Raw genomic sequence first — 143,268 nt, 5'->3', positions numbered from 1 at the left:
AACTAAATTGTATGTGGAAGGTGAATGGAAGTGGCAATTGAAGTGCAGGGATGTACACAAGTTGAATTTCTCTCTTTATTTTGATTATTGTTCAATATACGTGTTCTCAGAGAATTGCAGTATAGAGTTGGACACTTTAAAGTTGTATTTATGCACTAAGTTTATTCTTTATCTCCTTCATTCACTCCTTGACTCTCCACTTTGTTAAGCAGAGTACAAAGCAAAGGCCCGATTATCTGATGGACCTAAAGATGATCCTGTCAGATTCTCCTGTGGTGTGAGGTGTGTTCAGAGTGATTCTATGCTCCCTGATCTGCTCTGAAGATGATCGAAGCTGCCCCGATAAATATTAAACATGTTCAATATTTACAAAAATCCTGTTGTGTGGGGGGGAACACCGAGAAGAGCTGAGCACACACTTTGCAGATTGTCATGTAGAATGGCGACATCGTCATCCACCCTGTTTGTTTCCTCTTAAGTTGGAGTTTTGAGAGTCCAGACTTTAGGTTGTTGGTGGTGAATCTGTTTTGAAACTGTGAAATCTGTCGTTATCTGTCGTCGTGTGTGTGGTCTCTCACATTTTCTAAATCAGTTAAGACTTTAAAAATCTTCAAGTGTGTTGTATTTCAGGACTCGAACTCGACACTCACAGGAAAAACCCAAAAGCAGAAGCACAAGAAACAAACTGACACAGGAACAAAGGAAAGGCACTTGTATATATAGTCTAGGTTGATTATAGAATGAGGTGCAGGTGAGGAGAAGTCGGGTGACTGCAGGGCTGATTGGGGAAGTGAGAACAGGTGAGGGGATGAACCACACAGGGACCACACAGGGACAGGAAGCAAAGTAGGGACACATAGTAAAGGACTAGTCCTGTTTCGCAGTAGTTTTTTTCTTCAATAAAGTTTATTCACTGCAGGTTTTCACACTGTAAAGTTTATTGGTTGCATTCATTCACTGTGTGTGTGTGTTTTATGCGCAGTAGAGTGTTTTCATTTTGTGATTATTCAATTAAAACTGTAATCATATTTATTCATAGCCTTTCACTTCTACTCCTTGTTAAATTTTTACCATTTTTAGATCTTAGATGAATTAATTAGACGTGAATATAATCATGTTGCGTCGCTTGTTGTGTGTTTTTGGAGGTGAGATGATTTTTATAAGCCTCCGGGGCTTGTTTTGTTTTTATATCACCATCATAATTCACCTTCTCTCTCTCTCGTTTTATTTGTGTTTATTCACAAGTACGTGTGACTACGTGTGTGAACGTTTGTGAGGTGATTTATGTTTGTTTTTTTTCACAGGTACACCAGCAGGAATATCTTAATAAATATCCAACAAATAGATGAAGAATTTGTCTTTATTTCATTCCTCCACTCCTTGCATCCTTCCTTCTTTCCTTCCTCAGACTAAAAATCACTTCCTTCCTTCCTTGCTGTGTTTCCGCTCTGATGAAGACTCCCGTCTCTTCAGGCTGTAATTAAGCAGCTCTGCCTCTGTCTCTGCGTTCAGTCATGGGTGGCTCATTGTGCACATGGATTCCTCTGCAACGCTTAATCGGCTAAACATTGTTTAGCCCACTTAGTCAGTTTTTCCTCCTCTTACTTTCTGTTCTTTTTTTTTATTATTATCGTGATAACTGCGCCCGTCCAGCTGCCCTCCTCCTCACCTCGCCCTGCTTCTCTTTCACTCAGATGAATCTCGCTCGGTCTCTCTTCCCTCTCCACGTCGTTGCCTCTTCCTCCGTCTCTGCCACCGTTTTTCACTTCAGCTCTTTTACCTCTCGGTCTTTCTTTCTCTCTCTCTGTTTCCCCCACACACACACACTCTCATCTGGCTGTGCTCCAGATCCAGCAGGGTTTTAGCCTGTGGTCCTAATTGTCAGGACGAGGGTAGGTCCTGTATGAGACGGCCATATGGTGCTTGGCTACGGGGCTAAACTCTCCGGGCGTTTTAAGGTGAATGTTTGTGAGAAAAACCTGAATGTATGGTGGCATTTGTAGGACATCTCACACTGACAGCTTGTTAAATCAGTTCAGTCAGAACTTGGCTGAACTTTGAGATGAGTATTTTTGAACCTGGGCCTTATTTATTCTTGTTTTTGGGTGTAAATTATTATAAGGGACAAAAATCTTTGAGCTACAGCGGTCACTGCGAAACAGCTGCTGCAGTGTAATCCAGTTGGGCATTTGTCCACTTCAATGGACATCCACTGACAGGTTCAGATTGTTATTTTAAGTGTCTGACAACATTATGGATATGATTTATACAGAAATAGATCTTTTTATTAACGAGTAAGATCCTTTTTGTTCTGCAAGAAAAATCAATACCAGACTCCATTGACAAAAACAGCAATTTTATCTCACAGGATACGGCAGCTTCTGCAATACCGCTGGCATGTTCAGCTTATTTGTTTGTGTTATTTGGTTATACTTTTCTTAAAGGATCCTTCTTCCACCAAACAAAGTCACACAATATTGCAAACAAACTAAGAAATATAGGCAGTGACATTCCAGCAGCTCCTGTGTTCTGCTCGGTAAAATTACCGTTTTTCTCAATGGAGTCTGGTACTGATATACAGCGATGTGGTTATTACAAAATATGTCTGTATTTTTCATATCAAACTGAACTTTTGTTTCCATAAGTTTGTGCTGAAGAAAAAAAAAGACAAGTTAAGTTTAACAGCTGAAGTTTGTTCTCCCCTCTTAACTCTGCGAAACTTCTTTCAAAGGTTTGTTTAGAAAATAAAATCTGTGAGTGTGTGTGTTACCTGTGCTTAATGTATGCAGGTAATCTGCTCCATATGTTAACGGTCAGCAGTTCAGCTTCACTAATATCCACACACACACACACACACACACACAAAAAAAAAACACTGCTTCACCTCCACAACCACCAGGACACACAACCTGTTGGTCTCTGACACACAGTCACACACACACATATGGAGGAGGTGTCCCACATGACATCTGTGTGTGTGTGTAAGTGTGTAGTCCACAGGTAGGGCTGATGGTTGGCTGTGTGTGTGTGTGTGTGTGTGTGTGTGTGTGTGTGTGCATGCATGTGTGTTTTGTAGACATAACACCAGTCCCACCGGGAACTTAGGATCCAGCTGCTGATTTCAGAACAAATGGCATCTGCTGCTACACACACACACACACACACACACACACACACTTCACCACCACCACCAAGAGTATATACAAACACACATGCATGTGCTAACTGGTGGTGCGACACACACACGTCGGAGTGTAACAGATGTAGTGTGGGCCTGAGACACATGCTCGCTCTCCTCCAACTCAGGTGGTGAGGGAGCAGAGGATGTCACAGAGCGAGAGGAAACTGAGCGAAGAAGTGTCCATTCAATGTCTTTCTCTTTTTAAAAAAAACTTTATGTACATTTATTTTTACAGAACTATCTATCTACAAATCTATGGACACGTCGAGCGTCCATTTTGGTGGACGAGATGGTTTCACAGCCGCCAGATCACCCTAAAAAAAAGGGAACTCAAACATTAAATGAGATAATTTAATTCTCGTGTCATGAACGTTCAGTTTTTGTTGAAATTGCAAAACACTGGCGTTGCTTTCTGCCGAATCAGAAGAATTATTTTACGTTCCTAAATCTTGACTTGTCCCTAAAGGCCGTTATTGTCCAGGCCCTTCAGCTGTGCAACAAACTCAGGATCTCAACTGAAAACTCACTGTTATCTTTTCACCTTTTAAAAAAGTTTCCTCCCCTGCTGGATGTGGTTTCCTGTCAGGAGGAGGTGGTGGTGATGGTTGCCCGCCAAGAGTTTCAGCAATCATTGCATTTACATTACATGAGGTTATGATACGCCCTCTTCAGGGCAGTCTGGACACTACAGTGAGTTGCTATCGGAAAGTAATGGACAGGCTAAGGCTAGCTGGTTAGCATGCTAACTTCAGCAGAAGTACAAAACATTTCTGTTGCTTTCCACAGCTGGAGACAGCTCTTGGTGAGTAAAGGAATGAAGTTTGATGCTGAACTCGCAACATTTCTTCTAAACTGGTAAGTAAACAGCTGCTAATGCTAACGTTAGCTAAGAGGTGATAGCAAAAATATAGCACTTTTAACCTAAAGTTAACCACAGACAGGATCGTGGATGCAAACCTGTGCCACCCCTGGTGGTTGTTCAGATCATGTTGCTGTTGTGAGATGATGTGTATATACGTATTCACAGCTTATTGTTGGACTGCTGCCTTGCACTGGGGAGTTGAACCTGTAACCCTGAAGTGTCAGCTGCAGGTACGATGTGTTTAAATGTATGAACGTAGAATTCAGCCTTGTATATGTATGATTTTTGTGAAGTATTTTGTGTTATTTTATTCATTTTGTTTTAATGGAGTAGTTTTTAATGTGTCATTCTGCTGTTTCTGCCTCCTGTTTGGATGAGTTTCTTCCTCTCTGCTCAAAGCTTGCATATCCTGCTCATTTGTACATTTATCTGTGGTTATATGTTTGTGTATGACTCTGTGTGTGTGTGTACAGGGGGGTAGGGGGGTCAGTGGATCAGAGTGGCAGGTGCAAGGATCGTGGCGACGCCCCCGGGCCGACCGCAGGGCTCGAACGCTCGCCGCGGCGATTAATCACCCGGCAAAATGCTTCTGACGTGCCGAAGAGGGAAAGAGAGGAGCTTCATGTTTCTGCATCCTTCACTGAACATGTGTGTGTGTGTGTGAGAGAGAGAGGGGGGGGGGAATTACACACGAACACACACACACACACACACACACACACACACACACACAGAGCAGTGAGTATCTGGAAGTATTAGGTGTGCGTTGGTAGATGTGGTGGGGGAAGAATGCAGGATGTTTGTTTGTTTGTGATCCTGGTTTTAATGGAAGTCCTTTACGTCTAAATGAGAAAATATATTTTTTATCATTTCATTCCAAAATAAAAACCAGTGATTATTATATTTTTGGTCTTATTTTTCCCAATCAGCAATAACAAGATAAACCATCTGAGACCTGGAAACTCAGTATCTAATAATGCTGATTTATTTATATAGGCTCTTTCAAAACAAGATTACAAACAAACTCAAACAATTACAACAAATATCATTAACTGAAGGAGCTCACTTAAAGATGCTATATGCAAGTCTATTTCTACATAGCCAATGTTCATATTAGCAGGTGTTTACTCACCATAAGAAACGTTGCGAGTTCAGCATCAAAATTGATTCCTTTACTCATCAAAAGCTGTCTCCAGCAATGCCAACTTTTTTCTTTTACTTAAGTTAGCATGCTAACAAGCTAGCTCTGTCTTGTCAGGCTACTAAACTGTTTTCTGAAGTCGATTTAATGAAAAACTACATTTTTAACTGCAGCCTGGAGGTGGCTGCACACCACTGAATAGGGCCTGTGTCCACAGTCCTGTTTGTGGTTAGTTTTTGCTATCACTGCTTAGCTAATGTTAGCATAAGCAGCTGTTTATTCACCAGTCTAGAAGAAAAGCTGCGAGTTCACCATTGAACTCCATTCCTTTACTCACCAAAGGTGGTAAGCAATGCTAATGTTTTGCACTTTTTTTCATCTACTGACTTTAGCATGCTAACCAGCTAGCGTCAGCCTGTCTTGTCACTTTCCGATAGCAACTCACTGTGGCATCCAGGCTGTCTTGAGGAAGTAGCAACAATGGCTGAAGCTCTTCGTATTCATCAGAAGAGAAAACTTCCAGAAAAAGCCAAAAGATAACAGTGAGTTTTAAGCAGAAACTTCAAAAAAGGACTCAAGGAAAACAGCCTTGAGTGACAAGTCAAGATTTTGCTGTTATTCTGGGCCATGCAGGAGGATCTCAAACAAGCGGCATCACGAAATGATAAAAACTACAACAATATGACTCTTAATGAAATTAACTGGAGGAGCAGAGAGAGAGGAAACAAAAGATGAATGAAGAAAAAACAGATATCGCTGACTGTATATGTGTTGATATTATTCTGTCAGCCTCATATTTTCTGGTAGTTTTTAACAGAAATGTTATTATTGATGAGAACCATAAATCTTACATATTATTTGTCCTTTATTAGGTTTACTGTAATATCCTCCTCCCTCCCTCTCTCTCTCCTGTCGCTCTTCTAATGCATCTAATAAAGCAGAAAATCCCAAAGAAAAAAAAAAACAATATATACAAGTTGAAACACGTTAATATAACCAGAATTCACCAGACCTTTATTTCTCTACAGCAGAAAGCAAAAGATCTAAACATTATTTATTTATTACAGATTATTATTAAAGTAAATTACAGTGTGAAGAGGCAACCACTTTGTCTACAAAAGCATTACACTGTCGAGGTCCTTTTAAATAATACAATTTTGTTTAATTAGGTTATTTCTGAATTAATTTGGAAAAATTATACTTGTGTATTTGTAATGACTCAGTACATCTTTTTTTTCACGTTAGCCACTTACATTCCCTTCTGTCCTTTGAAGGATTTTCATTTAATTAGATTGTTAAATCAAACCTGAAATCCCTGCTGTCATTTAACACTCCACACTGTTTAATCAGATTTAGTCGCTAGTTTAAATTTTGTGCTTTAATTAATAATCTGATTGAGCACAAATGATCATATCAACCTTTTTAAGGTCATCACACCGAGGTGCAGTCGTTATCAAAGCTTCTGAATTTATGCTAACTTGTGTCTTTCCTGATTGATGAATAAGAACTAAAATAATAAATTATAGACAAAACTAAACAACAGTGTTTCCACTCTGACTTAGTTGCAGCCCATTCTCTTCAATCTGTGAACAAAAAATACAAGTTTACACTTGAAAAATATGTGCAGGTGGTTACGCCAATCCTTCCCACGTCCATGTGATGCATTTCAGATTACATATAACTTCCTTTTCGTTTTATAAGACGATGTTTTGACTCATTAGGAGGAGGTTGCTGTTGGTGGATGGCGAAGGGACTTTTCTGGCAAAAAGTAAAAGTTGCACAAGCAGCAGGAGAGCTCTGCTCAAAACCAGCAACTGGACGTTTTAACGACACATCAGGACATTTGTATCAGACATTTTTACCATCGTTTCAGGCCCTTTAGTGCTGTTAAATGTCATTTTGCTGTTTTAATCCAACCCAACCACAACCCAACTGATTTTTGTGCCTAAACCAATCCACATGGAAATCAAAAAGGGGTAAAGTTGTGTTATTTGTACACACACTTGTACAGTATTCGATTATTCTTTATAATTAACTGACATTGGGATTTCACCCACCTTGTCAGTGTGATACAGTAAAAGCTGCATTAAAGGCGTAATCCACTGAGTAAAACGATCAAAACTCAAGTTGACTGTAAGCACCAAAACACTGGAGCCTACATTTCCCATAATGCATCTCAATTTTCAGTTTTCCTTGGCCTTTCACTGACTGATAAATGCCCAAATATTTCAAACCCCTTACCCACATCATTTCATTGATTACTGATATAAAATAAATGGATTAGTGCAACTTTAAATGCAAAACAGTTAAAAATTCAGTGATGTTTAATCTGTGGTGAAGGAAAACTTAAAGAGAGAAAGAAGGAAGAAAAGGAAAAGAAAAGAGAGAGAGGGATTGGCTGTCCTGGAGGGACGAGGCAGAGATGGAGAAGAGTTTTATTATTTGTTGTTTTTTATTGTTTGGGTCTCAGCTGGCAGAGTAATGTGTTCTGTGTGTATAGATGCAGAACACACACACACACACACACACACACACACCTACATCAGTACTAAGTGAAACTGCCCTCTGAGGTTAAAATTAACATAATGATCCTGTATCAGTTTGATTTATTGGTTCAAATCCATGCCCCGTCTCTTTTTTTGTTTTTATTTTTTATTCCTTTTCATTTTATTTTCTTGATCCCCTGGGTGAAGCATTTTACTGATCCACCATCCCTAATTGGCAGAGCAAGGCACTAACGCAGCCCGGGTGAGAGTCCGAGTCCCAGCGGAGGCGACGTGAGCTAAAAACAGGCACGCTAACTGTGTCCAGCTAAATGGGACGTAATATTATAAATGTTTAATGATAATAAAGTAGTTGTGTTTGAATACGAGAGGAGGAGATTCAGAGTCAAACGAACGAGGAAACCTCAGGGGATGAAGAGCGCCGGGGGAGTTTAAATGTTGTGAAGAATTGGGTTGAACATAAAAGAGAAAGCATAATGAAAAAGTATTAGTCTTTAGGGAACACTTATACTGCAACTATAATGCAGTGTTATCGTATACTCTTGCATTCTTGAGTTTCATTCGCACATTTTATTTTAATTATAATAAAAAAGAACCAAGAAAGACCAAAACCAATTATGTTTTAGAACTTTTTACCTTGTCTGTCCATTTTCATTGTCAAGTCACCAGGCAGAGGTTTCTGTTACAGGCAATAAGGTAGTGCAAGCGGAAATTCTCATTTCCAGTGAATCCTTCATAAAAATCAGTGTACTATTCCAAATGATGGTCACTGAAGTGGACACTACTTTACTCTGAACATCGGTGGTTGCTGCCTGTGTTGTGTCCAGTCACTAAACCTCAAGTCTTGAGGACCCAGTGTTCAAGTCCGAGTCCCTGACTGTGAGCCCACTGTATTTTATCTTCTGAATAACGTTACAGTAGTAATGTAGATCTCAGTAACTTATGCCAAATTATTACGCCAAAACAAGAAGTCTCCAACTTCCAAGTCTGAATGCAGTCAGTGCTCAAGCCCAAGTTTTAAGGACTCGAGTCACAAGTCCTGAAAACCTGGACTTGAGTAGGACTATGTGTCTATGAAAAGTTTCTTCTAATCTACTCTGAACGCAGAGTCTTAAAAAAAAGAGAGTGATCAATGTCTTTTCCTTGTTTGTGTAATTACTCTCACTGCCAGTAGAGGGGGACAAAAGTTCCACACTGCAGGTTTAAGCTTCCAGGTCTGGATGCTACAGTGAGTTGCAATCAGAAAGTAACAAGACAGGTTAGCAGGTTAGCATGCTAACTTCAGAAGAAGAAAGGAAATTGTTGTCTTTAAAAATTGTATATGATGTTAATATTTTAGGTTAGCCTAAAAAAATCTTTCAGTGGCGTTCCAGTCAGATTCTTGCCACAATTAGTTGCCACAACCCCTGAACATGTCACAAACCTGCAACCAAATTGCACATATCAACTCTTAAGAAGTTTGAAACGACAAATGCTTCATTTCCAGGTTGGATTTAACCATCAAACAGCACAACTGTTCAACAGTATTTGTACTTTGATGCAGGTCAAACAAAACTTCTGAACGTTTTCTATTGTCTTTTTCTTTATTCACACGCTGTCATCTATTTGACATCTACTTACTCATTCCTTCACTCTGTCTCATTTGTTCATCCATTCATTCATTAACTCTCTTGCTCATGTGTGCATTTATTCATGCAGATTTTTTTCTTTAATATGCATGTTGAGTGCATTCTGTGTGGCTGACTTCAATCAAACATACATTTTAATTTAACATGTTTGATCAACAGTTTAATTCATTCATCTGCTCATTCGTTCGTTCGTTCATTGGTTCCATACTCTCACAGTCAACACGATTTAAATTTTTCAGCTGTGATCTGTGCAGGTGTCTGCCATGAATATCAAACTCACCTCAAAGAGAATAACGCTCCTGTGAGGCCACACACACACACACACACACACACACACATGCAAAACCCCCAGTGTCAGGATGTGATTGGATGAAGTCACTCGATCACACATCAAACTAATTTGATCATCTCTGTTGTAACAAACAACAAATAAGAAAATAACTAAATATAATTTCATTTTTAGACCTTTGTTTTTATTGTTAGCAAAAGGATGATGTATTATTTACCCCAAATTATATTTAAATGTGCGAGGATGAGTGAATAAAGAATACATTTGAGGAACAGACCTTAAGTTAATCAGTTAAACAATCAATACTTTGTTTGATTAAATCAGTCATTTTTCATCAGGTCACTGACAAAAATGAAACTTCCATGTTTACATTTCATATAAAATATGTGTGTGTATTTTTTTTGTGGGAATCAATAAGCGTGTTTTCCATTAGCATGAGCCAGCCTTTCCTGTTTCCCTGCACTTCTCCCTCTGTGTGTTTCTATAGTAACCTTGGCTAAAATCCAAACAGCCGGTAGGGCCCTCTGAAGGGCACTACACAGGCAAGATGAAAGATTTCCACCAGGCGACTGCAGCTTCCAGTCAACAGATAAATGTGATTTTGAAAGGAGGACATAGTTCTGCTGAGGAGCGACAGTGATATCAGGGTGACAGTGGTCCTTCTAACGTTTTTTTATGTCTTCCACTAATAGCCTGGTTCCATATTTAGCGCCAAGCTCCAAGCTGATCAAATCTCTGAAAAACTGAAAGTACAGTCACACAGACTGGCTGGAAGCAAAAACATCGCAGAGCTGTTCTGGTTTGACAGTTGTGGTGCATCTGTGCAAAGCTGTGGTGCAGCGGCTACGACAGCAGCTAAAAGTGTTGCTTTTTGGCTTGAGCCTGACCTGGACTACCTTTATTCATTCAGACTGAGAGAAGAAAAAAAATTGGAATTTCGGAACCATTCACTTCAATATAGTCTGAGTTTTCTTGGAGCAACACCCAGTGGCCAATAGAGGAACTGCACCTGGTGCACAAAAAAGGAAAAACCTAAATAAATTTATACATGAATAAATAATATTAAAATTTAGGGATGAAGACACGGCTACACCAACACCTCCATCTCAGGCTCAGATTCAAAGGCAATAAGGCTGTAATATCTCATTTAAATGCAAATATGAAATGTTTAAAGATGCTATATGTACATTTTTGCTAACACTACAAAGCTAATGTCAGCATTAGCAGCTGTTTCAGACAGTGTTGCATTTACAAGACAAGATGTATTACAAGATGACAAGGGCTAGCTGGTTAGCATGCTAACTTCAGTGGAAGAAAAGAAGTGATAGAAATACAAGTAAAGAAGAGCTAACATTGGTGTTGTGTTTTATCGCTTAGTGAGTAAAGGAATAAAGACTGATGCTGAACTTGCAACATTTTTTCTAGTGTAGTAAGTAAACAGCTGTTAATGCTAACATTAGCTATGTAGTGATAGCAAAAACTTACAACTAAATTAAAAACAACAGACCGCAATTAATGTAACTTAGCATATCAGCAATCCCTTCCATGTTAAAAATACTTTAAAATTCAAGTTACACAACTATTTTCTTAGCCCTGTGTTGGCTTCAACATACAGCCATGGCAGTTGCTGTTAGCTTACTTCCAGTTGGACTATTGACGGCTCCGCCCCACATACCACTGCCAGATTTGGCCTAGTTTTGGGCAATAAAGACTCCAGCTACAGTTAGCAGCACCTGGATCCGCCCTGGGCCAATGTCTAGACCTGAAATTAGACCAGAATTGGGTTGATTCCTGTGATTCGTTAAGTCTTGTGCTGGTCTAGCAACCAGGTGTATCTGATTTAGGCTTCTGGCCACACAGGAGCAAAAACATCTGGGTGAATGAATAAGTCCATTTATTGTTCGGACAGTTGTGCTTTCCACTCATTAGGAAACTGGGATGTCAACACCCAGGACAAGCTTGTTTTCAGGTGTAACAAAAGAAATCAGACAAATACGAACCTGCGGACAACGCAGGTAGGATCTTTGTTCCCACACTCACGTCACGGTTCCCAGACACTCAGTTTGCCTGTTGAAGCAGCGACTAGCGAAGGAGTTCAAAGCTCTGAGCATCGGTGTTTCTGTTTGTTCTCTGAAAGATTCATAAGCACCACATCCACATGAATCATTCACTAAGGAAATGATTGTCGTAAACATGAAGTGCCATCTCTGCCACTGTGCGCTGAAAAATTCATGCTTTTTAAGTCATAAATTATGACGAGGCGCTCTCTCTCCCTCTGCCAGGGGGAGGGCTGCAACTTCCTCCTCATCAACCTCTCTCTTCCTGACCGAGGTTTGCTGTCTTCCACACATATATTCACACGAACTGAGGGAAGAAAGAATCTGTCCTGTTTAATACAACTCAGGTCTTATTTTCATAATTTCATCCATAATTTCAAACAGTAATAAAGACAACTGAGACCTGGGAACATGAAACTAAGACGACTGACTTAACTTTGACTGCTGCTTCTACTGTACAATGAGGGAATTTTCCTGTTATTATAGACAGTTAGTTGGTTTGTTTACAACCTTTTTAAAACCTGAGATCTCTGCAGTTGCACTGGTGAGAACAATATTAGTATTTCTGATAGAAGGTACAACAACAACAGAAAAAAAACAACAAAAATAAGTTAGTTAGAAACAGGAATTAGCACTTAAGTACAGCACTTGAGTAAATCTTGGTTAGAGAAAGGTGATAAATATATAAAGCCTTGCTTTTACACCAATTAAGGAATATATGGTTATGGTTATATGCGTTCCACATCAACAAATATTGTACATATTCATTCAAAAAAACAAAAAGAGCTTTACAATTTTTGCCTTTGGTGGAGCTGTCATGCAAGACGCTTGTCTGCCATTAAGAGTAGCTTGAGCTGGAGATTGAACCGCCAACCCACTCTACCACCTGAACCGTGGCTGCCATCACACATCTCCATCACTGGAAGAAGAGTATCCAAGCAGGTGTTTTCCTGACATGTTTTGTGTTTTAGAGCAGGTGAAAAAAAAAAAAAACAGGTTTGCAGCTCAGTTTATGATCGATGCAGAAACAGCCACATTTTGTGGTTTTATACTTCTTGCTTTAATGCACAGAGCACACAAAATTTACCTTTATTTTGTACTGTAATTTCCTAAGGAGTGAACCTCTGTCATAACAATCGTTATCATCGCAGCTCCTTGGTTCCTGTTCTTCATTTTGAAGTGTGTGTGTTCCTCTCTATCTCTTCCCCACTCTCACTGCCAGGTCCTGATTTTTTTTCTGGGGAGTGTGTGGTCCTATCTGTGTGAGCATGTTCCCGTCTTTGTGTGTGTTCCTCCCTCCCCGTATATTCGGCCCTCACCTCGAGGCAAGTCGATCCTCTTACAGTAATACCATTGCCTAATCTCAGAGGCGTATCAGAGGGAGCTCAGAGCGCTCAGCACTAATAGGTTCACACAAATGGGATCTAGTCAAAAACCTCCCAATCCTCCTGCCACTGTAAATATGGAGAGCATTATCTAAGTCTGCCTGGAGGCCTCTGATGTGGAACTGATGCAGATTTGACAGAGAGACTGAGAGATAGCGGCCAAAAAAAAGATGATTTAACATGCTGTTAGCAGCGTTACAGGAGTAATTTTATTGGTTGTAGGGATAAATCAAATTAAATTTCAACTTTTAGGACCCCAATGGAGCCTGATGTCATTTATGCAGGGCTGCTTTGAAGACCAAAAACATTGTTAAAATAATGTTTTTAATATGAAACAAGGAGCTTGTAAGGTATAAATTTAGTGGGTTTTAAATCTGTCTGCTTTTCCGTTAATAACTTCATTTTTAAATAATATTTGCAAAATCACTATGATGGTTCACTGACTTGCTAACAGGGAGAATTGAGCCACTTTGCTCCCTGAACATCTGTTTTTGTTCTATGTAACTTAGGTTTTTTAGGTTCGATCTCCCTCTAACTGAGTGATAGTCAGCAGCTTAAACCGCTGGAATCAGGCCCAGCAACTTCAAGAATAACGCCAAACTGTAGATCAGTTTAAAAAAAAACAAAAAAAAAAAACAGCGTTCATCTCTGATATCCAGCCAGGAAACTTTGAAAATATGAAGAATTCTGAATGGAGTTTGGTGTGTTTGTTACAGCGACAGCACTTCCAGCTCCAGAAGCCAGGAATTATGGGTAATATACACCATTCAGCCTGGTTTCAGTGAGGCTTTGTTTTCTGTGCATGAAAACCCCTTAACCTCTAACTCCAACTTGGAGCCCAACAGAATTAATTACCACTCATGGCTGCAGAGGGCGCCGTTGCCCACTTGGCTTTTCACATGTCATATAATGCAATGTTATTTCTTTATCAACCCCAAACAAAACAGCATTAAATGACATACCGGACTAAAGAGCATTAAATAACATGTAAAAAGTGCCTTAGCGCAACCATAATTAAGTGTAATTAAAGTGATTAAATTCCATGACTATTTCAACAACTGCCATGACACTTGGTTGCAAATTTAAATAAATGTATTTGAAATTTGTTGTGTGCCACAGAAAAAATGCAACATTCGCATCCATGTACATGAATCAATAGATTTTTGTGACTTTTTCACGAACTTCTGCGACACTGGGTTTCAAATTGAATTACTTTGGTTTTGTAGGTTGTGCTGATTGTCAAGAAAAAACTTTAAAATTCATGTATATATCTATTTAACAAAGTACCCATGACACTCAGAAATTTCATGAATACTTCACAAACATGACACTGGGTTGCAAACTGAAATAAATTTGTCTGAAAGTTGTGCTGAGTGTCACTTATAAAAAGGAAAACTTGTGTCTAGGTACACAAATGAATAGATTAAATTTCATGAGCATTTTAGAAACTGATGGTGACAAAGGATTGCAAATTTAAAAGTTGTGCTGATTGTTAGGAAACAAATCGTAAATTCGTGTCCATGTAAAGGCATGAGTGCATTAAGAATTTTATGGACGACCATGACACTGAGCTGCAAATTGGAAAAAGTAGTTTGAAAGTTTGAGTGTCACAGAAGTTTTGTGACTACTTCACAAATTACTGTAACACTGAGTTGAACATTTAAACACATTAGTTTGAAACTGGAATGTCATGACAAAATTTCTTGTCCATGCACACATATCAATAGACTGAATTTCGTGATTAATTCCGTGAGACTGGATTGTAAATTAAAAGTAGCTTGAAATTTGTGCCACAGGAGAAATTAAATATTCGTGTCCATGTACATGCACACTAGGTTTTAAATTGAAATAGATTAGTTTTGAAAGTTGTTCTGATTGTCAGGATTCATGTCCATGAACAGGAATATTTTCCGACAAATTCACGAACTACCATGACACTGAGTTGTAAATTGAAAAAAAGTAGTTTAAAAAACATACATTACAGAAATTTTGTGACTATCACACACTGCCATGACACTGGATTGTAAATTGAAATAAAGTAGCTTAAAATTAGTGCTGAGTGTCACAGGAAAAATGGAATATTCGTGTCCATGTACAGGAATCAATACAATTGTTTTCGTGACTTTTTCACCAACCACGGTAACACTACATTTCAAATTGAGATATATTAGTTTGAAAGTCGTGCAAGGAAAATTTGTGTCACAAAACAATTACGTTAAATTTTGTAATTATTTCACAAACTATTGTGACACTAGATCACAAATTGAGATTTATATTAAAAGTTTTGGTGATTGTCACAAAGACAGTTGAAAATTCGTGTCCATGTACACGTTTATTAGATTAAATTTCGTGACTATTTTACAAACTACCCATGACTCTGGTGTGTAAATTGAAATACATTAGTTTGAAATGTGTGCTTTTAAAATTTGTGTGCATGTTCACAAATCAATACATTAAAGTTCGTGATTCACAGTGAAAGCCATACATTTTCCTGGAAAACTCTTTGAGGGCTTAATAGTTCATTCAGCAGAATATTATTTGATACAGCACTCTGAACTCATTGTTCACCTGCCCCATACAAGCAGTTCAAGTCAGTGTTTATGCCTGCTGGCTTCATCAAGGAGGGTTTGTTTGTCTGAACTGCTACAAACCTTTCATGTCAACAGGTGAGTTTGATTGTCACTTAATTACCACCTCCACTCGTTACTGAACCTGTTGTCAGCTGCTGTCAGTGTTTACCCTGAAAACCATTTAGTTATCTATTGACAAATACATAGTTTTTGTGGATTCAGTGGCATGCACATTATCTTATTTTATCTGCAATGTTGGGAGAAAGTATCGTATGTGATTCTATTTTATGTAAATGAGCAGAAAATAAAAATGCCAAAGCCTGTGCAGAGTGAAGAAACACATTAAAATGTTAAGGCATGAAAGTTAGATATAATCTGAATCTGTAAAATGTCCTCAAGCACAAAATCATAAACATCAAATGTGGTTTTAAGAAAAAGAAATAAAGAAAAAGCTGATTTTTCATGGGAGGAAAATGTCATTAAGTGTTGAACAACCTTTAATCTGCACCGTCAGTAGATGTAGGAATATCTGAGAAAATGTGTGTGATTGTTCAGATGTTTTGGAGCCGTGTGAACTGCCAGCCTGTGTCCGAGCAGCTGTACCACTCACTGATTTTTACACTGGACTCAGAATCCAGTCAGAGCAGAGCTGAAAGAGACAGACACGGTCCTGCAGCGACACCCAGAGGCTGCAAACGGTACTGCTTTAAAAAATGCTTGAAAAAAATTAGTCAGTCACCGTCAGGTCATGAAGAAAGAAAGAGACAAAAACATTAATAATTATGTAAGAAATGTATCATTATGCACAAATTATATGATCCAAATCTGTCTCCTAGAAATTGTTGTTCATGTATTACTAAATTGTTTTCTCAGTTACATCATGAATACATTCTGTTTAGTAAGAAAACATTACATCAGCCTGTGGTGCAGCATTATGATGATGATTTAAGTACTTTTAGTAAACAAATATAAATATATTTTAGATTAATTCTCCACCGTAGAGCATAATTAACTCTACATACTCACATTTAAGTCAGAAAATTCACTTACTACAATTACTGTTTGAATATGGAAAAAATGTCATATTTAAGGCATAATACTTAAAGTGATATCCATACTAACAGTAGCAGTGCTGGTAGTCTCTTAAATAAACTCATAAAAACACTTACTGGAGGAAAAAATAACTTTATTGATTAATTCTGTTCACATACAATCAGTAAATCCTGGTATTGGACTGGTTAAGTTCTTTATCTACATATATAGTATATTGTTTCATAGTTTTAACACATCATCAAATGCTTTGAATACATCGTCGCCTCAGGACAGTTTTTATTTATCCTTAGTTTTGTGTCTTAATGTGAATTGTATGTATCATGAATGCACATTGTGCACAGAAATAAAAAGATTTTGATTCATTCAGATTTTTTATGTTATCTCTTCTATTTGATTTAATTACATCTTGTTATATAATTTAGAAGTTTTAATACAGGCTCCAGTTACAACAGTGGTTGAACAAACAAAGAAAACAGTCTTTAAACTACATGAACAGCAAAGCAAAGACAGATCACAGCGTGCCTACACAGTTTATCAGGTCATCAGTGGGAAGTTGCAGAAACACCACAACAAAAACAAAATCTTTTTTAGAAGCAAAACAGAAAGTCAAACTCATCCACCTTATAATTCCTGTCTATACGAGTTCAGCTGAAGATCCATGATAAACCCAAAGTCCAGCATAGAGAGGCTGAGTGAATGTGGTCTGGATTCTGTGGAGGAGAGTCATGGTTTTAGAGACACTGTAGAAGGACAGAATACCTGCTCTGTGATCCAGGTACACTCCTACTTTGGAGGACCGAGGACCTGGGATGGAGGTTTTGATGTTGTTATGTCTGAATTCAAAAGTATTATTATTAAAACAGTATAATGCCCAAGATTTGTTGTTGTTTCCTAATCCAATTTCATATTCGTCTCCTCCCGTATGCATGTATGTGACTGCTACTGAGACTGCACACCCCCTCCAAACCACCTCCCAGTAACATCGTTCAGTCAAACTCTCTCTACTCAGCGCCTGAAAACTGTAGAAGACACAGGGTAATTGTCCAGAATCTAACTGCATAAAAAACTTTAGTGTGCACCCTGAAAATTTTGTCGTCTCTGCTCTTCTCTTTTTATTAGATAAAAGAATCTCTGAACTTGCTGTTTGTAGTGTGATATGTTGTGAATATTTTAAGAATCCAGCTCTGGTCTTGGGCAGTAAAAGATCCACTTCAGTCACTGTCAGTGGGATCTTGGTCCATAGCTCATTAAGACTGTCCTGTAGTTTATCTCTGAGCTCTGATACCACTGTAGTCACACCATCAAAGCACTGCACAGGTGGGATATTGACACTGGATGAGTCTGTAGCTTCACTAAGATTTGACAGTGAGATGTAACTCTGTAGAAACTGGATGTGATCCTCTGTGTGTGAGAGTTTCTCCAGTTCAGTGTCTTTCCTCCTCAGCTCAGTGATCTCTTTGCCCAGTTTCTCCTGAAGCTCTTTGACTCGACTCACTTCAGTTTCTTGTTGGGATCTGATCTGCTGCTTCACATCAGAGCTTCCTTTCTCAATGAGTTGAATCAGCTCAGTAAAGATCTTCTCACTGTCCTCCACAGCTTTATCAGCAGAGCGATTGATAGCTTCCACCTCCTGCTGAAGCACCGTCACATCTTTCTCTCTGTCCTGGATTTTCTGCTGGATTTTTTCTCGACTCACCTCAATCTCTCTCTGTTTCTCAGTCATTTCTGCTGCAGCAGAGACTGTGTTGTGGCCTCTATGTTTATCCATGGAGCAGAGATAACAGATACACTGTTGATCAGTGCGACAGAAAATCTTCATCACCTCATCATGACAACTGCAGACGTTCTCCTGAACCCTCCTGGAGGGTTTGACCAGTTTGTGTTTTTTAAAGGCAGGAGATTCATAGTGAGGCTGGAGGTGCTGCTCACAGTAAGAGACCAGACACTGCAGACAGGACTTCAGAGCTTTCAGTTTTCTCCCAGTGCAGAAATCACAGGCCACATCTCCAGGTCCGGCGTAGCAGTGATCAGCTGGAGCAGCTTGGAGTCCAGTCTTCTTCAGTTCCTCCACTAAATCTGCCAACATGGTGTTTTTCACCAGGACAGGCCTCGGTCTGAACGTCTGTCTGCACTGAGGACAGCTGTGGACTCTCTGATCCTCTTCATCCCAGTGACTTTTAATGCAGTTCATACAGTAGCTGTGTCCACAGGGAATACTCACTGGATCCTTCAGTAAATCCAGACAGATTGAACAGCAGAGTTTGTCCTGGTCCAGCTGAACTCCTCGCTGCGCCATTTCACCAAACAGTTTCATTTTCTCATGAAAGGAAACTGATCCACACCAAAACTGAGCTGCATTTCCTCACTGTTAATTGTTGAATGGGGCTTGAGATCAGTTGCACTGCACGACATGTTGGTTGTACCCATCAGTAAACTTGCAGATCTGTGGAGGAGGCAGGAAACATGGTCTGAATGGGTGTGACTGAGATTGAAAGCATGAGGGAGGGGGTTATCGAGCAAGTCAGTGTGTTTTTTCAGTACATCCTGCCACACAACCTTAAACTTATCCTGCTCAGATTATCACATTTTAGGTTGACATTGGCGCTGTTAATGACCTGGCTTTGAGATATTAACATACTCCAAGTTTTATTGATATATGTAGGACCTATAGTGGAGTGTAACTTGGTGCATGTCTCAGCCAATCTGATCCTGAAAACATCACAGCTGTTTTTTTATTCTCAAAGTACTTGTGATATCAAAAAGCAAAATATCCCCTTTATGTTTTCTATTTCCTGAGATTTTCCTTTGAAATTTGTCTTTGCAGCGTGTAAAGAAAGAAGTATTGTCTTCACTCCTGGGTTTGTTTGGATTTCTTTTTCATGTCTCATGTTTCACCACCAGGTGTCGCCCTTGGCTTAGTTTGCACTGTGTGGCAGCTATGGGCTGGTTCAAGTAGCTTAAACAAAATGAAGAACACTTCTTGGAGGAAAAAAAACAACTTTATTGAATAATTTTGTTCATATACAATCGTTAAATCCTGATATGAGACTGGTGACATCTGCAATATACATATAGCGTGTACTGGTTCATACTTTAAACAGTGTTTTAACAGAAGCAATTACCACTCAGACCTGGGGTTTAAGTGTAGTTATGAGTCTAGAGCATGCTCCGTGTGAAATTACTTGATATTAACTTGATTACTATGATTTTGATATGATTACAGCAATTGTCTCAAAAAAAAAAAAAAGTAGAGTAAGCTACATGAAGAGCAAAGCAAAGATACAACACAGTGTTCCTACACAGTTTATCAGGTCGTCAGTTGGAAGCTACAAAAACACACCCATCCATCTAATGATTCCTGTCTATACGAGCTCAGCTGAAGATCCATGATCAACCCCAAGTCCAGCATAGAGAGGCTGAGTGAATGTGGTCTGGACTCTGTGGAGGAGAGTCAAGGTTTCAGAGACGCTGTAGAAGGACAGAATACCTGCTCTGTGATCCAGGTGCACTCCTACTCTGGAGGATTGTGGATCTGAGATGGAGGTGCTGATGTTGTTATGTCTGAATTCATAATGATTATTAGAACAATATAATGCCCAAGACTCGTTGTTGCTCCCAAATTCACCTCCATATCCTGCTCCCTGCTTGTATGTGACTGCTATTGAAACTGTGCTCCCCCTCCAAACCACCTCCCAGTAACTACGTCCAGTCAAACTCTCTCTACTCCACGCCTGAAAACTGTAGAAGAGACCTGAACCTGTAGACGCGTACTGCCTGAAGATATTCTGTCTGTGAACTGGTGATTGTTTCACCTCTACCTTTCTGTTCCCTTTAGATAATAACAGCCCTCTGTTTCCTGTTTGTAACGTGAGATGTTGTGAATATTGGAAGAATTCAGCTTTGGTCTTGGGCTCTGGTTGTGGCAGTAAAACATTCATGCCAGTCAATAGCTCATTAATAATGACCTGTACTTTAACTTTGACCTGGGACACAGCTACTGTCACATCCTCAAACCGCCCAACAGGTCGGATGTCGAAGCTGAATAAGTCTGTAGTCTGTAGTAAAGGGATTTGAGTTTTATATATGACATTTGACGCAGCAGCCATCATGTCTTCAAAGGTGGGCATCATCAGAGGTTGCTTATTGAGGCTGGGTGACTCTGAAGAATCAGTGAGATTTGACAGTGAGATGTAATTCTGTAGAAACTGGATGTGATCCTCTGTGTGTGAGAGTTTCTCCAGCTCGGTGTCTTTCCTCCTCAGCTCAGTGATCTCCTGCTGCAGCTTCTCCTGAAGCTCTTTGACTCGTTTCTCTTCACTTTTCTGATGGGATCTGATCTGCTGCTTCACATCAGAGCTTCCTTTCTCAATGAGTTGAATCAGCTCAGTAAAGATCTTCTCACTGTCCTCCACAGCTTTATCAGCAGAGCGATTCATAGCTTTCACCTCCTGCTGAAGCTCCTTCACATCTTTCTCTTTTTTCTGAATTCTCTGTTTTATTTTCTGTCGACTCGCCTCGAGCTCTCTCTGCTTCTGAGTCATTTCTGCTTCAGCAGAGACTGTGTTGTGGCCTCTGTGTTCATCCATGGAGCAGAGATAACAGATACACTGTTGATCAGTGCGGCAGAAAATCTTCTTTGCCTCTTTGTGACGAGTACAGACGTTCTCCTGAAGCCTCTTGGAGGGATCGACCAATTTGTGTTGTTTAAAGGCAGGAGATTCATAGTGAGGTTGGAGGTGCTGCTCACAGTAAGAGACCAGACACTGCAGACAGGACTTCAGAGCTTTCAGTTTTCTCCCAGTGCAGAAATCACAGGCCACATCTCCAGGTCCGGCGTAGCAGTGATCAGCTGGAGCAGCTTGGAGTCCAGTCTTCTTCAGTTCCTCCACTAAATCTGCCAACATGGTGTTTTTCACCAGGACAGGCCTCGGTCTGAACGTCTGTCTGCACTGAGGACAGCTGTAAATGTTCCTTTGATCCTCTTCATCCCAGTGACTGTTAATACAGTTCCTACAGTAGTTGTGTCCACAGGGAATAGTCACCGGATTCTTCAGTAGATCCAGACAGATCACACAGCTGAATTTTTCCTGCTCCATCTTAATTATTTGCTGCGCCATTTCACTTCTCAGAGACAGTGAATGTCAAATAGTTTCATTTCCTCATGCAAGGAAACTGATACACACCCAAACTGAGCTGCATTTCCTCACATTCACTCTCTGATATGTATTGAAAGGGGCTTGACATGTCAGTTGTACCCATCAGTAAACTTGCAAGATCTGTGAAGGAAGCAGGAAACGACATGGTCTGAATGGGTGCAGCTGATATTGAAAACAGGAAGATGGGGGGGGAACCAGTTCAGACTGGACTGGATGATTACCACCCAAAAAGACATCCTGCTAGGCTGATGTGTTGGCCTAGTCCTTTCATCACTGCAGTCAGGATCCAAAATATCAGCCCGTGGTACAGAAAACACTGTTCACAGAAAATGTTGGCGCTGTTAATGATCTTGCTTTGAGATATTCATGTCCTCCTGTAGTTTATTTTGCGTACGTATGGCCTGCGGTGGAGCATATCATGGTGTTGTCCTGTATTGTGATATCAGAAAGAAAAATATCCCCTTTAGGTTTTCCTATAAACTTCAGCATAGCAGCCTTTGAGGAAAGGAGCCAGTCAGGGATGGAGCAAATGGAAAGGAGTATTTTCAAAGTATTGTCTTCACTCCTGGGTTTGCTTGGATTTCTTTTTCATGTCTTGTGTTTCACCACCAGGTGTCACCCTTGGCTTAGTTTCTGCTGTGTGGTGACAAGAGACCCTTTAACACAGTCAGTTTGACTGGTCGCAGAAGGAAAAGCACAGGTGTGACTAATAATACTAATAACTGGCTTGTTCTCATCAAATGTCTTGTGAAAGTGAAATGAGATGAACAACACATTGTGTTTCTTCTGTAGACATCATATTAAAGTCTATCAAAAACCTGAATGCAGCCTCTCTAAATACCAAAATAAGAAAAAAAAGATTTGTTAATGTTGATGCTGCCTCACTCAGTAGATGTCTTTTTAAAAAGGCACAAACAGATTTTAGTGTGAAACAAATAAAATTCTGAAAAGGTCACACCAATGACTGTATATTTGGAGTGATATATACTTTAGAGTGTAGTCGGAAAGTATTCAGACCCTGTCTGTATTTTCACATTTTATTGTGATAGTTTTCTGCTCCCATTAATACAATACCCCATAATGACGAAGTCCAAACAAACATTTTAGAGATTTATGCAAGTTTATTAAAAAGGAAAAAGTGAAATATCACATTGACATAAGTATTCAGATCCTTTACAGTGATACTTAAAATTTACCTCAGGTGCCATTATCTTCGACATGTTCCTACACCTTGATTGGAGTCCGCCTCTGGTAAAGTCTTTTGGTTGTCCTTCTGGAGGTTTCATCCATCTCCACAGGATCTCTGGAGCTTAGCCAGAGGGGCCATCAGGTTCTTGGTCACCTCTTTTACCAAGGCCCTTCTCCCCTGATTGCTCAGTTTGACTGGGCAACTACTTTTAGAAGGAGTCCCGGTTGTTCCAAACTTCTCATATGTAAGCCTCTGTGCTCCCAGTGCAGCAGAAAGTTTTTTGTACCCTTCTCCAGATCTGTGCATCAACACAACCCTGCCTCTGAGCTCTGCAGACAGTTCCTTCATTTCTGAAATGCATTGTCGGCCGTGAGCCTTTATATAGACAGGTGAGTGTGCGCTGTTCCAAATCATGACCCATCAACTCAACTGACCACAGGTGGACTCCAATCAAGGTGTGGAAACATACTGAAAGACACACAAGTACATTGTGTTAATTTTTAGTTTGTCCTTGTGTTTTGTGGTTAAAATGTATTTACATTAAGATTATTTTAACGATGACAAAATAATCTCTGATGTATTTTGTAAGTTTGTCTTAATTTGTTGAATGAAAAATGGATTTTGTGGAAAAACATCTTTAGTATCTGTGCTGAAAGTCTATTAGTCTATTGAAAGGTATATTACAGTCAGCAGCATCACAAATTTTCTAACATTACCCTGTAATATCCCAATATACCCAAATATAAAGAAATTCCCTCAAAGCATTCCTGAAATATCACGTTTGCGCAAACCGTGACAACCTGAAACGACACAAGTCACCACAATAAAAACACTCATTTCAGATTGCTAAATGTGCCATTGGCTTTTATTAACAACCACATGATAAAATACCGTCATATGACAGAGACCAAACTGCTGCTGGTGCAGTCAACAGCTGTCATGACCTTCTGCCTCCATTCATTCAGTAATAAAAAGACATCATCAGCATACAGTAACACTAGCATGAAGGGGATACAGTAACAGTCAGAACAGGTTTATGTCAGTTTTTGGCTTTGCAATGTGTAGCACACATCCTAAATCAGATTATAGAACTGAAAACAACACAGAAGTCTTCTTTGGGTTCATTGTAAACAACCAGTCACAAACAAACATACTTAAGAAACATGATTTAACATCTGAGGAGATAAGAGGATGAACTAAGGAGCACTTAAAGTTAAATTCTGGAAAGAAATTGTAAAGACATTCAGACACTGCTGTTGGGGGATGACAAACTAGAGCTCCTTCCCGACAGTTTGTTTACGGCACCTTAGGAAAATAAAAATAAATTTGGTGTATAGAACAAGTAACATTAGGATCCAGCTTTGACAGAGGTATGTTTAAAGATTTAAAGGCTAACGTCACTCAAATTAGTGGTTACAACACCCACCTGTAAGGACACTTAAGGATGTTTTATACAGTGGAGGAAAAAAGATCAGTATTCACAACTTACTCTTTAAATTAAGACACACTTTATAACACCTGACCACCTTGCATAGCCTGGCATAATAACATCCCATTATTATTTATAATAAAACATTAAAAAAGAAGATACTTTGACATTTTTAGCCTTAGCCCGTTGTTTTTAAGGTGAAGGATTTGGGTTTACATCTCAATGCACGGAAATGAAATTAAACTAATTTGATGTTGCAGTTTGACTTCATTGAGCTAACAGGACAAATTAACTGGAATATCAAGTGCTAAAGACATCGGGCTAAAACTGTGAATGTCAAAAAGAATCATATTAAACCATATGATGTCTCCCTGTGCAGCCACAGTAATGATGAGCCGGGATAGACAGGTTAAAAATAAGGCTTTGATTTTAAAAATCCTGAGTTAAACAACATTGGTCAGTCACACAGTCACTGCATGACTTCAAACCCCGGTAACGGTGGTCGTCTCTTTCGGTGAGCTTTTTTTTCTTCTTGTGCATAGAAGAGGATTTAGAGGTGGTGGAGTCAAGGTCACTGTCTGCACATCAGGTTGAGACACTGGTGGTAAATAAGTTCCTTGTTCTTTCCTCAAATCCTCCAAAGGAAAAGGTCTACTTAAACTCCGACCAGGCTGTCGTTTCGGAGCAGAGCTCCTGATGTGATGTCAACTCCGCAGACAAAAATGAAGATAAACTATGTGCTCTGTGCACTTCCCAAAATATTTACAACCACTCTGGCTACAGTTTTGGTCCATCTCCTGCTCTTCAGATGTTTTCGGCCTCTCTCTGGGGAACCTCCCTGATGCTGTCCTGGGGTCCACCACGGGCTGGTGGGCGCCGCCGAATGCTTCGGCCAGACGAGATGAGGTCGGCGTAGCCACGGGAGTGAGAGAAGGCATAGGCGGAGCGGCGGGAACGCTGGCCACGCTGGAAGGCCGACGGCTTTTTCTTCTCCTCCTCCTCCATCTCGTACTTCTTCCTGTTTCTCTGGACCTGGTGGATGATGGGAAATAAACCAGTGAAATTAGAGAGGTACCGTTTTGTATGGCGAATTATTAGGTGTTGCTACTACCATAATAACCAGACTAGACTCCCACAGGTCTCACCTTGTCTCCTACAGAGGGCCAGATGGTTTTATGGAGGAACTGGATGCAGATGACAGGCAGCAGGCTAATGCCCACAGTCAGGATGATGGTTAACCACAGGTAAGGCTGACGCAGAGCATTTGATGCTACACCTACAAACACCAAATACAGAAACATTAGGAGAGTAGTGAAGAGGCAGACCATGCTAGGACATTTCAATACTTGGTGCAATATATACTATATACTATACTTATAAGGAATTTGTGTTTACGGCTTGCTTTCTCCTGCCCCCAAGTGGACAAAAAGGTTACTGCAAAGTTTAACCGGTAACTCAACCTGCTTTGGTATAGAAACAGGCAATTAAAACAGGGTAACTGACCAGTGAAGGTGAACGCTGAAGGGAAGAGGACGTGAATCCCAGCACTGTGGATGTCAAACATGATGCCAAAGTAAATGGCTATGCTGCCCAGAACTGCGAAACAGTTGACAAAGGTCCAGTAGGAGGTGTCCAGAGAGATCTGACAAGTAAGAGGTGATGGTGAGCAACAGAATAAATTCAGTACATCCACATCCTCTTAAAAATCCAGCTTTTCTTTTGTGCCTAAACAGAACTAGGTGACTAACCTGCAGGTTGACGGTAAAAATCAGCGACGAGGCGGTGACAACGGCAAAGGACTGGTAGTCGGAGGGAGCTTCTCCATCCTGCCCCATGGTCTGCAGGAAGGCACCGTAAGGGATGAAGAAGATGATGAGCGAGACGAAGATGCCGTGGAACAGACTGATGAAGAAGTTCCTGTAGTTAAACAACGTCCCTTGCTGGCCGGGCAGGTAGAGCTTCGGGAATTTCAGGCTCAGTTTGTCATTAACATCCTGTAGTGGGAGAGGAGGCGGAGGGAGTGAGTTCTGGATGAGTTTTGTTTTTCTTTTATTGAGCATTGTGAGCTACTAATCTTTGAATAAATTCCCTCAAGTCGTTACTGTGATATCACGTTCACAAAAATGAAACAGACAACCTGAAAACATAACGGCCTTCGGGCTTGGCTTTCACCAGCATAGAGGCATAATAATAATTGTATCAATGACCCTTTTCTGACTGATTCTTTGTGCCTATGACAAAGCCTGTTTTTACCTGGTCAAGAAGTCCAACAAGTAGAACAGGTAAGCTGCTGTAACAGAGATTGTAGAGAGTGATGAACCAGTCTTCGTAGGCAACCTGGGGACAGGAAAACAACAATTCAACAATTGGAGTTCCATACTTACTTGGCAACTCCGCAAAAAATGAGCCACAATCTCCTTCATTGATGGAGACCTTGAGATGTAGTTGAAAGCTCCCGAAAATGGAGTTAAATAAACCTTGAGTTAAGATTATTTAGCCAAACAATTTTTAAGATGTTGATGATGTTGATATCTCAATTAAATTCCTTCAAATTTTAATTGTGCCAACAAGATACTTCACATGATGCAGTGTTTACATCCTCAACTGCTGACCTGTGAGGAGTATCCGCTGAAGAAGGAGTACCAGAAGTGAACCAGAGTGAAGGCGAAGTTCTTGAAGAAGAAGAAACGAAGGAACTTGCACATCCGGATGTAAGACCAGCGTCCGTGCACCAGCAGGAGGCGCTGCAGGTAACAGAACTGAGCAAAGGCGTAGTCGCTGGACATGACGGCCTGCATCCCCTCCTGACCGCTGATACCTACACCGATGTCTGCAGCTGGAAGGACAGAGGACGAGGAGAAAGATTAAGAGTAAATTCACCAGAGCACTGAATAAAATTTGTCCTTTAACTTGAGCAAAATCCATTCCCATCCTTACTCTTGATCATGTTTACGTCGTTGGCTCCGTCTCCGATGGACAGTGTCACGGCCTTCTTGTACTTCTTCACCAGGCTCACCACGTTGGCCTTCTGCTTCGGTGTGACGCGACAGCAGATGACTGCTTCGCACTCACAGGCCATGTTCACAAAGTCGATCTAGAGGGGAAAAGAAAGACATTTTGCCACATTTGTTATAATGTAAACCATCAAAATAAGCATTGCCATGTTTCATGTTAAAGAGTTAAACTTAGTTGTACCTGTCTCATCTCTTTCTCCCAGTCGTTCATAGGCTGTCCGTCCTGAGGGGTGGTGGGCTGTGGTCGCTTTCCTAGACGACGGAGGCGCAGACGTCGGCGTTTCTTCTTCTTTTCATACAGAATCTCGTTCTGAGAAAATAAAGATAGAACAAATCAGTACAAGCCACCATTTAGCTGATGGAAAATAGAAAATAAAACAGCACTGTACTTGAATGGAGCTTACCAGCCAGCCTCCAGTGATGATGAGAGCATTCTTGCCGGGCTCGGTGAAAAAAGGTTCAGCAGGTTTCTTTTTGCCTGGACGGAAAGTTGAGGGCTCGTTTCTCCTGTTGGCCTGACGAATCCTCAGCTTCTCACTGGAGACAGAGACACAGAAACTCTTTCACATCACAGTGAGACAGCCTGCTGCAATGTAATCCAACTGGGCAACTGTCCACGTCACAAAAACAGTGGTTTCACCAAGCAGAACATGGGAGCTGCTGGAATACCACTGCCTCAGTTGGCTCAGTTGGTTTTCTTACAGAAAACACGGTTAGAATCAACTCACTTGACGTCTTCTCCGTAGTGGATCTGCATGTCGTCTGACAGAAGTGAGCAGGAATATCCGATGTTCTCTGCCGTTTCTGGGGGAAAACATTACAAGAGAAAAACATAAAAATTAATAAATGCAGTTGAGACATGTAGCTGTATTGATTCTTGTTGCCTCATTGGTACATATGTCCAGACTTTTCTCTGTGGTTTGATGTATCTGTACCTTTCTTATCTCCAGTCAGGACCCAGATCTTGATGTCAGCTTTGGCCAGTTTGGCGATGGTCTCTGGCACTCCGTCCTGCAGTTTGTCCTCGATGGCCGTTGCCCCAATCAGCTAAACAAAGGGACGCTACTGGTTAGATATGACTGAGGCTCGCTGTATTAAAATTTTATTGATTTTCAGCAAAAAATACTTCAATATAGACAGATATAGAGTAGCACCCCTATGCTTTCCTGTTTTCCGCCCCAACTGAAACTTAACTTTTTCTTAAGTATTAAAGTTCATTCTTGATGTATTCGTTGAACTAAAGTTTTGGTCGTCTTCCACTCACCATGAGGTTGTTCTCAATTTCCTCGTACACGCGGTCGAGGGCGGCGTCTCGGTCACTCATGGCCACCTGGGCGTCTTTGTGTTTCCTGGACCAGGCTTCAAACTCGTCTGTGCTGATGTCTTTATAGCACAAGCACAGCGTCCGCAAGGTCTCGTTGGCAAAGATCTGCCACACAAAACAGAGGCAGCATTTTCTTGTCTGCTGTTCCACAACATGCTGCGTAGGGTGAAATACAAAGAATAAAGCCGTGTGAACTCACATCCAGAGCATCCTGGGTTGTCTCCTTGTGTCTGGAGTTGGGGGAGAGTCGTTCGTAGATGACTGTATCTGCTCCTTTACAGTAGAGACGAATACGCCCATCAGGAAACTTCACTGAAAAACAGAAAAGGTGGGACAAAATCTATGATGTCCCAAATCAAGACCAACCGATGTACAGTCAAGCTACAACTACATGTATGAGATGTATACATGTATGTGTGTGTGTGTCAACTCTTACAGATGATAGACATGCGCTTGCGGTCGGAGTTGAAGTCAAGCAGCGCCAACATCTCGTACGTTGACTCCTGGTCCATCTCCTTGATGGTGATGGTGTCCTGGGTGCGAGACAGGAAGACATAGCCGAAGTTCCTTGCTGCCGTCACCAAGGCTCCCTCATCGGGAGACGCTGCCTGGTACACCAGATCACCTGAGAGGGATGAGGGAGTGCGTGAGTCATTGGATTCAATGACGGCATGAGAAATATTGTTTAATGCAGCTTTAAGAACCAGTTCTCTGCTGCAGGGTTTACCGTCTTTGTGCTCCACCATGACGGTGTGGCAGAGTGAGAGGAGTTTGAAGAACTCTGTGGCATCTTTGTCCTTCCTGGATCGGACGCAGGCGACCAGGGAATGATCCATGAACTGGAACTTCCTGTCGGCGTGGCGGTTCCAGCTCCAGTCCACCGGCTGCCGGGGGAAACAAGTGTTTTTTTAAACTACTGTAGAAATAATCAGTAATTGCTCCTGAGTTAAGTAGTTAACTGTCTGGTTTTGAATCATTTACTGGTTTTATTTTATGTATGTTTAGGAGCTTCAGTCTACTGCAAGATCCGTTTGTGTTGTTTCTATTTCAGCCAGGATATATGATATAAATGTGTAGCAAACCTGCAAACCAGTCCAGCTGTGTTAATTAGCGTGTGAATTCTTCAGTTATGGACAAAAACGTATTTTGTGCGGTCACGGTGATATTCCTGAGATATTTAGCAACATCAACTCATACATCAAATCGTCTTAATTTTGAAATTCTTCTTGAGTGAATGCATTTAATATTTTACCCGTCCTCTGTCCAGCGTCACTCCTTCAGCAGTGGTTGGAGTGCCTGTGGAGAGAAGAGCAAAAAAAAATATTATTTTATTCTTCATGTACTTTCAACATTACGTCATTGTCCCTATCTTTTCCCTTGTAAGTATGTGACCGACTCTGAGCTATTTGCAAACTCATGCTCACTACAAATCTTTGTACCATATCTTTTGTCTGTTTGTTCTGGCTCTTATCTAAATTCCACCTCTTCCTACAACAGTGAACCAGTTTCCCCAAATGGATCATTAAAGGTTCATTCTTCACCTTTCTGATAACACAGTGCCGTCATCAGGCGAAGACAGAGTAAATACAAACCCTCTAGTTCCTGCTTAAACTGAATCTGTGTGTGTTCTTGTAAAATGCCTGCATATTCAGGTACAAGATTGATTGTTTGTAGTGTCAATAAAACAGCTGCCATTGCAACAAAAGGCCAGCAGGCATCACTCTCTCACTTTTGGATCTTTTTCTTTTCCTCCACAATCACCCTTACTGTTCTTTTTCCTGTGTCTTTCCTTAACTTCCCTCAATAGTAATTTAATTTACTTTTGTTAATTGAACTATTCAGCACCATAACTGCGTCCAGCGATGGTGCACTTCTTGAACGCCATGATGTTCTGCGTCAGGGTTCCCGTCTTGTCGGAGAAGATGTACTCAATCTGACCGAGCTGCTCGTTCAGGGTGGTGGTTCGAGCCTGCACAGGGTGGTCAAGAAGAATTGATTATTTAGTGAGAGATTTCTACAGTCCCACACAAGTTTATTCTTGGGAAAATGGCAACTCAAGGTCCACTCACTAGTTGTTTTTTTGTTTTTGGTTTTTTACCAAAAATCTCAATGGAATCTCATGGCCTTGATCAGTGATTAGAGTTTGCTCACTTGTCATTACATATCCTCAGTGTGGAGCTCTGGTCATGTGATAACAAGCTGCTGTATAATACAACTGCATTTGCTGATGAAGACCATGAGACACAGCTGAAAGCTCCAGAAAAAAAGCTTTTTTAAAAAAAAGGGAGGAAAGAGTTTTGCTTTTTTTTTTAGCTTTTACCTGAGAAGTTATTTGAAAATACACTGATTATTCATTATAAAGTGCAGTGTTTTGTCACTAGGCATATTGTAGTTTTATCATTAATTTAAGTAGTGTAATGTAATACAAACTTTTACAATGAGGGGCTGAAGTACTCCCTCTTGAAGAATTTTGAAGAAACACTCACAAGCAGCATAAAGTTTTACGACAAAGGTTCGTGAAAACAGAACATAATACTTGTAAAAGTAATGCAATATCTGCAATAATATGTTGTATGTGTGGATCAGACCACGTCTCTACAGTATTTAATTAATTAATTTGATGAATGTGAAAGTATTTTATGATTTATTATTTATTAGTCATTCTAAAACCTGTCTGGTACATCACATCACGTCACAACCACAGAAAATAACTCTAAAAGCCTGTGGTGATGTACCTTCGCTGGAGTGTCTTTCTCTGCGAAATACATCTGTAGGTCCCAGTTGATGAATTTACTCTGGCCGAGACGAATCACCTCCACACTGAACACAAAGACAGACAAACAGGAAGTGATGCACTGATGAGTTATTCTAACAACCAGAGTGTGTGAGAACTCTGTAGCATTAGATGCTGCGTTTTCCAAAATACATCAACTTTGTAAGGTTTTACTGACCTGACATATAGTGAGATGGGCACCATGGTGTTGAGGACGATGATGTATCCCCAGAAGCTGAGGAAGCCCCTGTAGGAGGCGTCCTGGCCTTTGGCGTCGTACAGATACCAGGCCTTAGAGCCAATCTCCTCGTACCAGAAAGTGTGACCGATGGCCAGACCTGCTGCCACCAGGATCAGCAGCACAAAGATCTACGAGAGGAGGCACAGATCATAAATAAATGCATCACCTCAAACAAAACTAGAAGTAAAACAGTAATGTGTGTCGAGACCTACTGTGTAAACCATGTAGTTCATCAGCTCGTCAATTTTGGTTCGCTTGAACCTCGTCTTCCCGCCATTCCTCATGATTTTGGTGTCGGCACCTTCAGCAACAAGCAAAACAGTGAAACTTTGAATCCATCCATTAATTAGTGTGTGAGCTCTTAAATCATGGCCAAAGATATGTTTTGTGAGATCACAGTAACCTTGACTTTTGACCACCAAATCACATTCACAAGATTGGTATGGACCGACAATCCAAAAACAAAATGCCTCCACCACAGGTGTCACTGGTATGAAGCATTAAAATCATAAAACTGTATCCATATCTTCACTATGTTCGCTCAGTTTATTTTTCCCTAAAATGTGTGATGGATTTTCACCAAAAGCAGTGATGCAGTGGTGTTCGTACCTGCAAAGATGACCAGCCCATGACACTCCTCTGTGTTTCTCACTTTGCAGCCTCGGAGCAGCATGTTGTCCAGGTCCAGAGGGTAGCGCTCCCTCTGCCACAGCATCGTCCCCATGAACTTGTCCAGACGGTTGTTCGGCTCCTCGCATTCAATCAGAGCTACGGGAGAGACGAGAAGAAGACGAGGAGATTGAATGGTGGAATAAGAAAAAGGGTTCATCCTCTGGGGAGCATCAATTAACTACTAATACTGTAAAAAAAAAAAAAGAAAAAAAAAAAAAAGGAGAGCAAAATGTTAAAATACTCTTGAGAATCTCTTGCATAACACACATTGCACAAAGCAAACACAAACGCACTTTATTGTCATTCTTATCTGTGACTGCTGCTGTTATCGGAATGACTGTGCAACTATTTATTCACTGGCACTTGGACAAAAAAAGTACTGTTATTACTTTTTTATTGCTGAACATCTGTGAGGATAACACAGCTGAGCTTCAGTCTGACTAATTCAAACCAATTTAAATCTATGAAATAAACTTGGCTTGTAGTTTTGCACAATAAATCTATGCAGTTGTGAAAATCTGCATTTTTAGTGTTTACCATCAAACTCGGCCAGTTGACGTTCCTCCTGCAGCCTCTCATCAGTCACTCTAAGTCCCATCTTAAACTTCAGGTTGGTCTCTCTGTGAATGAAAAAAATAAACACTGAAGGACTGAAATAGAACTGAAATAGCTCACCAGAGATGGGTTTATTTATCTGCAGGTTGCTCAGCTTAATTTGACCATTAGCGGCCTCTCGACTGGACAGATTTATACATACACAAAGTTATGAAAAAAACAAATAAAGGTGAAATCAATGTCTGTGTTTCAGCAACAAAAAATGGCTCCATTATTGACGCCTGTGCAGGTCTGTTTGTTTTATTTAAGGGCGTTTCTCACTTGATCGCAGACCATACAGTACTGGTCACATGGTCGAGTTTGGCAGAGCTTGTTTAAGTATTGGCAAAAGCTCTGTACACATTTACCCTAACTCTTATCAGTGAATAATTTGTTGACTAAACGCTTACGAACAAACAAAAATGTCACGAAGCAAAGAACTCAACGTTAAATGTAGGCCATAACATTTGAATGTAGCAGTCAGTATAGATATTACAGCTCAAATCTTTAAGTTTTTTTTAAGGAAAGGTCTCTTACCCGTCAAGTTCGGCTGTTTCTACATAACACAGGCTGTTTGGGTTGGAACTGGATAACAGCAGGATGTCAGCCTGAAGACAATTTAAAAATATACACATCAGTTACATTAAATTCATCAAGTATTCTGACTTGTTTACCACCCAAACATGACAACACGTCTGCTTCTGGTATGTACCTCTCCTGTTGTCCTTTGCACCACTACTAAAACTGCTCAGCAACCTATTACTCCAACATCACCGTCTCAAATCATAGAAAAAAATGTTTGCAAATCAAATGATCTCATGACGAAAGGATGAGATGATTTTGGGATAATTTTCTTTTAATTTATCTGGATCTCATCTTTATGATCTTTTTCAACCAGCAGATGTGAAAACTCAAGTCAATTTGAATTCAACTGGATCTTTAAAATGTACTTTTTGACAAGACTGAAATGGTGGGTGGTCACACAGTCCAGTAAAAAGTATGCAAGCAAAAAATCATCATACCGGAATAAAGTCGTTCTTCTTCAGACGAACCACATCTCCGACCTCAATGTTCCTCCACTTTGACTCTTGAAACCTGGAGCAGACAGGACTCAGTTTTTATGTAGTCACCAAGGACTTGAGAAACTGGCGACTGACATTTCTGACAAAATCTAAGCATCACTTTTAAAACATGGTGGATATCTTGATTCATAAATCAAGAGCTAAAAGAAAATGAACTTTGTTCTAACCTGCCGTCCAGTAGGACCTCACACTTCCTGTTGTTGATCTCCTTGTCCATCCTGTGTCGCGCCTAAATGGAAAATATGGTCAATTAACTTAATTAACATAATTTTCTCATGGTTCTATTGGCTAGTAGAAACTCATGTAGATAAAACCAGTTGGTCTTGACTTGATCTTACCAGATCGTCCACCAGGTCTTTAATGGCTGTGATTCCCAGCACCACAACCAGTGGAATCAGTGTCGTGTACCAGGGCAGAGTGCTAATGTCTGGAATAATCTGAAAGAATACAACACATGTGATGTCCCTTTATTGGTCTGTGTTTATAAATCTGGAGACAGGTGGTAAATCTGCTTTTAAACGTACCTGTAGGATGAGCAGAGCCAGGAAATAGAGGTTGGCAGCTCTCTTAAACTGCTCATACAGATTCAGGGGGAGGAAGGTGAGGACGTTGTATTTGTACGTCTTGATGGCGTTTCCCTGCAGAGGAGATCAAGGAATCAGTCAGTCATCAGTCCCTTTATCACAGTGTCAGTACTGAGGCAGTGCTGTGTTTCAGCAGAAGATAACCATCTGAACCTCTGTCCACTACACCTGGTTTCCACTGACAACTCTTTTCCATCAAATCAGCTCTGGTTCTTGAACCGGCTCTGTTCAGGATTCCTGGAACCTTGGTAATATCCAACGAACCATCCCATGTTTCCATCATCATCATCTGAGGATTGGATCTTACGAAATAGCCTCAACCATGCCGACTGTCTCCTCACTGACTTCGATCAATAAGTCTGCACTCCAGTTTATCCTCAAGGTGTTGGGTATGGTTGAGATAAGAACTCTGTGCAGGTCAATCAAGTTCTTCCACAGCAAACTGGGCTAACCATTTCTTTATGGACCTGGCTTTGTGCACAGGGGGACTGTCATCTTGAAACAGGAAAGGGTCTGCCCTAAACTGCTGCAACAAAGCTGGATGTATAAAATATAATTGTGTGATCTAACACTAACATTTCCATTCACTGGCACTAAGAGGCCTTGAGCAATCCAGGAAGAAAAGCCCCTAACAAAAAGCTGAAGTATGAGGATGGGTTGATATTTTCTCTCTCTCTCTTTCAACTAAAAGGACTATTAAGAGTTAGTGGCGTCCAACTGAGCGATCAGTGTCCTGGTTGAGTGTGCAGGCAGTGGCCCGGTTTGTGGGGATGTCAGTAATGAGACAGATTTCATTACAGATAACCATCTGTACTTGAGCCAGGTCTGGCCTGGATTTATCTGCAGGACAAACAAGGACAGTCAAAGACATTCCCCACCTTTGTTTTTAACCCTATCTCTCTAACTGTTAATCTAGAATGTGCAAACTAATGTACAGAACATTAATGTTTAAGTTGTCTGAGACATGCTCTGGCTTCAGCTCCATTTCCTGTCGCTGTGTCTAATGTGTCTATTTGCAGGATACAGGTCGGCTTAGCTGGATGATCGGGTTTCACCCTCCGCAAAGATAACACAAAGCTTCAAAAAAAAAAAAAAAAAACACTCACTGGTTGAGCCACACCAGCAAGTTTAAGCACTTCAGCAGTCAACTGGAGTTTTCAATGATAGAAAAAGTGCTTCAAATGAAGTTTTATCCACAGGTTGAGTAGATAAACTTTGCAAAAGAGCTGAGAGATAAACTAAAAAATGTACAAAAGCCAGAGAAAAGCAATGATCTAATTTTCCACTTCATCATGTACAAAACCTATTTGTCATTCATTCACTGTCCTCACCTCACATTTCACCTACCTTATCAACCAAAATTAAGCAGCATTTATAACAGTTCTGTCAAAGCATAAATGGCTCGTAGCACATCTAAACATGACCTTTCAACAGCTCAGGGAGCCCTGATGGAGTCATAAATGACTCAGCAGAAACAGAAACAGGTGACATTGAGAACCAGACACAAGGAAAACCATGAAATCAACACATCACACTTCCTTGTTGATGTTAAAGGTAGCTTTTTCTACTCACATGATTATGTTTGTTCAATTAAGGATTAATTTGACATGTCTCTTAATCATGAGATATATAACCACCATCATTTTTGGTATACTTATCTTTCCTTGCAATTAAACACTACAAAAAATTACACTGCTTTCATTGCCAGACAATTAATTGTACCACTCTCATGATTTAGAGTGATACTATTTTAATAAAGACACCTGAGATTTGGTATGACCATTAGCTTATGGTGGCTAATGTTAGCTATCACCTTGTAAATAACATTAACAAGTCACTTTACCAGCTTTGTGACAGTCATTTTTTTTGTGCTACATGTTAGCATCTACTGTTAACACAGAATTACTTAAACAGACATTTATCTCACTTATCTCCAATGACTCAACTCATGGTCCACTTACTAGCTTTGCTAAGAGATTTCAACTGCATGAAGTGCTCTGCAGGTTGTTTTAGTAATGAACATGCAAAATACAGGGAACAAAGTCAATCAAACAACTGTCAGATGATTTTTAAATAATAGTCAACATCAAGAATAGCCAATGGGCTAAAACATGCAAAGCACACACTTGTCCTGCTCTTTGTTCAGGGTGTGTCAACTATCCTCAGGGATTGGTTAGACCAACAAGGAAAGAGGATACAATTAACAGTAGTCGCATGTAAACAGTTGAACTTACAGAGTATCTGCTCTTCTTGATGCAAAGGAAGACTTTTTTCTGGAACTCTGGCAGGTGGTGGTAAGGTCGATCGTTGGCTTTCACCTTCCAACCCATCTCTGAGAAGAAAAAGGTTATTGTTAAAAAATTATTTCCTTAACATAAATATGAAATGCAAAAAAAAAAAAAGAATTCTACTATAGTTAGTTTCAGAATCTGTTCAAGTCATCTGGTAAATAAGATTTTGGAGCTGTTGGAACATATAGTTTTTTGAAGCTAAGCTAATAGTTCCAGTTCTTGCGCTAAGCTAGGCTAAAAGAAATAAGGCAGACCCTCTTAAATGATCAATGAACAAAAATGACCAACAAAAGGGATTTCCCAACATATACTTAATTCAAAATAAAATTTAAGCAAAGTCAACTTCAGTAACTCACCGCTGGGTTTAGCTTCTACCGGAGGGTGCGGCACTCCTGGAGGTTCTTCTGCTTCTCCTTCAGAGCTCACTGCTAATTCGTCATCCGTTTCATCGTCACTGTACGGCATAACCTCATCGTCGGGCCCCAGGGACCCCTGGGAGTCCGCCCGCTGCCGACTCATCTTGGCGCCTCAGATATCTCTGAGAAAGACAAAGTTTCAGCTGTTCAATAAATGCCAGAAGTTTGGTACAAACATTCGTGTTACTTGCGAATGACTCATAATGACTTTGGTGACCCCATGACTTTTCATCGTCTGGCACCATCTTCAGGTCAAACATTTGGTTTATGCTTATCAGCAAAACCAATGACATTTGCTAACACTCTAACTGACTGACCATTATACCTGCTTAGTATTAGCATGTTAGCATTGTCACTGTGGGCATGTTACAGTACAGCCTGACAGGGCATGGCTGTAGACTAAGTCTTGTTTCATTTTCACACAACTACTGTCCATGAATGACTTAAAGTCTGCACCGTTATTCACATTTGTACAATTAATTTCCACAAGACAACAGAGACACAAAAAGAAAAATATTCTTCAAGAAAGATCAGGGAGGCAGTGGATTGTATCCACGAGGAATATTTCTTCTAATGTGACTATATGGAGCAGGTATAAACATGTTTGTCTTTTGGAGGTGGTGCAACACATTGTAACACCTACCGTAATTTCCGGACTATAAGCCGCTACATTTTTCACATGCTTTGAACCTTGCGGCTTAAAAAATGATGCAGCTAATTTATAGATTTTTACGGGCTAACGAGCTTCATGCTGCAAAAACATTTAGACATCTGCAGCCTATAGACAAGTGCGGCCTGTATATGTACTTTTTTTTTTTTTTAATTTAGTGGGTGCGGCTTATAGTCAGGTGCACTCAATAGTCCGGAAATTATGGTAGTTCAGTTGCAGCATACTGAAGCCTTTATGGTTTTCTGGTTCCAGCAAGAATCCAGTGAGTCCAGAACTGAAAACTCAAGTGAATGAAAAAACTAACCCCGATATGAACACTAAAATGGGAAAGAGAAGAAAATTTGATGAATAAAAACAGTTGTGTCAACTCCAACATGTCTAGTTTTAGGAAAACAAAATGTAGACTGCAAGATCTGTCTTGTCGACAGGCAGGAACTCAGGCAGAACAGGAACACAAATCAACCAGGAAAGGATCATTTCTATCAGCTGATCCATTGGAGACATGAAACTAATCTGCCTGTCTGGCTACAGCTTATGGATCAGTTACACTCAGGCCTGCAACAGGTTCAAATGTTTTAAATCTTGTCTTAGGAAATGAGCATTCACCTTGATCTATTGTGCACATAGACATTGATATTCAGTGAACAGAGACCGAAATAAATAGCTGCAGTTCAGGTTTATTGTCTTATTTGACTGGCAAGTTCCTGCCAAACCTCCTGATGTAACATGATGCGTTTGTGTGATGACGCCACGTTGTGTATTCGTGTGTTCAAGCATCATGTGATAAATGAATATGCGAACACATGCGACTCTGAGAAATGTGGCCACACCCTCCCTGATCACTGTCGACATGATCTTTTATTCTGGTTTTAAGCAATAACACGACACCTGTCACGTCACTGTGAAGAGGAAATACAACATCCTGTTTCAGATTAAAGAACTGACAGAAACCTGGTGACATTTGTGATGCAGAAATCTCATTAAGATGTAAAGTTCTGAACAGGTTTCTCCACAGATCTGACTCTGGGATGGTGCAACTGGAAGAGCAGGATGAACACCTAATAGCTGATTGTCAAGATTTTTTATGAATCATTCGTACAACGTTGTCTGCCACGAGTGCAGATTCTTTTAAAAGGTTGTTTAAAGAATAAATCTGTTTTTGAGACAGATGAATTACAGTGGTTTAAATGTACTGACACATAGAGAACAGCTGGGATTTAATAATTATGGACTGTCCACATTATTTTGTCCACTGTCTGAAGGAGTAGGAGGAAGAGCAGATGTTATATATGTGCGGTTGTCTCCGTACTGACCAACAATGTAATGAACCCACTGGCTCATGGGAAATCCCTGCGACCTGCGACTAACTGCTCCTAGTGCCAAGTTTAGGTTGGCACTTCCAATCAGCTTAATGTTTAATGACATGGAGGAGTCTATTAGCAACAGCTGATAAGGTTAATTAGTCCTGCTTCCAAGAACAAACGTGTCTAAAAAGCACTGAACAGGTCCAAGAAGAGACCAAAAACCGACTAAACAGAGCTGCAGAACTCCAGTTTGTTGAGTGGAAACGTTGGACAAAAAGAAGAGTAGTCCAGAAATTTAAATGTCTGGAGAGAAATCAGCCTCTTGACTTGACTTGACCAGACTTTGATAAGACCGTACCAACGATTGAGGTCACCAAGGTTCAAACCTTTGGATTTTTTTCTGAGGTGTTTATAATAAAAGTGTGAATAAAATGACTCTACTTTGGTGCTGTAAAGCTGACTTTATCACCTGATCACCTGTGTCACTGGTTGGAGTGAACCATCTTGTTGTTTCTACAAAATCTTTACTCAACACAGTGGTTCTTAGATTATGTCAACAAACCAGACAGGCAACTGAACCTGTTGAAGTGTGATACAAGTAATTAGAGAATTTTACTAGCAGGACTGTTTGTAGTTCAGCGTTATTCATACCCAGACATAATCTCTGACCAACAGCTCCTACTGCCGCCAATCATGATGCCACCCACCTCGCCAACCACTGGACGCTACTGTAACTAATCGTCAACACTGTTTTGGAATAGTACAGAACAGAACAACTTCATTGTCTGTCACAAAGCAACAGAAACAACTCTTTGCAAACTCCTCATTTAAAGAGACTGATTGAATGAGCTCTGGCTGGTGACACAAGTCTGCACATGAACATTCAGTGAGGAGGGTGAGGGAACAAAGATTTTTGTGGGGGTGGGAAAGAATGAGAGAAAGGAGTGGAGGGTAAATAAAACAACAATTCAACTCTGAGCAGGTATTTCATATAAACACAACTCTTCTACACGTTACCATTCTACAGCGGTTTAAAAAAAAAAATTACTTGTGTGTTTTTGATTTTATATTCGTGTCTTGATGCCAAACTGTCGTTTTAGCTAAACTGTCGTCATCATATAGTCAAACAACATACCACGCCATGCCTCATGCCTGCATTAATTCACACACCCTTTTAGAGACGCGTCATCACTGAAGGTATGTGCGGAACTAAAAATAAGTCTTCTTTGATTGTGAAACTCAGAAAACTGCGACTGAGTTGTCTTCATGTACACAGTGTAAAGACGGTGTAGAGACATGCTCTAAATTTAGATGCTGTGTCTAGACTATTTTTATACCAACTATTAAATCATTAAGTCGACTCAAAAACCTGCCTGGTCATGTTTTCTCTTCACTATGCTGTCAGAATGAAATGTTTGTCTACTGATAAGACAAAACATCTTGTAGCTGCTTCAAATTTTACTTTGCAGAGCACAGGATTTACTTCTCTACTGCTGCCTTGTCCTGTTTGTTTTGTTTGTGTTATTGTGTGGTATTTCTACCTATGCAAAGGATCTGAATACTTCTTCCACCACTGAAAAGCACATAATAACAAAAACAAACTAACAGATGGAGGCAGTGGTATTCCAGCAGCCCCTGTAGTCTGCTTGGTAAAATTACTGCTTTTGTTAAAGGAGCCTGGTACTAATATATCAGGTGTTTTCTGGTTAAACCAAAACTTAAAACTTCTGTGTTGCAACCAGACAGCAGACATTACAGACTCCCATCCTCAACACCACCTGGAGGGGTGTAGAGCCATTACAGGTGGAGGTTACAAATGACCAGGGGGGAGAATGTGAAATCTGATTCAAGTGGGAACAATAAATAAACAAACAAGGCTGCTTTAATGCTGGAAGGCTTCAAGATTCAGGTTTGCAAAACATATTCAGACAAGTGAAGCACAAGATGGACAAACTTATAACAGGGAAGAAACAGGAGATATTTATCAAGCATACCTTTCAGTCAAACCCAAAATTATTGGTGTGTGAAAAGAGAAGGGTTTAAACACAGTTATTTTGTTTCTTAAATTTAAGTTTGGCTCATTTTGTCTCTAGTTTTCCTGATATTGTGAAGAGCCTCTGGATCCAGAAGTGTCCCCCCACATCTACATGTTCCCATTTCAAACTTCCTTCAACTACATCCTCAGTGTTACTGAACCTATGGGTGTGTGTTATGACTGTTGGTTTTAATAGTTTCTACTTTGTTTCTGAGAAATGAGGCTTGGCCGCCATTTCCAGGAAGAAGAAATCGGTCTGAGGCGCAAACCAGAGCAGTAGCAAATTTAAAAACTCTTGTGGGTGAAGCTGAAAACAAAACATGGTGCAACAGCTGCTAAAGGTCTGTGAAGACTCTCGGTCATCCAGATCCAGATGGTCTCTAAGTGTTATACAAAGGCAACTGGACTTTCATGAGGTTCTTGAAGATGTTTCACCTTTTATTCAAAAGGCTCATTCAGCTCTAAGTGACTCATAGTGAGTCGCAGGCCTCATTGATGTGTTAATGGTGGTGGTGTTAATGACCCCACATGAGGTTAAATACCTGCGACTCTCCACTGTACAGAAGTAAATAGATGTGAAGCAAAACTTCAACATTATTCACTTTCTGTCAGAGTTAAAGGATGAGATTGGTATCACTGTAACGTCCATCCTTTAAATATAAAGGCAAAACCAGCAGCCGGTTAGCTTAGCTTAGCTTAAAGGCCGGTGACAGAGGGAAACAGCTAGCATGACGCTTCAGAAAATCTGACAACCAGCACTTCAAAAACTCACAAATTAACACGTCATATCTCATTTGTGTCATCTATATGACAGGGAATTCACCAAGTAATGTAATTTCTAGCTTCTACCTACCTAACGGTGAATTTTATTTTAACCTTGGTGATTGGGTGTTTCTTTCTGAAAAGTATCTCAGGAGTCACAGTTTCTTCTTCTCCCCCAAAGTTTTCATGTACAACTTTTATCATAGAACAAGATTCTTTCTAATACGGTTCATTCAGAACCAGTTCTGATGAGTCTCTTTTTCATCCATTTCACATTATAATAAATCGAGTATCTTTGGGTTTGGACTGACGAAGCTCTTTGAGAGACTGGTTTGGACATTCACTGTTTTCTCTTAATTTCTGGACCAAACTATTTATTTAATGATCAGTAGATTAATATATAATAAAAATAATCTGAAGTTTCAGAAAAAATAAGTTGAGAAATTAGAAATCAGTAAGCGGTTTCTGTTTTGGGCAAGTATTGAAGTATATTAAGTAGTTAGTATGAAAACAAATTTGTGCTCCACAACCTGAGACGTCCACAGAGCCTGAAAACAGCCTCATTAAAAAGAAACAAATTCATCAGTTTTCCCTCCTGAGAATACTCGCTGCTCCGCCCACAAAAATTGACCAATCAGATAGCAGCAGCAGCAGCATGGCTGCAAGGATCGCCTATCTTGGAGAACAGGTTTTTGGTGTCTGTCCCGGGGCGTCGCTGTGGCAACAACAAAGAGCAGGGAGGGAGGGGGAGGGATTCCCGCAGTGGAACAGAGGAGAGCATACCTGAGCGACAACAGTGAAACCTGAGAAGGAGGGGGAGGACGGGGGAGGAAGGGGGAGGAAGGGGGAGGAAGGGGAGGAGGTTCAGCTCTCACTTAGTGAGCTGAGGAGAGGAGGAGGAGGAGGCGGCTTCAGAAAGATGAAACAAAACGCGAGGAGACATTTTAGTTACACGATAAACGATTAAAATGATTATTATATTATGATCATCATTAGTAATAGTCAGAGCAGGAGATGATTGATTAAATATATTGGTGGTGAATGCATGGATTACAAATTAGAAAGGATGGAGATTAATTTGTGATATGGAGCTAAAATGTCATCTGGATGCAGATAATTTTCATATTTAAGTGCTGCTTTAAAATGAAAACGTGTTAGTGTGGATGTAGCCTTAGATACACAGGCATTTCCTGAGTTACAACAATTGTCTAACAGGTTTTACCTACAGATAACTGTCAACCAATTATTAAGAGAGCAGAAAAAACGTGTCAGAAAATAAGTTAAATAAGGACATGGCCTATATGAGCTGGTTTGTGTTGAACTGGTCAATTCAGGTCAAAAAGATTTGTGATTCCAAGTAGAAAAAACAGAAGGTCTTCAATAAATGGTCACACACCGGCTCTATTAGGTCCTGATCCACTGAATCTGGAGGTGAGTTAGAGACAAAGTGAAATATATTTTAATAATCTATCGATGTTAGAGATGAGTTTGTGATGAGGCGAAAGTCTGTGCTGCAGGGAAGGAGAATGTGAAGTATTTGAGTCAGTGGTGTCCCAGCCGGGCGAGGACTGATGTTATCAGTCAGATTAACACAAGAGTTGGGTTTCTGCAGCACCTGAGGGGAATCAGTTTGAGCCGATGTCTGTAATAAACAGGTGGGAAACAAAAAAAAAAGAAAAGAAAACAATGGCTGTCTGTTCTCTGCTAGACTGAGACTTAATACAGTGACTATGCACCACCCTCCTCTTTTATTAATACCTCCTTCTTAACCCAGCCTATAGGGTCAACCTGTGTCCTGCAGAGCTGGGAAATAAATCAGCAACATCCTCATTTATTCCTCATAAAAGATCTTAATACTTAATTAAATTCATATGATTTTAAGTTGGTGATATGGCAGGACGATGTCATGAACCTGAAGCATAAGAAATGTTATTTAAAACTACAATATACTATTTTAAAATGAGTTTAAATATTTTAATCATTATGTGGAAACACTTTTCATTTTTACTTAAGTATGTTCAGTTTGCACAAAAATCAACAGTAATGACGTCGATCTTTGTTATTATCCTGAATATTAATGGTTTAATTAGAGATTTACAGACAGTTTGGCTAATTTTTTAAAAGGCTAAACTTGTGAACTTTTATTGAAATATGTTTTAAATGCCTGAGCAGATTCATGTTCATGTATTCATGTTTTATTAATAAATTAGTCTATTGAATGTCAAAAATATCATTCGCAAAGCTGTTAACAAGATGTCTTCTTGATAATTAAACAAGTAACTGTTCATCAGAATCATCAATTAATTGTATGTTGATCAACCAATGAATTAATCCACTGATGGTTTCAGAGCAGGTAAATATTGGACCTAATGAAGGTTAATGAGTTGAGTCTTCATTGAGATTCTTGTACTCACAGCTGGAGTTCAGTCAATGGATCAGTCAGTCAGTCCACAGAGACACCAGCTATTAATGCAACATGTGATCCCACACTGCCAGAGCCCCTTCAGCAAGGCATTAACACCACTAAACACTAAACTACACCTCTACAGCCGCGGTGCTTCACCTCAGCAGAAATCATAACAAATTAGATCATTTACAAACTGACTTCTTCCTCCAACAACAAACACGCATACACTAACATTGTCCACCTATATAGTCAAATTGTATTTGATTACTAGTTTGCATACATTCTGCTTACATCACTTATTGTACAGCATGTTTCCTGCCTGACAACCACAGCTGCAGTGATGTAAAGAGGAGACTTCGAGCAAAAATTTGCTTGGTCAATACTGTACTTTAGTGGTGCAAATTCCTGGATTAAATCTGTAATTATTTCAAATTACCAAATAAATAAATAATTAGACAGTGAACCTGGCTGCCTGCTATTAAATAACTGCATATATAATCACTGCATATTTTTTGCTTTTTGCGTGTCATTTCTGCACAACCAACAATGAACCACAATGTTGTTAAATAAAAAAGTCCCTGAAAGTGGTGTGCTATTTAAACACGGATTAAACATGTTTTAACTCAACTAGCTAATAGCTAATGAGCCCAGACCATCAAACAGCCCACTGTCAAGTTAAATAAAACTGGCATTTATCTCAAACACTGGCAGTTAATTAATTTCCTAGTTTCACGTTATTCCACAGTTGGTGGTGCTAACATGCTAAGAACCATGCTAATGCACTAGCTAAAGGCAGAGAAGGAAAAGACTGTTGTATTTCCAATATTCAAATATAGGGAAACTCTAAAGGGTAAGGGAACAAAAGTCTTGTGGATATTTGCACAGATCTGGTCTGAGATCTGACAATATGCAAAATAAATGAAATAAACACAAAGAAAATCTACGCAGACAGAAAACAAACAGCTCGACTGTAGAGAAAATATTCAGGAGATTTAAAACAGCTGTTTGATGCCTTCACCTTGACTCAACCTCGAGTCCATTTGCCTCTCAATTCAAATTCTCCGTCTCTGCTCCCAAGGTTGACCATTTCCATAAGGAGATGAACATTTCCCTAATCAAAGGAGCTTGTTTTGTTTGCAGAGAAGAGCTTCTTTGCTTGTTTATGGAAAAAAACATCCAGGCTGGGTGGACGCAGTGGTAAAGTGGCCTAATTAATGCTGCAAATGTGGATTTGAGTGTTAGATTCTTGTGGATTTTATTAGTGCTCGAACTCATACGATGGATTTTGGGGGGAATGTCACTTTAATATTAGCATACAAGCAAAATGGTGGCTCAAGACTTAAAATCCTACAAGTCATATACATAAAGAGCCTCGGAAGGGACATGGAGGAAATTCGACTGCCACCACATCAGATCATCATTAGACCAAGCTTATCACCCGTTGTATAAGCATGTTGATGTTTTTATTTAGTTTTCAACATACTGACCAATACACTTTATAAGGGGCAAGACTTAGCAGGAAAATGGACATATCCCATTAACGATTTGTCCAATCACTGTAAATCTAGGTACATATCTTCAGGAAACAATTGGGAATAGGTCTACCAAAGCATTGTGAGCCCGACCCATAGGGGGCGCCACAAATACCAAAACATACCATACTAATCGATACAAATGGACATGATACATCACATATTAACTCATAATTCAAGATGCTTTTATCAAACCCTGATTAAAGTCTTCTGAACCATACAAACTGAGTTTCATTCATATTTTATGAAGGGAGGACAAATGGCAAAACATCGAGTTTTCAGTTGCTGCTCTTGGTTTTAATTTTCTGCTTCTTTCTGTTGAGGACAAAATGGCCGGAATTGCTGCCTGCAGCTATATTATTTGTATTAATTTTTAGAGCATTATAGAGGTAAGATTATCCAGTAATTCTTTAGTTTTTCTTTAAGTACAGCTATCTATAAAAACATAGTGTGGAGATAATGAATAGCTCTATCGTTTTTTTGGCCAAAAGTAAACATTCTGATGCTTTTATTCTGAAGGATTTCAGCTGGAAAACAAGCAAAAATGTCTCAGATTTTAACAAAAGTTATCCAAGAATAGGTACATATTGTACAAGAGAACACAACAGAGGGAGTTTTTCTCCTTCCCTTCTAAAATATATTGTCCCTCCCAAGGCTCCATACATCCATCCATCCCACAGATGTTAATTATTTTCCTAAACCAGACCAGTATTATTCTCTTTTTTCTGAAATAACACACACACAAAAAAAAACAGACTTGTTGCTGTTGATGTTTTTGTAGTATTTTTCAGTATACCATTTTTTCCTTAGTCATCATGGTACAACACCTGATAATGCAATGGAAAGATTCAGCCACAGGCTCCTGTAGGGATGGGTATCAGTAAGGAGGAGGGGGGCAGGGTAAGGTAGGGTGGGAGGTGAGGGATGGGGTGGGGTCCATTTAGAAACAGAGTCACTGGTTGTTTCATCACTGTAGACCTACATCACTACCTTTTCAGTGCACTTGTTTATGCATATACACTCAGTTTATTAGGTACACCTGGTTACAAATGCTGTAGTCTAATTCAACAATACAATAAATCCTCCCTTCATGATGTTTAAAATGTTTCAGAGGTTTTTCTTCAGCTTAATGATCGGTTTGTCGGCTGCAGTTTGTTGCTGTTTAACTATAATGACTGAGAGGTGTTTCTAATGTTTAGTCCTTCCACAATCAGTTTTAGTGTCTTTATTTTCTACTTTTTTCGTCTTAACTCCTTCTACAAGGTGTGTAACCCTCAAAAGTAAAAAATTTAAATATAACTGAAAGTCATTGGATTTTTAGGCTTTTAAATGGGTTTAATTACCAAACCTAAAATAAAATGCGACTTTTTGACGAGAAATTTAGTCAAAACGTCCAAACAGAGCGAGAGCACTGACACAGAGGAGGGTACAACAAAACAAACACTACACTACTACAACAAACATGTGTAAAGTGTCTGTTTTGAGTTAATTCTATTCCTTAGAGATTTTTGTAGAATTAAAAAATAAAACCAGCATTGCCTAGTGTCTGTTGAGAGGAAAGGTGAGTTGAGCAGCAGCCGCCCAGGTGAAACACTGATCTTTCTCTTGGTGTTTTAAACTCTTCTAAAACCCCAAAACTCAAAGTAAAACACTCAAACACACAGCTGTAGATAGAAATGTTGAACTGGGCTTACCTGGCGTCCTCCACAGATTGATATGAAAAAGATCCTTATTCTCGCTTGGTGTTTTGGGCGAGTTTATTCACCGCACCATGTTTTCCTCTTCTTCCTGCTTGTAGAGAGAGCTCCGGCGGCCTCCACCGCCCTTCTTCTGCTAGCCCCCCCGCACGCCGCTGCCTCACTTGCCGCTCAAACCTGCCGGACCGGTCCGACACCTCCGAAGCTTCGGACGACAATAAACAGCTCGTGGAAAACAACGCGTGGCTTTTCAGGGAGGCTGCGGCTGCGGAAGTGGGCGCGGAGGTGTTCTGGTCACATGACTTACAGGTAAAGGTATGTAATTGAATTCTTAATTAAACCAAGTTATTATTTTACAGGGGCATTTTTTGAATATATTTTGCTTATTAAGCTTACTGTGTGTCCAACTGCTGTCATCTTATTTATTTTTATTTAGCAAAAAATATAAACGAGGGCACTTTAAGGTAAGGGATTTTTTTTTTCAAATAAAGTTGACATGAAAAGACTAACAAGAAAGAATGTGTGTCTGTATACACAACCAGTAGCATCATTGCGATAATATGACCATTTAGAGTGTCAGTGTGGCCTTGGTAGGCTGAGGTACACAGGTAAAAACAGTATGTAGTCTGACATGAGTGCAGGTGGTGTAAAATCAGCATGACAAAGAATGGCAGTTACAGTCTACAGCTGTGTCTCGTTTAGATGAATATTTCTCTGCTCCTGTAGCGCCACCCAGAGGGCAGCAGGGCGAACAGTTGGTGGCTAATGATGCTAATGTAATAGTCCGTTGCCTGGGCGTGCTATATGCTAATGATGCTAATATGGCAGTTCTAAGATAGTGCAAATAAATATAGCATTGAGAGTAGAGCATTATTAAAGATATCGTCAATGCTATGGGGTTTCAGATTTTCTAGAATGTATTATTCCCGTTTTTTGGCTTCCTTTATCCTGTGGAGGGCTGAGAAGTGCATAGAAGCGTCTCTACTGCCAAAAAATCACAGAAGAAGAAGGACGAAACCCCGCCCTTCCTGTTGTCGTTGGCCAATCAGGAGTCCACATCCTGGAACAGCTTACTGTACGTGTAGTGTGGCACACACACAGGAGAGCTAACTAGCTAGTATACTGACAGAAAGCTAAAAACACAACACGGTTTACTTTATTAGGTTACCCGCTTTCTTGATCTGAACGTCGCCCGGGTAACCAGCTCACACCACAGCCGCAAACTGCGCCATGGTCGGTGTTAAAGTGATCGGGAGCGACCCGGACTTCCAGCCGGAGCTAGCGGCCGCCGGCTCCAGGCTCGCCGTGGTGAAGTTCACAATGGCAGGGTAAGCTCATCCGAGCCGGCTTCGAGGCCGCGCCGTTAGCTCGGGCTCAGCCCGTCAGTCTCTCCTCTTGGCACCGGGCTGGAAAACGTTCAGACCTCACCGTTTTACCGCTCTGAGGAGCTGACATGAGCCGGAGAGCTGCGGTGTCTGACAGGAGAGGCTTTCGTTGGCAGGGAAGCTAGGTTAGCATGCTAATGTTAGCTGACTAGCTGTGTTGCTTACAATGACATAGCAGTATTACAGTAACTTGGCTGCTGTAAGGTGACTTAAGATTTAATGAAGTGTAGGTTAATTAAATGGGCAGTTACCTATCCACCTTAGTCTGTAGGTCAACACTGGGAAAAAACAACAATATTACCGTTAATATAAAGCTAACGTTTAACAAAACTGTGCTATATTTTACCCCCCACAGCAGCCAGTCCTTTACAGTTTTATTCTACTTGTTATGAGGCTTTTATCTTTGAGTCTTGGGCCTGTTAAACTGGATGAAATGACAGTAGACGTGTTCTATTTACAGTATATCACAATGTTAATGAACCGAACCTTATAGGCTTTATAATTAGAGAATTTTGGAAGTAATTTCAACATTACTGTGGTTTCTGTGAAGCTGTGTGGGGTATCAATAAAAAATCTTAATTTAAGTAGAATTAACACACTGTTGTATGCAGTGGTGATAGAAGTATTCAGACCCTTTATTTACTAAAAAGTATCAATACAATAATGTAAAAGTTGAAGTACTTAGGTAATGCCACCAAAATGTAGTTGAAGTATTAAGTACTAGTTTATCAGTACTGAATTATCAGTGTGTAATAGGGTGTGGCGAGTCTGATGATAATATCCAGTGTGTCAGGAAGTATAAAGTAACACAAAATGGAAATACACAAGTTCTTAGAGGTAGTTTAGTCACAGTGTCTCTGTTATATATTCTGTCCACCAGAGAGCGCTGTTACGTTTATTTTGTTACACACAGTTGTTTTTATTTGTTACTTATCTTCTATCTGATGTACAATAAGTCACATTAAAAATGCAGAAGCCCCAGATTATTTTGCGTTAAATATTAATGGACTCTGCTGATTAAATAAAAAAATAAAATAAATTCAGGACTTCTAACTAACGTAATGTTCTCGTCCTCTGCAGGTGTCGGCCCTGTGTCACAATAGCTCCAGCTTTCAACATGTTGAGTAACAAGTACCCACAGGTCGTCTTCCTGGAAGTAGACGTTCACGTGTGTCAGGTGAGTCTGAACTGTGTGGGCTCAAATCAGAGTCTGAAAGATTCAAAGACTGTAAAGTGTAGTTCACAAATAATATTAAAGCTGTAAATCAGTCAGTGAGTTTACACAAAGAAGAGCTTTTGTGAACGTCTGTGTGCAGAGTCAAAGCAGAAAACTGGAAAACTCAGCGCTCAAGTTCCCACGCTGTGTGAGACACTGAAGCAGAGTCCAAACAGTTAGTTTCATCTCAGCTGCAGGTCCTGAAAGGTGTTGCAGATTTTCATTTTGAGTTTTACACAGGTCTCTGCTTTGCGTTTGTATATTGCAGCTTTAAATCCAGCTGTTGGTCTTTTCTCTTATTCTGTTACAAGGCTTCTTTTTTTTTTTTTTTTTTTTACAAAACCATTCCTCTTTTCTCTCAGGCGACAGCGGCAGCCAACAACATCTCAGCCACACCGACGTTCTTGTTCTTCAGGAACAGGGTTCGGGTGGATCAGTATCAGGGGGCGGACGCTGCAGGTCTGGAGGAGAAGATCAAACAGCACACAGAGAACGACCCGGGAAACGAGGACTCCGACATTCCAAAGGGATACGTGAGTGGACAACGTATTTCATAGATTCGTTTAATAAACGTTAAATAAAGGCTGACATAGAGTCTGAAGCTGAGTTTGTCTTTGTGCCGTCTGTTTTCAGATGGACCTCATGCCTTTTGTCAACAAAGCCGGCTGCGAGTGCCTCAACGAGAGCGACGACTGTGGCTTTGATAACTGCTTAATCAAAGACTCCTCCTACCTGGAGTCTGACTGTGATGAACAGGTACGAGACATCAGTTCATGGTTCTGGGCAGGTGGTAAGAATCAGTTCGTCTCAGATGCTGTATGAGGGTTTTATCTCTCTGATGTGGCTCGTTGGTGATTTTCCACTGCACTGCACAGCAAGATAACTGATTACTCTGATGAGTGTTAGTCCCTCATCATCCCTGCTCCTCCCTCACATATGTACAACTCAGCAAATGCTGCTGTATACTGCTTATTAGTGTTGCTGTGGTGGCCAGTGTTATCAGTGTTAGACAGCACACACACATTACATAACTTTCCCCTGGCTCCACTGTCTTTTTTCATTCTCTGTATAGACATAAAAATCCATTTGGTTCACTTTTGCAAATCAGCTGTAGCTCTCACGTTCAGTAAAATCAATACTCAGTCAGATGCAGTGATTAGAAAGAGTTGAGATTTGACAGACAAGACGCACAAAGGATTTGATGTCAAAACGAAAAGCAAAAGCACATACTTGGCAGCATTTCAGATTTAAAGACAAAGAGGGAACGTGATAACATAAATGAGGACGTAGGTAACATTTCTAACGTTGAGCTGCCATATTTAATTTCTTGTAAACTGTCCTGTGTCATCAGTAACACACAAGTTGTCATGAGTTTATTACCCTGAGGAAAAGCATTTCCACACTGTGGCATCCCCACTGTTAATGAAACTCCACTGGCTTTGTGGTGGCATTTCCTGTAACTTCTCCACAATTAAAAAAGACCCACTGGCACCAACTATAACTTCACACAGCTGTGATACAGTTGTGATCAATAAACAAATGGAAAGTACAAACAGGAACACAGGAGTGAAACTAAAGCCACAGTGATCCAGCTAGAAGCTACAAAATTCCTGTTTTTGTCAATGGTAGTGATATATAGAGATGTTTCTGGTTAAAAAAAAAAGGATCTTACTCTTTAATAAAAAGCTCTGTCTCTGTAGGAATCCTCTCCATAATGTCAGACACTGATAATAACAATCTGAGCCTGTCAGTGGCAAAAACAAGCAACTTTAATAAGTTTCCTTTTCTTGAATCTTGTCCAGTTGCTGATAACTATCGCCTTCAACCAGCCTGTGAAGCTCTTCTCCATGAAACTACAGTCCTCAGACTTTGGTGAGTTTTATTCTCCCTGTGTTATTCATCTGAATGAGGAGGAGGTTTTCAGCGTCTCACTTCTCCTCTCCTCAGCCCAAGCCCCTAAGGTGATGAAGGTGTTCATCAATCTGCCCCGGTCGATGGGTTTCGACGACGCAGAGCGGAGTGAAGCCACTCAGACTCTGGAGCTGTCGGAGGAGGACTACAAAGACGACGGTTTGATCCCGCTGCGCTACGTCAAGTTTCAGAACGTACAGAGCGTTACGGTAAGAAGGTCGTCATTTCAACGTGTGGAAAGGAAACATACATCTGCTCTGAATATGTCTGTGTGCGCTGACATCGTACAGCAGAGCCATATGCTGGTTTAAAAACCCACAGGTTCAACTGGTTTAGTAGGTTTCTTTTCTTTTGTATACCAGTTGTTTGTCAAGTCGAACCAAGGAGACGAGGAGACGACAAAAATCAACTATCTGACGTTCATAGGCACCCCAGTACAGGCCACCAACATGAACGACTTCAAACGGGTACGGAGCAGCTACAGTCGCCTGAGCTTGTTCATGCATCAGGTGTGTTGTTTCCTGCGCTCGTGATCGTTTAAATTTTGTCGTGTTTCCTTCCAGGTCGTAGGCAAGAAAGGAGAGAGTCACTGAGCAGGAGAATGAGGAGGAAGAGGAGAAGAGGAGGAAGCTACAGACACATCTTAAGGACTTTCACTCTGCCAAAGCTGCCACACACTCTGCTGTCACACACACACACACACACACACACACACATCCAGCTGTCCTCCTTCAACTCTGAATGAATTCTCCGTCAAATCATTTGTATTGTAATTCTGATGAAAATCACTGTAAATAAAACACAATCCTTTTTCAAAGGCATGTGCGTCACGTCCGATTTTTGTGACTGTTTGTACCAAAATACAAACAGTAGAAGAAGTGTCTTTAAAATGAGCAGCTGATATAAATATATAGTAAGTTTGGCCACGTTTAAGACCATCAGGAAGCTGGTTCCTGTGGGTTTCGGCTACAGATCAGAAAGACCTGCTGGGTTTATATTATTATAGGATAACTGACAAAAATATTTTATTAATTTTATCGAGCAGGTGCTGTATATTTATATAAGAAGGTCAAGTGTTTTTAGTTTCACTTCCACCCATGTTGTAAGGAGGGTGTGTAACCAAACTGCATCTCTGAAATTGTTCCAATTCCTAGAAACAATAATATCTTGAAAACTCCACCTTCTTTTTACTCCTCTCAGACAAACCCACTCTCATTCAATCCTGCAGATATGAACGTTGACCAAATTCTTTCAAGTGGATGTGCAGAAGGAGAAACTAAAATTATTATCTGTCTCTCAGAGGTGAAATGGCGCAGCGAGGAGTTCAGCTGGACCAGGACAAACTCAGCTGTTCGATCTGTCTGGATCTACTGAAGGATCCAGTGACTATTCCCTGTGGACACAGCTACTGTATGAGTTGTATTAAAAGGTACTGGGATCAGAGAGTCCACAGCTGTCCTCAGTGCAGACAGACGTTCAGACCGAGGCCTGTCCTGGTGAAAAACACCATGTTGGCAGATTTAGTGGAGGAACTGAAGAAGACTGGACTCCAAGCTGCTCCAGCTGATCACTGCTACGCCGGACCTGGAGATGTGGCCTGTGATTTCTGCACTGGGAGAAAACTGAAAGCTCTGAAGTCCTGTCTGCAGTGTCTGGTCTCTTACTGTGAGCAGCACCTCCAGCCTCACTATGAATCTCCTGCCTCAGAGCTCAGAGATAAACTACAGGACATTCTTAATGAGTTATGGACCAGGATCTCACTGACGGTGGCTGAAATTGATGTTTTACTGCCCACGACCAGAGCCGGATTCTTACGATATTCACAACAGATCACACTGGATCCAAACACAGCAAACACAGTGGTGCTATTATCTAAAGGGAACAGAAGAGCAACAGTACTGGAATCAAGATTGTTTGGAACGCTGAAGTTTTATGACATTCACCCAGAATCATCCAGATTCACTCAATGGTTTCAGGTCCTGAGCAGAGAGAGTCTGACTGGACGTTGTTACTGGGAGGTGGAGTGGAGAGGAAGAGTTTCAGTAGCAGTCACATACAAGGACATCAGCAGGACAGGATATGAGAGTGGATTTGGGAATAATGATAAGTCTTGGTCATTAGAGTGGTTCAGAGGCTGTTATGAATTCAGACATAACAACATCAGCACCTCCATCTCAGGTCCTCAGTCCTCCAGACTGGGAGTGTACCTGGATCACAGAGCAGGTATTCTGTCCTTCTACAGCATCTCTGAAACCTTGACTTTCCTCCACAGAGTCCAGACCACATTCACTCAGCCTCTCTATGCTGGACTTCAGTTTGATTTTGGATCAATGGCTGAGTTCTGTGAGTTCAAGTAGACTGGAATCATTAAAAAGGCAGTGTGTTGTTGTCAGTTTGTTGTTGTTGTTGTTGTGTGTTTTCCAGAGATCACCTGCCCAACAGGTGATGCTGATGACTCTCTGTATTCTTTGTATTTCTAGCCATTTTAAATACATTTTGACTGTTTTCTTGTATATATTTTTAGCAAGCTAAAGCACAGTTTTTGATTTGTTAGCACAGAGGAATATATCAGAATTATTATTTCAGAATTTGGTATATATTTAATTTTTCAAGCATTTGTGGTGAAGTAATGAGACTTTTTGCCTAAGTACAACAGATCATTGAAAAAAAAAATGCAATTTTATTCTTTAAAATTAAAATCTGCAACTTATTGTTTCTTCTTTTATGTATCTTTTCTTTTGTGTGTTCATATAATCTATTTATCACAAAAACTGTTGATGTAATATTTTCCGCTGTTTCTGTTTCACTGCTTTGTCGCTGAATTGTTGATCATGTCACAAAATCAGTCAATCAATAAAGTTGTTTTTGCAGATCAAAGGATGAATTAAGTTCCTCTTGTGCGTCATTTTTATGAACTCTGTCAAAGCTGCCGAAGAAAACTGTAACTGCACTGGTATAACTGAGCACATTTTTCCCCTAAAACACAACAAAGGGACAGTCTGAGTGTTAAGAGCAGAAATGTAAACAATGTCAGTCAATAAATTTGATTGTTTTTCCAAACGTGAACACAGTATCTTTAAAGTTATGTCTCGAAATGAAATGTGAAACAGTATAATTTAGATTATTTACCATGTAATACACAATTAAGTGTTTTCTGAAGAGCAGATGTGGATTCAAAAGTAAACAGCAGTGAAGAAGATGATCATCCTGGAGGATACAAAGAGTTTAAGGTCCGGCCTCTATCAGCAGACAACATTTACTGTATTTTTCTACATTATACTGCTATGCAATTTTAGGTTTGACTTTTAGTCACATTGTAGACAGGGTGTATGACCATACTCTGCATCACTGGAATTGCTCCAATTCCTGCAAACAATCAAACCTTGAAAACCACCACCCTGTTTGTCCTGTTCTCAAACAAAAACACTCCCATTTAATCCTGCAGATCTGACAGAGTATGGATGAGTGTAATCAACATGCTGTGGAGAGTTAAGAGCTGACAATCCATATACACTACAGATCAAGTGGACATGCAGAAGGGAAACTCAGTGTTGCTTCAGATCAGGAAACACTTTTAATCCTTCATGAGAAAATGAAACTATTATATCTCTCAGTGATGAAGTGACGCAGTGAAAATTTAACAGGAACCAACTTTCTGAGGATGGTCATTACAGACAGTCCTATTCACTGCAGATGAGGAAGTGAAAAGAAACAGAAAGAACTGACTTTTGGTTTGGATCAAAAGGCTTCTTTTACTATTTGATTTTTGTTGTCTCTCAGAGGTGAAATGGCGCAGCAAGTAATTCAGCTGGACCAGGACAAACTCAGCTGTTCGATCTGTCTGGATCTACTGAAGGATCCAGTGACTATTCCCTGTGGACACAACTACTGTATGAGTTGTATTAAAAGGTACTGGGATGAGGAGGATCAGAAGAAAATTTACAGCTGTCCTCAGTGCAGACAGACGTTCAGACCGAGGCCTGTCCTGATGAAAAACACCATGTTAGGCAGATTTAGTGGAGGAACTGAAGAAGACTGGACTCCAAGCTGCTCCAGCTGATCACTGCTACGCCGGACCTGGAGATGTGGCCTGTGATTTCTGCACTGGGAGAAAACTGAAAGCTCTGAAGTCCTGTCTGCAGTGTCTGGTCTCTTACTGTGAGCAGCACCTCCAGCCTCACTATGAATCTCCTGCCTTTAAACAACACAAACTGGTCAAACCCTCCAGGAGGGTTCAGGAGAACGTCTGCAGTTGTCACGATGAGGTGATGAAGATTTTCTGTCGCACTGATCAACAGTGTATCTGTTATCTCTGCTCCATGGATGAACATAAAGACCACGACACAGTCTCTGCTGAAACAGAAAGAGTTGAAAGGCAGAGAGAGCTCAAGGTGAGTCGACAAAACATCCAGCAGAGAATATGTGGCAGAGAGGGAGTTGTGAAGGTGCTTGAGCAAGAGGTGAAAGCTATCAATCGCTCTGCTGATAAAGCTGTGAGGGACAGTGAGAAGATCTTTACTGAGCTGATTCAACTCATTGAGAAAGGAAGCTCTGATGTGGAGCAGCAGATCAGATCCCAACAGAAAACTGAAGTGAGTCGAGTCAAAGAGCTTCAGGAGAAACTGGGCAAAGAGATCACTGAGCTGAGGAGGAAAGACACTGAACTGAAGAAGCTCTCACACACAGAGGATCACATCCAGTTTCTACAGAATTACACCTCGCCATCAAATCTCATTGATTCTTCAGAGTCACCCAGCATCAATATTCGTCCTCTGAGATACTTTGGCATTGTGATGGCTGCTGTGTCAGAGGTCAGAGATAAACTACAGGACATTCTGAAAGAAGAATGGACCAAGATCTCACGGACAGTCACTGAGGTAGATGTTTTACTGCCACAACCAGAGCCTAAGACCAGAGCTGAATTCTTACAATATTCACAACAGATCACACTGGATCCAAACACAGCAAACACAGAGATGTTTATATCTGAGGGGAACAGGAAAGCAACAGTACTGGAACCAATAGTGTTTGAAACGAATGAAATTTGTTGTAATTTCAAATTACTGGTGTACCAGTCCGTGCCAGTCCCCCAGAATCACCCAGATTCATTCACCGACTTCAGGCCCTGAGTAGAGAGAATCTGACCGGACGTTGTTACTGGGAGGTGGAGTGGAGTGGAGCAGGAGTTTCAATAGCAGTCACATACAAGGACATCAGCAGAACAGGAGATGAAAGTGAATTTGGATACAATGACAAGTCTTGGTCATTAGAGTGTTTCAACAAAAGCTGGAAATTCATACATAATAGTAACAGAACTTCCATTTCAGTCCCTCAGTCCTCCAGACTGGGAGTGTACCTGGATCACAGAGCAGGTATTCTGTCCTTTCTACAGCATCTCTGAAACCTTGACTCTCCTCCACAGAGTCCAGACCACATTCACTCAGCCTCTCTATGCTGGACTTGGGGTTTATTATGAATCCACGGCTGAGCTCTGTAAACTGAAGTAGACTGGAATCATTAGTTAGTAGTAGGTGGTCTCCCCATGATTCTAGATCTCATGTCTTCTTCCTGTAGTTTTCTGCTGATGCATTGTGCTTCTGTATTATTTGTCTTATTAGCTATGTTAAATGTACTTTTTACTATATGTTTGTTTTCTGTTTTTATATCTCTGAAAAATATAGCAAACAATAGAACAATCTTACAAAATGCAATAAAATGATCAAAATACAAATAAATAATAAAGATGATTAAAAGTTGTTTTTATTTATTCATTTATTATTTTTAATATATTTATTTTGTAAATGTATGCAGTGTGATAGTGATAAAATGTGATTATTAAATATTTGTTGTGAAACAATTGAACTTTTTGTCCAAATACTCAAAATGTCAGTTCTGACTATTTTATTTTTGAAATAGAATCTGAAACTTGTTTGGTCTATAAACAGTCATTCTTTTCTTTTGTGTTTTATACCTGTTTATCATATATATTGTTGTAATATTTCCTGCTGTTTCTGTTTCTCTGCATGGTCCTTAATAGAGCAGCAACACAAGTCCTCTCTTTATCATTGAATTATTTATCGTGCCACAAAATCAATAAAGTTGTTTTTGCTCATCAAAGGATAAGTGTTAAGTTTCTCTGTATGTGTAAATAAGGATATTTGTAGAGGAAATTAATCTGACATCGATCATCAGTCATTAACATCAGTGGACAGGTCCCAGTGAACATGAGGATGGATGTGATGTTTGATTTAAAACTGATGAATCTAACTTCATCTGGTAGTTTCTTAGTTTGAACAGCAGGTGGAGCTGCTGCATGAGACAATGACCTGAGACTAAAACATACAACAGTTGATGTGTTCCACACTGAGTACAACTTGTGGTAAAATCAAATACTACAAATACATTGGTGTGTAGGCCTACTAACTGTAAGTGTCAGTGCTCAGACTTCAAGAACTGACTGTTCACTTGCTGCCTAATATATCCCACCTCTTCACAGGTGCCATTTTAACGAGATAATTGTGATTCTCTGCACCTGTCAGTGGTTTTAATGTTGTACACATCATGTGTACATGTTGTAAATGTAATGTATACTCCCATTCAGCCCAGATCTGACGTATGGTATTCTGTCTTTCTACAGCGTCTCTGAAACCTTGACTCTCCTCCACAGAGTCCAGACCACATTCACTCAGCCTCTCTATGCTGGACTTGAGGTTTATTATGAATCCACGGCTGAGCTCTGTAAACTGAATAACTGGACTTAATATTTATGGCCGTAACATCATAGACACAAATGATAAAATCTCTCTGTATGCTAGACGATGTTCTACTGTTTATCACCAAACCTCATTTTAGTCTCCCTGTGATGCTAGATTTCAATTCAGTCAGCATTATTATCTGGCTCCCGGCTGATGACAGAATTGTCAGCAAACTTCAGAATATGGCTCCCTTCATGCTGGCTTTGACAAGAGCGATGTCCTCTTGTCCTCTTCCTTCCAGTTTTCTGTTGATACATTTTGCTTCTGTATTATTTGTTTTATTAGCCATGTTAAATACAATTTTGACTGTATGTTTGGTTTCTGTTTTTATATCTCTGAAAGTGTTGTTTGTAGTTTCTTTTTAAAGAAATAAACATAGTAAACTGAGGGAAACAACGTAGTAATCTTATGAAATGAAATGATCAACATACATAAAGATAAAAATAATGTAAGAGAGATAATTAAAAGATACACATTTATTCATTTTAAGATATTTCTTTTGCTAATATGTGAAGTGTTAGATTGTGGAGAATTTGTAGTGAAATAATCATGACTACTTAAAAAAAATGTTGGTTTCAACAATTTTATTTTTAAAATGTAATCTGAAACTTATTATTCAGTCTATGGACAGTAATTGTTATCTTTTGTGTGTTTTTATAAATGTTTATCATACATATTATTGTAATCTTTCCTGTTGTTTCTGTTTCACTGTATGGGCCTTTATAGAGCAGCAGCACAAGTCCTCTCTTTATCACTAAATTGCTGATCATGTCACAAAATCAAGCAATCAATTAAGTTGTTTTTGCTGATCAAAGAATGAATTAAGTTTCTCTGTATGTGTAAATAAGGATCTTTATACCTGTGTAAGAAATTAATCTGATATCGATCAATCATTAGTCATTAACATTAAAGGACAAGTCCCTGTGAACATGGAGGAGGATCTGATGTTTGATTTAAAACTGATGTATCTAACTTCATCTGGTAGTTTCTTAGTTTGAACAGCAGGTGGAGCTGCTACATGAGACAATGAAATGAGACTAAAAGGCACAACAGTTGATGTGTTCCACACTGAGTACAACTTATAGTAAAATAAACTACAAATTAACTGGTGTGTAGGCCTACTAACTGTAACTTCCAGTGCTCAGACTTCAAGAACTGACATTGTAACGAGATAATCATTGTGATTTTCCTTATCTGTCAGTGGTTTTAATGTTGTGGCTGATCACTGAACATATATATATATAGTCAGTTGGGCCACATGTCAGGTCATCAGGAAGTTGGTTCCATCTGTGGGTAGCAGGTACAGATCAGAAAAAAGTGCAAAGTTCAATGTGAAGTGCAGATGTAGATTCAAAAGGGAGCACACAACTGAAGAAGATGAGGCTGAAGGATGGCTCCTGGCTATTCTTGGAGAATATAGAGAGACAAAGGTCTGTCTTCCAATGGCATTACCAATATTTACTGTATTTTTCTATATGAAAATGTCATGTGTTTTCGGGATGAGTGTTATCAACATGCTGTGAAGTGTAGGGGCTGATTGTCTATATTAACAACAGATGAAGTAGACATTCAGAAAGAGAGCTGAGCATTAGTTCAGGTCAGGAACCAGAGGAAATGAAACTATGTCACTGTGGTGATATGCCACAGTGAGAAATGAAATGAGAAAAAACTTGCAGATGCCAGTGTGTGGCCAACACTCAGTGGAGTGGCACAACGGACAAGTCCTATTTACTGCAGATAAAGAAGTGAAAAAGAAGAAAAGGAAATAACTTTTTGTTCAGATCAAAAGGCAGCTTTTATCTGGAAAAGAAACTATTTGTTTGTTATTGTTTTTGTTCTCTCTGAGAGTTGAAATGGCGCAGCAAGGAATTCAGCCAGGGCAGGAAAAACTCAGCTGTTCGATCTGTCTGGATCTACTGAAGGATCCAGTGACTATTCCCTGTGGACACAACTACTGTATGAGTTGTATTAAAAGGTACTGGGATGAAGAGGATCAGGAGAAAATTTACAGCTGTCCTCAGTGCAGACAGACGTTCAGACCGAGGCCTGTCCTGATGAAAAACACCATGTTGGCAGATTTAGTGGAGGAACTGAAGAAGACTCGGACTCCAAGCTGCTCCAGCTGATCATCTGCTACGCCGGACCTGGAGATGTGGCCTGTGATTTCTGCACTGGGAGAAAACTGAAAGCTCTGAAGTCCTGTCTGCAGTGTCTGGTCTCTTACTGTGAGCAGCACCTCCAAGCCTCACTATGAATCTCCTGCCTTTAAACAACACAAACTGGTCGATCCCTCCAAGAAGGTTCAGGAGAACGTCTGTACTCTTCATGGTGTAGTGAAGAAGATTTTCTGCCGCACTGATCAACAGTGTATCTGTTATCTCTGCTCCATGGATAAACATAGAGGCCACGACACAGTCTCTGCTGCAGCAGAATGGAGTGAGAAGCAGAGAGAGCTCTGGGTGAGTCGACAAAAAATCCAGCAGAAAATCCAGAAAACAGAGAAAGATGTGAAGGAGCTTCAGCAGGAGGTGAAAGCTATCAATCGCTCTGCTGACAAAGCTGTGAGGGACAGTGAGAAGATCTTTACTGAGCTGATTAGTCTCATTGAGAAAAGAAGCTCTGATGTGGAGCAGCAGATCAGATCCCAACAGAAAACTGAAGTCAGTCGAGTCAAAGAGCTTCAGGAGAAACTGGTCAAAGAGATCACTGAGCTGAGGAGGAAAGACACTGAACTGAAGAAGCTCTCACACACAGAGGATCACATCCAGTTTCTACAGAATTACACCTCGCCATCAAATCTCATTGATTCTTCAGAGTCACCCAGCATAAATATCCGTCCTCTGAGACACTTTGAGCATTGTGATGGCTGCTGTGTCAGAGGTCAGAGATAAACTACAGGACATTCTGAAAGAGGAATGGACCAAGATCTCACGGACAGTGACTGAGGTAGATGTTTTACTGCCACAACCAGAGCCTAAGACCAGAGCTGAATTCTTACAATATTCACAACAGATCACACTGGATCCAAACACAGCAAACACAGAGATGTTTATATCTGAGGGGAACAGGAAAGCAACAGTACTGGAACCAATAGTGTTTGAAAGAATGAAATTTGTTGTAATTTCAAATTCTGGTGTACCAGTCCGTGCCAGTCCCCCAGAATCACCCAGATTCATTCACCGACTTCAGGCCCTGAGTAGAGAGAATCTGACTGGACGTTGTTACTGGGAGGTGGAGTGGAGTGGAGCAGGAGTTTCAATAGCAGTCACATACAAGGACATCAGCAGAACAGGAGATGAAAGTGAATTTGGATACAATGACAAGTCTTGGTCATTAGAGTGTTTCAACAAAAGCTGGAAATTCAGACATAACAGTAATAGAACCTCCATCTCAGTCCCTCAGTCCTCCAGACTAGGAGTGTACCTGGATCACAGAGCAGGTATTCTGTCTTTCTACAGCGTCTCTGACACCATGACTCTCCTCCACAGAGTCCAGACCACATTCACTCAGCCTCTCTATGCTGGACTTGGGGTTTATTATGAATCCATGGCTGAGTGCTGCAAACTCAAGTAGACCTGAGTCATTAAAAAGGCAGTGAGTGAGATCCTCTTTTTACTTTTAAAGTTGAATTATAAATGATAAAATCTCTCTGTATGCAGATGATGTTCTGTTGTTTGTTACAAAACCTCAAGTTGGTCTCCCCATGATTTTAGGCCTGATGTCTTCTTCTTACAGTTTTCTGTTGATGCATTGTGCTGCTGTGTTATTTGTCTTATTAGCTATGTTAAATACACTTTTGACTATGTGTTTGTTTTCTGTTTTTATATCTCTGAAAAATATAGCAAACTGAGGGAAACAATACAATCTTATAAATCACAATAAAACGATCAAAATACAAATAGATAATAAGCGTAATGTCAGAGAGATGATTAAAAGATACACATTTATTATTTTTATTTCTTTTATTAATCTATGCAGTGTGGTAGTGATCAGAATGTATTAGATTATCAAGTATTTGCTGTCAAATAATCAAACTTTAAGTCCAAATACTAGAAATCTTTGAGAAAAAAAAAAGCTTTTTCTGATTATTTTATTACTAAAATGGAATCTGAAACTTACTGTTTGGTTTATAGACAGTAACTCTTTTTCTTTTGTGTGTTTTTACACCTGTTAATCATATATATTATTGCTGTATTTCCTGCTGTTTCTGTTTCACTGCATGGGCCTTAAAGGAGCAGCAGCACAAGTCTTTTTTATCTTTATCAATGAATTGTTGATGTCATAAAATCAATCAATAAAGTTGTTTTTGCTGATCAAAGAATTAATTAAGTTTCTCTCTATGTGTAAATAAGGATATTTGTACCTGTGGAGGAGACTAATATAATATTGATTGATCATCAGTCATTACCATCAATGTGCACATCCCAGTGAACATGGAGGGAGATCTGATGTTTGATTTAAAACTGATGAATCTGACTTCATCTGGTAGTTTCTTAGTTTGTACACTTGCTCATTTTTCTGCTTCCGACACATCAACTTCATGTTGTAAACCAGGTGTGTAGCCAGACTCTGCACCACTGAAACTGCCTTTTTTTTTCCTGTTATCAAACAGAGCCACTCCCATGTAGATCACATGTTTCCTGCTCCCTGCAGATCTAACAGTGGGTGGATAAGTCTAACCAATATGCTGTGCAGTGTAAGAGCTGACAATCCACATCTACTACAGATCATGCAGAACATGCTGAAGGGAAACAGCTTTAATCCGACATGAGAAAGTGAAACTATTTGTCATCTCCTGTCTCTCAGAGGTGAAATGGCACAGCGAGGAGTTCAGATGGACCAGGACAAACTCCGCTGTTCGATCTGTCTGGATCTACTGAAGGATCCAGTGACTATTCCCTGTGGACACAACTACTGTATGAACTGCATTAAAAGTCACTGGGATGAAGAGGATCAGACGAAAATTTACAGCTGTCCTCAGTGCAGACAGATTTTTGCACCGAGGCCTGTCCTGATGAAAAACACCATGTTGGCAGATTTAGTGGAGGAACTGAAAAAGACTGGACTCCAAGCTGCTCCAGCTGATCACTGCTACGCCGGACCTGGAGATGTGGCCTGTGATTTCTGCACTGGGAGAAAACTGAAAGCTCTGAAGTCCTGTCTGCAGTGTCTGGTCTCTTACTGTGAGCAGCACCTCCAACCTCACTATGAATCTCCTGCCTTTAAACAACACAAACTGGTCGATCCCTCCAAGAAGCTTCAGGAGAACATATGTTCTCTTCATGATGAGGTGATGAAGATTTTCTGTTGCACTGATCAACAGTGTATCTGTTATCTCTGCTCCTTGGTTGAACACAGAGGCCACAACACAGTCTCTGCTGCAGCAGAAAGAGCTGAAAGGCAGAGAGAAGTCATATTGAATCAACAAAAAATCCAGCAGAGAATCCAGGACAGAGAGAAAGATGTGAAGGTGCTTCAGCAGGAGGTGAAAGCTATCAATCGCTCTGCTGATAAAGCTGTGAGGGACAGTGAGAAGATCTTTACTGAGCTGATTCAACTCATTGAGAAAAGAAGCTCTGATGTGAAGCAGCAGATCAGATCCCAACAGAAAACTGAAGTAAGACGAGTCAAAGAGCTTCAGAAGAAGCTGCAGCAGGAGATCACTGAGCTGAGGAGGAAAGACGATGAGCTGGAGAAACTCTCACACACAGAGGATCACATCCAGTTTCTACAGAATTATCCCTCACTGTCTAATCTCACTGACTCTTCAGAGCCATCTAGCCTCAATATCCGACCTCTGAGGTACTTTGAGGATGTGAAGACAGTTGTGTCAGAGGTCAGAGATAAATTATGTGACATTCTTGATGAGCTTTGGCCCAAGATCTCATGGACAGTGGCTGAGGTAGATATTTTACTGCCACAACCAGAGCCCAAGACCAGAGCTGAATTCTTACAATATTCACAACAGATCACACTGGATCCAAACACAGCAAACACAGATGTGTTGTTATCTGACGGGAACAGAAAAGCAACAGGAGGGTCACCAGCAATTATGTTTGTACTACTGTCGAGTTCTGACGTTTGTGGCGGTCAACTAGAATCAGCTAGATTCTCTCGAAGGCAGATCCTGAGCAGTGAGACTCTGACTGGACGTTGTTACTGGGAGGTGGAGTGGAGTGGAAGAATTTCAGTAGCAGTCACATACAAGGACATCAGCAGGACAGGAGATGAGAGTGGTTTTGGGAACAATGACAAGTCTTGGTCATTACATTGTTTTGATGATGGTTATGAATTCAAACATAACAATATCAGAACCTCCATCTCAGGTCCTCAGTCCTTCAGACTGGGAGTGTACCTGGACCACAGAGCAGGTATTCTGTCCCTCTACAGCGTCTCTGAAACCATGACTCTCCTCCACAGAGTCCAGACCACATTCACTCAGCCTCTCTATGCTGGACTTTGGTTTGTTGGTTTAGGCTCTACTGCAGAGCTGTGTGAGCTCAAGTAGACAAGAGTTATAACAAAGGCAACGGATGATACTCTGGTTTAGTTTGTAAAAAAACACAAACTGGTCAAACCCTCTAAGAAGCTTCAGGAGAATATTTGTACTTAAGGCCACGATGCAGTCTCTGGCTGCAGCAGAAATGACTTTCATTCACCATTTCCAAACCATGACTGTCCTCCACAGAGTCCAGACCACATTCACTGAGTCACTTTATGCTGGACAGGTGGCCTGGAATCATGAAAAAGGCTGTAGATGAGATTCTCTTTTTACTTTTAAAGTTAATCTAGACTTTTTGTCCAAATACTCAAATTCTTTGGGAAAAAAAACTGCTAGTTCTGACTATTTTATTGTTGAAATGGAATCTGAAACTTATTGTTTGGTCAATAGACAGTAATTTTTTTCTTTTGTGTGTTTTTACACCTGTTTATCATACATATTGTTATTGTAATATTTCCTGCTGTTTCTGTTTCACTGCATGGGCCTTAACAGAGCAGCAACACAAGTCTTTTTTATCTTTATCACTGAACTGTTGATGTCATAAAATCAATCAATCAATAAAGTTGTTTTTGCTGATCAAAGAATGAATCAAGTTTCTCTGTATGTGCAAATAAGGATCTTTGTACCTGTGGAGGAAACTAATATAATATTGATTGATCATCAGTCATTACCATCAAAGGACAAGTCCCAGTGAACATGAAGGAGGATCTGATGTTTGATTTAAAACTGATGAATCTAACTTCATCTGGTAGTTTCTTAGTTTGAACAGCAGGTGGAGCTGCTGCATGAGACAATGACCTGAGACTAAAACATACAACAGTTGATGTGTTCCACACTGAGTACAACTTATAGTAAATACAACAAATTAAGTAGTTATAGGTGCTTTCAGTGGTGGACAGTGGTAATCAGTAAACTGCAATGCACTGTGTTCTGGCAGTTTTCTATCATAGCCAGTATTACAGTTTTCAGTAATTTATGCAGCCTGTTCACTATTTGTCCACATTTTAGTAGCTGGACACAAGACCTGGTGTTTTGGAGATGCTCTAACTCAGTTGTCTATCACAGTTTGACCATCATTACAGTCCCTCAGGTCTTTACCTATCAAGTTCATGTTGTAAACGTACCAGACTGTTTTTCCTATACTCAAATAAAGCAGCTCCCTGCAGATCTGACAGTGTGGATGAGTGTGACCAACGTGCTTTGAAGTGGAAGAACTGACAACCCATATTCACAACAGATCAAGTGAACATGCAGAAGAAGATTTCGATCAGGACGCACCTTTAATGCTTCATTGGGAAGTGAAACAATTTGAAGTTCAAGGACTTTCTGTCCTTCTACAGCGTCTCTGACACCATGACTCTCCTCCACAGAGTCCAGACCACATTCACTCAGCCTCTCTATGCTGGACTTAGATTTCATAATTATGGATCCACGGCTGAGTTCTGTGAGTTCAAGTAGATTAGTAGAAAAGCATAGGTGAGATTCTCTTTGTTGTGGTATTTTTGGCTGCTCTTCTCAAAATGTGATAAAATGATCAAAATACAAATAGATACAAATTATGTAAGAGAGATAATTAAAAGATACGCATTTGTTATTTTAAGATATTTCTTCTGTTAATCTGTGCAGCGTGATAGTGATCAGAATGTTTTAGATTATCAAGTATTCATTGTCAAATAATCAAACTTTATGTCCAAATACTAGAAATCTTCTGATTATTTTGTTACTAAAATGGAATCTGAAATTTACTATTTGGTCTGGACAGTAGGTGACAGTCCTCTTGAACAGCAGGTGGAGCTGTTGCATCTTGATCTCTTAAGGTTTTGTCTCACACTCTTCACTGCATGTTGTAAGCAGAGGCTGTAAACACAGAGCTCCTCCCTCTCTGCCTCTGCTCATTCAACAGAAATGGCGCAGCGAGGAATTCAGCTGGACCAGGAAAAACTCTGCTGTTCGATCTGTCTGGATCTACTGAGGGATCCAGTGAGTATTCCCTGTGGACACAGCTACTGTATGAAATGTATTAACAGCTACTGGGATGAGGAGGATGAGAGAGAAAACTACAGCTGTCCTCAGTGCAGACAGACGTTCAGTCCGAGGCCTGTCCTGGTGAAAAACACCATGTTGGCAGATTTAGTGGAGGAACTGAAGAAGACTGGACTCCAAGCTGCTCCAGCTGATCATTGCTACGCCGGACCTGGAGATGTGGCCTGTGATTTCTGCACTGGGAGAAAACTGAAAGCTCTGAAGTCCTGTCTGCAGTGTCTGGTCTCTTACTGTGAGCAGCACCTCCAGCCTCACTATGAATCTCCTGCCTTTAAACAACACAAACTGGTCGATCCCTCCAAGAAGCTTCAGGAGAACATATGTTCTCTTCATAATGAAGTGATGAAGATTTTCTGTCGCACTGATCAACAGTGTATCTGTTATCTCTGCTCCATGGATGAACATAAAGGCCACAACACAGTCTCAGCTGCAGCAGAAATAGCTGAGAAGCAGAGAGAGCTCGAGGCGAGTCGAGAAAAAATCCAGCAGAAAATCCAGAAAACAGAGAAAGATGTGAAGGAGCTTCAGCAGGAGGTGGAAGGTATCAATCGCTCTGCTGATAAAGCTGTGGAGGACAGTGAGAAGATCTTTACTGACGTGAAGCAGCAGATCAGATCCAAGCAGAAAACTGAAGTGAGTCGAGTTGAAGAGCTTCAGGAGAAGCTGCAGCAGGAGATCACTGAGCTGAGGAGGAAAAACGATGAGCTGGAGAAACTCACAAAGTCAGATGATCACACCCAGTTTCTACAGAATTACACCTCACTCTCACGTCTTAGTGAAGCTACAGACTCATCCAGTGTCAAAAATCATTCCCAGAGGTACACTGAGGATGTGACAGCAGCTGTGTCAGAGCTCAGAGATAAACTACAGGACATTCTCAGTGAGGAATGGACCAAAAACTCACTGATGGAGACTGAAGTGAATGTTTTACTGCCACAAGGAGAGCCCAAGACCAGAGCTGAGTTCCTCAAGTATTCATGTAAAATCACACTGGATCCAACCACTGCAAACAAAGATGTGAATGTTAACGATAGAATACAAGCAGAATATAGCGCAAAAAATGTTTCTAATATTCCACACCCAGACAGATTCACTAGCTGGTCTCAGGTTTTGTGTAAAGAGAGTCTGACTGGACGATGTTACTGGGAGGTGGAGTGGGGGGGGCCTGAAGTTTTTATAGCAGCTGCATACAAAAGTATTAGCAGATCAGGACCAGAGAGTGCATTTGGACACAATAACAAGTCCTGGGCATTGCAATGTTCTAATAATGGTTATGAATTCAGACATAACAACATCAGAACCTCCATCTCAGGTCCTTGGTCCTCCAAAGTAGGAGTGTACCTGGATCACAGTGCAGGTATTCTGTCCTTCTACAGCGCCTCTGAAACCATGACTCTCCTCCACAGAGTCCAGACCACATTCACTCAGCCTCTCTGTCCTGGACTTGGGATGTATTATGCTAATTGGTATGGTAAAACTTTTGCTAAAATCTGTGAAGCTTCAAACATGGAGGATTGAAACCTACAGGTACAAGAAAGTACGCACAACAACTTATTCAGAGTTTCTCTGCACAGTAATCCTTCAGTTATCACTACCCAGGATGACCTGCAAGAAAAAGAAAAACAAAGTGAATAATAACAACAACAATAATAATAGTACACAAAATACAAATACATAACCAGAAAATATGTGAGGGACACTGATAAAAGAAATAAAAATAGATTGTTTTAGGATGTTTATTGTTATAAATCTATGTAATGAGATTATAATGAATAACTTGTTTTCAGTTTTCCCTCTAAATTAGTTATGATTTACTGGACTTAAAATTAATATCTGTTGAACATGTTAACATTGACTTCTTTGACTTTCTTCAACTTTATTAAGTCACTTGTTATATGGAAATCTTCATGTAAATTTCTCTGAAAAAACATTTACTCGTGACAGTTTTGGTTTGATGACTGTATATCTCATGTAAAATACATCAAACATTAAATAAAAACCTTTCTTGAATTAATTTTGGGTTTTTTGATATCTTTAATATTGACACCCACTCCACCCATTCACGTTTCTTAAGACATCACTGAACCAAAAAGGTATATTTATATGCATATTTTATCATAAATGTATATTTTGTCACTCACTTTATATTCGCCATTTTTTAAAATCTATTTATTTATTTATCGTACATCTTTTTCTCACAATTTGGTGTTGTTTTTTTATCTATTTATTTTGCTTAAAAATGTCGGAAGTGCAGGGGTGTAACTGATAAGAATCACCACCAATCAGATTTGCTGTTGTGGAAGTGACGTGTCTACACCGACCAATCAGCGCTTGTAAAATGTGCCGACACGAGCCTCCTTCTCCTCCTCCGTCGTAGGGTTGCGGCTGGGCTGATGTAAAGTTGCACGTCCGTGGCTGAACAGACTCCGCCGGCGGTCGCTTCTGGGGTTTCATCTCCATTTTTTCTTTCTGAATAAAAAATATTCAGTCTCACCTCCTTGGCGGTCTGTCGTAGCACCTGGGTTGACATGGCGACGGAGATAACGAAAGGTGTGGATCAAGTCTCAGTGGGTAAGGCAGAAAATAGCTTAGCCGCAGCTAGCTGGCTAGCTTGTTAGCTAGCTCCCAGGGACATGTGTGTTTTGCGGATTGCATCAGTTTTCATTGATATTAGCAGTTAGCATGTAGCTAACGCTGGTTTCTGGTTCTCCCTCGGGGCAGGGTCGATATACATTCAAGCTGAACAGGTTTTAACACAGTCTCTGAACATACTGTATGAATGAGTGAATGAAAAGTCACAGCTAAAAACAGAGTCAAACTCAGGCTAACATGTAGCCATGACAGCTGTCAGTGGTCGTGCAGCAGCTAAGGGGCTGCGTCAGTCAGTTAGCACTGCATGAATCCGACCTCTCTTTGTATTTATTGAGTTATTCCCATGTTCTCAGGATTATATATTCCTCAGATTTACGTGGTACGTAACCTGACACATGGTCCTATGCTCCCTAGGTCCATAGCTGCTTTGAAGCCTTGTTCTAATCATAAATAAAACACAATATTGTTAGTTAGCTTAATGTGAAATGGGTCAAATTTGTCCCCAACACTCTAGAGGAGATAATGCATGTTAATAGAATAATAAGCAGTGGAACAGAGGAGCCTGGGAACTGTAGTTCTACTGTATTGTAGTTGCTCCATAACATTAATTCTTGCCATTTCTCAGAAACAGCTAGGATTTGCTTTTGGTTTCTGTCTCAAAGTGTCACCATTGCCAACACATTAACACATTACATCTGATATCAGTGGTTTATGCACAAAGTTAAAGTGTAATGAGCTTAGTTTCCTCTGGTTGCTGTTAGCTGCTGCCTCCTTAATGCCTTAACATAACTTAACCTACCTGCAGATATTAGTGGTAATATTGAAAATGGTTTAATTAGAAGCACACGCTCTGTGGTTGAAAGTATGTGGTAACCTCTGACCTCTCGTCTGGAGCTGCCTCTCGATTATCTTTACCATAAAGAACAGTGTAGGTTTTGATTTATAACGCAGCAACAGACTTCACAAGTTGAGGCCACCACTTCAACAGGAGATGGATGTTTTTAATGTGATTACATGCAGGTAACTTCAGTTTTGCCTCACTGAACAGGAAACTGTTGCAGTGCAGCAGTGAGCAGATCACTTGGTTAATGTCGTCTTCACTCTAAATTATTTCTACAACCATCAGACACTTGTAGGAGAAAAGCACAAGCCCTGATGTGTGTTTACCTTTTTTGTTTACATGCAGAGTGAATGTAGCTGCCAAAAATTTACAACAACTATAAACCTTCCTTTAGTTTAAGGTAGGTGCATTTGTGACCTTAACACTTGACTCTCAGTGATTTGGTCACATATTTTTCCTTGTTCAAACTGCATTTAGTTCCTGTTCTCCAGCAGCAGTTTGTACCTTCAGATATCACAGGCTTCCTGTAGTGATGAAATGCTTATCCCTGAAGAAAATCTACTGCTTTACTCTCCTACTGTAGTGGTTGATATAAAAATGTGGTGAGTAATAAATTCAGCCACTAGTGCAACACCCATGTTGTATATCTCAGATGACTAAGCACTTTAAAGTGTCTGCCCAGATTTAATGTTGTTTCATGAGGGAAAAGTTCAAAAACCTGACTCATCCTTCAACAAGGCTCGTGTAGGTTTACTGGAAGTTGATATGTCTGTAGTTTTTCAGCCAATGAACCCTCCTCAGACAGGAATAAATATGAGATGGATGCATGGTTGTGTTTCTCAGCTGAGCTGTACGTGTCGGACAAATGTGGCAGCGACCAGGATGGAGACGGTACAGAGGAGAAACCCTTCAAAACTCCGCTCAAGGTAAGTGGTCATAGAGCATAATGTTCATGTTCGCGTGTTGTTTCTGTTTATTATTAGTGGAAATAGTGGCAGAGATGTTATTGATTATCATGTCACGTCCTCATTGTGTTCAGGCTCTGATGTTTGCTGGGAAGGAGCCGTTCCCGACCATCTACGTAGAGTCACAGAAGGAGGGAGAGGTTGGTTAAAGACGTCTTCTTATTTCTCTGCATCTTAAACTTTCATCAGATCACCTGCTGCTGTAAAAACCTGCAGAATCAGGTCGTGATCCTGCTTGATCACACAGACTGGACTCAAAAATTTAGAGAAAGAATCGTTTATCTCTGAGTGCACGAGAAGAAGCTGACCCACTTTATATGTTGCTCCTATTAAGTCAGGAGCTCCCACACCTGCCTGGTTTGGTTTAGACTTTCAGACCTTTCTGGACGCATCCACACATTATTTCTATTTTTTAAAATGCATCACAGTTGCAGTGTTTGCACCTGGCGTTCATAAAACTCTGGTGTTTTCAAGCCCCTTAAACTTTAACTTTTAAAAACACTACAGGCTCCGTTTTAGTTTACAGCTGCCTTCATGTGCAGGAGGCAGGAGATGCACGTTAGTCCCGTGTCTAGCAACGTTATCAGCCTTTTACTGTTTACACCAGCAGTTTTCAGGATGGAGATTATTTCTGGAATGGAGATAATACACTCATCTGGACAGAGGTTTTTGTTTAAAAATGAAAAGGTATTAGTGTGGACATCATGTCTGTTTGATCTGCACCAAAGAGGCGGCGGAACCGTTCAGTTTGTTTTGATGGTTTGGACTTTGAGACCAGTTACAGGAAGTCGAGGCAGGCTCGTTACGCATTAAACTGTAGAGGAAGAAAAAGAAAATAATGTTTTCACAGCCTGTTTATACAAGTAACCACACCACAGTTTACATGACATTCAAGTACTTTACACATGTACACAAATACATCACCACACCTACAGATACAACAGACTGTACAAGAGAAGAGAGGTGAAAATGAGCTGCAGGATGTAAATGTGTCACGCCAAGTTCTGTAGTGTGCTCGCAGACCAAAACAAATCTGATCGAATGTATACAAGGCAACAAAAACATGTGAGAAAACACCTTTTAATCTCCTAATCTCCTCTTCCTCAGCGTTGGGCGGTGATCTCAAAGACGCAGATGAAGAATGCAAAGAAGGCCTTCAACCGTGAGCAGATGAAGAGTGACGCCAAAGACAAGAAAGAGGTGTGTGTTGTTTTTAATCACTGAGTCTTAAACACTTAAATCTGTTTGCAGTTGTTTTACAGCTCCACTGTCTTTAACTGTGTTTGTGGTGCAGGCAGAGGACAACGAGAGGAGAGAGAAGAACCTGGAAGAAGCCAAGAAGATTGTCATTGAGAATGATCCCAGCCTGCCTGAGCCAGAAACAGTCAGTCCTCTACTCTCACAGTCTCCACTGTTAAATCAGTCATATTAACTTAGCGCTGACCCTTCATTTTAACCTGTTATTTAGCATCAATACTCTGCTCTGTGGCTTTGTTTTTCAGGTTAAAATTCATCATCTGGAGCCAAAGAGAGGCCAGAGAGTCAAAGTGTTTGGGTGGGTTCATCGTCTCAGGAGACAGGGTGAGGAGCACGACACATGAAAACAACAATACTGGGTTTTAATGTTGTTGAGGGTCTGACCAATTTAAATGATTAAGATAAGATGGTTTCTGTGGTTCATTGTTTTTTGGCTCTTACAGGGAAGAACCTGATGTTCATTGTGTTGAGAGATGGAACTGGTTTCCTCCAGTGTGTCCTGTCTGATAAACTGGTACAACTTTATATTTTCTTTACTTTATTTCCCCTTTTTACAGTTTAAGTAATTTACCTCACCATCATAGGTCTGTCTTTGGTTTAAACTTTAGTTTAAAAATGAGTTTTGTCTTATATTTCAGTAACAAGGCAGCAGTGTGATCTTTTACAGTGTGTTTCAGGTGTAGTGAGTGATTTCAGGTCCGTCTGTTGTCAGTTTTTCAGAGTTAATGAGCCTTAAAAGTGTTTGGTTAGTCCAGTTTAACCTGCCACAGACGAATTAAATAAAAAAAAAACATCCAGCAAATAATCAAACAGCCAAGAATTACAACCGATCACAGACTCAGACAGTCAGAGAAGATAAGGAGGAGTGAGAAGAAGAAGAAGAAGAGAAACCAGAGAAACACTGAGCTTTGATTTTGTTTTTATTCATGTAATAATTCAAGCTAAGACAAAATGTTTATACTTTAAAAAAAGGTTCATGTGTGAGGGAATAACAGGGGAGAACAGGATTAGTTTTTAAATCTTTATCAGCCTCAAAACCTGCTTCAATTAAACAAATCTTTAAATCATAACAGGGCTAATTTTTCAAGCTAAAACACTGATCGTGATTGTGACTGACTTGTTTTCCTCTTGTCTTCAGTGCCAGTGCTACAACGGCCTGGTGTTGTCCACAGAGAGCACGGTGGCTCTGTACGGGACTGTGACTCCAGTTCCTGAGGGGAAACAGGTAAAACACGCACCTGCTGCACGAGTACATGCAAACAGGAAGCCAGGTCACTCAAGAGAAATCTTGTTCCAGACTTGATCATTTTATTTCACTATAGTCATCAGCTGCAGCTCTAAATTTAACCTGAGGACACAGACGTGGACTCGTTTCTGCTCAGATCCGACTTTTTGTTTTGGAAAATAAACCGCTAAACCGAGCACTACGGTTGAAGTCGTCACTGAGTTCTCGTCTTTTTCTCCCAGGCGCCTGGAGGCCACGAGCTGCACTGCGACTTCTGGGAGCTGGTCGGCTTAGCTCCAGCAGGTGGCGCCGACAACCTGCTGAACGAAGAGTCGGACGTGGACGTGCAGCTGAACAACCGACACATGCTGATCAGAGGAGAGAACGTCTCCAAGGTCCTCCGGGTCCGATCCACCGTCACACAGTGTTTCAGGGACCACTTCTTCAGCCGCGGATACTACGAGGTGAAGCAGTCGTTCCTCGTCACAGACGAGTGAGATTCCTGCTTTTAGCCAGTTCAGACTGTTGCACACGTGGCAGATTATATCAGCTGTAGCCCGTGCTCAGGTCTCTTGAAGTCAAGTGTTGACCTTCGCTAAAATAAACAAGCAGCCGCCTTGGTGTGCAGCTTTTTCCTCTAATCGTCAGCCATGTGCTTTGAGGTTAAAGGTTTATTTCCCTCTTGTTCACCTACTTGGTTTGCACTGGGAGAGTATTTAATCTGTGAATGTCTCCACACAGTCAGTTTGTAGTTTTAGGCTGATTGTCTTATCTAGAATCTTTGAATGATTGTGGTTTTTATTGTTGAATACGTTGAGTTATCTTAAACTTATAATCCTTAAGGGATAACTTAAAGGATTTCTGAAGCTGTGTGTCCACTCAAGGCTCAGATTGTTATTATAAGTGTCTGACAACATTATGGATAGGATTCCTACAGAGACAGAGCTTTTTATTAGTTTAACCAGAAACATCACTACAAATCAGTACCAGACTCCATTGACAAAAACAAGAATTTTACCGAGCGGAACGCAGGAGCTGCTGGAATACCACTGCCTCCATCTGTTAGTGTTTCTGTGAGTGTTTGTGTTATTGTGTGACTTTCAGTGGTAGAAGAAGTAATCAGATACTTTAAAGAAGTAGAAGTACCACACAATAACACAAACACACTAACAGATGGAGGCAGTGGTATTCCAGCAGCTCCTGTGTTTTGCTCGGTAAAATTACTGTTTTTCTCACTGGAGTCTGGTACTGATAGATAGCGATGTTTTGGCTTAAACAAAAAGGATTATTATTGAGAATTATTATATTCAAATAAAATCTTAAATTATATTTAACCAGACAAGAATATATGTTATTTTTATTGTTTTTTTTCCTGGATGTAGATCACTCCTCCGACCCTGGTGCAGACTCAGGTGGAGGGCGGCTCCACACTGTTCAGCCTCAACTACTTCGGCGAGCAGGCGTACCTGACGCAGTCCTCCCAGCTCTACCTGGAGACCTGCATACCTGCCCTGGGCGACACCTTCTGCATCGCCCAGTCGTACCGAGCCGAGCAGTCTCGCACCCGAAGGCACTTGTCCGAGTGAGTGTGTCAGCCATCGGCGATCGGACCAACCCTATATTTCAACCCCTTCCTGCCACCATTAATGTATTTCCTGGTTTTCAGGTACACTCACATCGAGGCCGAGTGTCCCTTCATTACGTTTGAGGACCTGCTGAACAGACTGGAGGACTTGGTGTGTGATGTGGTGGACCGAGTGCTCAAATCCCCCGCCGCCCAGCTGCTCTACGACATCAACCCGGTACGTCACCAAACACCATCTCCATGTCCGTTCAGCAGGTTTGGAGTTTGGAGTATTTATTCTCTTTTATGTTGTGTTGTTTCTTTTTTTTCCTCCAGAACTTCAAACCCCCCAAGAGGCCGTTCAAGAGGATGAACTACACCGAAGCCATCGAGTGGCTCAGGGAGCACGACGTCAAGAAGGACGACGGCACCTACTACGAGTTTGGAGAGGTGACGACTGAATATCGAACACATCAAGTCTCTAAACAAGCTTCTGTTCGGCCTCAGTTTCGTCAGGTACAGCCGGTTCTGACTCGTGTGTTCCCTCCATCTCTTTCAGGACATCCCCGAGGCTCCGGAGAGGCTGATGACAGACAAGATCAACGAGACCATCCTGCTCTGTCGTTTCCCAGCTGAGATCAAATCCTTCTACATGCAGCGCTGCCCCGAGGACAGACGCCTCACTGAGTCGGTACGAACCTTAGTCAGACTCGTTATCAGAGTTGATATTAGGACGATTTAAACCTGTGAGCATTGTTTTAAAAGCTGTACAAGAAGCTCTGCAGTTGACCAGCTGATGAGTTGACTGTCTGTCTGGTAGGTCGACGTGTTGATGCCAAACGTTGGCGAGATTGTCGGAGGCTCGATGCGTATCTGGGACTCTGAGGAGCTGCTGGAGGGATACAAGAGGGAGGGAATCGACCCGACCCCGTACTACTGGTACACTGACCAGGTAAAGGAAGACTGAGCTACACCTTCGCCCCAAGAAGATGAATCCTGTAGTCAGTTGATTTTGTGTATCAACAGGATTTGTCTTTGTGTGTTTCAGAGGAAGTACGGCTCGTGTCCTCACGGCGGTTACGGTCTGGGCCTGGAGCGTTTCCTCACCTGGCTGCTGAACAGACATCACATCAGAGACGTCTGCCTGTACCCACGATTCATCCAGCGCTGCCGACCCTGAACAAACACACACCGACACACGCAAACACACACATTCTGTTACCGTACCTAGATCTGGCACATGAGCCATAAAATGTGTCGCTAAATTAGAAAACAAAGAATTCAGTGTTTGGTCCTGTTAGCTGTTTGACTTCAGATCTTTACGGTGAACTCCATCATGTCTCGCCACAGATGGTTAAAAACCTGCTGAGCTTCCTCCTCACCTGTACTGACTCGACACCTTGAATCTGATCATTTCTGCCTCTGCTGATGCTCGATGGCTCATTATTTAACCTGTAATAAACACTGTAGTTAACTTGTGATTGTACAGAGTGTCTGCAAGTCCTGGAAAAAATCCTAAATTATAACTTTTATTCAAATTACTGTTTATTTTATTCAAATTATCCACAGGAACTTTAAAAAATAAGTTAATATTTTTAAATTCCTGTTGAAATTTGCAGTAAAATAAACTAAGTTGAATTTTAAATGCTTCAACACTTCAGTAGTTTTTTTCTGTTATTATTTGCATTAAAAATATTACAAAGTCGTAAATGTAAGTCGCACTTGCAGCCACCCTGTTGTTCTCTTTAACAACCAACATCAGCTTTCACAATAAGTGTCTTTAACTTAAGGAACCAAGTACTGTAGTTGGATAAAATAAATTATTCAATGCCAAATTTATATAAAAAATAAGCAAGATCCCAACTTCTAAGGCACTGTTCGCACTCCGCCTCCTCCCGTCATGGCTGCCGTCCTGACTCTCTCTTGGTGGTCCAAACTGGAATCACAAACAACAGCAGCGACGCTTTTGTGCACGTTTCATGTATTTTGGGAATGTTTTACCTCTTTCCTGGAAGAAACACAGCTGGGTCTGGATGATAACAAAAAACATGGACGACGGTCTGTCATCACGTTTGTCATTGGTGGTTTAGAAATGTGACGTCATCCTCAGGGGGTCTCATCATGTTCGTTTGTTCTGCCTCATCTTCTGAAAAATACTCAATAAACTGCACTTAAATGAAGTGTAACTCAAACACATGGTCGTATGAGGGTTTTTCTTCAGTTTGGGATAATTCGGTTTTTATTTCAATTCACACTTGTCTTGAAAATTTCTCCTCCACTGAATATTTAATTTTATAATCAGTTTGTTTGAATGTTTTTATTTCTGTTCATTAGTATCATTTGTATCATTACACTAAGCCATTATTTTGATACCAACTCATTTTAAGAAAGTTTCTGCCTATTTGAGCTACTAAGTCATCTTTTTAGATATTTGAGTAATTAATTTGAGATACTGAGTCATTATTTTGGGATACTGAGTCAATATTTTGAGATTCTGACTCATTAGTTTTAGATACTGAGTCATTATTTTGAGAAAGTTTCTTTTTTTAATCACATTGATGGAAATAGTCTTAAATAGATGATAAAGGACAAAGACATAAAAGTTCCAAGTAAATTTCCCCAAAATAAAACATCTTTTTTGGTGCATTTATTCCTAAATCATCTAAGTATTACAGTATAAACAAATAAGATTGTACTTCTATGGCAGCTGCAGTTCCTCTAGTAGCCACTAGAGGTCTCTCCAGGAAACCTTACTGCTCTGACATGACATGAACGGGAAAACCTGCAACTTTTGTAGAAATTCAAAGTAAAGAGAAGCCGTACAGACTCTGTTGTGTAACATTGTGAAGGCAGACAGAGACATGTTGGTGCATGTGAGGACTTCCTTCTTTTAGAGGCTGGGGTTTTCTTCCTTTGTGTGTCTGTTTGTTTAGATACAGTTCCTGGATCCTCGGTGGCTTTATGCTTCACATTCTTCTCTCAAGGAAGAAGGAAACACCAGAAACATCCAGAAAAACTTGTCTCACTGAGAAGGAATCTGCGTCCTGTGTTGTTACGTGTGATTGTTGTACTCTTTACTTTCCAGACATTGTAATCAGAGTACTGTATTGTTTCTTTTCCCTTCCCCCTTCCTTTTATTTACTTCCCTCGTGCCTTCTTGCTGTCTCTCTGAACTCTCAGGCTCACTATTTAATGTGGGCGTGACCGGCACGAGAGGGGGCGGGGTCATCTTGTCATTTAGACGAACGTAGTGGTGACGCCATACTAAGAGAACGTCCACGCGTCAAGTTCGCCAGACTGAGCCTACGTGAGACCGGAAATTCGGCACATACTGTGTGAACGATAAAAGCATGAAATCAGTCACTTTTCGAATAAAAAACACGTTAAAAACACAACCATTACATCAAAGGTGTAATTAGAAATTTCATTTACAGATCTTTTTAACTAAAGTTCATTACTACATTTAAGATATGGCTTTACAGTCTTGTAATGCTAAGATCAGAAATTAGAGATATATTTAATTTCGTGGCACAATTTGTTACTATTCTTCATTATTATTTATTTGTGGACACAGAGTTTTAAAACATGTGCTATGTACATCCTCATAGATTTATTTATGTTTTTCTTCACAATTTTCATTTGGAATTGTGTATTTTTATGAGAAAATTTGTAGTTATATTTATATTATTTATATTTTTCTCATAAAATGTCAACTATAAATGTGTGAAGAAGAAAAAAATCCTAGCCTCATCTGAAAACGTTTCATTAGCATCACTCGTTTTATTTTGAAATCCAAACCCGGAAGTGCCAGAGTGATCGTCGACAGATTTGACAGTTTGTAGAGCCGGCGGTGGGAGCTGAAGGAATCTGACTGACACAGGGGACTGGGCAGCGCGTCAGTCGGTGAGGGGTACAGTACTCGTGGATCCAGCGGCTGACAGCGGGAGTATCCAGCCTTCATTTTCAGCGGGACCAGAGAGTTTTTATCGGCCGTGAAAACAGGAAGTCAGCATGATGGCAGTGCTGGGCAGCGCCGGTCGCCTGATCCAATGTGAGTGTGACTGTGTGGCTAAGTTAGCCTCCTCAAAGCTGCTCACGGAAACCTTAAAGTTTTGTTATTTTGCTTAGATTTTGATATGTCAGAGTAAACCATGCTAGCGTGTGTCTTTGACGTAGTTTTAACGCAGTTTGGAGACACCGAGCGGCGTTGTTTGGTGTAACGTGGTGTAAACTCAACAACACGCCGCTGACATTGGCAACAACATTTCGTAAACGGCTATTAAGCTAGCAAGGATGTGGGAACTTAACTTCCTGCTTAGACTTTCACAGTAAAATCCTCTCTGTAGCTTTGACGTATATTTATATGTATTACTGACTTTTACAGCATACAAATCTATTTTAACATACGTTATCGACTCCGTTATTACGGTTTTTGGTCAATATTTGCCACCAATTCCTAATAGCAGCTGAAAGGTGACAATTGCCGTGCTTTTATTCTATAAAATGGCGGTGTTTCCGTTGCTAGCTAGTTGCTAATGCTCGCTGCTTTGACGCAGCCCAACATTACTGTACTGGTTACTGTTTAATGATAATGTTACATAATGGACTTATCCCGTGCTCGCGCTGCATTTAGTAACAGCCGGAGGATCCGTAAATACTACAGGAGGCCGTTTACGGTCCGTGTTTTCGCGGCGAATAAGAAATAGCTGAACATTTTCACAGTTACACAATTCCAGCGTTGTGAACTTGCATAACCCTCAGCAGGCCTCCTGGTGGCGGCTGTGTGTACTGCAGCTCGGGTTACGAAAGTAAAAGCTGACCGATTCACTGTCTATTAACCTGTATATTCACGTAAATCGGATTACACTGACTTCTCTGTGTCCTTTGCAGCTCGTAGCACTTCTCTTTGTTATTTCCCACACTGCAGATGATTGCATTGGTGCTAATAATTATGGTATGTTCAGGGTAATTTACTGTGAATTCATGTAAGAGGTCATAATGGAGAAAACAGCCACCGCTGCATACAATAACAGACATTTAATGGCATTTTCCACATTAATTTATTTTCTCTCTGTGTGATAAACATCCACTATTCAAGCAATAGTTTGCACAGCAGAGGTGTTTCCAGGGGACATGAAACAGTGATGAACCTGGCTAAGGCTAGACTAACATTAGATAGCTGTAGTAATATTTACATGATGTTAAAATAAACCAAAACAACTTCAGTTTTGCCTAATTTTCCAACACCACAGCTGATTTTAATAACTTCAAATATCACAAAGGATTGAAGAACGGAGCTGTGTTTGAATAGTCAAATAAAAATCTCCTTTCCCTAACCATGTCTGTTCTTCATGATGACTCCTAACTAGATTTGAAAGATAGGAAGCACTGAAGCTCCTTTCCTCAACATTTAGAGGATTCACCCAGCTCTTTTCACTCAGTTTTTAACTTACCCACACAAAAAAAGAGTATTTGACCGCACTCTAAGTGCGTCTCAGTTGGGTTCATCACTTTTTTGTGTCCTCTGGAAACACTTCTGTCGTCATTTGTGCTTTTTGCAGCACATTCTGTGTCAAAATTTGCTTGTGTTTTGTCTTTTTTGGACGTGATATTAAACCCGTAATTAATATTAATAACCCGTTCTCCTCTCCTCCGTCAGTTGCCAGGAGCAGCATCAGTCTGAGTGTGAGGAGACGCTCAACCGCTGCAGCGTTGGCCCAGACGGCGGCTCCAGAAACACAGGAGAACAGGTGACGCACACAAACACACAACACTGTCTGGCAACACTTGTGTGTGTGTCAGTCACTGCGCTGTCGTTTGAGCATCTGCGTCTGACAGTCTGGTAACACCGACTCCAGCTGGCAGTCCATTTTGAATTGTTGCCTCTGCATTGTTTCCTTTGTTCCACACTGACAAAGCAGAACTTCTCAGAGCTAGTTACAGCTTTTTATTTGACATATAATCAATGTGGGACAAGAAAATGGTTCAATAAGGGGATGTATGTGTTAATATTAGTTGGGATAGCAGTAGAGAAAGACAGTAGTGATTAGATCAGAGCGTGTAAACCAGAAATACCAACATTTCTTTGTGCCAAAAAGCATTTTAACCTTTTGAAACCATGTGAAATGAAGGTTTATGGAACAAAAAGCAGAGAGCTGATTGGCTGGAATTTGTGAATAGCGTGGGAAAATCCATGTGACAGAGATGTTTGGACTAGGAAAGAAAAGGCAGAAATTAACCAGTGGAGGAAAAAAACAAAGGAAGAGAGACGATTTCTATTTTTTAGATGTTTTTTTTAACAGAAACAAACTGCTGACTTCTAATTTCTGCTCATCCAGGCTCAGTTCACTACTACATATCAGTAGGAGGTAGTTTCTCTGGTGTCACGAACCCAATAGGACTGGAACCATTAATATAATTTAATAAATTATATGAATAGATGAGCAGACTCAGAGTGAAGCTAACACAGTGAGTGGAGCAGTTGGTTGACAGGTGCCAGATGTCCTGCTTTGACCTTTTGTTATTATTAGAAATGAAACAGTGGATCCTTTCCAGCCGTCTGTCTTTTCACATGCAGTCTTTATCACCTCTGTCCTTGTGGCTTTTTGGATCATATCCTCCTTTGAAGACAAAGTGATTGTTGTGAATGAGACAGCAGATTCTTCAGAGGGTGTTCAAGGTTCTACAAGTGCAGACAAACTGCAGTAACGTAGCATCAGAGAGGATGGGAACATTAGCAAAGCATGCTAATCAGCAGACTGATTATAGCAGCCTGGAATACATGTAACTTAACAGGATATTCAAGATATTACTTGTCATGAAGGGGTAATATAATAACAGGGACAGAAGTGTTGTAGTGTACATTTGCTAGCATTGCAGCTAGCTTACTGACAAGCTAACACTAGCATGGACTAAAGTTACTTTTACAGGCTGACAAGCTATCATTAAGTGCTTGAGTCAGCATTATGTCACAAACTTGCATGGCAAGCTAACAAAAGCTGTTTGAGTTGGTGTTACTTTCACAAGCTGCACTACAAGCTAACATTAGCTACTTGAGTTAACGCTACTTTCATAGACTGGCGCTACAAGCTAACATTAGATACTTGAGTTTCTGTTGCTGGATCAAATGTTGTGTACTTTTTAAATTTGGTGTTCACTTTTTAAAATAATGGTTTGTTGTTTTGCTATATGTAGAATATTTTTGCATTACTTTTTGCTTTTGTTGTTCTCTGCTTGAAAACAGTTTCTACCCGAGTTGCTGGTTGATATTTTTCACTGTTCTTTTGTTAACAAATAAATGTAAAATGGGAAAAAATAACATTAACAGCTGGAGTTCAAGCTTACACACTAGTGTAACAAGCTAACATTCAGTGAGAGATGTAGCGTTAATGTCACAGGTTAGCGGGAACAAGCTAACATTAGCTATTCCCAGTAGGACCATATTTAGATCTTTTAATTTAAGATGAAAACATTCATTAAATGTCCTTGTAATTAAAACAGTATCTTTGTAGAATATTTCTATGATCTATTCTGTGTTAGCATAATAATCAAGATTTTAGCAGTCAATAATCTGCTGTTATTCTTTGCTCCCAGTAATCGCGACGTATCTTTTTGGGGGTCGGGGACATTGTTAGATATGAATTACTCATGGTGAATCTCGTGCATCTGCAGGAAACCTAAGACCGGCATCCTGATGCTGAACATGGGAGGACCCGAGAAACTAGAAGACGTTCACGACTTCCTGCTGCGGCTCTTCATGGACACAGACCTGATGAAACTACCTGTGCAGAAGTATGAAGATTTACATATTTTGTTTTTGTAAACAGGCACACAAACTGAGAACATATGGGGACGGTTGTTGGTTTCACAGTGCTCTGCTGTGTCTCTGTTGCATAATAACTGTTGGTGAACAAATGCAGTGTTTTGTTGCTGCAGAGAGGAAAGACTGGTTCTTCATTTTTACACTTATTCTCAACAACACAACACACCACTGGGTAAAATTCCTGTTTTTGTCAATGGAGTCTGGTAGTGAAATAAAGCGATGTATAAATGCAGTTTCAGGTAAAGTTTCTGTGTCTGTAATTAAGTTGAAGGGTGGTGTAGTCATAACTCTTCAATCTGTTCTCTCCTCTGCAGTAAACTCGGTCCGTTCATCGCCAAGCGGCGCACGCCGAAGATCCAGGAGCAGTACAGTAAGATCGGAGGAGGCTCGCCCATCAAACACTGGACTTCCATGCAGGGAGAGGGAATGGTGAAGCTGCTGGACGAGATGAGCCCCGAGACAGGTGAGACAGAACCTCAGTTTGAGTGGAGGAGGTTTGGTGGAATCAGCTGCGAGAAGGAAAGCGAAGTGTGTGTGAAGTGGAGATAGCGACACAGTGAAGGAGTGTCTCTTTACACGCCTGCAACACACCTCACTGATAAGAACACAAACGGCGAGCAGCAGTTTGAAAGCTGACCGTGTCTAGTGGTGCACAAACCTGCACAATCAAAGTGGTAAATAAAGACCAGACGGACAGAGAGTAAAATAATAAAATCAACTCTCTGTCTGAGTTAAAATCCAAATAAAGTTGTGTTTTAACACAGGATTTAAAACAGGCAGTGAAGATGTTGCATTCACTTGCTTTCTGACTTGTTGATGTGCTTTTCAGGGCAGATCAGGGAATTGATGGAGCTGAATATTGGCCCGATTATCTTGTAGTGTTTACTCTGCTTCATCTTGGACAGCAACTAACAATTAATCTCCTAATATATTACTTACTTTGTCAACAATTCGGCAAGTCATGAAGCAAAGTTTTCTCTGACTTGAGGGGGTGTTCAGGTGGATTTTCTCGTTTGGAAACCCATTTTTTCAATTATTCCAGCACTACATGAACGCACCATAACATGCAGACGCACCTTCCCTTCATGTTCCTTCATGTTTTATTTGATTATTCAGCTACACATGAAGCTTTTAGTGATTAAAAAGATTATTTGATGTGATCGGCAGGTGTTGATTCTCTGTCTCTGTCTCGTCAGCTCCTCACAAGTTCTACATCGGTTTCCGGTACGTCCACCCGCTGACGGAGGAGGCCATCGAGGAGATGGAGAAAGATGGAGTGGAGAGAGCTGTGGCCTTCACACAGTATCCTCAGTACAGCTGCTCCACCACAGGTGACAAACACACACTGAGACAGAAAATCAAACAGATCAGTTTCTGTAAAACTTATTTCTTCATTAACTTCTTCAAAACTAATTCATTTTCCAGAGATAATATGAAATGAATCAATTGAGGGAAGGGGGTAAGATAAAGAAAGACGTTTGTGGCTGTTAGTGGGACCACACCCAGAGTGTTATCCAACCTCTTACCATCTGATAAACACACACACACACACACTTTTTTTAAGGAATAACCCAGTATTTTTTAACCTGGAGAGAGAGTAAGATCCTTTTTGTTTAACTAGAAACATCACTATATTTCAGTACCAGACTCCATTGACAAAACCAGGGATTTTACCGCTCAGAAAAGGAGGAGCTGCTGGAATACCACTGCCTCCATCTGTTAGAGTGTTTGTGTTATTGTGTGACTTTCAGAGGTGGAAGAAGTAATCAGATACTTTATATAAGTAAAAGTACCACACAATAACACTAACTAACTAACAGATGGAGGCAGTGGTATTCCAGCAGCTCCTCTTTTCTGAGCGGTAAAATTCCTGTTTTTGTCAATGGAGTCTGGTACTGAAATAAATTGATGTTTCTGGTTAAACAAAGAGGATCTAACTCTTTAATAAAAAAGTTCTGTCTCTGTAGGAATCCTATCATAATGTTGTCAGACATGTGCAGTGGCTGTCAGTGGGTTTGTAATGTTAATGTGATCGTTTGTTTGTTTGTTTGTTTGTTGTGTAAACAGGCAGCAGTCTGAACGCCATCTACCGTTACTACAGCAACAGAGGCGACAGGCCGAAGATGCGCTGGAGCGTCATCGACCGTTGGCCCACTCACCCACTGCTGGTGGAGGTTAGTCACACACACACACACACACACACACACACACACACACACCCAAAGTGCTCGTGAGGCTCCACGAAAACAAACTGACTCGGTTAAAAGGTCGTCATAGCAACTTGAGCTCAGTGTGGCCGTGGTTGGTGATCATGGCAACTTAGAAGGCCTGCTGTATTTTTAGACATCAGCATGTTGCCACAAAATGTTTAATAATAAGTGTGTGTGTGTGTGTGTGTGTGTGTGTAGTGTTTTGCAGAACACGTCAGTAACGAGCTGATGAAGTTTCCTGAAGAGAAGAGAGACGACGTCGTCATTCTGTTCTCAGCTCACTCGCTCCCTCTGGCTGTGAGTACGAAGAAGTACTACTGATACTCCTGACAGTAATACTAATACTACTGCTGGTGCTAATGACAATAACACTGATACTACTGGTACTACAGATAATAATACTAATACCACCGCAGTTCTCATGTTGTTTCAGCTTTACTTGCTGCTTGAAGTCTAATGTTGCTGCTCCATGATTACTCTTACTACTGCGAGTACTCCTGACAGTACTGCTGCTGTGTACCTGTACAGGTTGTAAACAGAGGTGACCCGTATCCTCAGGAAGTGGGAGCCACAGTTCAAAGAGTCATGGAGAGACTGGGACACTGTAACCCGTATAGACTGGTGTGGCAGTCCAGGGTGAGCACACGCACACACTCATACTCAGGTCCTAAAATAATGTAAAATTACTTACTGTTTCTTGTTGTCGTTCCTGATTCCTAACAGTTGATCTTTAAAGTACATTTTTGAGGTTTTTATTCTGATTAAAGAGGCGAAGTATCAGGCAGCACGGACTGAGAGGTTTTTACCAGAGCTGTAAAAGTTAACGAGTTAATAACAAGCTAACACATGGTCCTTTTAACACCACCAGAAACAAACCTCCTTTAGCCAGAAGTAGATAGAAAAGATCACATTAAGATTCAGACCTCAGTCGTCCTCAGTCAGATGTTTGAACTGAGCTACTACTAGACTACAAAAGGTCTTAAATATCACTTCCTGGAGAATAATCTGGACAGGATTTGTCACTGTTTGGATTGTTGCAATAATAATAAACATACATTTGTATAAAGCGAACACTCCCATGTTGATTAGATTATTAAAAACATGAAAAATATCCCTTTACGGTTCATTTAGAACAGATAAAAAATGTAGGATTAATATACAAATCATGAATGAACCGTGAAGTTTTCTAGTCGTCAGGATGAACTGAGCTTCTGTCACAGAGTGTTTTAACTCTTCCTGCCACAAGATGGCGCCACTCGTCTATCTAATATTGCAGCTACACCAGAGCAGGAGACCTCAGAGCTCCTGGTCCTCAGGTTTCCAGTTTTCTTGAAGAATAGAGGAAGTTTTTGAGGCTGTCACCAAACAAATGTGGAGTCGTCACCTGTTGTTGTGTCTCTTGCGTTTGGTCCCTCAGGTGGGCCCCATGCCGTGGCTCGGCCCTCAGACGGACGAGGTGATCAAAGGCCTGTGCGAACGGGGGAAGAAGAACATCCTGCTGGTGCCCATCGCCTTCACATCCGACCACATCGAGACTTTACACGAGCTGGACATCGAGTACGGACAGGTGCTGGGGGAGGAGGTGAGGCTTCACGTTCTGCGCGTTGTTGTAGAACTGAGATTAGAAACAGTGTTTGGATCAAGTTAAGGTAGATGAACTGTGAGAATCTGGTCCTCTCAAGGATATAAACCACAGACAACACACACACACACACTGTCTGGACCACTTCAGTGTCCACAGACAAGATGAGTTTCGCTCCAAAATGAAACCTGCTCTTAAAAATAATTAGAAACTCAGAGCAAAATGCTTTTATTCTTTGAAGTCCTCAACTGACAAAATGAAAACACTGATGTTGAACTTAAGGATATAAACTGTTTTTTTTGCACCTGTTCGATGTGGCCTGTCACAGTTATTACGTAATCGCCTGCGCTTCTTTAAGTTTTTGTGTTTTTTTATTAAAGAGTAAGATCCTTTTTTGTTTAACCAGAAACATCACTATATATCAATACCAGACTCCATTGGCAAAAACAGGAATTTTACTGAGCAGAACACAGGAGCTGCTGGAATACCACTGCCTCCATCTGTTAGAGTGTCTGTGTTGTTGTGTGACTTTCAGTGGTGGAAGAAGTAATCAGATACTTTATATGAGTAAAAGTACCACACAATAACACAAACTAACTAACAGATGGAGGCAGTGGTATTCCAGCAGCTGCTGTGTTCTGCTCGGTAAAATCACTGTTTTTCTCAATGGAGTCTGGTAGAGATAATTGGTGATGATTCTGATTAAAGAAAAAACAGTCTGCTACTGTTGCCAAAAATGTCTCGTCTTCTTCACCATGCGTAGGTGTATTATTAAACTGTTATTAGGACTATAGTCGTGTTAGAAAATGAACAGAAAAAGACATTAAATTGTTAATGATGTCTCCCTCTGTCCTCAGTGTGGTGTGGAGAACATCAGGAGAGCAGAGTCGCTGAACGGAAACCCTCTGTTTATGAAGGTAGGTTTTACACACTGAGTCCATTCTAGACTAATATACACTGTATTTAACTATAAAATAATTGAAATGTACACAACACATTTTAATTTCCAAGTGAACAAGTCTAAATGTCATAAGTGTCAGACTTTTAATTTGAAGGGAAAGGAAGTAAAAGAGGGAGAAAGAAAAGCAGATAATGAGAAATATCTACTGTGTAGGACTGAAGGAAAGAAGGTTGTGTGAAGTGAGTGAACTCCAGGCAGGAGATGGTCAATAAATGGATTCCTTCCTTCCTTCCTTGCTTGTTTCCTCGCTTCCTTCCTTTTCCGTTGTCTCCTTTCATTCTTCCTTTCCCATCTCACCTCCCTCCTTCCCTTCATCCTCAACCCTGCAACCTTTCTCACAACAGGCAACTCCTCCAGCTGTAACAGCTGTGTGTGTGTGTGTGTGTGTGTGTGTGTGTGTGTGTGTGTGTGTGTAGGGTTTATTAAAGGAAGGGGGCAGATCAATGGGAACCTTTAGAGCTGACTACAGTAGAACTGAACCGCCCGGCTGGCTAGCTGGTCAAACCTGCCGCGCTCAGAGACCTCTCTCCAAGTCTCAGAGTGTGTGTCTGTGAGTGTGTGTCTGTGAGTGTGTGTCTGTGAGTGTGTGTGTGTGTATAAATCAATATCCAGAGGATGATTAGTTGGTAGTTACTGAAGGATGGTTTCCTCGGTGTGGTTTTAGTTTCTCAGTGAGCTGCATCAGTCTGCAGCAGCAGCCTCTGGAAAATAAAGAAAAATACCTTCATCAGGATTTCAACTGCAGAGCTCGACTGAAGCTGGAGGTTCTTTTTTTGGGGGGATAAATATTCACTTCTACAACCAGTTTACCCTTTGTCACTCTTTCATTCAGACAGTCTTAGTCCCGAATTTTGCAGGAATGATCCTAAAACCAGGAAGTAAGTTAGCATGTTAGCACTTCCTGGTTTTAACACAAGCTCAAGACATTTTCAGGTTTTATTCTCCGACATAAAATGGGTCAGTAAATCCCCCACTCCTGATGTTTGAAGCTTTTACGTGTCTTAAAAAAGGCTGGTTGCTAACGAGTGTCTAAATGAGACTACAGAGGTTGTCGGGGACGTTGAACATGAAAATCCATCTACTCACCAGTCCACCTTTACAGCCTCGTTGAGTTTCTACTCACGCTCTTATTACGCACTTATTTTCGGCATTGATCCAAAGTGTATATATTGAATGTGTGTGTTGTCTGTCCCGTCCAGGCTCTGGCGGACCTGGTCCAGTCCCACATGAAGTCCAACGAGCCGTGTTCCCGTCAGCTGACCCTGCGCTGCCCGCTGTGCACCAACCCCACCTGTGGAGAGACCAAGGCCTTCTTCGCCAACCAGAAACTCTCATAGGCAAACACAGAAACACACACACTGATGCCCCGAACACAGCAGGGCTCCCTGTGAAGAAAACATAAGGCCTTTTTCGATAAACACAAGCTTCATACACGCACACTTACAACACACTCAGTTTCTCCAGGCACGAGTGTCAGTGGATAGAAGAATGGCGTCTGCAAATGTTGGCTTTACTTCTGATTTGTTGACAGATTTATTTTTTAATTGGAACAAAATTAACTGCGAAGATAAATTTTGTCAAAAGATGCACAAATCTAAGTTGCGCGTTAAATTTAAATTATTACTTTGCTGGCATTAATATAAACTCTCAGATTTGAAGTCTGCGTCGATTAAAAAACTGACACTCGGCAGAAACTGCTGATTTTACTTCAGAGCTACAGGAAAAAAAAAGCCTTGCACTAGCTTGTTTATTTTTGTGTTTTTTTATTTACATTTCCCTTGCTTACATTCCATTTGCTTAGCCCCTGCAAACCTCCATGAGAGACCCTGTTTCTCTTCTCGCTGGTGCTAAATGAATGACAGTCAAACATGGCGACAACGACACCACGTACAAGGGATCTGGTTGGTTGGCTACCCCCTATTAACCCCCCCACCTTCTCACCTGTCGCTTCACGCCCTCCTGCTGCAATCCTTGCAATGTGATTGGAGGAGGTGGATGCACCTCAAAATGCTGCTGCCTGATTGGTGGAAACCAGTGAGCGATTAAGACGGAACTGTGCCGCTGCTTTTAAGAATTCAAGAGATTGTTAAGCTTTTGCTGTTTAAGTCACGACACGAAGATTTAATAATGTGAATAGAAGCGTCAGTTATTGGATTAATCATCCGTCTGCTTTGGTGCTGAACAGAGCGAAAGTCCGAAGACATAAAGTCAAGCTGAGGTTGAAGGTTGAAAACGTTAATGTCAGGGGTCAGGACCTCTCAGGGCGACATGAAATAATATTTGGGGTTTTTTCAGATGGTTTAGAAAGCGAGGAGAATTACGTTGTTACTACTCAAGTTCATTAACATGTTTGTTTTTTCCAGTTTTTTCCTTTTTTCCCTCCTCTTCTGATAACAGATCACAGAATTAAAAAATTGGTTCATTTTATGTATTCACCTGCCAGAACATAATTTTCAGAGAGATTTGCTCAATATTAACAAATATTGATAAAGGCTGAAGATAAAAATATAAATTGGCAGGTGAATGTAAAATCCATCGGTTACACATCAGCAAGTTCCAACGCAGGAGTTGATTGTTGATGGTCCTTAACTTTGCAAATCTCATGATTAAAGTTTAAATAATTGATTGCGATGTAAAACTAAATAATTAGCTAAATAACTAGCTCAGTTATTCTTTCTTTTCATTTATTAAGAGGTCGCTGTCGCTGCTTCTTTGCAAAACTTACGCCAAAAAACAGACAACAGAGAGACACCTAATGCTAGCTAGACCCCCTTCCTCCCCATACAGTTGGGCAAACACAGCACTGAGTAGCAGGTAGTAAATGAGAGGGAAAATGTAAGTGCTAACGTTAGCATGCTAGGCCACTAGCTTCCATTTTCCGAGTAGAACACAACATAAACAGTGCAATTGGTCCTCCCAGCTGTTGCGTGGGGCAGACAACTAATGCTTTGTGAAGGTGTTTAAAAAGGGAAAACAAAGTTATGTATGATCGTTCATGGGCCGTACAGTAATGATATTCTCCAGTCAGTAGTGCGTCATTTAAAGATGTTAGCATTGTTAGCCCTAGCCAGGTCATAGATGTCGGTGAAAGTCATATGGAGCCTCAGAGCTACTACTTGTCCTTACGAGCACTGATCTAATACTATCAAAATAAATGTTTGATTTTGTAATATATTTAGTATTTAGCTAAGGAGGTTTTATTATTTTATTACTATGAGCCCACTGTATGAGCCGTACAGTTTCAAGTTTAGACATTAAGACAAAACATTTTTTTTTTTACACATGGGCTGCAACTAAGGCATTAAAAGAGCATTAAACTACTAAAGATGCTGGAGTCGTCCTTCAATAAGGAAATGCAGTATGTGTTCTTTTAAAAACTACAGTGAAGAGAAGTAGTGAAGTAGCACAGATTTGTCAAAAAATATATATATGTGGAGCGTCGAAGAACAGTTTAGTTTCATGTTGGTAAGAGTTTGACTTCTGTCTGCCGAAGCCTCGGTGCAGTTACATAGGTTGAGATAAAGAATGTTTTATGTTTATTTGGTTGCTGCAGGTCCAGAAAATGTCTCAAAGGTCGCTGGTTTGATCCCACCTGCTGTCCTGTCTTTTCGGGGTGAGACTCCCTGATAATGTGTAAATGTCAAAGTGAAACTTAAACCCTTCTCACAGGCGGCAACCTGACCTCTGATCTCTGACCCTGTTCCCCTCCTCTACTGTTTGCTGTTCTGTTATGCCATGACAATGTGCCTTTTACACTGGCTAACTAGAAATACTGGACTTGTGCTTTATGTAAGTTTTTATATGTGCGTAACCAAAATTGCTGACAGGAAAAATCCACCCTGAAATCTGACATTTGTACATGTTCCTGCTGTGATATGGGCCATTGACAGCTCCTTCCTCATGTTTAAAACTCAGAATTGCTAATCCGCTAACTACGTAGAGGCTGAGCTAGTGAGCTAAGTAGCGCTTAAGCTTCAGCTGCTCACTTTTTAACAGATGCATTGTGGTTCATGACTTCTGTAAACAACAAAAAGGTGTCAAAATTATTACTAAACTGACATTACTAGATAAAATATCCAGTATTAAGCTAATATAGTAAACAAGCTAATTAACTGAGTGGCTGCTACAAATAGCTAATTAGGGTATTTATACACCGTGACTACAAAGCCACAGCTACACGGGTATTATCCTCTACGTTCTTAAAAAAATCTCAGACTGTCAAAATGTGTTGTCCAATCAGAAGCGGTTCGAATAGGCTAACAACAGCTGCGAGAATGAACAGTGACTTTGCTAGCTTACTGATTGGCATGCTACAGCAGCTAGTTAGCTCACTAGCTAATTTGTTTAAGCGTCAACTCTTTCCAATCCTTTTCACCGAATGGGGCGCTGATTCTGTAAAAGTCTGGACCCTCAAACCTGTAATATATCTCTGATTCAAGTATTTACCGTCAGTGGAGTTTCACTTTAGGAGGAGCTTGTCATTCTCTGCCTTTTTCCAGTCAGTACAGTGCACATAAAACCAGTGGCTGGATACTGGTGCTTTCGGACATGGACGCCATTGATTACCAATGACAAGCTGCCATGTTGGAAGATGGATGCTAAAATTCAGAAAGTCTTTTTCTCTTGTGTAGCTTCATTTGACCTCCGACCAGGAAAAAAAAATCCCACTTTTATATTTTGTCCGTCCTCCAACATGGCCGCACATCGTGTCCGTTGGTGATCTCCTACAATGCTTGCGTGAGTCATACAGTGTCTCGGTTGGTACATTTTTCTGCTTCCACTGTGTATGCATACAGACTCGATTTGCACTTTACAACATATTCTTGTTCAGCGTTACTCTGCTTTCAGTGCTCTTCCACAGTTTCTAAAGGGATGATTTGGTTTTGGAGGTTTGACGAACGAAAGATTAAGGGATTTTCTACTTCTAGCCTCCCTGTTATACAGCACCTTCAAACTGTGCATCGATAAATAAGACTGAAGTAGAAAATTCTCTAAAAACCAAACTATCACTTTAACGCAACTCTGTAAAAACTGGAAAAAGTCAGACTTGGCCAGAAATTCAAAACACAGCAGGAAGACGTTCAAACGTCTGCGATGGCTGGATTTTCCCTCCACAAACATGTTTTCTAATTTATTTTTAATTATCCTCAGTGTGTTAGGAGTTTTTTCCTGCTGCGGTTTGTGTGTGTGTTTAGCTGAAAGTGCATTGTGCGACGCTTACGTTATGTATATACTATAACAAAAGACGCTACAGCTTCGTTGCAGCTCCGGCGTATTTTGGATCGTTTGGATTTATTTATTTTTGTTTTGTTTTGTTTGTGTTACACAGCACACAAACCATCTGTCTCCACTGTTGAGACATGTTTTTTTTTTTAAATAATTGAGAGACATGATACTAACAGTGCGATTACACCTTACGACGAGTCTTCCTCCAAAATAAAATACAATGAAAAGAAAACAACAACTGGCTACTAAGAGTTTGTTTGGCTTCTTTTTGTGAGATTTCCCATCTTTCATCCCTCCGTTTTTATATTTTCTTTTCCTTCCCCTCCTGTCATCACTGGTTTTCTCTTTCTATCCCTTTTTTCCTATTCTATCCCTTTGTTTTTCACTTCTTTCGTCCTCTTTCCCTCCCCCTTTTTTCCATCTTTCCCTCCCATAATTCTCCCACTTCTTCCTTTTACCTCCCTCCCTCCCTTTGCATCTCTCCCTCTCTCCCTCCTTGCTTGCAATCCTCCTCTCCCCCTTTCACCACTCTTATCTTTTCCAATCTTCTCTCCTCCCCTCCTCCTCATCTTTCCACCTCCTTCCCCGTCCCTCCATCCTCTCCCCCGTTTTTCCCCCCTTTTTCCAATCTTTTCCTCATCTTCCAGCTCCGTCCTCCCCCCCCTCCTCACCCTCCCATGCACACCTTTCCCATTCATTCCTATCCTCCCTCATCTCTCCTCCCCCTCCCTCCCTCCCTCCATCTTTTTTTTCCCAGCAGTCCCCTGCGGTGTTGCAATCACCTCTGCTGCTGTTGATTAAGCTGAGAGAGATTGGCTGTCCACGACCCAATAACCCCTGAGGGCGCCAGGCAGGGTGCCTCCCCCCTTTTCTCCCCCCTCCCCCTCATCTGAGCCAGCTACAATTCCTCCTTTCATTTCAGTTTTTTCTTTTACTCCTCACCTTTTCTCCTGTCCTCCTCCCTGACCTCCTTTTTCATCCCTCCTCTTTCTTCTCATCCATCCATATCTTGTTTTCTTTTTCCTGAGATATTGTATCTTGTCTTAAAATCTCCTTTTTTATCTTCTGTTGTCTCCCAACACCCCAGAGCTGTACTTAAACGCCTCCTGTGTAGACTCTGGATGTTCCCAACACAAAACTTCTCTGACAATTAACTGGAAATCAGAATTTAAATGAGTCTTAAAGTCAGTCACTCAGAATATTAAGCACAATTTATCTGATATGGTTAAATATTGTCTAAACATGTATAACGTGTGTATTTAAGAGCAATTTGAAACTATCAATTACATCCTTAAGGAACCAAATTTAAAAATTTTAAATGCTGCTGCTAACATTAGCGATGCTAATCGTGAAGTCGACCAATAATGGACTAATTGTGCTCATCCCTACCCTGAGCGTAAGATGGACTACGTTGGTTGCCACAAAATCTCATATAGACATTCATGGTCCCCAGAGGATGAATCCTACTGACTTTGGTGATCCCTGGACTTATCCTCTAGCGCCACAGTGAGGTGAATAAAATAATAATAATTAGATAATTAGACCATTTCTGCTGCTGAGTAGTGAAGGTTTAGCCGACTAATCTCACACACCCCTGGTCTTTCTTTTTTTTTTTTTTTAAATAAACCTCATGTTCGAAGTCTGAACAGGCCATGTTTCCTCTTCTGTCTTGCCTTTCTATTTCTTTCTGTTTCCTCTTGTCTGCCCTCCATTCTGACTCCTATCTTTCTTCTTCCTCTCTCTTTTCAACACCCAAATTGTTCTCCTTTAATTCTGAAATCTTTTTCTGTCGGTCCAGCAGCTCTAGGGAGGAGGGTGGAGGGTTGTTCAGGATGAAGGTGTATGTGTGTGAGTGTGTGTTGTGGTGACTGCAGGCTGCTAGTAATTGAAAAGCCGGGACTCGAGCGCCTGCAACCCCTGTGACCTCCTATTTAGAGAACGACCATTGATTTCTACAGAGAAAGAGAGAGAGGGGGGAGCAAAGTAAGAGAGAAATTGGAAAAAATTTGGGAGACGAGAAAAGAGGGAGAAAGACAACAGGGAAGGAAGAAGAAAAGAAAAGGTAGATAAAAATGGGTGGATGAAAGGAGGAGAAAGAAGGAAGGATGGAGACAAAGAAAAGAAGACAAACAGAGGAAGGGACAAAAGGAAATAAAGTTAAAAAAAAAAAAAAGAAATAAAAATTTTCACTTTGTTGTATTTAACTCAACTTTTCCAGCGAAGTCTAATAACTTTTTTTGTGATATTTATCTATATATAATGATATAAAATATAACTTTTTTCTGTATTTTTGGTGTAACTTGTAACACACACAACATTTCTAGGATGTCTCCTGACTCCACCAAAATGCACAGACTTATTTGATTGGATGTCTATGGGCCAATCACAGCAGTCCACATCATCTAAAGTCGACTGCAGTAGAGCCACACCCCCTTTTTTCAGGAAACTAGTCCAACCGTGGAGACAGGAAGTGTAAGGTATATTTTAATTTATTTATCATATTGTAGAAGTACATAACTTGTGTCTAAATTATGTTTAAAGTAAACATGAGATGTATTAGTTAAACATGTTAACATTTAATGTGAAAGAGTTGTAGGTTTACGCAGGATTTTTTCAAACAGATCCGTCCATTGGAATGGTGGTGCAGGGGTGACGTATTTTTGTAGCCCGGAGGTTAGCATCACTCTGGATCCCTCAACAAAAAGCCAAGGGGGTTTTTTCATTGGCCTCTGGATTACTGCAGAAAATAAACTCTGTGACCAACAAAAGTTTATGATACTTAAATGTTTTGTTCAGCATGAAACCCTAAATCCAATCTCCAGAGGTAAAAAGCTAATATTAGGCAATAAACCAACTACACAGCTTGTGTTAAAACCACAGACCTTATTTCAGACATTTAACCAAAAACACATTGACTCTGGGACGAGGGAACAGGAAGCGCTAACATGCTAACTTACTTCCTGGTTTTAGGACTCATTCCTGCACCACTCTACAGTCAGAAATCCACCATTATAACATCTTTTTTGGAACATAACTGGGCTCCGAACGGGTTAATATGAAGGCAGCAGTGATACAAACACAACAGCCTGCAGGGTTGAATCAGCTCTTGTCTGATGGTGTCAAAAAACATGTTTAAATCTGTGCAGATTTATTCGTAGCAGGGAGAATAATGTGTGCTTACCACAGTAAACATTTTCCCCGCAGGCTTGTCCTGTCACTGCAGGTTAATGTTAATGTTAATGACCCTTTTTACAAACATTTAAAATCAGTCATTCTCTGGTTTCCCACGCTTTGTCCTCCTTATCAGGCGTCTGACCCGCAGGTAATAGAAAGACAATGTCACCAGATTAACAGCTACAGAATGGACCTCTGTTTCCTTGGCAACAGATAGAGGAAGAGGTAGCAGGAAGATGGGATGGAGTGATTAAAAGGGGAGAGGACGAGAACGAGGAGGAGGAGGGGGAGAAGTGACGAGGTGGATTGATGAGAGGAGATGGACGCTGGGATGATTACTCAGAGAGAAAACGGAGTAGAGAATGAGAAGAGTGACATGGAGGGAAGAAAAGAGTGAAGGGACAAGAGATGTAGAAAAAGACAAAGGAGGCGATAGAGTCATTAAAGACAGAGACGAAGAAATAGATGGATTGATGGATGGAGTGGGTAAAAAGACTGGAGGGAAAATGAGCAGGTGACAGGAAAGGCAGACGTGACTTAGAAAAGAAAGTGTGGATCACATGCTGCTAAAGGAGCCATAAGTTTTTGCGGTAGCTATGTAGCTAACGTTAGCATCAACAGCTGTTTACCTGATAGTCTAAAAGAAATGGTACGAGTTCAGCATCAAACTTCATTTCTTTGTACACATTATAGATAGAATTCCTACAGAGATATATCTTTCAGTTAAAGAGTAAGATCCTATTTGTTTAACCAGAAACATAACTATATATCACTACCAGACTCCATTCACAAAAGTAGGGATTTTACCGAGCAGAAAACAGCAGCTGCTGTAATACCACTGCCTCCATCTGTTAGTTAGTTTGTGTTATTATGTAGTACTTTTACTTAAGAGAAAGGATATGAATATGTTTTTCACCACTTAAAGTCACACAAAACACAAACACACTAACAGATGGAGGCAGTGGTATTTCAGCAGCTCCTGTGTTCTGCTCGGTAAAATTACTGTTTTTGTCAATGGAGTCTGGTGCTGCACTGATTCCAAAGATTTTTGTCCCTAAAAACCATCTACACCAAAAAACATGGTGTAGAAAATAAGGTCCAGGTTAAAAATATCAGTTATACTTTAACTCTTGTTTTGCTTCTATCATTTCTTTTATTTGCTGCCAAATGTAGTTTTCTTGTGCAAGTTGTGAATTCTAATGCTGGCTATGTAGCGAGAGCAAAAACTTTCATATAGGAACTTTATTCATCTCTGCGGGGAAAGAAACAAGGAAAAGCCAAGAATAAATGGACATGTCGCAAAGTGGTCAGGAGGTGGTAAACAAACATGGCAGCAACCAACATTAGCCATGTAATGTATAAATAGTAAAACATGCGAAGTTGGAGCAATAATTTATATCATCCCCAGAGTGAATTTGTAAATTCCATCAAAAATCAATTAAAACCCCACAATATAAAATCGTGTAGCAAATATATGAACCTGCAGTTATTTTTGGAGTAAAGAAAACAATAACAGGAGGATCAGCTGTACATGGATAAGACCATTGTGATTTCTTTATTGATTTTTTTTCTTCTTTTATACATAGAGTGGAACAACATTAATTCTCCAAATATCTCCTTCATGTTTGATCATCGTTTTATTCCACACCACAAGATTTCAGTCACTTCTCTTTTTCTGTTCCAACCAAAAGTAAAAAATAAAAATGCATAATTTGATTTTTGATTACTGTATGACAAGAAAATGTTTTTTAAAAAAAAAACAAACAAAAAAAAAAAACGAACAAAGCAGAAAACAGAAAGGAAATAATTATTGTTTGGGGGGTAGATGAGATTTTGGTGGGAGAGTGTGTGATTTTGATTTTGGATAATTTGGTCAAAATTTATGTTTTGGGGAGAAAATTCTTTAATTAGAGTTGGCAGCCTGCTGTGAAGCCTTTAGATGCCTGCAGTGAATTAAAATGCCGACTGATTGTGATTTTATTCAAAAACTGACATCATGAATCTGCCACTTTGACCTTTGACCCCTCACTGTTGTTGCTGCTGATGTTCTAATCCAAACTGTTTTTGTTTCTGACTGATTTAATCAGCTCATAAGGTCCTGAAAGATTCAAATGATACTTTTGCAAAAGTTGTTCACTTGCACACAGAAGTAAAAATAAAAATCTTTTTACAGGGCTTCAGGGTTCTTCAGCATGTTGAAGCATGACTGATGATTATCTGAATTACACTTACATTTAGACATTAGGCTACAATAATCTGGAAGCACTTTAAAATTTATTTTAAATTATTTTTAGAAAATGTTGTGTCGTCCCAAAGCTGCAAATAATTTTTCAGCATTTAGCGCATTATTTGTACTAGAAAACTACCTAAAAATGAAAAATATCTTTTCTGCGATCTGTGCTGCAGATGTTTGTGTTTGATGCTCTGAAGCTAATCAGGGATGGAAGACATTCTTCCTTTAACTAACACTGCATGAACTAATGCAAACACAAAATACTGAAATACTTCTTTTGGCCTTTGGTCAAAAACTTGTGAACACCGATACACGAGTTTGTACAGTTTCTGAGGGTTATTTGTGATTTTTCTCTGTTCTTTTGGTTGGATGCTGAGGTAACGTGAATCCAGATAAGAAAAACATTTGTTTGTTATTTCATCTTTACTTCGGTTTTGTTCATTAGCCCATTTGTTCTCTCACTCTTGTGTTGTTCAAAGATAGGTATTGTTTTATGCCCCCTAGTGGCTAAAATGTTCTACTTTTGAGCACAATAATATGATTAAACCCTTGGAGTATAATTTATATGTCCAACATAGACTGGAATCAGCTACCCTTTCCTTCACCTACAGTTCCTCTAATTCAGAGTAAGGACTTTGTGTATCTTTTTGTTTGGACAGTAAAATGTCCGATAAACAAAAATGCCTCGAAAATGTTTCTGTTTGGGATTTTCAGGTTTGGGAGATGGTATATACAGGAGTGAACCTTGCTGATTGAATGTGCAAAAATAAAATACCACAAGGTGGCAGTCGAGCGCCTGTTAATACAGTCAAACCTGTCCTGTGCATCGTGTCGAAATTCCAAAAGTCCAAATTCACTGAAGTGTTTTTTTTTTTTTGCAAACGTCAACTCTGTGGAAAACGTCCTGGTAAGTTAATGGGTTTTATATCAACAGGTCAAAGGTCATACTAATGCAAGATACAACACAAAGTTTTGTGGTGTAGCTTACAGTATCTGAAATGAAATGAGTGGGTACTAATAATAAGGTTAATAATAAGAATCACAATGCATTACACAGCTAGCTAATTGTAAATATACTCATGCATAAAATCTGGGCTATAGCACTGCTGTAATGGTAATGTAACTGTGATGCTAGGAAATTAAACACAGGAGAGAAAGGACACCAAAGGAAGGGTTTTTTAAAAATGATGCATAAAAATCGATTGAAATGTGGTTGGACTTAAAACAAAATCGATGGATCAAAGAAGCCGGTATTATTCTGGGCTGAAACAAGTAAATTCTGGCAACGTTCCAACAATGTTCCCAATCCCAAAAATATCCACAAGAGGGCACAGTGACCCCTTGAAAAGCAAAAATAAGATTTTAAATCATGAATCCCTCAGTCCTCGGCAGATGGGACCGAGAGAAAACAGTAATACATTAATAAGAAATAGAGCATAGAAGAAGACAAGCATTTTTCATTTTTGGTTTTAGCGCACCTTTTTAACTATTACAAAAAAAACCAACTTAAAAATGTATAAAGCTTTTTTCCCCACATCGGTTTCATTTTTAAGTTACAGTTACCAAAAAAACAAACCAAAAAAAAAAAAAAAGGAAGAAGAGCAAGTGAATAATTTATGACATACACTATTATAACATCATCCTACCACTAGTGTCTATGAGGTATATCTGCAACAGTTCGGTAAAGAGAGCACGGTCTGCGCACAAGGCTCACAAGTTTGTCTCCATGTTTTTTTCACCATTTAAAGCTTTGCAACCATTTGAGGAAAGAGAAGAAGAAGAGGGCAGTAAAAGGGAACAAGCTGCGTTTCCACCAAAGCTGGGTTCACAAATTTATATGTTGTAAAACTGTCTTTGTTTTCTGTACATGACAACCACTTAAGAGCCCAACAGAATGAACTATCACTTGTGGCAGCAGAGGGCGCCATTGCTCAGCAAAGTTACATTTTGTTGCTTTAATAGTGACGCCAAGAAAACAAAGCTGTTCTGAAAAACCCAGATCTTTTCAATGGAAACGCCACTCAGAAAAAAAAGAGGGAAAGAAAGAAGAGGGGATAGTAAAAGAGGGGAGTCAAACAGAACAGGAAGCCTTTGGTATTCACTCTGGATTCCTTTGTGTTGATTGCATTGCAAAGCGCCAGAGAGCAGAGAGGAAACTCAGGCCCTTGAGCTGAGTGACAGCGGCCCCGGCGCTGAGGTATTTTATTTTTCACAGGAAATAGAAAGTTTATAGCACAACAGAGAGGTCTAGACTTCGCTTTGGTTCAAGCAAGGCACTCATCCAAGGTTATCTCACACTTTGCAACAAAAGCGCTATCGTCTACGTCTTTGTTTTCAAAGCGGCCCGCTTACGGAAAAGCAAAGTGTGACAGCATAAGTCTGAAAACTGGCTAAACCCCTTTACTCTAAGAAGCGGTAGATTTGTTCCTCCACCATTTGGCTTCCCTGGTTGATTTTAAAGCCCAAAGCTTCTATGTAGGGAAGCAAAATAGCATAGTTGGATGTATAGATCCCAGATGCTGTATTGCTGCTGTTATGGAAAAAACAATTTTGCTGTTTAATTAATTGAATCAAAATGATTATACAGACAATTACATTTTAAGGTAATGTGACTCCTCAACCATATGTAGTTCTTGTCCTTCATGTTCCTTTGGTTGTCCAACCAGGTGTAGGTGATCAGTGTGATGGAGTATTTTAGTGTCATTATCTATCTTAAGGTTTGTGTTTTTGGTCTTGTGGATGAAGTAGGGCAGAACCAACCACTAAGACTTTGTCCATTTGTCCGTAGGTTAGAATACGTCCTTTGAGCAGCGTCAGTGGTTCTTCTTTCAATTTGACTTTACATATGAGGATCACAAGTAGTTCATTAGGGTTTCCTGTTCCTCAGACACCGTCATTCTTGCATCATTCTGGTTGCTGTGCAGCACAAAGTTGGTGACAACTAGCCACCCAATTACCGTTGGAATGTTATGGGAAATAAAAATAGCCCATTTCTGGTGTCAGGATCACTAAACTCCAGCTACCTTCATGGATCTGCAGCTTTTAATATTCCAATGCAAAAAAGGTTTTTTGGGATATTTTGGTCTAAAGGTCTTATTATGCTTCACTATATAATAGTTCTTTTGGAGCATACTAAGGCCTTTAATCTTAAGTTTTATTCATGCGCTTTGGGGGTGTGAAAAATTACTTCTGCTCTATTACTTGTTGCCCAATGTGACAGGGTCAAATTAATTATTTCAAGGCAAATTGTCCATACTCTTGATTAAACGCTCTAGATCAATGTATCTACAGTATTATCTACGTGTTTTTCTGCCTGTGCTCCCTGATAATTCAGCATCCAACCTGACCCCACCCTACACCTGCCTCTTCCCCCTTGACACTTATTCTTTTTGAGGAGAAAAGACAAACGTGAGGGCCAAGAAAGACAGAAGGGAAATAGGGGAAAGAGAGAGAGAAAAAGAAACAGCTGAAAAGAGGAGAAAATGTGGCATCATCAATAAGAAGCGAAAGCACAGAAGTATGGAGCTGAGCGCAGACCGTACTGAAGAGGAAAAAAATCTTTGGTTTCTTTGGTTTCATCAACACGATTAAAAGGACAAATGGAAAGTCAGTGAGGTAGCCTCTCTGGTTCTCACTACTGAAATAGAAAGTTTTTTTTTCTTTTTACACACTCACAAAGTCAGTCTTGGAAGCAGCTAGCTTTAAGGGACTCTTCAGATTTCCTTCCTAACGAGTGAAACAAGTCGGTGTGTTTGCATTCACGCAGTCACCGAAATCCTGATAACAGGGCAGGTGTTTTAATTGTAGAGCTGGTGTGTGTTAACATCACATCATGTTTACGATAACCTGGATAAGCTCTTATCCTGATGCAGAGAATCTTGGAAAAAAAAATGTGGGTAATCTAAAAAACAGTTTTTACAGACTCTTGAAGAGGACAAGAGTATGTTTTGTTTAGACCACCAAATAACTTAATAGTTAGATAAAATTGTAAACAAGCATTTTCTCTTTATCACAGTGTAATTATGAGATGGTCATCAAAGCGTTCTTAACAACTTGTTGGGTTATACGGAGTGTACAATGTGAAAACTATCCAGATTGTGCACCAGAAACTTTTAGAGCAGCATTACGTCCTGTTTTAGCTTGAATGCAAAAATGAATTTGAACCCTGACAGAAATACTAGATTAGAAAAGAGAAAATACCCTTGTTTTGTAATGAACTCAATGGCCCTAATTCCTGGCCATATCCTTCTGTTTTATGTGTTACCATGTAGGGTATGGTGTCCCATTTCGTCTAGGGATTGAGGGGTAGGGGTCAACGAAGAATTTTCAGAGTGGCAGGAGAAAATTCTCAAAATGCTTTGCAAAATGAGTAACAAGTGGTGTTCCATTTCCTAGGTTAAGATTTCAACTCTGAATGCCCACTACCCAGGCAAGGGCACTCCAAAACTCAGGGTAGGTCCAACTGGGAGAATTGAGATGGGGCCTATACAATGCAACCAGGATCAATAGATAATGTAATAAAGTGACTGAACGTGTAATTTTAAATTTAGCATTAAGTTACTCTTTAAAGTTTCTGGTGCACATACCCCCTTAGAGGCATCTTTTATCTTTTAATTTATCATGAAATAAAATGATCTCTAACCACATCCTCTTTAGCATTCCATAGATGTTATAAGAGCATTTCTGATGTTGTTTAATTTAGTTATGTCTAAGTTTGAGACATGACATGCAGTTTGATTCTAATAGGGGATCAGAAAATGCTTTCACACACATATACATTGTATATCATATGTAATTTTGTAAGTAAATGTACGAGTAAGACCTTAACCAGGGTACGAGCTGCGTGGATGTAAACACACACAGTTTATTGGCCTCTCAAGGATTCCAGTTATCTTTGGTGAGTCAGTTTATATCAGCGTGTGGCCCTTACTTCACCTGATCAAGTGTCACTAGAACATCAGTCTGAAATTCATTGCTTGTTCAACAATGGTCAGCAGGATGCAAAAACAAAAAGAAAATTAAAAACAAAAACAAAATAACCATTAGCCGTAAAAATCACAAGGAGGAAAAGAAAAACAGATGCAGTGCTCATCATTCGGTCAGCAATTATTTGTCATAAAGAGATTGTTTTCATTTTCAAATAAAGAAAAATCATTACCAGGACAAAAAAACTAGATTGGCTAAAGAGTGAGAGCAAGTGTTGACATTCAGAAGTAACGCAACTCTAATCTGACATTCCTACATTGTTCTGTCATTAAGTCTAAACATTCATAACACAACATTTCATTTGCTTTTTAAAGTAAAGCTAACTAAGAATAAATTAAAAGGCCTGGCATAAGCACTGCATCTTTGATGCAACTAACATTCTTAAATACTCATAAATATTCATCAAAAAAATTACATCTAATTAAATAACATTAAATTATTATCAGGTACAAAACTAGTGTGTTCTAAAACACCTCATAAATAAATACATCATTGAACAGAAAGAAAAGGGAACATACAATGTAAACTTTGGCAAAGCTAATCATCATCAAGGGAAAGGGTTCAGAGGGAGATTTGGCAACAAAATTTGTTCGCTTAAATTAACTCACAATTAAAAAGAAAACATAAATTACATTAAATAAAAAAATTACATATTGCAAAAACCTAGGAAGGAACATAGTGGTAGTATTAGTTGACACATAAGTATTGGCAAATAATTTTTAAGTACTCAAAAGCAAACAAGCAATGAAAACCTCTTTGGGACCGTTTTTGGTTTCATATCCCCCCTCCCCCTTTTTTTTCTTTTTCTTATTTGGTTTGGCAGGTTTAGCCTGTGTTGCATACAGACAGAACTGCAAGTGGGAATGGAAAATGGCCTCCACCCACTGAGCCCAAGGCCACGCCCCTCCATTGGGCACGGTCAGCAGGATGGGAGGGTCAAGTGGGTGGAAGATTTCTTTGGACTAGAAGCTTTACATACAGAAAGAGAGAGAAAACTAAGGATAAAGCTATTTGACCGATATTTTAGCAGTTTCTCTCAGCGGGTGTTGACTTAGTGTTTTTTGGTTTTGGTTCATTATTGTTGTTGTATATATGGAGCAGCAGCGTAGTTCCTCCCTCCTAAAGAAGAAGCTAATGTGGATTTGTTAGCTATGGACAGTTATCGCATCAGTTTCTCTGTGAGGCTCCTCCTCCAGCATGGCAACGTGGACTATAACAAACTGTGGTGTCGTGATAGATTTTTTTTTTTTTTCAAAACTTTTCCACCCAAACGAGCAGTGCTTCTTTTTGTTAGCCTCAACTGAACAGACTTGGATTGTCCCCAGTCTAGGAATTGTTTGTACCCCAGTAAAACTAAATATTTAAAGGAGCTATTTGTAAGTTTTCTCTGCCATCTAATGTTGTTTCTTTCCTGGAGAATGTGGTGGTCACTTGCCAAGAGCTTCGACCACTGTTTATAATACAAGTGGTTAGAAACACCCTCTGAGCAGTGCTACTTTTTCAGGGCAGTCTAGATGCTACAGTGAGCTGCTATCGGAAAGTAATGAGACAGGTCAACCAGGCCACGGCTGGCTTGTTAGAATGCTAATCACAGTATAAGAAAGGAAGTGTTCAAACTAGAGCATAAACATTGGAGTTGCTCTCCACCACTGGAGACAGCTCTTAGCAAGTAGACTGGTTAGTAAACACTTAATGTTAATGCTAACATTGGCTATGTGGTGATAGCAAAACTTACATATAGCACCTTTAATGACATAGTGGGTAAACAATCCAAATCCAGAGTCTCTCTGATTCAGCTGGTTTCCACTAGATTTGGGGTGAAAAGAGAAAATTCAGAGACGGCGAGTTAAGCAACACAGTGAGTGATTTGATGTAAAAGAAACTGATTGATCTAGATTACAGATCCAGGATCCATTCTACACTATTGAATGGGTATGGAGAAAAGGTGTCAGTGTGCTACTGTTTGTACAGCAGAAAATCTTTGGTATGTACTGTACGTTTCACATAGCATTACATTTTCACTCTCTCCGCAGTAGGAAGCTCGCCGGACAACAGCAAGCTTAACGTGGGTGGAAGCAAAAATGAAGATGGAAGCATCTGGGTAATGGTCAACAACTAGTTGACGCACCAAGCTGCTTTTGGCTGAAATTCATCAAACCATATGAACATGAAGCAGATAAAAAATAATAAACCACTGTATTGTCACTGTACTGTTGTCTGGCAGCTTTTGTTACTACAGCCGGAGAGTGTTGGAGGTAGACTTTGTCCTGTGGAGCAGGCAATGACTTGTGGCCAAAAAAAAACAACAACAGCCATCTGAGAACCTTTCAATTTTACGAAACTCACAAATGTTTTACTCTTTCTGAGCAACAGAAGTTTATGAAAACGTGGGGTCGTGGTTAAGTTTGCGAATGTGAAGGATGACTGCATGTGTTGATGCCATGCTGGAGGAACAATCCATTAAAATATCAGATGCTTTAGACATTTTAGCTTTGAAAGGTGGTGCAGTGTACAGGGAAACTAAGCTAGATAGTTGCTAGGTAGCTAACTAGCTAGCAAGCTACCTAGCAATATACTAGCTATCCTGAAAGATACAGTCAATCATCACCCTGGCTGAGTTTATCAGTTTTAACAAAGGTAAAAGGGTGAAAGAAATGCTACTAGCTTGAAAGAACAAACAAGCTTGATTTACCCTTCATGCTAACATAGCAAGCTTTATGTAAAACTGATGTAGTGGAATAAAACCCACAGCACACCGCTCTCAGCATGGATGCACATCATGTATGAACATGCTGGTTAGCCAAGGTTGAGATTTTTCTTTTCGGGGGGAGGAGAGCTGCTACTGGAGTTAACGGTGAATCTTTGGTTTGTTAGCTGATGAGGTTTCTGTTGTTCTCTTAACCATTTTTTTTACTTTGAAAAACTGCATAGGCACACGTTAAAGACACTCTTCAACCGTGAGAGACACATTAATGTTCTGCCTTTTTTGGGGGGTCGGAGGGAAGAAAATTGTCGGACGACATCCTCCGTCCATTCCTTCCCTCCTTCCCGTGTGGTTTTACCCTTTTCAGTCCCCAACTTGCTTCCCCTTAAAGATGGCCTGACGCAACATCAGGCAGAACAAAGCTACTCCTCCACTCCCATGATGTCATCCGTCCTTCGATCCTCCCTCCTCCTCATCGTCGTCACCCTCCATCCTTGACATCGTCACCTCCACTCTTTTTTTTTGTTGTTTTTTTTTTCTTTTTTTTGGTAATAATTCTCTTCCATCTTCAGTTCGTTTTTTCTGTTTGTTGGAACAGTTAGGTGCAGAAAAAGGTTTTCTTTGGTTTCGATTTGTCAATAAATAGAAAAAGTCTCAAGTGTCCATTTTTTTTATTTTAAATCGTTCTTAAAGCCTTTGGCTTGCCTCTAACCAGGCCGGGACTCAGCCTGGGTTTCTAAGGAGCAGGGGCTGCTGACTGACGCCTTTCCTTTGGTTTTGTTTCTTTTTTTGGTTTGATAGCTTGAGTGAGATGATGATTGATGAGGCGATTGTGTATGGTAAAGGTTGTTAAAACCGAGTAGGAGGTGGTGGCGGTTGAGGTCTTTTGGGTTCATTAGTATTTACATCATGTTTAAAGGCTGTACAGTGTGACGTATCAAACTAATATCAATGGGTGGGGTTTGGTTGCGAGGGATGCTTGGTAAGGACACAAAGGCAGGAGTCCACCTGTCTGTCTGCTGCCCATCCTCTTTACCAAGCATCTGACTCTCCCACGCTGCAAACAAATTCCATCTTGAGTTTCATCTTGAGTTTTGTCTGAAAGTCTCACAGTTTGAAGACTTGATCAAAATGATTTCTTTGCAGCGTTAAGACCTGTCCTCTTGTTTTCCAGCCCACTGACCCTGAAGAGACGGACTTGCCAGGCATCGTCTTTAGATTGTCCTCTTTAACTATTACAAAGGCCCTGATCTGCCTGAACAGCCCGTCCTTCGCAGGTTCAGATTGGTCACTGGTTCTGCTGTTGTGTTGTATCAGTGAATGCGATGGGAGTTTGTGGTTTGTGTGTTTTTGGGAGATCTCTGATGGCAGCTGGGGTCCTCCAAAAAGCATCTTAGTTCTACAGCTGGATTTACACCAAAAGGTTAAATCTGAACCAATTTTGGATAACCACAAATTCTGGACGTGGCCTCTGGAAGATTTTGTTGATCTTGAAAGATTATGTTGGAAGCAGAACCTTTTCAAATGCTTGGTTAGGGATTACTGACTTTCTTTGAATGTTGTGTTTGTTGTATGCCCAAGACATTCATATTTCTCAATTAATTTCCTGATTTTTACACCCATCTGAAAAGGGTAATTCACAGATATAGCCTTTTGTTTTTGAGTAAATCCAGGCTGCATTTGGTGCTTTTCTCTTTAACTTTGTGCATTGAAATCATGCCTTCAGATTTCGAATCTAGCACATTTTGGACTAAAGACTTGTCTCAAATTGTTTAAAAAAAATGTCATCAAACAGCACCAGTTTCCAGAAATGAAAATAAATAGCGTCCTTGTTCTAATTGAGAACAAAGATTGTGCTAATGCTAAAATGCTAGATGGAAAGCGCTGCCCTGATGGATGAGTTACCGTGGTAACACAAATAATGGGGTGGGTGAAGCCGGGGTAAACTGGAGCTTAGCTTTGGTTTAGCTGACAAAGTTTCGGTCAGGGTGGGAATTCTGGAAAACGTTTGGGAAATGACTCTTTAAAGTTGTGTTCGTTTCTGTAAAGCAAGTATGTTTGTTTGTCAACAACAGTGTATGTGAGTGTGTTTACGTGTGTGTGTTTGTGTACATTCATGCATTACAGTGTGTGATGACAGATGCCGAATGGATTTCAGCCACTATTTAGAAAAAATGGCATCCTGAGTTTTTCTAAGATGTGAAGACCACTCGGCTTGGCAGAGAGCCCCAGTTCTATTGCAAAGAAAATGTGCTTCAAGATTGTGCTCACATACGTTTCATATATTCATATATAATACACTAATACTCCACTGAATGTTAAGTATGCTGAGTAAGCTTATAATTCTACATGTCGGCTCAAATTATGAGGAACGTTGCATGTGCCCTGGTGAATGTTTGTGTATGAGTGTGTGAGTGTGTGTAGGTGTGTGTTTGTGCTTGCATATTTTGCCATTTCCTAACTTTACGAATCCTCAGTGCCCCCTTTAAAGAGTCAAATCATTTACATGTTGCTTTTTCTTTGGTAAAATTGAAGAAAAAAATTTGTCCATAAAGTCACAGAAATCTCTTTGTTTTGTTGAAGTATTTTGATTAAGTTTTGTCTTTGCTTAAGTAATAACAATCCACCTAGATAATATATATTTCATAAATCAATTTCAGATATATTTTTCCTTTTTAAAATTCTAAAAAGAACATTTTTGGAAGACAACTCTTCAATTCTGATCTAAGGGGGAAAACAGACTGTGATTTTTCAGTTACTGTTTGTAAAGCAGTTAAAGATGGAGACTGCAGAGCCAAAGTAACAGCTGTTGGACTGACATGATCAGTTTCTTATGCAAAACAGTCCAATCTTCACACAAGGACCATGGGCTTTTCTTGTCCTTCCAAGCCAGTGATGCATGTGTTTAGATTATTTCATCAAAAGACTATTCTAAGGACAGGAGTGAATTTTGATCCTCAATCATGGTGTAGTTTCTCTTTACCAAAAAATCTCTTTTTGTCACCTTGTATGTCTTTGGTTTGGTTAAAAAAAGGGGATTTCCTCCACAGTCTGACTTCACCATTGGCTGCACAAACTGACCAAAAAAAATACAGTTCAGCCAAGACAACTTTTAAATTTGGCTTTGCAATCTCCAACCCAACATCTGAATGAGAACTCTGCTCCAAACTGAAGCGTTGTTGCCGTCTTTGGACATTTAAGGATCAAAGTACCACAAAATGTATCATATCCCAGAGTTTCTCACACATTCTGCAGTCATAAAGCTTTCCATTGGTTTCTTGTTTGGTTGGTTCCTAGCTTATATTGCATAATAGAAAACATACATCGTCTTCTAGTCTTTGGTATTTGGGCTAGTGTGTCAGCTTATTGTCCTACAGGAGACATCAGCAGTGAAAAGTCTATGTTTCAAAAGTTTCTTTTTTTCCCCCCAGTGAGGTTTGTGTGTTTTTAAAGATGAGTTTACCCTTCAGCTTCTTTGTGGATTTGGGATGAATTTGTAAAAAGGCGGTTTGGCTACAAACAAGTCGTCGCAGTGAGCAGCCCCTCTCTCAGTTTGTCACCCTCAACAAAAGCAAAACGGACAAACAAACAAAAAAAATGTAAAAAGTTTGGTTTTCCTCCTCGCTTCGACCGGACGAAACCTCAACTCGTGCCCTCACACCCCACCATCCCTCCCCGAATCTCCACCCCAGCCTGAATCCCCCCTCCCTATCACTTCCCTCCCCTCCTCCCTCCACACCATCTATTATTATCACGCTTTGGTACAAGTGCTGGACGCTGAAGATTGGCCGCCGGGGCTGGCTCCGTCGTCTGTCCATTTGTCCAGGCTCCGACGTCGGGCGTTCATGAAGAAGTTGCTAACGGTGGTGAGTTCGAGGCCCAGCTGCTGCGAGATGGTGAGCTGCATCTCTTTGGATGGCCGTTTGTTTTCCTTGAAGATGGCCAGCAGGGTGCGCCGCTGCAGGTCGGTGAAGACCAGCCGCGACTTCTTTGGTGTGTTGTTGCGCTCCTTCGCTGTGTCCTGCTCCTTCCGTTTGCATGCTGTGAAGACGGAGGGAAAACAAAAGGGAGTAAATCACAAGTGTTAGTGTCTGTAATATTTGAACAACAGTTAAATATTGGTGAATTAAGCAGCGTCTCATATATGAAACACAAACACAAGGTCTTGTCAGATGTTTGCATTCTTGTGTACCTCTGAAACCTGTCTGTCTGTACCAATACAGTTCCGACATTTCACTGATTTGAACAGAACTGTATGAAATACAGCTCTGAAGTCTCAAAGTAATCAGTTCCATCCTTGTTCATTGATCTCTAACCAATAACACCTGTAACCTCTAATCCAAGAAAATCCCTTTGAGTGTAATAACATCTGTTTGTATATGTCTCTGTGTCTGTCTGTCTGTCTCCATACAATATATTATACAGCATGCTGTATTTATTGTACCTTTCTCTTTCCCCAACTGAACAATCCTTCACAAGGCAGAGGAATGAAGCAGGTTTGTGGCCTCACTGTGATATTTAACCAGTGGTTTAAGTGCAGCACAGTGATGGGTTGTCTTGGTGTGTGGTTGCTCTTTGTTGTTGATTTTAGCTCCATTTTATTATTTTCTTATCATTACACCCTGTCTATCTATCAGAAGCCTAAAGGGCTGTCACTATTTATTTCTACCATTTGAACAAGGGGAAAGTGTAATGATCTGTCCAACTTCATAAAATTAATAGTGTGTGAGTGCAGCATGCCAGGTCTTGATCCATGCCAAGGTTGATGTCCCAATGGTCAACATACATGGGGTGAGGATAACAGAGATACAAGACAATAGTTTTCATCTGTCAGACACCCCCTACCCACACGGCAATGGCACTCCCTGATGGCAGCGTCCTACCCCAGCAGGACAATGTGCCCACCACACCACAAAAACCTCTCAAAAATGTCTCAAGGAACATGAGAAAGAGCCCAAGGCGTCGACCTGGCCTCCAAACTCCCCATTTCTCAATCAGATCCAGCATCTTTGGGATTCAATAGAGCAAGCCAGATCCATGGAGGCCCCATCCCACACTTACAGGACCCAAAGGATCTGATCCCAAAGGAATTAAATAATCAGAATCAGAATCAGACTTTATTGCCAAGTAAGTTTGCACATACGAGGAATTTGTCTTTGTATATTGGTGCTAAAAAAAAACACAGAGATAGTAAACAAAGACAGATAGAAAAGTAGAAGTAAGAGTAAGGATAGAACTAGAACTATCAAAGTGTAGTCTATGTATTTTAGCCTCTCTGATGAATAAAAGTCACTAGCAACCACACAAACTATAGTATAAAATCCAACTAATATAATAACAAATGTAAAAGATCACGTAAACAAGAGAGCAACTAATATGACTGGCGCTAGGACCCTGGGGACGCCGATTGTAGTGGGACTGGTTACGTACGTGTTTTGTTTGAAAAAAGAGCGCGAAAATCAGCGACACGGTACAGAGTGTTTGAATGTAGTGGCTTTGTACTTAGCTAGCTAGGTTGGATCTTTTTTATCTCCGAATAACTGTCGGTGTTTCTCGAAAAAATTAGATTGTCAGTGTACGAGACGTTTGTAAAGACAGTAGCCAACTGAAGCGCGCCAAGTCGCGGACTAAGAAGGAAACTGGACCGACCGTGATAAGGTCCAGTTCGTTTTGTTTTATGGACCTCGGTGGTGGAGTAACGTTACGGGAGGAGTTACGCGACCAGGCCACGGAGGCGTTGTTCCCGGGGATATGGGAGGCCTCTCCGGCCAGTGAGTCCAGAAATCGCCGGTCTCTCTGGAGCCGATTGAGCCTGGTGATCCGAACTCAGCAGAAGGCGTCCGGAACAGCCCGAAGGAGAGGTGAGTGGTGTTAAATGAGCCAGAATCTCCCACACAGAGGTCTGGTTTCACTCGGCCACTGCTATAGTTTCTCTTATAAGTTAAAATCCAGGTGTGCGATGAATTAACTACTAAATCCAGGTAAAAGAGACTTAAAAGCAAGAAATATCTAAAAAGTGGCAATGTTAAAAGCTGGATTAAAAGTCAATTTAAGACAGTGTTTCAGATCCTGGCAAGCAGCTGTTCATCAATAACATTTCTGATGAAGTATACAAAATAACCCAGTTATGTCATAGAGACATAACCACAAAACCACAGTATACTGTCTGTGATATGTATAGTCTATTTAAAGTGTTATTTCTGCTTTAATTGATATTTTTATGACCAAATAAAACATATACAACAACAACAGTGATTATAATAATAATGCTAACACCTCCTCTAATGTGTCTGCTACTCTATCTCAGTCAGGCAGTGAGGAGGAGGAGGAGGAGGAGGAGGTCTGGGTGCATTTGATTTGATTACCTCTCTGAATTAAGTATGCACGAGTCAGAGCCTGATCAATACAAATCAGGTTAAGGACTCAATTCAGTAACAAAACTATTATGTAAGGGGAAACTACCCTCGCTGTAAACACACACACACTAACACACCAACACACATCCCTCCTCCTGTCTCCTCTTGGCCTCTTATCGCAGCGTTTAGCGACCTGACGACAGATGCAAATGAAAGATTACAGCTGTTTTGTCTCACCGCTGTGTAGCTTTAAAACATGAAGCTTCAATTTACACTGAAGGTCCGTGTTTTATAGCTGCACCATTTCTTCAAATGGGAATATTCTGCACGTCCTATGCGTCATTTTAGACACAATTCTAGTGTCTCAAAAATTTCAGGTAAAGTTTTGTGGGTTTTAATAACAGCTTCAATCTGCAACAGAAACATCTACAAAACTACGACTTGTTGGCTTGGTTTTTAGGGAGTTTTTAGGGGAAAATAACCTTTGAAATCTGGGGTATTTTTATTAAAACATGACCTGTTTTGAATTAAGTCACTGTAGGTAAAAGCACAAATAATATAAATAGATAAATGACTCAAATATAAATGTTCCTACTGTTTTTCATATAAGATTTGATCCTTCTCCTGTAAAGTGTTACTGAATATTAATCCTTGTGGTTGTAATACAGTTTGTCACTGACAGGTGGCAGTATTGATCCATACACTATATTTAGTGAGTGTGTGTGTGTGTGTGTGTTTTTGTTTGAGAGAAAAGGAGACACACAGCTGTGTGAATCATCTCGACCACCAGAGAAATTAGGAGATTAAAACTGTGAGTAAGACAATCGCGTCAGAATCAGCCTCATCTTTTAAATCACAATAATACAGACATATGTTCTGTACGTGGCATAAATTACAATTAGTCTGAATTTATTCAGCCAGTTTTATAGACTTATATTATGTCTGTACTTTATTTTACTCTCACTTCGTCCCCATTTTTATCATTATTTCCAGATTTAAAGTGGCTGCTCAGACTTTATGTCACTTTTCATACAAACAACTTACAAAGAGCTTTACTAAAAAGTAAAGTGTGAAAAAAGACGAGGAAATACTAAGAGAAGAGATGTATGCAACTAAAATGAAAAGTAAGGTTTATTATTAATGGTGTTATATTAAGAGGACGTTAACACGAGCCCCAAAATTGTGTCGCAGTTTTGTTTCTGTTTGTTCAAATCTTGGACTTTGGATGTGACTATTTACTGGACGATCTTTGTGATAAAATACCTGACTGTGAGCAAAAAGACCAACGGGTGGACTGACTGTTTAATCACACTGTTAATAACAACTTTTTTAATCTTCACAAATATTCTGCTGACACTTCAAACCTCCTTTTTTCCTCCTCTGAAACCCAAATATTTTGTCTGTGACCATGAATGAAATCAACCTTTATTTACACCAGGAAGTGTCTTTAAGAAACATTCAGAAAAAACTATATTAAAACTAAAAACTAACGCTCATACTGCTGCTTTTACTCGTCTAATAAATATGTAGGTGTCTGTTATGTAAATGTTCCATTATGGTTTTATTTGGACAAACCGCTGCTTATTTGAAAACATCTGAGACATTATCTGGGACTAATTTACAGTAATTAGCTCATATGTGAAGCATCTTGATTGATATTTATAATTTCATCCATGCAATTGACATGAATGAATATTTAAAGTATATGCAGGCAGTTGTGGTCTGATTATTGTGGCTCTGTAAGGATGTTTTCTTTTTCACTTCTTCGACATTATACTGACAAATGTTTGAAATAGGCCAGAAAATAAAAAGTTAACCAGTGAAATTCTCCATTTCTGTCTCTCTCCTGTTTTCTGCTTACTGTAGCTTAATGAAAAGCAGCTCAGCAGAACTTCACCCCAGACAGGGCGTTTTTTTTATTTATTTATTTTTTAGCAAAAGAAAAAAAAAAGTGCAGACACATCTACGTGTAAAAAGGAAGCAATCAAAATCACCCACACACTCAGTCTGCCGTCAATGGAGAGGAGAGCACGCTCGAGTGATTCAATCAGGATTTTTTTTTCCTCCTCTCCTGGTCGAGGTTACAGTGAGGATCAAATACGCAATTATATTATTCAAAAGGGGTTTACTGGTTTGAGGAGGGGTGGGTATTCTGTAAAGGTAAGGGTTGAATCAGTGGGATCAATAAGGCAGGGTTCCTCTGCCTTTCATCAGCTCTCTGTTAGACTTCACTGTGTTGCTAAATGCGTCTCTAACTGCAGACGAGATCAGCAGAAAACACAGTCACTCGACTTCTCGTCCTATTTTTTCCTCTCCGTGTGATACGTGCAACATGAAAACTGCGATCACAGTCGACATTATTACTTTTATCAGCAGCTGTCGTTACATCATAAATACTGTTGTTGAATTAAAGTATCTTCAGCACAGTGTTTAGGAGGTTTTGATCTGAGTACAGTTCACCACAAAGTCCAGTTAATTTGATAAACAATAAACAAAATATACATGTCCCATACTAGAGCTTCATAGTCACGGTAACAACCTTAATTATCTTGATAAGATGTTATAACTTGAAACTAGAATTTACCAGAATTATAGAGCTCCTGCAAAAACATGAAAAAAGCTATAAAACCGAGGGAAACATGATTTATAATAAGTTTTGTTCTGAAAATCTTGACTAGTGAAATTTTCCTGTTCTGTTGGCAGTTAATTATCTTATTTTAACTAATATTCCTCCCATATAATTAATTTTTTCCCCTTGTTTATTGCAGTGTATAACTCAGAAACTGGAAACTCCAACATGACACGGATGCAGCATTAGGTAAAATTAATACCAAGTGTCAGATGTTTTGTTTTAATAATCTTGACCAGTGAAATTTTCCTGTTCTGTTGGCAGTTTAATTGTGCTTATTTTAAGTAATATACATCCTATTTCATAGTTTTTTTCCTTGTTATTACTGAGTTACTGCAGTGTACAAGTGAGAAACTGATAATTCCAACACAACATGAATGCAGCAGGATTGGGCCATTCACACAATCAATCCCAGGATTGGACGAGGACTGGATTCTTTAGTCTAATCTAATATTAGCAAGCTAACATTAGCTTTGTCAGTTTGTTACAGTAAGACTGATTAATTTGTATGTACAAATTATCCTGCATGTTATAAAAAAAGATACAGACATTAGCCACGTCTACTGAGAAACATTTAAAAACACAATCATCCGTTCACAACCAGTGCCGACCGAGAGGTCAAGTCATCCAATATGGCAGCTGAGAGGCATTATTCCACCTTAAAGCCCCTCCTCTGTTCACTTGAATGGAGGGTTGAGTCAAGTGCTGAGTCTCAAGAGCTGGTAACACTCACTGCAAACACATCAATGTATTATACAGAGGTTTTAAGAGTCAAGGGCTGTTGAACGTCAATAGAAACATCGAGGTAATGTTTTATTGAAGCGGCCATTTGAAGTGAATACAGAGAAATGGAGAGAGCAAACAGAGGGGGAGGAAGAGGGAGAACAGGACCATCCCTCCCACAGCGACATATTTTCATGTTTACTCTCATGAAATCTTACTTAAACTTGTTTGGTGGTTTCCCTCTTCACATTCTCTGAGCCAGTTTGGTTGCCATAATTATCTGTCAATAAACTAATCAATTAACCGACTAATTGTTTCAGCACTTGTAATAAATACTTAAGAAATCCCACTTAACTGCTTAATAGTTCAAGCTAGTGGCGGCCCTCAGGGTTCTATTTAAGGCCCATTTCCAATTTCCCAAAACATTTTAATTACTCCTTGTTTAACTGTACATATCATACTTAAAATAAAAAATAAAGAAAAGAAATAAATAAAGTTGTAGAAGTCTAAAGACAGGAAGCGAGGGAGCCGGCGAGCTTTGGTTTCATTTTACAGACAGAGGAGGAAGAGGACTTCAGCAGAGTCATTACAGTCAGACTGTTTTCATCCTCACCACAAAGATAGATCACAGCCTGGCAGCCTGTCCATGGCCGCCTCAGTCTCCACAGAGCCATGCAATGTGTCCTGTTGCTGACAGACGCTTATTCCCACAATGCAGTGTGTAACAGAAATGGAGGAGCTACTCACAACATAGTGACAGTAGTATGATAGGTACCGTGAGAGTGCAGAAAACAATAAACTGTGGCACTACGGTGGTCTGAATATGGATATGTTTCCTACTTAAAACATTTACATGGGCATTTTTAGTATTTACAAATTCATCAACTTACAGGAAATCAATAAAATCACAGATTAGGGATATAGTTGTATGAAGAGATGAACTGTAAATGTCCACCAACATACACCACAGGCTGAAAGCACAGGAATTAACGTTAGCATAAAATACAATCAACAAAATTGCATGTTAATGTTAATAGCATTAAAAACATTAGCAGAAATTAAGAACACATTATCGCCCTCATTCAAGACATGCATTAGCAACATTAAAATAAATGGTGTTATATATGAAATTCCTGCTGTTTACCATCAAAACATATCAGATGTTGTATGTCAAGTGTGTTACAGCTCATTCAATGACTGCAGTGTATGTAGACAAAACTTTATTTATAAAAGTGTTCAAAGTGTTAATCACAGAGTCTATAAAACCTTTGTATATAATATTCCTTTAACAGCCAGTTAAAAACTGTTTTGTCCTTAAATCACTAGATGCTAACGGCTAATTCAGCACTCTGAGCTAACAGGGAGGTTTCCTTCCTGGGGAATTTGAATGTTTTCCTCTGTTACCATTTTTCTTTTTTCCCTCCACAGACGGTGGTAAAGAGGAGGATTGAGATGAGGAGGTAGAGAGTGAGAAGTAAAGACCGAGCGACACAGAGAAATTAAAAAGACAGAGAGAGAGAGAGAGAGAGAGAGAGAGAGAGAGAGAGGGGCTTTGGGGGATCAATATAGCTGAATATAAAGCCATAGACGTCTGTCGGGGCTCGACACACTCAGACAGACAGGCTTCATTCTGTAAGAAAAAAGGATTTATGGTGCAAAGGGCTGCCATCAACTGGAGCTCTATCTCTTTATCTGTTCTCTGTCTCAGACTTTTGTTCTTTCTTTTTCTTTTCTCTTTCACTTCCTCCATCATCTTCCCTTTGTCTTCTCTCCCCGACCATTTCTCCTTCCCCGTGGTCTGTCTTATTCGTCATCCATCTTTCGCCTCTTCCTCATTTTCTCTTTCAACTCTCTCTTTTGTCTCCATTATCTCTTTAACTCCCTCCTCCATTGTCTTGCCTCTCCTCTCTCTCTTTCTTTCTTTCTTCTCCTCCATCTCCTCTCTTCCTTCCTGTCTCCTTCCTCCCCCCTGCCTCTCCCTCGTCTTCCAGCCCCTCCTGCCTCTCTGTCTCTCTCCCCTCTTTTCTCCACGTCTCTCCTTTTCCTTTCTCTCTCTCGTTTCTTTTTTTATTACACCATTACCACTTAAGCCTTGGTATCCATTACACAGAGGGCATATAAGTGCAGGGTAAGTAGTAAAGTCACCCTTCAACATACACTTCGCTGCTCGTGTGTGGCGCCACATTCGGTTGCTTCGGCACTCGGTTGTGAGCCGGCAGGACCGAGCGATGTTTGGATAAAACCCAGTTAATCAGACGTGACATCTGTTAATGTGCGTGACGTTGTCGTGGTGTCACAGGTGACTTCTCCCACCCTCACCAAATAATCACAAATGTTAACTGTCATTTAATCCACTGTCTCAGGTCTTGAACTGTACTTATTCTCACAGTACAGGACCGGAGTCTGGAGGTGTTGACAACTGATTTAAGTCACGTGATTTTCCTTGACTGCATGATAAGTGTTGGGTCATGTGGTGCAGAAATTCAAATTTCCACAAAGTGATTCACTATGAAGCAAGAATCCCTTAAAAATACCATTAATTGATCCTTAATTTACTCCTAAAAACACACTGTAACAAACACCAAATTCACCTCAATTCAATTTAAGGTGTAGTTTAATCCATTTAAGCCCCTGACATATAATTAATTCATTAGAAAAGCTCTTAATTAACAATTAAGTAGACTTTAAGGAGCCTTTAGGTTAACATACTGGATAAATTACTGGAGTATTTTAACAAATTCTAATGGTATTTCTGCTGAGATTAACAGGTTAAACATCCATCAAATATATAAAATAGCAGTCACTTCCTGGAGGATAATCCTGGTATATTTCAACCTGGTGTATTTCCCATAAATGTGGTTTGATCAGTCTTGATAGCTTTGTATTCACCACCTCTGTTGTAGAGAAACAGGGAAGCGTGACTGAAAGTAAACACAGATTGTAGCCGTTAGTTATACTAGGTAAGTCACGTTTATTTGGAAAGCTGTTTTGTGTAGGTCCTTGTTCCCCTGTATCTCTACAACAGAGGTGGTGAATGTGTAAAAGACTCATAGAGCCACAAATATGGGAAATACACCATGTTGGAATATGCTGAAATGATCCTTTAGGAAGAGACTTTTATAAATTTTATGGATTTTTAATCTGTTTATCAAGACAGAAATCTCATTATAGCGTTACATTATCCTTTATGTTGTGTCTTAGAAGAATTCTGATATTCTGAGATTCTGATAAATAACTGGATAAGCAGATCAGTGCTAATTCGGAGCTTACTCATACTGTATTTGTTTTGCTTAACACGTTATGTGTTTGTCTCTGGGAGTCCTCAGTTTATTATAATCAATAATCAGTTCATACTGTCATATATTTGGAATATAATAAATCTAAAAATAAAACCTCCAAACTACACAAAGACGGTCACCAAATATCACTGGGTCAGTTAATGAATCAAAACGACCACTCGGCAGAGCACATACCTCCACCGAGGCCAAACAATCCTACACAATAAGACTAGATAAGTAAACTACCAGCACCCAGGTGAATCATCAGAGGAAATACTGAACTAAAAAATCAAGATTATGGGTGCTTCGCTAAACCTACAGCTCATGTAGCCGTGCTCACACACTCACATGCTCAAATCAGGACATTTAAAGTAATGCAGTCGACCACGGAGCACATTTGATCCACAAACTATAATAGGCTCAGTCAGCACAAGTCTCTGTGCCTTCTACCATGTTATCATTATATCAGAGTATTTTGAATACTGCAGTATATTAGTCTCAGTGTGCAGACTTAGCGTAGCATGGCAGCCTGGCAAACACACTTGATGCATCATATCTCAGCACTTAAACTCACACACACACACACACACACACACACACAGATGTATACAGAGACACAGCATTGTAGCACTTAGCAATCAGCACTCCACTATGAGCCTGTGTGTGTCTGAGTGTGTGTGTGTGTGGTTGTGCTTAATGCACTACGATGCTTTCCTCCTTCCGTTTTGAGAAGATAACCGGAAATGGAACAACAGACTGAAGACACACTCTTTGTCTCGGTTTCTCTCTCTCATAGACTCATACTGTAGTAACTGAGAGCATGAATGAATCTGTAGGAATATTTCTCAGTTAACAACACAACGTTAGAGTGTACAGTGTCCCTATCAGAGATTATTTGTTTCTCCAATTAACCAATTAATCGTCTAGTAGCCTCTGGGATGTTGTGACAAATTCCTGTCATCTCCATTTCCAGAGCTCAAACCGACGTCTTCAGTTCACTTCCTCTCTGTCGTCTGACCAACTGATCAAAACAACAAAGAAATGAATCATAGAAAAGCAGGAAGTCTGCAGTGTTGTATATCTATAAGCACATTAGCAACGTTGCTCTATTGTTGGTCTGTTGGTTTGTTCCAGACTGAAATATCTCAGCCACTATTTAATGGATTGAGGTGAAATTTTACACACACACTCCTGGTTATTCCCTGACCTGTCCTCTAGTGCCTCAACAACTGTCAGATAGATTGCTATAACATGTGCTACCAACGTTCATGTCCTAAGGACAGATTTTAACTTTGGTGATCCCTTAGTACTTTGATTTATGACCAAATACCTGCAAAGGTAAAGACATGTTCACTGGACTTAGTTTTAAATTGTGTTTAAGTAGCAAATGTTAGCATGCCAACGCGCTAAACTAAGCTAGTGAACATGGTAAACATTATACCTGCTTAACATCAACAAGTTAGCATTGTAACTGTGAGAATTAAAGCATGCTTGACATTAGCATTTAGCTCAAGGCATCACTGTACAGCCTTGTAAAGCCACTAGCAGCTAGCTAGCTGTAGACTTGCTAGTTGATAAGTAACTTGGATAATTGATGATGATGAATTAATTATTATTATAGCAGTTAGCCTTTTATTTTGTCAACGAGTCAACCAACTCTTTCTGCACAGAGGTGTCCTCCTCTCCAAAACAAACAGACCAGATGATTAAAACAAGTAAAAACACTAAATAAAGTAGTTTAACGTTAAAAATTTGTGTTTCTCAGACACAGGGCATCCTTGGAAAAACGTTTGCTGAGCTTGTTTCTCTGATACCTTAAGAATCAGACATCAGATTACCGAAATTCATCATCCTGTTGATATATATGGTTAAAATCTAAAAAGTGTATCTCAAAAATGTGACTTAAAACTGCATAAAAAGACTATTTTTACTACTTCTGGTAACTCTGACACATGTAAAAAGGGGATATGATGATTTCTCTAGGTTGCTGAATACATTTAGGATAATGTAAGTACACAATTCAGTTATATATATATAACATACATAACATGGATTGTTGTTTTTAGACATTTTAATGCTGAAACGTTACGTATTATACCTTTAATATGAAGGCTTTAGGGATGGTTTTACTGTATAAGACGAAGGGTTTCTGTGTGACGACTTCGTGCTACATCACATGTACAGACAGAATGGATGACTGTGTTTCAATGACTGATTGTACTGAGGAACAAAGAGCGACAGAGCGAGAGAATTCAGTGTGTGTGCAGAGAGATGGTTTATCAGTGTATAATCTGTATGTCCACAAGGTCTGTGATGACATCACCGGACAAAGGTCTCTCTGCCTGCTGACACACACACACGCACGCATGCACGCTGTAATGTATCTCCACTTGTTTACCAGTAGAATGCGGCTGACCAATCACAGCCTCTGGTGGCTCAGTGATGTCATTGAGCTGATGAAGAAATGGCCTCAGAGGACTTTGATGTCATCCACCTCTTATTCTCTCTCTCTCTGTGTCTCATTTTATGTTTAGTTTTCACCTGCTACACAGCAATTTGGACTGTTTCTAAACAAACAGGCATTTTTATTAAAATACTACACAACAATACTGATATCTGTTGTTAATAAAATGAAAACGAGGGGAGTTAGAAGTTCATTTTATTAACCTAAACAATCGTTAACCCTTTTTAAACTGTCTGAAATATGAATTGAATTTGTATATGTTGAGCACCTAAACCGAGTCTTTAGAGCTGTGTGGTGCCTGACCTTTATGGCTTGTGACCTCTAAAATTCAATTTAGTGAGGACGTGACTTGTGAGCAGTCCAACCAAAAGAGTGGTTTGTCCTTCCTTTCCCTTCGTTTTTGTCCAGAGAGGCCTCTAAAGGGTATCATATAATTCCAAGAGATAACAGCTAAAATGAGAGAAAACCCACAAAATAATCAACACAATACAGTCTTACAGAAATATTCCTTTTCTTTCTTATTCCTCAAATCATCTAGTAACTCCTCAGATGGATCCTCTTGCAAAAAATGCAGCATTGCTTAAATAATCAATATTTTTATAGTAACAGGATCACTTGGCTACTTTAATGTGAAAGGAGTCGCTCATAGAGACAAACCCACAGAATGTTTATCATGCAACTCTACACAGCTTTTTAAGCTATTTTCAGCTCATTGTTTCCTGCTCTTAACTTTATTGTTTCGGTTCACGTTTACCTCTTTCATCTGTGTTGTTTTTGGCCACAGTCGCTCGGTTAAAATCACTGACCACTTCCTGCTCAGCACAACAACAGACAGACACAATTAGAGACCAGCTGGTGAGCATAGTGAAGCATGTAACAGCTAAAGAACCAGATAGTTCCTTCAGGATTTGGTGGAGACCAAAAACAGAGCTAAAAATAAAGAAAAAAGACGTTGACATCAAGTTATTGCAGGTTGAAATAAAATGGCGGAGGGTAAATATAGAACACAATATAGCATACATCAGAAGCATTTTTCCTTAACTGTTAAGGGGTATCAGAACATTTTCATCTAAAATAGAAAAATAAAAACAAATAGGAGCTTTCCTCCCCACGTTGTCCATATAATTTTTCATATTCCATAAGTCATTGTATAGTCAAAGGGCTACCAAGCATCCTTTTTTCTTTGTTCCTAGAATTAGCTATGAAATTGTGCAACATGCCTTTAAATTCATAGCTCAATCTATAATATAATAACTATATTAACTATAATAATCTGCCCAGTTCACTCAGACTCTATTACCTCTTTTCATTACTTTAAGTCATCTCTTTTTACTTCTCTTCAAGCAGCTTGCTCTTGCTCTTGCTTCCACATGTGAGACATGGAAATAATTTATCTTCTAATGTGTAGGTGGATGTAAATGAACGTAAACAGCCTTGTATGGGTATGTGTACATTGACTGTATACTCGGCATCATGTGGGAACTATATGGGAGTGGGAGTGGCTAGGCCTGGGAGAGCTTTTGTCTTGTATGCGTGGGTGTATCCATGTCAATCTGTTTTATGCATTGTGTCATATTTTCTGTGTATTTGTGTCGAGGACTTCCTTGAAAATGTGATGTTCATCTCAAGGGGCCTATCCTGCTATTAACATGTATGGAGCATGGGGGTCAGACTTTTCTCTTTAGCCTGGACGACTTATTTTCAAAAATAATGAACAACATCTCTTCATAGAGACACAGCTAGCTTGTAAAGCCACAACTTCAGGTGGTGGAAAATATTAAAAAAGTGAACATCTCTGGAGACAAAGTTTGAAAAGCTACAGAGAAAACATTCACTAACCTTTAACCTGCTGTATGTTGACAGTGAGGATAAGTCTGAGGGAAGCTCTGTTTGGACATCAAACACACACACTGACAGACTAATAGATGATGAGTTAACCAGCCTCTCAGTACCTTTTCTTATCAGCAATGTTTTTTGGCGGCCTGGCAGCCATCGCCGCTCTGTCTCACAGCGCACACAGCTCCGACAGAGAACAAACACGGGCTGAAAGATAATATTCTCTGATCAATAGCTTGTATTGTAATCGGCGATTGATCAAAAGGAGGTTGGGCAGCTATAAACGGACATCCTGGTAAACCGCTCACCGCTGTGTTTGTCTCCGAACGATCAGCGGAAAGCGATACAAGTCGATCAGATTTCCTGCTCCAAGAGATGAAAGACACTGAAGAGACAGACACATAAAGTTTAAAGTATATTTTCTTTTTCCTGCGCTGTTTTATTGTTTAGATTTTTTTATTTTTAGTTTTTTCTCCAACATCTTCCTGCCAGCTCTGTCCTGCTAAACCTGTCTTTGTTAAAGGCTGTAATATCTACAAGTGGATCCCATCCATCCAATATGAAACATAATCCAATAACAGACAGATTCAGCTTAATGAATCCAGTTATGTGGCCCAATCAAATAGAGCAGGATTCCCTTCAAAACCATCTGTCTGATACACATCAAAACTGGCTGCTTTTAATGCTTTTACCATCAAATCTGCCGGAGGTGAGCACAGTTGGAAAAAAAGAACAATCTGACCCTTAGAATCTGTTTGGTTTTTGATAAATTGGGTTTGGTTTTGACTTTTAACAGCACAAACCGTACGCATGGCGAGACAAAAGGTCACCTAAATAAATACAAACTGTGCAGCTGAGATAAAAAAGAGATGAGTAAGAAAACTAAATAAGCAAGAATTAAACACAGGAGGCAGTTCAGTTCTGCCCAAAAGTCCAGTTACATTAACATTTAAAAACAGCAAATTTTCACAGTGAAATTGTGTAATTTTAATGGAAAAGTCACAATTAGCAGAGTTTCCACAGTCCTGTGTTCCCCTGTTAAATATTCTGTTAACATACATTAGCCCTCCTACTGTGTTTGGGTAAAATTTGACTTTTTTCAAAGTAAAATTTTCATATCATAAAATATGTTTTTTTAATAACAACACTAACCCCTACCCCATTTGACAAGTTCCCTAAAGTGTAGGCCTATTGTATTGAGAGCCACACGACTACTGGGGAACAGAAAACCCCTCTGACAAGTTCCCACAATAGCCTATGTCATAGTAAGGAAATACAGAGCTGGGGAACATCATTTCAGGTTCCCATTATGTGGCTATATAGAGCTGGGAAACATAGGATAGTGAAGACATAGGATCAAGGAAACATGGGACGCTGGAAACATAGAATCTTGGGAACTTAGAACATTGGGAACATAGGTCAATGGAAACATAGGACCTTGGAAACATGGGATGCTGGGAACATAGAGCCTTGGGAACATAGGACCATGGGAACATGGGACACTGAAAGAGCACATATGTAGAACTAGGGAGAAATAGGGACCCTGGAAATGCTGTGCCAACACTTTTATATACAAAATCCATATAAGACTAGAGGCATGTAAATGTTTCCAAACCACAGATGGAGAAGCTTGTTTCAAGTTTTTTGTTTTAAGTGTAAAGTGCAGCACACTTTGGCCTCGTCATATAGCAGCATATCATTTGAAGTGTATCAGCTGATGGTCGCAGCACACGGTGACGCATCAAACAAATGTGATTTAATTGCTTTTTTCCCTGGTGAGTTGACATGCATAGTAAATGCTGGGAAATATGACGAATCGGTGCACATTAGCTTCATCACACCACAATTTGTGTGCCAGCCTTAAATCTCTCAGACATAATTAACAGTAAAATAAAACTGTAAATAATACAGCATTTTACAGACAAATGAGATGAATTTAAATCTTCATTTCAACAATTTAACAGCGAGGAAACCACCTCACCTGGCAGCAGCTTGAGCAACAACTGACACCAGAGGAAATAAAAAAGCAAATACCAGCACATAAACAACAATCAATAACATCTATAAAGACTGTTTGATAAGAGGCTGCTCTCTTTAAGAAAACTACTTAGTTAAAGGAAAGTTTTTAGTGGACGACAGTGCACGTCTCGATTTATGTTATGTTCATCACCACCACAGGAAGTTGTGCGCCATTGATGTAGCGTTAGGGTGGTTCATGCATACTCATATCTCTCAGTTGCTAAGTTATTAATTAGCTTGTACATTAAAAGGCCTGTGTTATTGTTATTATTCTGTAGTATGAGCCATCTCTCGCTCTCTCTCTATCTCTGTTGTATACTGTCAGCGCTCTCTCCCTTCCCCTCCCCCCTCTCACCCACCCCCATCTCTTCCAGGAACTGGTCTGGATCAGGTTCCTGCAGATCAATGGAGATCTGGGTCCGCACCGTTTACGTTATCGTTGCCAGTATTAATGCTCTTTTAATCTGCTCGGGATTACAGCCATCGATCCACATCATCCATCCGCACGCACACATGGCCGAACCCAAACTGCTGCTTCACACACACACACATATTTCAGAAAAACACACTGAATCACACACACACACACACACACTCACAACGAGAAAGAAACCAAAATAAGAGCAAACAACAACATGAGCGGGGACACGAGCGGGAAGGACAACAAACACAAGCGTGCGTCCACTTCCTTGTTTGTGTTCAGTGTCAGTATCTGACCATCAGAGTATTGATCGGTTATAGATACGTATCAGCACATTTACATAGACCGAGCTGTCGGCTGAGGCAGCAAACAAAAATATCACAGACTGGACAGAAAGATGAAAAATTAAGATGGAGTTTGGGCGTTTTCCCTTTTTCTCTTTACTTTTTTTAATTGTCATCTCTACTAGAAATTATTCTTTTACATGTTTTAATTGTATATTAATTCATTTAATCATTCAACCTTTATTTGATTGTATTTATATTTTCTTTTGGACACATTGAAGATAACCCTCATTTTCAATAGGCCACAAACAAAAAACAGAACAAAACCATAAAAGATTAAATAAATATACACTAAATACCCAAACATATAAACAAGTAAATATAATAAAAGTCAATAAAATGCAGTCCAAACTCAAATAAAATCAGCTAAACAGTTTTAAGTTAGGGAGGTTTGTGATCTTGGTTAGATTATATTTACTAATGTTGTTTGTTTTTTTATTTACTCATAACTCCATGTTCTCTTAAAAAAATAACAGTAGTAGTAGTAATAGTAGTAATTATCATAATATTTAATGTAACACAGATTATCCTTTATCCTATATCATTTCCACAGAATGTTTTTGTTTTTATTTATGATAACAAATACATTATGAAGTAATTTTATATATGCTATGTATCATAATAACAACAGCTGTAATAGTAATAGAAATAACAGGTTTTCGTCATAAGAAATCTGGCCTTGTGTTTATTTTCCTGTTTTCTAACACTAACACTCTTTCACCATAAACCCTGGCTGTGGCCTGACGGGTTCGTCCCGCCTGTCGTCGTTCATTACGCCCCTGGACAGGGTTATTTCAGCCGCACTGTGACACCAATACTAATTAAAGCTGCGAGCAGCGTTGAACGGGCCCTCGCACCCGGCGCCCGTCGGGGGAGCGGCGACCGCGGGACCCCGGCAACCGCGGGTTCAACGCAGGTCGCAGGGCACACGCTGGCGTAACAGTTCACACTTCCGAGATGTAAAAATTTTAAATAAAAGCTTTTATGCTAATTATTTTCTGTGATAATATTTTTCAGAGCTCATCATCTGTGACAGCTCATGGCTCTCCTGACTGTAACCTCTCTGTGGCAGCTTCTCACAGACTCAATCAACTCCTCTTCCCCTCCCCCCTCAAACACAAACACAAACACACACACACACACAGATACCCCCTCCCAAAAGGAGATAAAACTCAGTTTTAACTTGAGTTTACAAGCTTTGAGCTTTGAGCAAAAGCATTTTTTTGCAAGTTCTGTTATTGGGTGCATATATAAATCATTTATGCTTAAACAAGGGTTATAATGAAGTTATTTGAACAGTGAATATCTCATCTGCCTAAAGTCAGGGCGAAGCCACTAACCAGCTGTAGGGATGGGTATCATTAGGATTTTATCTTTATCCATACAGACTCCTATCAGTCCAGCTCAGACTGTTACTGGTTTAAGAGAGTGAAGTTTATAGCAATTTGCAAAATTTGGAGATTAGTGACAAACTAACCAGTTAGACTACATACAGACAAGCTTTCATTTTAGCTGTTAGTAACAGTTTGCCACGAGCTTAACCAGCGTGCTGTGCTTCGTGTTAAACATGTCATGAGACTGTGGACAACGCTGAAAATATTACTTTACTAACTACTGGCCGAACAGGCGCTTTTACAAAGAAAAGGTAAAGGCCAGCAGCTTTTACTTTTCAATGCACTTGTCGTCAACTTGAGTGGCTTATATTCAGCTGGTTCACCTCGACGCTGGAGGACCTAGTGCACTTTTCCTGTCGCCGTACACTGAGTAACACGAAAAAATCAGCTGACCCCGTGTGAAATTTCCTAACTGATCAAAACCAAACTGTAAAGACAGCATCAATCCACGCTCAGCTTTGGTCAAGGGGAGACATATGGTAAGATTACATGAATTCATGTAATCTTCTTTGAGACTACAATTTCAGACTTAACTAAGTCATTCACTAGTGTCTTGGCAGCGTTTATGGGTTCTTTAGACAGGTCTCTAACTGGTTTTCTTTCCAGGGTCATTGAAATCTTTGGCTTCCTACCTCTGCCAGGCTTGTTCTGCACAGTGTGGCTCTCCTTGAATTTCTCGGTGACGCTTCTCATTTGAGTTCTTGACGCTTGGAAATGCTGTTATAACTTTGTATATCCTTCTCCTGCTTCCTAAGCATCGACAATTCTTCAAGTCTACAGTGATTTCCTTAGTTTTTGGCATGATGCTTTCTCAAGTGACAGCTCAAATCTTAACTGAAGTTTTTATACCGCGTGTAAAGCAGCTCTTGGCTCTCCTGACTGTAACCTCTCTGTGGCAGCTTCTCACAGACTCAATCAACTCTTCTTCCCCTCCCCCCTCAAACACAAACACAAACACAAACACACACACACACACACACACACACACACACAGACACACACACACAGAGACCCCCTTCCAAAAACCCATCAAAGAGTAATACAATGGCTCCATCTATAGGATAAAGTAGAGAGTCGCAACAGGAAGTTACCCCAAAATCTGAGGTTTCAAACAGGAAGTTGGGTTTCCGAACTTTGACGGGCCAGAACCGGCACACGCTTCGACCAAAACTCACAATTTTCGGAGCCAGTCTTCCAAAAAATTCCTCAAGGAGGGGCTGACAACATTTGAAGTGAATCTGGTCACCCGTCTAGAAACTGGACATCACACTATAAAATATGTCATTTCCTGCTATAAATAGGTGGCGCTACAACAATTGTATGAATATTGACATATGGATGTGTGCAGATAGGTACCATTAACAATCCTGTAAAGTTTGATGCAGTTTGGACAAAGTATGGCCGAAATATAGCAAAAATAAAGCAACTTCCTGTTTCGTGGCGAGTAATCGAACTTTGAGGGGCCATAACTTCCACGCCCTTCAACAAAAACTCAAAATCTGCCGCAATTTAACATCGTCTATGTCTTAAGAACATACTATTAAGTTTTGAAGTCAATCGGATAATGCGTCTAGGACTAGTTCGCGTTCAAGCGACCCCTGGAAATGGCCAAAAACACACAATTTTTTCACCTTCCGGTCAAAATAAAAATACTTTCTGTTGGGTTTAGAATATGGCTCCAAGAGACTTTTTGGTGCGTCATGGGATGTTACATATGTGTGCAGATTTTCAGATTTTTAGGCGCAACGGGCTTGAGGGGCTGTTCCGTTTAAAAATGTAGGTGGCGCTACCGAGGGCATTTTACCACGCCCATGCTCAAGACCCCTAAATTATTAAATTTTTCGCCGTGCCTGACGCGTCTGCAAATTTTGGTAAGTTTTCACGCATGTTAAGGCCCTCAAAAAGCCGATCTAAGAGGCGGAAAAAGAAGAAAAAAAATAATAATAATAATAATAATAATAATAATAATAATAATAAACAGACCGAAAACAAGAGGGTCCTTGCAACTCGTTGCATGGCCCCGTTGGGCCCACGCAACTCGTTGCTCGGGCCCTAATTAACCTGAGGGAGGGAAGAGACTACGAGAGGAGGGATGTAAGAGAGAGAGAGGGAGGGATTTCATTTGGGGAGTGGGCTGTGTCTATTTAAAACTGCCTCATACAGACAAATCAATCTGTTTGGGATGTATTGTAAATAAATGATCAGCCAATGCTCCTCAACACGACCTAAACAAGGTCTCTGATCCATTGTGGGTCAAGGCTGACCTAAATTTACACAGGTTTCCAATACTGATTAGACCTGAGACAAATTGGAACCCTGAACATATTTTTAATGGTTACAGGATAAGAGATGCATCTTGTTGTTTTTAAGAGGCTCCTGACAAAACATGACATTTCACAAGTTGTCCAACACCAACCTGTGCACGCACAAAAACAAAAATAATGCAAAATGACAACTGACATGTAAATTATTTAACAGAATTGTAAATAACCTGATGTTGACATTAAATTTAGATTAAAATAAGCAGAAGCACAGACAGTTTAGTTTCAGACGGGAAAAAAAACAACTCAGTCTACTCGTCAGCACTGAACATTTCTACCCATTTTCTGAACATTTTATCCTGGACTGAGTTTCAGAGACCTAAAACAACAGGTCTCTGTTCTGAGGTTAAACTCAGAGAGAAAGCTATGTTTTAGATAAATACCTATATACATGTGGGCCAGGCCTAAAAGAGACCAGTTCTGTCCAGCTGGCGGCCATGTTGGCTCCTGATTCAGTTTATCACAGGCCTTTTTCTAACAGATTATTGAGCTCTCCAGCTCCAAGCTGGGTCCTACATTTCCCATAATGCAACTCAATAGTTATCAGACCAAGGTCTTTCAAACTTAATATCAAAAATGTTTCATCCAAGATCAGATAATCCAGATGATGTCCTATGACATCATCAACCGGAGACGCTCAGTAGTCTTAACCCTGACAATAAACTGAACATCACGTGTAAAATCTGTGAAGTGGCTTTTAGCAAACGTTACTCAAACACAAGGAAACACTGCATTTGTTGGGGACTATTTTTCAGCGGTGGAATAATACACAATTCCAGTCTGACCTACAGTGTTAGTTTCCATTGATAGCTGGGGGTGGAAGGGTAAGGGTAAAAGATTGATCAAGAAAAATTACTTCTGGCGTGTTTATTCTCTTTGAGGAGGGGGTACACAAAACAACAGGCCTGATGGGAAATGTAGTCTTCAATGTGAGAGAGACTTAACTGATGCACGTTGGAAATAAGTTGGGTAAATTGTGTAAAAAAAACAAAAACAAAAAACTGATATGGTCCTTTAAGCACGCCTGAGGATAGTGTTCCCATCCTCCCTGCTGCTTCCTGCATATATGTGTTTGTGTGTCTGTGTTGTGTAGTATCCTGCAGCTGTGACTGACTGTGCGCCGCCTCGATGAGCTCAGAGTCCAGGTGTCACGTTTGATTTGACCGCTGTAATAAAGCGGCGACAGGACCATTTTCTCCCCTGAACCCGAGCCGCTCAGTCGGCCCCCGGCAGCACTCCTACTGCTCCAACAACCTGCCGAGGCAACATAATTGGTGAGGACAGCCTTAACGAAAAATCACTACGCTATCCCTCTGATATTCTTATTGGGAGCTACAGTGAAGGTTGTGGAGAGGCTGATGTTTGGGGTTTGATAAAGAGGTTGGAGCTTTGCTGAATGAACATGATGCTTGAATGTGTTGCTGGGATCACGTCAAAAAACCCTTTCCCTGTTATTCACCTGAGAGTGGTGATGTATTTTTGTAGTCCAACACGGAGGTTAGCATCACCTTGGTTCCCTTCACAAAAAGCCAGTGGAATTTTTCCATCGAAAAAACAAAAATATCTACACAAACAAACACCACTGCTCTGATGTTTGAAGCCTAAATCCAATCACCAGAAGTAAAAAGCTAATGTTAGTCTATAAACCAACTACACCACGGTCACTTGATGTCAACATCTCCACCACTAAGCTTCCAACTGGTCATTTCATTTAGCTCTGACCTCTGACAACCCGACAACCTCTGTAGTCTCATTTGGACACTCATTAACAGCCACCTTTTTTAAGACATGTAAAGTGTTAAAAAATCTGTCATAGAATAAATGTTATAAAGTCATGTCATTTGGCTTGTGCCTGCTACAAAAATGATCTTGACTGATTTCTGATATGCCGCCTCTGGGTTAAGGTTAAGGTTTGGTCAGATTTAGGCGCTAAAATGTTTTGGTTTACAGACTCAGATCTCCACAGTTTTATCTTTGTTAACCTGTGACAGTGTTGGACTCACAATGGACAGTTTAAAGAGAACAACATTTTAAAATTGATGCAGCAGAGCCAGAGATATCATCTTCCTTGTCAAAATCTTGCACTTACATTACCCACAATGCAACTACACCACTGACAGTTTGGTCAGAGACTTGCACAGAGGTGTGTTATGCTAGTAGCAGCTATGGTAGCCTGGGGCCCTTAGCCTGAAGCAGAGATCTCACTTCTTTCCAACTCCACACCCCCAGATTTCTTAAATTTTCAAACATGAAGTCTTCATCCTCCACCAACGCTGACTTCACACGGCTTCCGACACAAAAGGCTTTATACAACTTTTTTTTTTCTTCCCGCATATGCCGTAGTACTCCCCAACACCCGGAACAGTTCCTGTCAAATCTTCTCACGCTGACACACAAACAAACATCAAAAGTCTCCTCTCAGCAGTCTAAAATCCATTATTACAGATCGATAGCAGCCTGTGAATATGCAGGAGGTCAGAACACAAACCCTGAAAACGGACAGAAACTGTATTCCCACAGTCTGAAGCTGTACAACACACACACACACATATAAATATATATATACACACACAGAGTAACTGCTGGTAATCTGTGTCATAAAGCAGAGTCCGGCTCATTAATAATGCAGCATGTCTGCTCACAGCAGGATGCGTAAAATGGAAAATATTTAGGTCCAGTCATTCAGATTTTCAGGACGATTTGACTCTAAGTGGACATTAAAGGATCCGTCTCAAGATGCTCTGCATTTCTTCTTCTTGTCAACAAATCCCACAAAAAGCCCAAAACTCAACAATGAATTTGGCCCAAGCCTGATGGATTTTATTCCTCTGAGCCATGGAGCTTTGTTGTTGTCAAAAAACTTATTAAAAACACATCAATGCTGCTACGAATATATCCTGACCATCAAAACTTGAGCAAGGAAAACATAATTGTCTTGCTGGTCAAACAAGTTATGTCACTTTCCTGGAAGAAGAATATCAAACCAAATCATCAAGCTGAACTGACTACAACAAGATAACACATCTACTCAAAGGTAAGCAGTCAGTATATGAAAGAATCTGGAAGAGTTTTAAACAAGATATGGAAGAAGAAAATATAGCTCAAATATTGACATCACTGACAAACCTTTGCATTATATAAGTTTGTATATGAAAAGGGAAAACTTGTTGTTGTCATGTTTTTGGGTGTAAATAACTGACAGGGACTAAAATCACACGATCACCATGATATAAATGATAGAACATAATAAGAAATTTTTTTTTTATGTTGTCATCTGATATATCTCGTCATATCGCACAACCATTCATAACTCTATATACATAATTTTCTCACCAAGAATGGAAATTGGACATCAACTAGTAATTTGTGATTCATGAGGGTTGTTGTTTTTATTTACTTTTAATCTATATTTCTGTTTATTTTATGCATATATGTGTGTTTTCTTTTTGTCATTGTTTAGTTTCAATGACAGCAGAAGTAGAAGCAATTTAACAAATGCAAGATTAGTGTCTGGGCTCAAGAGAGAAACCAAAAGCAGAGGAGTGGTGAGAATGGCATGACTGTTGGATGCACTGATGGAGCTAATGCTGTGGAAATGTGAATTTCACCCTGTAAACTATCAGAGCTCAGGTTTGTTTGTGCTGCGAGCTGCTATTTGTACTCAGCTTTTAGGCAAGCTATTCTATTCTAACGCTGATTTGAGCATCGTTTTCTTTTCATCCATAATTCACTTGCAGTCTTAGGCAGGCAGCATCCTCCAACCAAACAATGGACTCCTCCTCCACCTCCTCCTCTCTTCCTATCTCTCTCCTTCTCCCCCCTCCTTCCTCCATTTTGCCTGGTTAACCCGGCTGCGAGGTGAAGAAGAAGTGAAGTGAGCAGACCGAGGCGGGTCACGCCGAGATTCCCATCAATAATTCATTGGGCCGCTGCTGCCTCGGCTCTTGTGTTCAATTCCCTCGACAATCACATAATACCTCCGCCCCCCAAAAGGGAGAAAGAGAGGGAGGGGGGGGGGCGAGAGACAGGTCTAAGGGAGGAGAAAGATGGCGAGGGAAAAATAAGGTAGAAGGAGACACAGAGGAAAAGCACCAGGGAGATATTTGGACAGATAGATTTTCAAAGATTTATTTTTCTCAACTGCAAACCATTTGTTGTTATTGTCAAAAAATTCTGAATAGCTGCACTTACATTTTAAACCCAGCAGTACTGTACTTAGACTAGGCCAAAGGGTTGTGACCATAACACCCAAGTGTGATGGTTGAATGCTCGAACATATCATTCTAAAACCATCGATCTGCTGCTGTAACAGCCTCCACTCTGCAAGATTTTAGATCCTGCGTGGCTGCAGGGATTTGCTCCCATTCAGCTGCAAAAGCATTAGTGAGGTCCGACACTGATGTTGGGCGAACAAAGGTCTGGCTCACAGTTGGTGTCCCAGTTCATCCAAGAGGTGTTGAATGGGGTTGAGATCAGGGCTCTGGGCAGGGCAGGCAGGTTCTTCTAGACCTTGTAAGATCTCGCCAAGAGCATGCCACTTTCAGGACATTTGCATGCAGTGCTTACATATTTTTGGCTTTTTCCATGCCACTTAATGTCATTTTGGTTAGGGTTAAGGAGAGGGTATGATGAAGCGTTGATGGCATGTGAAAAGCCAAAAATGCGTAGCCATAACACGCAAAGTTGACAAATTATTCATACACCATTTGGTTTTTGTTGTAGCTGTGGCATAAATGTTTTTATTCACTCGAACGGAGAGCCTGGCAATCAGACTAAAGTCATTTGTGTTCACATTAATCTTGATCTAAGTTGTAAGTCAGTGTACGACAACCTGGTCGAGGCAGATAGCCGTCCACCATTAGTCTGGTTCTGCTCGAGGTTTCTGCCTCTAAAAGAAAGTTTTTCCTCCACACTAGTGCTGATCATGGTGGGAATTGCTGGGTGTATAATTTAAAGACTACAGTCTGAAAAGTGCCTTTAGATAACTTCTGATTTGGCTTTATATGAATTAAAATTGCGTAACACCTTAGCTGAAGTATAAATGTTTCTATTCACTGTGACTAAGAGCTAGAGATGATGAGCAAAATATTGATTTAAGAGCTGTAAGTTAGTGTACAACAACCTGTTCCGCTGCATCAAACTTTTCAGCCTTAGTTTTCAGTGGATGTAGGAAGATGTTGTTCTTAGTCCGGTCTACAAAACCCTGATTAATTGTTTGTCCAATGTGGGGCAACAGTCGTCAATGAGCAAACCAGATCTATCCAAATCCCTGAAAAAAATTGAGGATGTGGGTCAGGCCAAACCAAAACCATGAAAACCATCCATTAGGTGTGTCTACACACTTTTAGCTATGTCATGTAATTATGGTCATAGCATTAAAGCAAATCACTCAGATCATAATCAAATGTGACACCCAGTTTCTAAATGTATAGTTTGATATGAGAGGTCAGAGATCTGTTAATGACGTTCAGGGTAATGTTTTATCCTCATTAATCCACCATTAGTTGTTAAGCAAAACGGCCCATTTAGTTTTCTGTTGATCAACTAATTGATCTGAGGCACAGAGCCAAGGATGGGATTCACAACATAATTATTACCATTATTTCCACTGTCGTGAACATACAGAACATGAATGCAGATAATGTAACAGCAGACTCAGCGAGACAAAAACCAAAAATAACCTCATCTTCCAGCTCTCCTATTTCTTTCTTTCTTCCCTCCCTCCTGTCTCTCCTCTCTGCTCGTCTCAGGGTCAGGGGAATATTTGCTCCATCTATTGTCTGAGTGTTGCAGCTCTGACCTTTGACCTCAGCTCTATTGGTTGCTTGTAGCGTTGTTGATATAGGAATTGAAGCTCCCTCTGTTTCTCACAGTCATTTTAAAGTCACCGTGGAGAGAAAGAGAAGGCTTTGAGATGAGACAAATGTAATACCTGGTGAAGAATATAAAATAAAAACAGCTACAATGGCAGGTCCAAGTCAAAACTAGATGACTATGTATAAGGGTCTTCCACTGTGCGTTTGGCTTTGTTTGACACATTTACCACTTCGAAACTGTAGGTGGTGCTGTGCTAAATAGCGCCACCCTAGCTACAATGCTAATGTTGCTAGCAGTAGATGTTTATAGTTTCATCTGCCTGCTGATATTTTACCAAACAAATATTTTTTGAGGCCAGTTTCAGTTCTGGAAATTCAGAAAGACAAGTAATTAGTTCTTTTGTCCATCTTTCAGTTCAAGTAGCTGTGAACAGCGATTGGCTTCGCCCACAAACATCATTTCAAGTTCAGCCAATTAGCACTGTTTTTAATGATAATGCTAGCTGCTAGCCACGCTCACACATAAAAGAGAAACAAACACACTCCCAACAACTCTAAAACTATCTGATTTACATGTCACCAGGCATCCTGTAGTCAGCTAGGTTTAGCTAACTGTGGCACAGATATCATTAAGCTAGGCTAAACACATTTTGGTCCTGTCTTTGCGCTGGATGTGTTGTTGCAGGAGCAAAACTCTGCACCATACATAGCTGCTGAACTGATTTAGAATTGATCCAAAATCTAGCAGTGAATTGATTAAATTCCCTTGATTTAAAGCTTTACAACAGATAAAATAACTTCACCCAGCCATTAGCCATGCAGCAGGCATGCATATTTCTAGCCCTGTTCAGAAAATTTCCCATGTTTTAGTCATTATGTCTTAGATTAAAAGAAAGGTGGTTTTGTGTGGACGCCTTGTTAGACTAAGGTCTGTGACTTAGTCCCAGCCAAAGGACCTTTGACCTTTAACCTCTGTCTCCATTTCTATCTGTGTGTCTTCCCTTTCTCTCTCTGCACTCACAGTCAAATAAAATCAAAAATTCCCAAAATACCTCTGTTTATATTCCTCAGAGTTAGGCTCTGTATTGTATTGGCAGTGGCATCAAAAAACGCCAATCAATATCTAGCTCGAATGATGATTTGAGGTTTGATTTGTGGATGCTGGAAAAACAAAAACAGCGTCGTACATGAAGCAGCGGCAGAGTGGGGGTTTTTGTTATCAGAGAGAAAGCAGATGATGATGAGTGCAGCTCCATCAGACGGCAGTATAAGTATATGAGGCTGCTCAGTGTGTATCTGCATGCTGACATTTTACAACACAGGAGAGAACGGATCACATGAACGCTCTGCTCCACCCTCCATCCACCGTCACTCCTGTTGTTTCATATTAACCTACATCATCAAACAGCAGCCACAAAAATTAAATGCAAGAATGTTTGGATATCTATTGATTAAAGAGGAAAAAGAAAACACCACCTATTCTGATTGATTATCTTTTTAAAGAATCTATTCAGACGCTTAAAACTAAGTTACATCTCTACCCTAAATCACACCGCCTCTTCTTCTTCTTCACTTCAACAGAATTTAAAACTGAAGCTGAACAGATACCACAACCAAACATCGTAATATGATCCAGCCACGAATATCAGAAGATTCAGCAGGATCAATCAACCAATCAATCGGTCAGACTTTATTTATATAGCACCTCTCAAATGCAATTCAAAGTGCTTTACAAGCACAGGATGGATTTAGAGTCATAAAAGATGAGTAGTTATGATGATAAAAGACAAATAATAAAAGCTAATACAAGCAATAAAATTTTTAAAAAATAACATCAGATGAAACTGGCAGATATTTTTAAAAATCTGATTCATAAAATGACACAAAGACACTGAGATCCTGTGGTTTAATGTAAGAAGATTTATAATATAGAGAATAAAATGGGTGTATGATCTATTTATATCATTATCATTAATAAAAACTGTTTAAATGTTGTTTTAGGAATAATTTAGGTTGGATATATATATACTGTGCTGTTTGTTTAGGTTTATAGTTACCACAGGAAAAAAAGAAAACACATTAGGTTTTATTATTAATACATAAAGTTTTTCATGTTAGAGTTATTCAGAGTTATATTTTAAATCTGTAAAAATATTTTAGTGATTAAAAACTGTATTTATTGTTATTTATACACTTTTCAACTCTGGTGTTTCTCGTTCTCGATCAATAGTTTTCATCCTAAAGCAGCAAAATTATTGATATTTAATGAAATGACAAAAACAACACGAGTCGATTAATTTATATGATTGTAATTTAGATTATAATAAAAACACAATATCTCTCTATTTAGGTTGTGTCCACTGAATTAACAAAACATGTTTATCATATTTTTAGTTGTTATTTTGACATTTTGTTAAAACTTTTATTCCAAAGCAGACACATTGCTGCTTCACTGAGAGGCCTCTTCTATATTACTGTGATACAAGTATAAACACACCACAGGAGCTGCATGATTGCTGCTTGAAAATATGTTAAAATAAAATAAAATAAAATAAAATATGACAGTGAAATAAAACAGAATTTATCATTTTTACTGACTGTAACTGTAAAGTCAGACTCTGCTCTGTATATATTAATGTTTTAGGGTAATTTGATGTGTTTTAGATGTTTGTTTATCCAGAAACTTTCAAAATGATAAATACAGAGATACATAAAGTCAAGCTAAATCCCTCTTTACATTATTTCAAATACTTACAGCTGATTTTTCTCATTATTTAAATAAACACTGCAGCCTTGATAATAACTAATTACTGTTTGTTTTAATTCCACTAAATACATTTTTAAAAAGTGTTATATAATGAATAGAATTATATATTTATCATATATATAATATTTATCTCAGCTCTGTACAAAGCCCCAACCACACTACAACACTGTATGTACATTTTCCCACAATAATTGAATGTCCTGTGTGTTTTGTTACGTAGTTATTTATGTGTGGATCTGTTTTCAAACCTCTTTTCTGTACATAATCGTTTGTTTTGTTTATATATTTGACACGATGTTGTGAAACTCTGATAAAAGACAAACAGGGTTTTTAGAGATTTTGAACCCAAACATTTAAAGTATTTTACTTGATAAAATGTGCTGAATAGTGACAGTGAACTGAAGTTAAAACTGGAAAATAATTTAGATTCAGGTTCAGGTTCTTGAAGGCTTATTCCATCTATTTATTATAAATCTGACTACAGAGGCGTCAGCTGGCTTTGGAAACCTTCCTCAAACAACATATTGATCCCAAATGTTTTATAAGTAACTGCAACTGAACTCAAGCAAATAAAATTTCTCCTTCTTTTTAAGAAAAGTCAACAATTTAAAAACCCAGCGCTATCAGTGCAAAAAGATTATCAAACACATCTTTTTGTTTTTATTTTGAATTTAGCGTTTGTTTTTATCTTCTGTGCCACTAAATTTGGTTAATTAGATTTTTCATTTACAGCTAAAATTACACACTGGAAACTGGATAAAGAACAGCTTCACCCACAACACACTTAATTTACATCCATTAATGCAACACAAACTGAAGTCTTTACATCGTTCTGCTAAAAACACTGAATTATTCCACACTAGTTAAAGTCTAAGATTAAATCTGGTGGGATAAACGCTCTTTTACAGACAAATTAAATCATTAAAACGCCGTCAGATTTAAAAATATACATAAAAACACATTAAATCTGATTAAATCTGACAACAAGGTTCACCACAGACGAACTAAACCTCAACAGCAGCAACATTAAACCCTGTTTATGTTACAATATTCCTGCAAAACTGAACATAATCCACCCTGAACCTGATCTTTAAAAGCCACCTGATCCTTTTTATTTTGCTCCATCCCTCCTCCTCCTCCTCCTCCTCCTCCTCCTCCTGTCGTCCCTCCTGCAGACAATAGAGGCTCGTCTCCGGGACAGAGACCAGGTTCCTCACTAGAGGGGGCACCAGACCCACTGATGCTACAGACCTTCATGTTTATGTCACAGCTCCTCTGATCACTTCAAGCTCCTCACAATCAAACACAAATCCTCCTCCTCCTCCTCCTCCTCCTCCTCACACCTCTCCCTCTCTCTCTGCTAATACCACATGAATACAGCAAAGCCTTTAACAGGTTAATAACAGCAGCTGAATAACATAATTACCCCAATTAACACTGAGAATAAACATTTTATCCCAAATTATTTAATTAAACTAGAACAATAAACAACTTAGATGTTACATTTGTTCAGAATCCACAAATTTAAAGATTTATTTTTAAAGAAACTCATCATTTTTTATATTATTTCGCCTTGTTTTCTTATTTTTTTTAATGATCTATTTAAAAATTAAGCTTTTTTAATGTTAATTTGGCTGTAAAATAGTGAAGAAATATCAGTAAAAGTGCAGTGTTTCCCCACTTCCTCGAATGCAGGAGCATGAAAATAAAATCTGGGTTACTGCACAGTGAAAGAGAGAGAGAGGGGACTGTTGGAGGGAAATCCCATGACCTTGTCATTTGGTATCGATCTCTTTTTGTTATTGATCAATAATGGTAATCATAACACCAGCGACTCTAAATAAATTTCATTCGCCCAAAGTGCGTGAAGAGGAGACGCGAAGAAAACAGCCCGAACAAAGCCAACAGCAGCAGCAGCAGATGAAAAGTCAAAACATTGTGAGGGAATTCTTTTTGTTGTTGTTGTTGGGTTAAATTCCGTTTCTCGTCCCGGCGCGTAAAGCAAAAACCAAAACACCAGCCGCTCTTACCTGCGAGTCTGAGGGCCGACATCCTCTGAAACTCGGGCTCCTGCAGCCACTTCCACATCCTCCTGAAGGTCTCCCGGCCTGACTTTAGTTTACTCCAGGGTTTGGGGTTCCTCAGCAGGTCCGACAGGGTCCCCTGGGAGCGGCACAGCACCCTCTGGGCGAAGATGGCCTGGGGGATGCTGTACCTCTTCAGCTCCGCCGTGATCCTCTGCGCAACCTCCTTGGTGTTGATTTCCTCCAGCTGCCCCGAGCTGTTCCCCCCCTGCGTCCCCGAGGAGGAGGGCGTTCTTTCCCGGGTGGAAGCCAACACGGGCCCGTGGGATGGAGACTGGAGGTGGGGGTGGGGGTGGTGACCCGCCGTGGAGGCGGCCGGGTGCCCCGGGTGGTGCATCCCGTTCAGGTGCGGCATCATCCCGGCCGTGGGGCCACCGAGGCCTCGGTGCTGGTGGTGGTCCCCTCTGGCCAGCATGGAGGCGGTGTGGTGCGCGTCGAAGTTCAGCATCTTGTCGTGGCCCCCGTGCGTCGTCGTGCCGTAATTGTGGAGACCCTGCTGGGTGTTGTGTATGGAGCCCAGGCCGTTGCCCAGCACCGGGGAGAGGCTCTGACCCATCCCGGACATGTGGTCCTTGTGGTACGGGCTGTAGAGGTTGTTCATGCCCGGTAGTCCCCGCTCGTCCCGCATCAGGGTGAAGCTCCCGCTCACGTTCCCGGAGAGCCGCTGGTGGTGGTGGTGGTGGTGGTGATGGTGAAACTTGTCCGACACGGTGGAGATGGGGGGCAGCGGCTGCAGCGGGGTTAAGGTGGTGTAGGTGCCGCTCATCCCCATCCCGGGAGAGGACGTGTCGCAGGGCACGCTCATGGCGTGATGCAGCGGCAGGGACAGCTCCGGCCGGTACTCCCCGCTGCCGTCCAGTATCGTGGCCATGCCGGACACCATGGCCGAGCGGGATGACGCGGCGGCGGCGGCCAGGTCCTGGTGTATCCGCAGGGTGGACGCCGCCGCCGCCGCTGCCGCCGCCGCCGCCCCGTGTCCCCCCGACGAGCTCCCGCGGCCGTGGTGCGGGCTGTGGCCGCTCATCAGCTCCGCATCAGGGGCCACGGAGCTCACCGCCACCCCGCCATGCAGGCTGCCAATGCCGTCCATTGTCATGTCCGTGTTCATGGCGTAAGCGTCCAGATCCTTGGCCAGGCATCTATAGGCGTTAGTGTAGGCAGTCTTCATTCATCTGTCCTCTCAGTCCATCAGGTCGAGCGGAATTATCTCTCCTTCTCCTCCTTTCTCTCGCCGCTGCTCCCCCTGATGCGCCGGGATGGGTCAGTAGCCGTATTCCCCCTTTTTTCCTTCACTCCCTCGGTTGTTCCCCGGTCCTCCTAAGGCCTCTCCAGCTCCGTGTCTTTGTGTATTTTCCCCGGTGCGTGCACACATTAAAAAAAGTGTTTTTATCTCGATCATACGGGCCTGTGCGGTGGCTCCCCCATATCCAGCCCTCTCCTCCTCTTGCGTTGCTCTGCTCCTCAGACGGGAGCTGTCCACGGTCCCCTAGCCGACCGCTCAACCCAACATGCTGCGGGAGGAGGGGAGGTGGAGGGGGAGAAGGGGGGAGAAGCAGGATGGGATGGTAGGGGGAGGTTTCACCCTGTTTGACTGATGGTACATTGGACCAATCAGAGCGGTGCGCAGGGATTTGGAGGGCGTGGTGTACGGGCCAATTGGCCAATCAGCGTCTCTAATGGATGTAGTGTGGAGACTGATGCTGCCTTGGGTGGGATAAGATTGAAACATTATTATTATAGTATTTCCATTATATTATTTTAATATTAACCCACTCTAGTGACTTAAACATGAGTGTAAAGTGTTTATATATATATATATT

The 143,268-nt window shown here is 40.3% G+C and overlaps 9 protein-coding genes and 3 pseudogenes across 10 annotated transcripts; 8 read left to right on the top strand and 4 right to left on the bottom strand.

Moving 5' to 3' along the window:
- Positions 1–17,922: 17,922 nt before the first annotated feature.
- On the bottom strand, positions 17,923–19,455 carry LOC108901163 (E3 ubiquitin/ISG15 ligase TRIM25-like). Its single transcript, XM_018702583.2, is given in 2 exon segments — positions 17,923–18,030; positions 18,032–19,455. Coding segments are annotated over 2 exon segments (1,020 nt in total). The 5' UTR covers positions 18,985–19,455; the 3' UTR covers positions 17,923–17,963.
- Positions 19,456–19,647: 192 nt separating this feature from the next.
- Positions 19,648–21,945, bottom strand: LOC108901164 (tripartite motif-containing protein 16-like). The gene has a single exon (XM_018702584.2). The coding sequence runs from the start codon at positions 21,785–21,787 to the stop codon at positions 20,033–20,035; it is 1,755 nt and encodes a 584-aa protein (XP_018558100.2). The 5' UTR covers positions 21,788–21,945; the 3' UTR covers positions 19,648–20,032.
- A 1,906-nt stretch (positions 21,946–23,851) lies between these two features.
- On the bottom strand, positions 23,852–48,092 carry atp8b1 (ATPase phospholipid transporting 8B1). The gene is made up of 30 exons (XM_018702571.2): positions 47,840–48,092; positions 37,376–37,557; positions 36,963–37,060; positions 34,669–34,782; positions 34,483–34,581; positions 34,312–34,373; positions 34,085–34,157; positions 33,600–33,670; positions 33,006–33,088; positions 32,406–32,564; positions 32,009–32,097; positions 31,734–31,924; positions 31,518–31,602; positions 30,628–30,751; positions 30,035–30,078; positions 29,510–29,666; positions 29,219–29,407; positions 28,982–29,094; positions 28,723–28,887; positions 28,394–28,505; positions 28,187–28,262; positions 27,863–27,995; positions 27,640–27,768; positions 27,382–27,538; positions 27,057–27,280; positions 26,698–26,781; positions 26,193–26,438; positions 25,948–26,086; positions 25,590–25,720; positions 23,852–25,476 (listed from the first exon to the last, which is right to left on the bottom strand). The coding sequence occupies exons 2-30, from the start codon at positions 37,536–37,538 to the stop codon at positions 25,249–25,251; spliced, it is 3,738 nt and encodes a 1,245-aa protein (XP_018558087.1). The 5' UTR covers positions 37,539–37,557; positions 47,840–48,092; the 3' UTR covers positions 23,852–25,248.
- Positions 48,093–48,885: 793 nt separating this feature from the next.
- On the top strand, positions 48,886–53,175 carry txnl1 (thioredoxin-like 1). Its single transcript, XM_018702576.2, has 8 exons — positions 48,886–49,170; positions 50,308–50,404; positions 50,806–50,976; positions 51,077–51,199; positions 52,246–52,315; positions 52,391–52,563; positions 52,717–52,821; positions 52,918–53,175. The coding sequence occupies exons 1-8, from the start codon at positions 49,073–49,075 to the stop codon at positions 52,945–52,947; spliced, it is 867 nt and encodes a 288-aa protein (XP_018558092.1). The 5' UTR covers positions 48,886–49,072; the 3' UTR covers positions 52,948–53,175.
- A 149-nt stretch (positions 53,176–53,324) lies between these two features.
- On the top strand, positions 53,325–67,116 carry LOC108901157 (tripartite motif-containing protein 16-like). The gene is made up of 2 exons (XM_018702575.2): positions 53,325–54,736; positions 67,088–67,116. Exon 1 carries the CDS (start codon positions 53,662–53,664, stop codon positions 54,709–54,711), a length of 1,050 nt encoding a protein of 349 aa, XP_018558091.1. The 5' UTR covers positions 53,325–53,661; the 3' UTR covers positions 54,712–54,736; positions 67,088–67,116.
- On the top strand, positions 55,921–58,480 carry LOC108901153 (tripartite motif-containing protein 16-like; annotated as a pseudogene).
- LOC108901154 (tripartite motif-containing protein 16-like) lies at positions 60,827–69,666 on the top strand (annotated as a pseudogene).
- On the top strand, positions 63,869–66,145 carry LOC108901155 (tripartite motif-containing protein 16-like). The gene has a single exon (XM_018702573.2). The coding sequence runs from the start codon at positions 63,923–63,925 to the stop codon at positions 65,615–65,617; it is 1,695 nt and encodes a 564-aa protein (XP_018558089.1). The 5' UTR covers positions 63,869–63,922; the 3' UTR covers positions 65,618–66,145.
- Positions 67,487–68,235, top strand: LOC127142786 (E3 ubiquitin/ISG15 ligase TRIM25-like; annotated as a pseudogene).
- Positions 69,667–70,014: 348 nt separating the features above from the next.
- Positions 70,015–78,292, top strand: nars1 (asparaginyl-tRNA synthetase 1). Of its 2 annotated transcripts, none has more exons than XM_018702582.2 (15): positions 70,015–70,204; positions 71,931–72,013; positions 72,127–72,192; positions 73,160–73,252; positions 73,347–73,436; positions 73,555–73,633; positions 73,753–73,823; positions 74,448–74,534; positions 74,777–74,998; positions 75,917–76,116; positions 76,201–76,336; positions 76,435–76,548; positions 76,658–76,789; positions 76,919–77,050; positions 77,147–78,292. In XM_018702582.2, exons 1-15 carry the CDS (start codon positions 70,183–70,185, stop codon positions 77,276–77,278), a joined length of 1,659 nt encoding a protein of 552 aa, XP_018558098.1. In that variant the 5' UTR covers positions 70,015–70,182; the 3' UTR covers positions 77,279–78,292. The 2 variants fall into 2 exon arrangements, with proteins under 2 accessions (XP_018558098.1, XP_018558097.1); XM_018702581.2 differs by having other exon boundaries at positions 70,015–70,225.
- A 1,623-nt stretch (positions 78,293–79,915) lies between these two features.
- Positions 79,916–92,071, top strand: fech (ferrochelatase). The gene is made up of 11 exons (XM_018702578.2): positions 79,916–80,149; positions 81,758–81,848; positions 83,770–83,889; positions 84,235–84,383; positions 85,117–85,251; positions 85,988–86,094; positions 86,329–86,427; positions 86,659–86,766; positions 87,548–87,712; positions 88,570–88,629; positions 89,873–92,071. Exons 1-11 carry the CDS (start codon positions 80,110–80,112, stop codon positions 90,008–90,010), a joined length of 1,212 nt encoding a protein of 403 aa, XP_018558094.1. The 5' UTR covers positions 79,916–80,109; the 3' UTR covers positions 90,011–92,071.
- Positions 92,072–98,596: 6,525 nt separating this feature from the next.
- Positions 98,597–142,955, bottom strand: LOC108901166 (one cut domain family member 2-like). The gene is made up of 2 exons (XM_051072761.1): positions 141,395–142,955; positions 98,597–111,037 (listed from the first exon to the last, which is right to left on the bottom strand). Exons 1-2 carry the CDS (start codon positions 142,614–142,616, stop codon positions 110,748–110,750), a joined length of 1,512 nt encoding a protein of 503 aa, XP_050928718.1. The 5' UTR covers positions 142,617–142,955; the 3' UTR covers positions 98,597–110,747.
- Between the last annotated feature and the right edge of the window lie 313 nt (positions 142,956–143,268).

The sequence above is a fragment of the Lates calcarifer genome, linkage group LG9 (genome assembly GCF_001640805.2).
Source record: "Lates calcarifer isolate ASB-BC8 linkage group LG9, TLL_Latcal_v3, whole genome shotgun sequence".
Lineage (NCBI taxonomy): Eukaryota > Metazoa > Chordata > Actinopteri > Centropomidae > Lates > Lates calcarifer.
This window is presented reverse-complemented; position numbering and strand designations above follow the sequence as displayed.

What these genes read in the sequence shown, in the direction of transcription:
- LOC108901157 (XM_018702575.2), top strand. Translation starts at nt 53,662, where the DNA reads ATGGCGCAGCGAGGAGTTCAGCTGGACCAGGACAAACTCAGCTGTTCG.
- LOC108901155 (XM_018702573.2), top strand. Translation starts at nt 63,923, where the DNA reads ATGGCACAGCGAGGAGTTCAGATGGACCAGGACAAACTCCGCTGTTCG.
- LOC108901166 (XM_051072761.1), bottom strand. Translation starts at nt 142,616, where the DNA reads ATGAAGACTGCCTACACTAACGCCTATAGATGCCTGGCCAAGGATCTG. An exon ending in GTCGGCCCTCAGACTCGCAG is followed by an intron (nt 111,038 to 141,394) that starts GTAAGAGCGGCT and finishes CCGTCTTCACAG; the next exon opens with CATGCAAACGGAAGGAGCAG.
- fech (XM_018702578.2), top strand. Translation starts at nt 80,110, where the DNA reads ATGATGGCAGTGCTGGGCAGCGCCGGTCGCCTGATCCAAT. An exon ending in CGCCGGTCGCCTGATCCAAT is followed by an intron (nt 80,150 to 81,757) that starts GTGAGTGTGACT and finishes CTCCTCCGTCAG; the next exon opens with TTGCCAGGAGCAGCATCAGT. An exon ending in CTCACCCACTGCTGGTGGAG is followed by an intron (nt 86,095 to 86,328) that starts GTTAGTCACACA and finishes GTGTGTGTGTAG; the next exon opens with TGTTTTGCAGAACACGTCAG.
- txnl1 (XM_018702576.2), top strand. Translation starts at nt 49,073, where the DNA reads ATGGTCGGTGTTAAAGTGATCGGGAGCGACCCGGACTTCCAGCCGGAG. An exon ending in GTGAAGTTCACAATGGCAGG is followed by an intron (nt 49,171 to 50,307) that starts GTAAGCTCATCC and finishes CGTCCTCTGCAG; the next exon opens with GTGTCGGCCCTGTGTCACAA. An exon ending in TAGACGTTCACGTGTGTCAG is followed by an intron (nt 50,405 to 50,805) that starts GTGAGTCTGAAC and finishes CTTTTCTCTCAG; the next exon opens with GCGACAGCGGCAGCCAACAA.
- atp8b1 (XM_018702571.2), bottom strand. Translation starts at nt 37,538, where the DNA reads ATGAGTCGGCAGCGGGCGGACTCCCAGGGGTCCCTGGGGCCCGACGAT. An exon ending in TGGGCTGGTCATCTTTGCAG is followed by an intron (nt 32,098 to 32,405) that starts GTACGAACACCA and finishes TTGTTGCTGAAG; the next exon opens with GTGCCGACACCAAAATCATG. An exon ending in GGCCCTCTGTAGGAGACAAG is followed by an intron (nt 25,477 to 25,589) that starts GTGAGACCTGTG and finishes ATCATCCACCAG; the next exon opens with GTCCAGAGAAACAGGAAGAA.
- LOC108901164 (XM_018702584.2), bottom strand. Translation starts at nt 21,787, where the DNA reads ATGGCGCAGCAAATAATTAAGATGGAGCAGGAAAAATTCAGCTGTGTG.
- nars1 (XM_018702581.2), top strand. Translation starts at nt 70,183, where the DNA reads ATGGCGACGGAGATAACGAAAGGTGTGGATCAAGTCTCAGTGG. An exon ending in CCTACTACGAGTTTGGAGAG is followed by an intron (nt 76,549 to 76,657) that starts GTGACGACTGAA and finishes CATCTCTTTCAG; the next exon opens with GACATCCCCGAGGCTCCGGA. An exon ending in ACTACTGGTACACTGACCAG is followed by an intron (nt 77,051 to 77,146) that starts GTAAAGGAAGAC and finishes TGTGTGTTTCAG; the next exon opens with AGGAAGTACGGCTCGTGTCC.